General features: G+C 41.8%; 5 protein-coding genes and 1 pseudogene across 13 annotated transcripts; 2 read left to right on the forward strand and 4 right to left on the reverse strand.

Annotated features, from left to right (window-relative positions):
• Window positions 1-37,626: 37,626 nt before the first annotated feature.
• LOC139614866 (myosin light polypeptide 6-like) lies at window positions 37,627-41,521 on the reverse strand. The gene is made up of 9 exons (XM_071472511.1): window positions 41,426-41,521; window positions 40,317-40,383; window positions 40,116-40,202; window positions 39,806-39,833; window positions 39,081-39,230; window positions 38,779-38,852; window positions 38,572-38,671; window positions 37,937-38,014; window positions 37,627-37,854 (listed from the first exon to the last, which is right to left on the reverse strand). The coding sequence occupies exons 1-9, from the start codon at window positions 41,428-41,430 to the stop codon at window positions 37,826-37,828; spliced, it is 618 nt and encodes a 205-aa protein (XP_071328612.1). The 5' UTR covers window positions 41,431-41,521; the 3' UTR covers window positions 37,627-37,825.
• arhgap15 (Rho GTPase activating protein 15) lies at window positions 41,227-51,923 on the forward strand. Of its 4 annotated transcripts, none has more exons than XR_011687160.1 (13): window positions 41,227-41,379; window positions 43,943-44,114; window positions 44,188-44,259; window positions 45,046-45,189; window positions 45,835-45,924; window positions 46,669-46,767; window positions 47,014-47,149; window positions 47,472-47,606; window positions 47,846-47,944; window positions 48,201-48,278; window positions 49,314-49,448; window positions 49,606-49,676; window positions 49,772-49,904. XR_011687160.1 is itself a non-coding variant. In XM_071472507.1 (13 exons), the coding sequence occupies exons 1-13, from the start codon at window positions 41,348-41,350 to the stop codon at window positions 51,782-51,784; spliced, it is 1,482 nt and encodes a 493-aa protein (XP_071328608.1). In that variant the 5' UTR covers window positions 41,227-41,347; the 3' UTR covers window positions 51,785-51,923. The 4 variants fall into 4 exon arrangements, 3 of the variants coding, with proteins under 3 accessions (XP_071328608.1, XP_071328609.1, XP_071328611.1); XM_071472507.1 differs by lacking the exons at window positions 49,606-49,676; window positions 49,772-49,904 and adding exons at window positions 50,339-50,444; window positions 51,601-51,923; XM_071472508.1 differs by lacking the exons at window positions 44,188-44,259; window positions 49,606-49,676; window positions 49,772-49,904 and adding exons at window positions 50,339-50,444; window positions 51,601-51,923.
• Window positions 51,924-55,231: 3,308 nt separating this feature from the next.
• Window positions 55,232-73,824, reverse strand: LOC139614863 (kinesin heavy chain-like). 3 transcript variants are annotated; one of them, XM_071472505.1, is made up of 26 exons: window positions 73,480-73,824; window positions 70,045-70,132; window positions 69,350-69,423; window positions 69,124-69,228; window positions 68,386-68,434; window positions 68,231-68,286; window positions 68,049-68,136; window positions 67,778-67,902; window positions 67,312-67,416; window positions 67,075-67,223; window positions 66,264-66,412; window positions 65,793-65,962; window positions 65,650-65,718; window positions 65,358-65,564; window positions 64,012-64,158; window positions 63,303-63,491; window positions 62,914-63,031; window positions 62,696-62,772; window positions 62,221-62,330; window positions 61,791-61,892; window positions 61,352-61,412; window positions 61,187-61,258; window positions 59,995-60,099; window positions 59,550-59,766; window positions 59,283-59,423; window positions 55,232-57,240 (listed from the first exon to the last, which is right to left on the reverse strand). In XM_071472505.1, the coding sequence occupies exons 1-25, from the start codon at window positions 73,612-73,614 to the stop codon at window positions 59,290-59,292; spliced, it is 2,901 nt and encodes a 966-aa protein (XP_071328606.1). In that variant the 5' UTR covers window positions 73,615-73,824; the 3' UTR covers window positions 55,232-57,240; window positions 59,283-59,289. The 3 variants fall into 3 exon arrangements, with proteins under 3 accessions (XP_071328606.1, XP_071328605.1, XP_071328607.1); XM_071472504.1 differs by having other exon boundaries at window positions 57,102-57,240; window positions 61,187-61,412; window positions 73,480-73,766; XM_071472506.1 differs by lacking the exon at window positions 73,480-73,824 and adding an exon at window positions 73,322-73,446 and having other exon boundaries at window positions 57,102-57,240; window positions 61,187-61,412.
• Window positions 73,825-74,318: 494 nt separating this feature from the next.
• On the reverse strand, window positions 74,319-86,106 carry epc2 (enhancer of polycomb homolog 2 (Drosophila)). 4 transcript variants are annotated; one of them, XM_071472595.1, is made up of 14 exons: window positions 85,702-86,106; window positions 83,442-83,601; window positions 82,947-83,092; window positions 82,241-82,447; window positions 82,014-82,162; window positions 81,163-81,292; window positions 80,012-80,215; window positions 79,832-79,915; window positions 79,195-79,328; window positions 78,316-78,641; window positions 77,659-77,792; window positions 77,260-77,416; window positions 76,637-76,877; window positions 74,319-74,882 (listed from the first exon to the last, which is right to left on the reverse strand). In XM_071472595.1, the coding sequence occupies exons 1-14, from the start codon at window positions 85,852-85,854 to the stop codon at window positions 74,813-74,815; spliced, it is 2,295 nt and encodes a 764-aa protein (XP_071328696.1). In that variant the 5' UTR covers window positions 85,855-86,106; the 3' UTR covers window positions 74,319-74,812. The 4 variants fall into 4 exon arrangements, with proteins under 4 accessions (XP_071328696.1, XP_071328697.1, XP_071328695.1 ...); XM_071472596.1 differs by having other exon boundaries at window positions 77,659-77,789; window positions 85,702-85,992; XM_071472594.1 differs by having other exon boundaries at window positions 74,613-74,882; window positions 76,597-76,877; window positions 77,659-77,789; window positions 85,702-85,992.
• A 3,665-nt stretch (window positions 86,107-89,771) lies between these two features.
• LOC139614809 (interferon-induced protein 44-like) lies at window positions 89,772-99,879 on the forward strand. The gene is made up of 7 exons (XM_071472416.1): window positions 89,772-89,920; window positions 90,680-90,713; window positions 92,259-92,460; window positions 95,606-95,776; window positions 96,825-96,993; window positions 97,635-97,735; window positions 97,819-99,879. The coding sequence occupies exons 1-7, from the start codon at window positions 89,827-89,829 to the stop codon at window positions 97,984-97,986; spliced, it is 939 nt and encodes a 312-aa protein (XP_071328517.1). The 5' UTR covers window positions 89,772-89,826; the 3' UTR covers window positions 97,987-99,879.
• A 9,841-nt stretch (window positions 99,880-109,720) lies between these two features.
• LOC139615002 (uncharacterized) lies at window positions 109,721-110,637 on the reverse strand (annotated as a pseudogene).
• Between the last annotated feature and the right edge of the window lie 6,911 nt (window positions 110,638-117,548).

Raw genomic sequence — 117,548 nt, forward strand, 5'->3', positions numbered from 1 at the left:
TTACCCTAACCCCAACCAGGGTGACCTTGCCTAACCCTAACCACATGTAACCCTATCCCAAGAAGGGGAGGGGCTACATAAATTTATATATGGGCGATAAATAGTTAAAAAAATTCATGCTGGAAAGGAAGGGGTTAAAAAAGTTAAAAACATTGGATTAAAAACAAGTTAAAAAGCTAAAAACAGTTGATATAAATATAAGTTAAATACAAAGTTAAAAACAGTTGATATAAAAAACCCAAGTAAAAAACCCCAAACAGGGTTATTTAAAATCACTCTAGCTGAGCCTGAGGAAGGACAAATAGTCTCCGAAACGTAGCTACAAGGGCTAGAGTGCTAAAATTCAATTTTTTTGTCGCCAGGATTGGCAATGGTTAGTGGTTTATACAGGACGTGAGAGCCTAATTTTTTACTGGATTTGAACCCAAGATTCGGGGAGGGGGACTAATTTTAGGCCAGGGCATGCCTGGCAGGCCTGGGGAAGGGCCAGCATAAGGCCCGTGCACCTTCAGGGACCCCATTGAGGGTCCCTGACTCATTTCCCCTAACCTTACCCGCCTGTGCCTATGCTGGACCCGCTGTTTTTAACAGATCGACCTGGACCTGTCAAATGGCATTGCCCGCCGTGTGAGAACCCTAGAAGGAGGAAGCCCTCCCATGACATTTACCCTAACCCCAACCAGGGTGACCTTGCCTAACCCTAACCACATGTAACCCTATCCCAAGAAGGGGAGGGGCTACATAAATTTATATATGGGCGATAAATAGTTAAAAAAATTCATGCTGGAAAGGAAGGGGTTAAAAAAAGTTAAAAACATTGGATTAAAAACAAGTTAAAAAGCTAAAAACAGTTGATATAAATATAAGTTAAATACAAAGTTAAAAACAGTTGATATAAAAAACCCAAGTAAAAAACCCCAAACAGGGTTATTTAAAATCACTCTAGCTGAGCCTGAGGAAGGACAAATAGTCTCCGAAACGTAGCTACAAGGGCTAGAGTGCTAAAATTCAATTTTTTGTCGCCAGGATTGGCAATGGTTAGTGGTTTATACAGGACGTGAGAGCCTAATTTTTTACTGGGATTTGAACCCAAGATTCGGGAGGGGGACTAATTTTTAGGCCAGGGCATGCCTGGCAGGCCTGGGGAAGGGCCAGCATAAGGCCCGTGCACCTTCAGGGACCCCATTGAGGGTCCCTGACTCATTTCCCCTAACCTTACCCGCCTGTGCCTATGCTGGACCCGCTGTTTTTAACAGATCGACCTGGACCTGTCAAATGGCATTGCCCGCCGTGTGAGAACCCTAGAAGGAGGAAGCCCTCCCATGACATTTACCCTAACCCCAACCAGGGTGACCTTGCCTAACCCTAACCACATGTAACCCTATCCCAAGAAGGGGAGGGGCTACATAAATTTATATATGGGCGATAAATAGTTAAAAAAATTCATGCTGGAAAGGAAGGGGTTAAAAAAAGTTAAAAACATTGGATTAAAAACAAGTTAAAAAGCTAAAAACAGTTGATATAAATATAAGTTAAATACAAAGTTAAAAACAGTTGATATAAAAAACCCAAGTAAAAAACCCAAACAGGGTTATTTAAAATCACTCTAGCTGAGCCCTGAGGAAGGACAAATAGTCTCCGAAACGTAGCTACAAGGGCTAGAGTGCTAAAATTCAATTTTTTGTCGCCAGGATTGGCAATGGTTAGTGGTTTATACAGGACGTGAGAGCCTAATTTTTTACTGGGATTTGAACCCAAGATTCGGGGAGGGGGACTAATTTTTAGGCCAGGGCATGCCTGGCAGGCCTGGGGAAGGGCCAGCATAAGGCCGTGCACCTTCAGGACCCCATTGAGGGTCCCTGACTCATTTCCCCTAACCTTACCCGCCTGTGCCTATGCTGGACCCGCTGTTTTTAACAGATCGACCTGGACCTGTCAAATGGCATTGCCCGCCGTGTGAGAACCTAGAAGGAGGAAGCCCTCTCCATGACATTTACCCTAACCCCAACCAGGGTGACCTTGCCTAACCCTAACCACATGTAACCCTATCCCAAGAAGGGGAGGGGCTACATAAATTTATATATGGGCGATAAATAGTTAAAAAAATTCATGCTGGAAAGGAAGGGGTTAAAAAAGTTAAAAACATTGGATTAAAAACAAGTTAAAAAGCTAAAAACAGTTGATATAAATATAAGTTAAATACAAAGTTAAAAACAGTTGATATAAAAACCCAAGTAAAAAACCCAAACAGGGTTATTTAAAATCACTCTAGCTGAGCCTGAGGAAGGACAAATAGTCTCCGAAACGTAGCTACAAGGGCTAGAGTGCTAAAATTCAATTTTTTGTCGCCAGGATTGGCAATGGTTAGTGGTTTATACAGGACGTGAGAGCCTAATTTTTTACTGGGATTTGAACCCAAGATTCGGGGAGGGGGACTAATTTTTAGGCCAGGGCATGCCTGGCAGGCCTGGGGAAGGGCCAGCATAAGGCCCGTGCACCTTCAGGGACCCCATTGAGGGTCCCTGACTCATTTCCCCTAACCTTACCCGCCTGTGCCTATGCTGGACCCGCTGTTTTTAACAGATCGACCTGGACCTGTCAAATGGCATTGCCCGCCGTGTGAGAACCCTAGAAGGAGGAAGCCCTCCCATGACATTTACCCTAACCCCAACCAGGGTGACCTTGCCTAACCCTAACCACATGTAACCCTATCCCAAGAAGGGGAGGGGCTACATAAATTTATATATGGGCGATAAATAGTTAAAAAAATTCATGCTGGAAAGGAAGGGGTTAAAAAAAGTTAAAAACATTGGATTAAAAACAAGTTAAAAAGCTAAAAACAGTTGATATAAATATAAGTTAAATACAAAGTTAAAAACAGTTGATATAAAAAACCCAAGTAAAAAACCCAAACAGGGTTATTTAAAATCACTCTAGCTGAGCCTGAGGAAGGACAAATAGTCTCCGAAACGTAGCTACAAGGGGCTAGAGTGCTAAAATTCAATTTTTTGTCGCCAGGATTGGCAATGGTTAGTGGTTTATACAGGACGTGAGAGCCTAATTTTTTACTGGGATTTGAACCCAAGATTCGGGGAGGGGGACTAATTTTTAGGCCAGGGCATGCCTGGCAGGCCTGGGGAAGGGCCAGCATAAGGCCCGTGCACCTTCAGGGACCCCATTGAGGGTCCCTGACTCATTTCCCCTAACCTTACCCGCCTGTGCCTATGCTGGACCCGCTGTTTTTAACAGATCGACCTGACCTGTCAAATGGCATTGCCCGCCGTGTGAGAACCCTAGAAGGAGGAAGCCCTCCCATGACATTTACCCTAACCCCAACCAGGGTGACCTTGCCTAACCCTAACCACATGTAACCCTATCCCAAGAAGGGGAGGGGCTACATAAATTTATATATGGGCGATAAATAGTTAAAAAAATTCATGCTGGAAAGGAAGGGGTTAAAAAAAGTTAAAAACATTGGATTAAAAACAAGTTAAAAAGCTAAAAACAGTTGATATAAATATAAGTTAAATACAAAGTTAAAAAACAGTTGATATAAAAAACCCAAGTAAAAAACCCAAACAGGGTTATTTAAAATCACTCTAGCTGAGCCTGAGGAAGGACAAATAGTCTCCGAAACGTAGCTACAAGGGCTAGAGTGCTAAAATTCAATTTTTGTCGCCAGGATTGGCAATGGTTAGTGGTTTATACAGGACGTGAGAGCCTAATTTTTTACTGGGATTTGAACCCAAGATTCGGGGAGGGGGACTAATTTTAGGCCAGGGCATGCCTGGCAGGCCTGGGGAAGGGCCAGCATAAGGCCCGTGCACCTTCAGGGACCCCATTGAGGGTCCCTGACTCATTTCCCTAACCTTACCCGCCTGTGCCTATGCTGGACCCGCTGTTTTTAACAGATCGACCTGGACCTGTCAAATGGCATTGCCCGCCGTGTGAGAACCCTAGAAGGAGGAAGCCCTCCCATGACATTTACCCTAACCCCAACCAGGGTGACCTTGCCTAACCCTAACCACATGTAACCCTATCCCAAGAAGGGGAGGGGCTACATAAATTTATATATGGGCGATAAATAGTTAAAAAAATTCATGCTGGAAAGGAAGGGGTTAAAAAAGTTAAAAACATTGGATTAAAAACAAGTTAAAAAGCTAAAAACAGTTGATATAAATATAAGTTAAATACAAAGTTAAAAACAGTTGATATAAAAAACCCAAGTAAAAAACCCAAACAGGGTTATTTAAAATCACTCTAGCTGAGCCTGAGGAAGGACAAATAGTCTCCGAACGTAGCTACAAGGGCTAGAGTGCTAAATTCAATTTTTTGTCGCCAGGATTGGCAATGGTTAGTGGTTTATACAGGACGTGAAGCCTAATTTTTTACTGGGATTTGAACCCAAGATTCGGGGAGGGGGACTAATTTTTAGGCCAGGGCATGCCTGGCAGGCCTGGGGAAGGGCCAGCATAAGGCCCGTGCACCTTCAGGGACCCCATTGAGGGTCCCTGACTCATTTCCCCTAACCTTACCCGCCTGTGCCTATGCTGGACCCGCTGTTTTTAACAGATCGACCTGGACCTGTCAAATGGCATTGCCCGCCGTGTGAGAACCCTAGAAGGAGGAAGCCCTCCCATGACATTTACCCTAACCCCAACCAGGGTGACCTTGGCCTAACCCTAACCACATGTAACCCTATCCCAAGAAGGGGAGGGGCTACATAAATTTATATATGGGCGATAAATAGTTAAAAAATTCATGCTGGAAAGGAAGGGGTTAAAAAAAGTTAAAAACATTGGATTAAAAACAAGTTAAAAAGCTAAAAACAGTTGATATAAATATAAGTTAAATACAAAGTTAAAAACAGTTGATATAAAAAAGCCAAGTAAAAAACCCAAACAGGGTTATTTAAAATCACTCTAGCTGAGCCTGAGGAAGGACAAATAGTCTCCGAAACGTAGCTACAAGGGCTAGAGTGCTAAAATTCAATTTTTTGTCGCCAGGATTGGCAATGGTTAGTGGTTTATACAGGACGTGAGAGCCTAATTTTTACTGGGATTTGAACCCAAGATTCGGGGAGGGGGACTAATTTTAGGCCAGGGCATGCCTGGCAGGCCTGGGGAAGGGCCAGCATAAGGCCCGTGCACCTTCAGGGACCCCATTGAGGGTCCCTGACTCATTTCCCCTAACCTTACCCGCCTGTGCCTATGCTGGACCCGCTGTTTTAACAGATCGACCTGGACCTGTCAAATGGCATTGCCCGCCGTGTGAGAACCCTAGAAGGAGGAAGCCCTCCCATGACATTTACCCTAACCCCAACCAGGGTGACCTTGCCTAACCCTAACCACATGTAACCCTATCCCAAGAAGGGGAGGGGCTACATAAATTTATATATGGGCGATAAATAGTTAAAAAAATTCATGCTGGAAAGGAAGGGTTAAAAAAAGTTAAAAACATTGGATTAAAAACAAGTTAAAAAGCTAAAAACAGTTGATATAAATATAAGTTAAATACAAAGTTAAAAACAGTTGATATAAAAAACAAAAAACCCAAGTAAAAAACCCAAACAGGGTTATTTAAAATCACTCTAGCTGAGCCTGAGGAAGGACAAATAGTCTCCGAAACGTAGCTACAAGGGCTAGAGTGCTAAAATTCATTTTTTGTCGCCAGGATTGGCAATGGTTAGTGGTTTATACAGGACGTGAGAGCCTAATTTTTTACTGGATTGAACCCAAGATTCGGGGAGGGGGACTAATTTTTAGGCCAGGGCTGCCTGGCAGGCCTGGGGAAGGGCCAGCATAAGGCCCGTGCACCTTCAGGGACCCCATTGAGGGTCCTGACTCATTTCCCTAACCTTACCCGCCTGTGCCTATGCTGACCCGCTGTTTTTAACAGATCGACCTGGACCTGTCAAATGGCATTGCCCGCCGTGTGAGAACCTAGAAGGAGGAAGCCCTCCCATGACATTTACCTAACCCCAACCAGGGGACCTTGCCTAACCTAACCACATGTAACCCTATCCCAAGAAGGGGAGGGGCTACATAAATTTATATATGGGCGATAAATAGTTAAAAAAATTCATGCTGGAAAGGAAGGGGTTAAAAAAAGTTAAAAACATTGGATTAAAAACAAGTTAAAAAGCTAAAAACAGTTGATATAAATATAAGTTAAATACAAAGTTAAAAACAGTTGATATAAAAAACCCAAGTAAAAAACCCAAACAGGGTTATTTAAAATCACTCTAGCTGAGCCTGAGAAGGACAAATAGTCTCCGAAACGTAGCTACAAGGGCTAGAGTGCTTAAAATCAATTTTTTGTCGCCAGGATTGGCAATGGTTAGTGGTTTATACAGGACGTGAGAGCCTAATTTTTTACTGGGATTTGAACCCAAGATTCGGGGAGGGGGACTAATTTTTAGGCCAGGGCATGCCTGGCAGGCCTGGGGAAGGGCCAGCATAAGGCCCGTGCACCTTCAGGGACCCCATTGAGGGTCCCTGACTCATTTCCCCTAACCTTACCCGCTGTGCCTATGCTGGACCCGCTGTTTTAAACAGATCGACCTGGACCTGTCAAATGGCATTGCCCGCCGTGTGAGAACCCTAGAAGGAGGAAGCCCTCCCATGACATTTACCCTAACCCCAACCAGGGTGACCTTGCCTAACCCTAACCACATGTAACCCTATCCCAAGAAGGGGAGGGGCTACATAAATTTATATATGGGCGATAAATAGTTAAAAAAATTCATGCTGGAAAGGAAGGGGTTAAAAAAGTTAAAACATTGGATTAAAAACAAGTTAAAAAGCTAAAAACAGTTGATATAAATATAAGTTAAATACAAAGTTAAAAACAGTTGATATAAAAAACCCAAGTAAAAAACCCAAACAGGGTTATTTAAAATCACTCTAGCTGAGCCTGAGGAAGGACAAATAGTCTCCGAAACGTAGCTACAAGGGCTAGAGTGCTAAAATTCAATTTTTTGTCGCCAGGATTGGCAATGGTTAGTGGTTTATACAGGACGTGAGAGCCTAATTTTTTACTGGGATTTGAACCCAAGATTCGGGGAGGGGGACTAATTTTTAGGCCAGGGCATGCCTGGCAGGCCTGGGGAAGGGCCAGCATAAGGCCCGTGCACCTTCAGGGACCCCATTGAGGGTCCCTGACTCATTTCCCCTAACCTTACCCGCCTGTGCCTATGCTGGACCCGCTGTTTTTAACAGATCGACCTGGACCTGTCAAATGGCATTGCCCGCCGTGTGAGAACCCTAGAAGGAGGAAGCCCTCCCATGACATTTACCCTAACCCCAACCAGGGTGACCTTGCCTAACCCTAACCACATGTAACCCTATCCCAAGAAGGGGAGGGGCTACATAAATTTATATATGGGCGATAAATAGTTAAAAAAATTCATGCTGGAAAGGAAGGGGTTAAAAAAAGTTAAAAACATTGGATTAAAAACAAGTTAAAAAGCTAAAAACAGTTGATATAAATATAAGTTAAATACAAAGTTAAAAACAGTTGATATAAAAAACCCAAGTAAAAAACCCAAACAGGGTTATTTAAAATCACTCTAGCTGAGCCTGAGGAAGGACAAATAGTCTCCGAAACGTAGCTACAAGGGCTAGAGTGCTAAAATTCAATTTTTTGTCGCCAGGATTGGCAATGGTTAGTGGTTTATACAGGACGTGAGAGCCTAATTTTTTACTGGGATTTGAACCCAAGATTCGGGGAGGGGGACTAATTTTTAGGCCAGGGCATGCCTGGCAGGCCTGGGGAAGGGCCAGCATAAGGCCCGTGCACCTTCAGGGACCCCATTGAGGGTCCCTGACTCATTTCCCCTAACCTTACCCGCCTGTGCCTATGCTGGACCCGCTGTTTTTAACAGATCGACCTGGACCTGTCAAATGGCATTGCCCGCCGTGTGAGAACCCTAGAAGGAGGAAGCCCTCCATGACATTTACCCTAACCCCAACCAGGGTGACCTTGCCTAACCCTAACCACATGTAACCCTATCCCAAGAAGGGGAGGGGCTACATAAATTTATATATGGGCGATAAATAGTTAAAAAAATTCATGCTGGAAAGGAAGGGGTTAAAAAAAGTAAAAACATTGGATTAAAAACAAGTTAAAAAGCTAAAAACAGTTGATATAAATATAAGTTAAATACAAAGTTAAAAACAGTTGATATAAAAAACCCAAGTAAAAAACCCAAACAGGGTTATTTAAAATCACTCTAGCTGAGCCTGAGGAAGGACAAATAGTCTCCGAAACGTAGCTACAAGGGCTAGAGTGCTAAAATTCAATTTTTTGTCGCCAGGATTGGCAATGGTTAGTGGTTTATACAGGACGTGAGAGCCTAATTTTTTACTGGGATTTGAACCCAAGATTCGGGGAGGGGGACTAATTTTTAGGCCAGGGCATGCCTGGCAGGCCTGGGGAAGGGCCAGCATAAGGCCCGTGCACCTTCAGGGACCCCATTGAGGGTCCCTGACTCATTTCCCCTAACCTTACCCGCCTGTGCCTATGCTGGACCCGCTGTTTTTAACAGATCGACCTGGACCTGTCAAATGGCATTGCCCGCCGTGTGAGAACCCTAGAAGGAGGAAGCCCTCCCATGACATTTACCCTAACCCCAACCAGGGTGACCTTGCCTAACCCTAACCACATGTAACCCTATCCCAAGAAGGGGAGGGGCTACATAAATTTATATATGGGCGATAAATAGTTAAAAAAATTCATGCTGGAAAGGAAGGGGTTAAAAAAAGTTAAAAACATTGGATTAAAAACAAGTTAAAAAGCTAAAAACAGTTGATATAAATATAAGTTAAATACAAAGTTAAAAACAGTTGATATAAAAAACCCAAGTAAAAAACCCAAACAGGGTTATTTAAAATCACTCTAGCTGAGCCTGAGGAAGGACAAATAGTCTCCGAAACGTAGCTACAAGGGCTAGAGTGCTAAAATTCAATTTTTTGTCGCCAGGATTGGCAATGGTTAGTGGTTTATACAGGACGTGAGAGCCTAATTTTTTACTGGGATTTGAACCCAAGATTCGGGGAGGGGGACTAATTTTTAGGCCAGGGCATGCCTGGCAGGCCTGGGGAAGGGCCAGCATAAGGCCCGTGCACCTTCAGGGACCCCATTGAGGGTCCCTGACTCATTTCCCCTAACCTTACCCGCCTGTGCCTATGCTGGACCCGCTGTTTTTAACAGATCGACCTGGACCTGTCAAATGGCATTGCCCGCCGTGTGAGAACCCTAGAAGGAGGAAGCCCTCCCATGACATTTACCCTAACCCCAACCAGGGTGACCTTGCCTAACCCTAACCACATGTAACCCTATCCCAAGAAGGGGAGGGGCTACATAAATTTATATATGGGCGATAAATAGTTAAAAAAATTCATGCTGGAAAGGAAGGGGTTAAAAAAAGTTAAAAACATTGGATTAAAAACAAGTTAAAAAGCTAAAAACAGTTGATATAAATATAAGTTAAATACAAAGTTAAAAACAGTTGATATAAAAAACCCAAGTAAAAAACCCAAACAGGGTTATTTAAAATCACTCTAGCTGAGCCTGAGGAAGGACAAATAGTCTCCGAAACGTAGCTACAAGGGCTAGAGTGCTAAAATTCAATTTTTTGTCGCCAGGATTGGCAATGGTTAGTGGTTTATACAGGACGTGAGAGCCTAATTTTTTACTGGGATTTGAACCCAAGATTCGGGGAGGGGGACTAATTTTTAGGCCAGGGCATGCCTGGCAGGCCTGGGGAAGGGCCAGCATAAGGCCCGTGCACCTTCAGGGACCCCATTGAGGGTCCCTGACTCATTTCCCCTAACCTTACCCGCCTGTGCCTATGCTGGACCCGCTGTTTTTAACAGATCGACCTGGACCTGTCAAATGGCATTGCCCGCCGTGTGAGAACCCTAGAAGGAGGAAGCCCTCCCATGACATTTACCCTAACCCCAACCAGGGTGACCTTGCCTAACCCTAACCACATGTAACCCTATCCCAAGAAGGGGAGGGGCTACATAAATTTATATATGGGCGATAAATAGTTAAAAAAATTCATGCTGGAAAGGAAGGGGTTAAAAAAAGTTAAAAACATTGGATTAAAAACAAGTTAAAAAGCTAAAAACAGTTGATATAAATATAAGTTAAATACAAAGTTAAAAACAGTTGATATAAAAAACCCAAGTAAAAAACCCAAACAGGGTTATTTAAAATCACTCTAGCTGAGCCTGAGGAAGGACAAATAGTCTCCGAAACGTAGCTACAAGGGCTAGAGTGCTAAAATTCAATTTTTTGTCGCCAGGATTGGCAATGGTTAGTGGTTTATACAGGACGTGAGAGCCTAATTTTTTACTGGGATTTGAACCCAAGATTCGGGGAGGGGGACTAATTTTTAGGCCAGGGCATGCCTGGCAGGCCTGGGGAAGGGCCAGCATAAGGCCCGTGCACCTTCAGGGACCCCATTGAGGGTCCCTGACTCATTTCCCCTAACCTTACCCGCCTGTGCCTATGCTGGACCCGCTGTTTTTAACAGATCGACCTGGACCTGTCAAATGGCATTGCCCGCCGTGTGAGAACCCTAGAAGGAGGAAGCCCTCCCATGACATTTACCCTAACCCCAACCAGGGTGACCTTGCCTAACCCTAACCACATGTAACCCTATCCCAAGAAGGGGAGGGGCTACATAAATTTATATATGGGCGATAAATAGTTAAAAAAATTCATGCTGGAAAGGAAGGGGTTAAAAAAAGTTAAAAACATTGGATTAAAAACAAGTTAAAAAGCTAAAAACAGTTGATATAAATATAAGTTAAATACAAAGTTAAAAACAGTTGATATAAAAAACCCAAGTAAAAAACCCAAACAGGGTTATTTAAAATCACTCTAGCTGAGCCTGAGGAAGGACAAATAGTCTCCGAAACGTAGCTACAAGGGCTAGAGTGCTAAAATTCAATTTTTTGTCGCCAGGATTGGCAATGGTTAGTGGTTTATACAGGACGTGAGAGCCTAATTTTTTACTGGGATTTGAACCCAAGATTCGGGGAGGGGGACTAATTTTTAGGCCAGGGCATGCCTGGCAGGCCTGGGGAAGGGCCAGCATAAGGCCCGTGCACCTTCAGGGACCCCATTGAGGGTCCCTGACTCATTTCCCCTAACCTTACCCGCCTGTGCCTATGCTGGACCCGCTGTTTTTAACAGATCGACCTGGACCTGTCAAATGGCATTGCCCGCCGTGTGAGAACCCTAGAAGGAGGAAGCCCTCCCATGACATTTACCCTAACCCCAACCAGGGTGACCTTGCCTAACCCTAACCACATGTAACCCTATCCCAAGAAGGGGAGGGGCTACATAAATTTATATATGGGCGATAAATAGTTAAAAAAATTCATGCTGGAAAGGAAGGGGTTAAAAAAAGTTAAAAACATTGGATTAAAAACAAGTTAAAAAGCTAAAAACAGTTGATATAAATATAAGTTAAATACAAAGTTAAAAACAGTTGATATAAAAAACCCAAGTAAAAAACCCAAACAGGGTTATTTAAAATCACTCTAGCTGAGCCTGAGGAAGGACAAATAGTCTCCGAAACGTAGCTACAAGGGCTAGAGTGCTAAAATTCAATTTTTTGTCGCCAGGATTGGCAATGGTTAGTGGTTTATACAGGACGTGAGAGCCTAATTTTTTACTGGGATTTGAACCCAAGATTCGGGGAGGGGGACTAATTTTTAGGCCAGGGCATGCCTGGCAGGCCTGGGGAAGGGCCAGCATAAGGCCCGTGCACCTTCAGGGACCCCATTGAGGGTCCCTGACTCATTTCCCCTAACCTTACCCGCCTGTGCCTATGCTGGACCCGCTGTTTTTAACAGATCGACCTGGACCTGTCAAATGGCATTGCCCGCCGTGTGAGAACCCTAGAAGGAGGAAGCCCTCCCATGACATTTACCCTAACCCCAACCAGGGTGACCTTGCCTAACCCTAACCACATGTAACCCTATCCCAAGAAGGGGAGGGGCTACATAAATTTATATATGGGCGATAAATAGTTAAAAAAATTCATGCTGGAAAGGAAGGGGTTAAAAAAAGTTAAAAACATTGGATTAAAAACAAGTTAAAAAGCTAAAAACAGTTGATATAAATATAAGTTAAATACAAAGTTAAAAACAGTTGATATAAAAAACCCAAGTAAAAAACCCAAACAGGGTTATTTAAAATCACTCTAGCTGAGCCTGAGGAAGGACAAATAGTCTCCGAAACGTAGCTACAAGGGCTAGAGTGCTAAAATTCAATTTTTTGTCGCCAGGATTGGCAATGGTTAGTGGTTTATACAGGACGTGAGAGCCTAATTTTTTACTGGGATTTGAACCCAAGATTCGGGGAGGGGGACTAATTTTTAGGCCAGGGCATGCCTGGCAGGCCTGGGGAAGGGCCAGCATAAGGCCCGTGCACCTTCAGGGACCCCATTGAGGGTCCCTGACTCATTTCCCCTAACCTTACCCGCCTGTGCCTATGCTGGACCCGCTGTTTTTAACAGATCGACCTGGACCTGTCAAATGGCATTGCCCGCCGTGTGAGAACCCTAGAAGGAGGAAGCCCTCCCATGACATTTACCCTAACCCCAACCAGGGTGACCTTGCCTAACCCTAACCACATGTAACCCTATCCCAAGAAGGGGAGGGGCTACATAAATTTATATATGGGCGATAAATAGTTAAAAAAATTCATGCTGGAAAGGAAGGGGTTAAAAAAAGTTAAAAACATTGGATTAAAAACAAGTTAAAAAGCTAAAAACAGTTGATATAAATATAAGTTAAATACAAAGTTAAAAACAGTTGATATAAAAAACCCAAGTAAAAAACCCAAACAGGGTTATTTAAAATCACTCTAGCTGAGCCTGAGGAAGGACAAATAGTCTCCGAAACGTAGCTACAAGGGCTAGAGTGCTAAAATTCAATTTTTTGTCGCCAGGATTGGCAATGGTTAGTGGTTTATACAGGACGTGAGAGCCTAATTTTTTACTGGGATTTGAACCCAAGATTCGGGGAGGGGGACTAATTTTTAGGCCAGGGCATGCCTGGCAGGCCTGGGGAAGGGCCAGCATAAGGCCCGTGCACCTTCAGGGACCCCATTGAGGGTCCCTGACTCATTTCCCCTAACCTTACCCGCCTGTGCCTATGCTGGACCCGCTGTTTTTAACAGATCGACCTGGACCTGTCAAATGGCATTGCCCGCCGTGTGAGAACCCTAGAAGGAGGAAGCCCTCCCATGACATTTACCCTAACCCCAACCAGGGTGACCTTGCCTAACCCTAACCACATGTAACCCTATCCCAAGAAGGGGAGGGGCTACATAAATTTATATATGGGCGATAAATAGTTAAAAAAATTCATGCTGGAAAGGAAGGGGTTAAAAAAAGTTAAAAACATTGGATTAAAAACAAGTTAAAAAGCTAAAAACAGTTGATATAAATATAAGTTAAATACAAAGTTAAAAACAGTTGATATAAAAAACCCAAGTAAAAAACCCAAACAGGGTTATTTAAAATCACTCTAGCTGAGCCTGAGGAAGGACAAATAGTCTCCGAAACGTAGCTACAAGGGCTAGAGTGCTAAAATTCAATTTTTTGTCGCCAGGATTGGCAATGGTTAGTGGTTTATACAGGACGTGAGAGCCTAATTTTTTACTGGGATTTGAACCCAAGATTCGGGGAGGGGGACTAATTTTTAGGCCAGGGCATGCCTGGCAGGCCTGGGGAAGGGCCAGCATAAGGCCCGTGCACCTTCAGGGACCCCATTGAGGGTCCCTGACTCATTTCCCCTAACCTTACCCGCCTGTGCCTATGCTGGACCCGCTGTTTTTAACAGATCGACCTGGACCTGTCAAATGGCATTGCCCGCCGTGTGAGAACCCTAGAAGGAGGAAGCCCTCCCATGACATTTACCCTAACCCCAACCAGGGTGACCTTGCCTAACCCTAACCACATGTAACCCTATCCCAAGAAGGGGAGGGGCTACATAAATTTATATATGGGCGATAAATAGTTAAAAAAATTCATGCTGGAAAGGAAGGGGTTAAAAAAAGTTAAAAACATTGGATTAAAAACAAGTTAAAAAGCTAAAAACAGTTGATATAAATATAAGTTAAATACAAAGTTAAAAACAGTTGATATAAAAAACCCAAGTAAAAAACCCAAACAGGGTTATTTAAAATCACTCTAGCTGAGCCTGAGGAAGGACAAATAGTCTCCGAAACGTAGCTACAAGGGCTAGAGTGCTAAAATTCAATTTTTTGTCGCCAGGATTGGCAATGGTTAGTGGTTTATACAGGACGTGAGAGCCTAATTTTTTACTGGGATTTGAACCCAAGATTCGGGGAGGGGGACTAATTTTTAGGCCAGGGCATGCCTGGCAGGCCTGGGGAAGGGCCAGCATAAGGCCCGTGCACCTTCAGGGACCCCATTGAGGGTCCCTGACTCATTTCCCCTAACCTTACCCGCCTGTGCCTATGCTGGACCCGCTGTTTTTAACAGATCGACCTGGACCTGTCAAATGGCATTGCCCGCCGTGTGAGAACCCTAGAAGGAGGAAGCCCTCCCATGACATTTACCCTAACCCCAACCAGGGTGACCTTGCCTAACCCTAACCACATGTAACCCTATCCCAAGAAGGGGAGGGGCTACATAAATTTATATATGGGCGATAAATAGTTAAAAAAATTCATGCTGGAAAGGAAGGGGTTAAAAAAAGTTAAAAACATTGGATTAAAAACAAGTTAAAAAGCTAAAAACAGTTGATATAAATATAAGTTAAATACAAAGTTAAAAACAGTTGATATAAAAAACCCAAGTAAAAAACCCAAACAGGGTTATTTAAAATCACTCTAGCTGAGCCTGAGGAAGGACAAATAGTCTCCGAAACGTAGCTACAAGGGCTAGAGTGCTAAAATTCAATTTTTTGTCGCCAGGATTGGCAATGGTTAGTGGTTTATACAGGACGTGAGAGCCTAATTTTTTACTGGGATTTGAACCCAAGATTCGGGGAGGGGGACTAATTTTTAGGCCAGGGCATGCCTGGCAGGCCTGGGGAAGGGCCAGCATAAGGCCCGTGCACCTTCAGGGACCCCATTGAGGGTCCCTGACTCATTTCCCCTAACCTTACCCGCCTGTGCCTATGCTGGACCCGCTGTTTTTAACAGATCGACCTGGACCTGTCAAATGGCATTGCCCGCCGTGTGAGAACCCTAGAAGGAGGAAGCCCTCCCATGACATTTACCCTAACCCCAACCAGGGTGACCTTGCCTAACCCTAACCACATGTAACCCTATCCCAAGAAGGGGAGGGGCTACATAAATTTATATATGGGCGATAAATAGTTAAAAAAATTCATGCTGGAAAGGAAGGGGTTAAAAAAAGTTAAAAACATTGGATTAAAAACAAGTTAAAAAGCTAAAAACAGTTGATATAAATATAAGTTAAATACAAAGTTAAAAACAGTTGATATAAAAAACCCAAGTAAAAAACCCAAACAGGGTTATTTAAAATCACTCTAGCTGAGCCTGAGGAAGGACAAATAGTCTCCGAAACGTAGCTACAAGGGCTAGAGTGCTAAAATTCAATTTTTTGTCGCCAGGATTGGCAATGGTTAGTGGTTTATACAGGACGTGAGAGCCTAATTTTTTACTGGGATTTGAACCCAAGATTCGGGGAGGGGGACTAATTTTTAGGCCAGGGCATGCCTGGCAGGCCTGGGGAAGGGCCAGCATAAGGCCCGTGCACCTTCAGGGACCCCATTGAGGGTCCCTGACTCATTTCCCCTAACCTTACCCGCCTGTGCCTATGCTGGACCCGCTGTTTTTAACAGATCGACCTGGACCTGTCAAATGGCATTGCCCGCCGTGTGAGAACCCTAGAAGGAGGAAGCCCTCCCATGACATTTACCCTAACCCCAACCAGGGTGACCTTGCCTAACCCTAACCACATGTAACCCTATCCCAAGAAGGGGAGGGGCTACATAAATTTATATATGGGCGATAAATAGTTAAAAAAATTCATGCTGGAAAGGAAGGGGTTAAAAAAAGTTAAAAACATTGGATTAAAAACAAGTTAAAAAGCTAAAAACAGTTGATATAAATATAAGTTAAATACAAAGTTAAAAACAGTTGATATAAAAAACCCAAGTAAAAAACCCAAACAGGGTTATTTAAAATCACTCTAGCTGAGCCTGAGGAAGGACAAATAGTCTCCGAAACGTAGCTACAAGGGCTAGAGTGCTAAAATTCAATTTTTTGTCGCCAGGATTGGCAATGGTTAGTGGTTTATACAGGACGTGAGAGCCTAATTTTTTACTGGGATTTGAACCCAAGATTCGGGGAGGGGGACTAATTTTTAGGCCAGGGCATGCCTGGCAGGCCTGGGGAAGGGCCAGCATAAGGCCCGTGCACCTTCAGGGACCCCATTGAGGGTCCCTGACTCATTTCCCCTAACCTTACCCGCCTGTGCCTATGCTGGACCCGCTGTTTTTAACAGATCGACCTGGACCTGTCAAATGGCATTGCCCGCCGTGTGAGAACCCTAGAAGGAGGAAGCCCTCCCATGACATTTACCCTAACCCCAACCAGGGTGACCTTGCCTAACCCTAACCACATGTAACCCTATCCCAAGAAGGGGAGGGGCTACATAAATTTATATATGGGCGATAAATAGTTAAAAAAATTCATGCTGGAAAGGAAGGGGTTAAAAAAAGTTAAAAACATTGGATTAAAAACAAGTTAAAAAGCTAAAAACAGTTGATATAAATATAAGTTAAATACAAAGTTAAAAACAGTTGATATAAAAAACCCAAGTAAAAAACCCAAACAGGGTTATTTAAAATCACTCTAGCTGAGCCTGAGGAAGGACAAATAGTCTCCGAAACGTAGCTACAAGGGCTAGAGTGCTAAAATTCAATTTTTTGTCGCCAGGATTGGCAATGGTTAGTGGTTTATACAGGACGTGAGAGCCTAATTTTTTACTGGGATTTGAACCCAAGATTCGGGGAGGGGGACTAATTTTTAGGCCAGGGCATGCCTGGCAGGCCTGGGGAAGGGCCAGCATAAGGCCCGTGCACCTTCAGGGACCCCATTGAGGGTCCCTGACTCATTTCCCCTAACCTTACCCGCCTGTGCCTATGCTGGACCCGCTGTTTTTAACAGATCGACCTGGACCTGTCAAATGGCATTGCCCGCCGTGTGAGAACCCTAGAAGGAGGAAGCCCTCCCATGACATTTACCCTAACCCCAACCAGGGTGACCTTGCCTAACCCTAACCACATGTAACCCTATCCCAAGAAGGGGAGGGGCTACATAAATTTATATATGGGCGATAAATAGTTAAAAAAATTCATGCTGGAAAGGAAGGGGTTAAAAAAAGTTAAAAACATTGGATTAAAAACAAGTTAAAAAGCTAAAAACAGTTGATATAAATATAAGTTAAATACAAAGTTAAAAACAGTTGATATAAAAAACCCAAGTAAAAAACCCAAACAGGGTTATTTAAAATCACTCTAGCTGAGCCTGAGGAAGGACAAATAGTCTCCGAAACGTAGCTACAAGGGCTAGAGTGCTAAAATTCAATTTTTTGTCGCCAGGATTGGCAATGGTTAGTGGTTTATACAGGACGTGAGAGCCTAATTTTTTACTGGGATTTGAACCCAAGATTCGGGGAGGGGGACTAATTTTTAGGCCAGGGCATGCCTGGCAGGCCTGGGGAAGGGCCAGCATAAGGCCCGTGCACCTTCAGGGACCCCATTGAGGGTCCCTGACTCATTTCCCCTAACCTTACCCGCCTGTGCCTATGCTGGACCCGCTGTTTTTAACAGATCGACCTGGACCTGTCAAATGGCATTGCCCGCCGTGTGAGAACCCTAGAAGGAGGAAGCCCTCCCATGACATTTACCCTAACCCCAACCAGGGTGACCTTGCCTAACCCTAACCACATGTAACCCTATCCCAAGAAGGGGAGGGGCTACATAAATTTATATATGGGCGATAAATAGTTAAAAAAATTCATGCTGGAAAGGAAGGGGTTAAAAAAAGTTAAAAACATTGGATTAAAAACAAGTTAAAAAGCTAAAAACAGTTGATATAAATATAAGTTAAATACAAAGTTAAAAACAGTTGATATAAAAAACCCAAGTAAAAAACCCAAACAGGGTTATTTAAAATCACTCTAGCTGAGCCTGAGGAAGGACAAATAGTCTCCGAAACGTAGCTACAAGGGCTAGAGTGCTAAAATTCAATTTTTTGTCGCCAGGATTGGCAATGGTTAGTGGTTTATACAGGACGTGAGAGCCTAATTTTTTACTGGGATTTGAACCCAAGATTCGGGGAGGGGGACTAATTTTTAGGCCAGGGCATGCCTGGCAGGCCTGGGGAAGGGCCAGCATAAGGCCCGTGCACCTTCAGGGACCCCATTGAGGGTCCCTGACTCATTTCCCCTAACCTTACCCGCCTGTGCCTATGCTGGACCCGCTGTTTTTAACAGATCGACCTGGACCTGTCAAATGGCATTGCCCGCCGTGTGAGAACCCTAGAAGGAGGAAGCCCTCCCATGACATTTACCCTAACCCCAACCAGGGTGACCTTGCCTAACCCTAACCACATGTAACCCTATCCCAAGAAGGGGAGGGGCTACATAAATTTATATATGGGCGATAAATAGTTAAAAAAATTCATGCTGGAAAGGAAGGGGTTAAAAAAAGTTAAAAACATTGGATTAAAAACAAGTTAAAAAGCTAAAAACAGTTGATATAAATATAAGTTAAATACAAAGTTAAAAACAGTTGATATAAAAAACCCAAGTAAAAAACCCAAACAGGGTTATTTAAAATCACTCTAGCTGAGCCTGAGGAAGGACAAATAGTCTCCGAAACGTAGCTACAAGGGCTAGAGTGCTAAAATTCAATTTTTTGTCGCCAGGATTGGCAATGGTTAGTGGTTTATACAGGACGTGAGAGCCTAATTTTTTACTGGGATTTGAACCCAAGATTCGGGGAGGGGGACTAATTTTTAGGCCAGGGCATGCCTGGCAGGCCTGGGGAAGGGCCAGCATAAGGCCCGTGCACCTTCAGGGACCCCATTGAGGGTCCCTGACTCATTTCCCCTAACCTTACCCGCCTGTGCCTATGCTGGACCCGCTGTTTTTAACAGATCGACCTGGACCTGTCAAATGGCATTGCCCGCCGTGTGAGAACCCTAGAAGGAGGAAGCCCTCCCATGACATTTACCCTAACCCCAACCAGGGTGACCTTGCCTAACCCTAACCACATGTAACCCTATCCCAAGAAGGGGAGGGGCTACATAAATTTATATATGGGCGATAAATAGTTAAAAAAATTCATGCTGGAAAGGAAGGGGTTAAAAAAAGTTAAAAACATTGGATTAAAAACAAGTTAAAAAGCTAAAAACAGTTGATATAAATATAAGTTAAATACAAAGTTAAAAACAGTTGATATAAAAAACCCAAGTAAAAAACCCAAACAGGGTTATTTAAAATCACTCTAGCTGAGCCTGAGGAAGGACAAATAGTCTCCGAAACGTAGCTACAAGGGCTAGAGTGCTAAAATTCAATTTTTTGTCGCCAGGATTGGCAATGGTTAGTGGTTTATACAGGACGTGAGAGCCTAATTTTTTACTGGGATTTGAACCCAAGATTCGGGGAGGGGGACTAATTTTTAGGCCAGGGCATGCCTGGCAGGCCTGGGGAAGGGCCAGCATAAGGCCCGTGCACCTTCAGGGACCCCATTGAGGGTCCCTGACTCATTTCCCCTAACCTTACCCGCCTGTGCCTATGCTGGACCCGCTGTTTTTAACAGATCGACCTGGACCTGTCAAATGGCATTGCCCGCCGTGTGAGAACCCTAGAAGGAGGAAGCCCTCCCATGACATTTACCCTAACCCCAACCAGGGTGACCTTGCCTAACCCTAACCACATGTAACCCTATCCCAAGAAGGGGAGGGGCTACATAAATTTATATATGGGCGATAAATAGTTAAAAAAATTCATGCTGGAAAGGAAGGGGTTAAAAAAAGTTAAAAACATTGGATTAAAAACAAGTTAAAAAGCTAAAAACAGTTGATATAAATATAAGTTAAATACAAAGTTAAAAACAGTTGATATAAAAAACCCAAGTAAAAAACCCAAACAGGGTTATTTAAAATCACTCTAGCTGAGCCTGAGGAAGGACAAATAGTCTCCGAAACGTAGCTACAAGGGCTAGAGTGCTAAAATTCAATTTTTTGTCGCCAGGATTGGCAATGGTTAGTGGTTTATACAGGACGTGAGAGCCTAATTTTTTACTGGGATTTGAACCCAAGATTCGGGGAGGGGGACTAATTTTTAGGCCAGGGCATGCCTGGCAGGCCTGGGGAAGGGCCAGCATAAGGCCCGTGCACCTTCAGGGACCCCATTGAGGGTCCCTGACTCATTTCCCCTAACCTTACCCGCCTGTGCCTATGCTGGACCCGCTGTTTTTAACAGATCGACCTGGACCTGTCAAATGGCATTGCCCGCCGTGTGAGAACCCTAGAAGGAGGAAGCCCTCCCATGACATTTACCCTAACCCCAACCAGGGTGACCTTGCCTAACCCTAACCACATGTAACCCTATCCCAAGAAGGGGAGGGGCTACATAAATTTATATATGGGCGATAAATAGTTAAAAAAATTCATGCTGGAAAGGAAGGGGTTAAAAAAAGTTAAAAACATTGGATTAAAAACAAGTTAAAAAGCTAAAAACAGTTGATATAAATATAAGTTAAATACAAAGTTAAAAACAGTTGATATAAAAAACCCAAGTAAAAAACCCAAACAGGGTTATTTAAAATCACTCTAGCTGAGCCTGAGGAAGGACAAATAGTCTCCGAAACGTAGCTACAAGGGCTAGAGTGCTAAAATTCAATTTTTTGTCGCCAGGATTGGCAATGGTTAGTGGTTTATACAGGACGTGAGAGCCTAATTTTTTACTGGGATTTGAACCCAAGATTCGGGGAGGGGGACTAATTTTTAGGCCAGGGCATGCCTGGCAGGCCTGGGGAAGGGCCAGCATAAGGCCCGTGCACCTTCAGGGACCCCATTGAGGGTCCCTGACTCATTTCCCCTAACCTTACCCGCCTGTGCCTATGCTGGACCCGCTGTTTTTAACAGATCGACCTGGACCTGTCAAATGGCATTGCCCGCCGTGTGAGAACCCTAGAAGGAGGAAGCCCTCCCATGACATTTACCCTAACCCCAACCAGGGTGACCTTGCCTAACCCTAACCACATGTAACCCTATCCCAAGAAGGGGAGGGGCTACATAAATTTATATATGGGCGATAAATAGTTAAAAAAATTCATGCTGGAAAGGAAGGGGTTAAAAAAAGTTAAAAACATTGGATTAAAAACAAGTTAAAAAGCTAAAAACAGTTGATATAAATATAAGTTAAATACAAAGTTAAAAACAGTTGATATAAAAAACCCAAGTAAAAAACCCAAACAGGGTTATTTAAAATCACTCTAGCTGAGCCTGAGGAAGGACAAATAGTCTCCGAAACGTAGCTACAAGGGCTAGAGTGCTAAAATTCAATTTTTTGTCGCCAGGATTGGCAATGGTTAGTGGTTTATACAGGACGTGAGAGCCTAATTTTTTACTGGGATTTGAACCCAAGATTCGGGGAGGGGGACTAATTTTTAGGCCAGGGCATGCCTGGCAGGCCTGGGGAAGGGCCAGCATAAGGCCCGTGCACCTTCAGGGACCCCATTGAGGGTCCCTGACTCATTTCCCCTAACCTTACCCGCCTGTGCCTATGCTGGACCCGCTGTTTTTAACAGATCGACCTGGACCTGTCAAATGGCATTGCCCGCCGTGTGAGAACCCTAGAAGGAGGAAGCCCTCCCATGACATTTACCCTAACCCCAACCAGGGTGACCTTGCCTAACCCTAACCACATGTAACCCTATCCCAAGAAGGGGAGGGGCTACATAAATTTATATATGGGCGATAAATAGTTAAAAAAATTCATGCTGGAAAGGAAGGGGTTAAAAAAAGTTAAAAACATTGGATTAAAAACAAGTTAAAAAGCTAAAAACAGTTGATATAAATATAAGTTAAATACAAAGTTAAAAACAGTTGATATAAAAAACCCAAGTAAAAAACCCAAACAGGGTTATTTAAAATCACTCTAGCTGAGCCTGAGGAAGGACAAATAGTCTCCGAAACGTAGCTACAAGGGCTAGAGTGCTAAAATTCAATTTTTTGTCGCCAGGATTGGCAATGGTTAGTGGTTTATACAGGACGTGAGAGCCTAATTTTTTACTGGGATTTGAACCCAAGATTCGGGGAGGGGGACTAATTTTTAGGCCAGGGCATGCCTGGCAGGCCTGGGGAAGGGCCAGCATAAGGCCCGTGCACCTTCAGGGACCCCATTGAGGGTCCCTGACTCATTTCCCCTAACCTTACCCGCCTGTGCCTATGCTGGACCCGCTGTTTTTAACAGATCGACCTGGACCTGTCAAATGGCATTGCCCGCCGTGTGAGAACCCTAGAAGGAGGAAGCCCTCCCATGACATTTACCCTAACCCCAACCAGGGTGACCTTGCCTAACCCTAACCACATGTAACCCTATCCCAAGAAGGGGAGGGGCTACATAAATTTATATATGGGCGATAAATAGTTAAAAAAATTCATGCTGGAAAGGAAGGGGTTAAAAAAAGTTAAAAACATTGGATTAAAAACAAGTTAAAAAGCTAAAAACAGTTGATATAAATATAAGTTAAATACAAAGTTAAAAACAGTTGATATAAAAAACCCAAGTAAAAAACCCAAACAGGGTTATTTAAAATCACTCTAGCTGAGCCTGAGGAAGGACAAATAGTCTCCGAAACGTAGCTACAAGGGCTAGAGTGCTAAAATTCAATTTTTTGTCGCCAGGATTGGCAATGGTTAGTGGTTTATACAGGACGTGAGAGCCTAATTTTTTACTGGGATTTGAACCCAAGATTCGGGGAGGGGGACTAATTTTTAGGCCAGGGCATGCCTGGCAGGCCTGGGGAAGGGCCAGCATAAGGCCCGTGCACCTTCAGGGACCCCATTGAGGGTCCCTGACTCATTTCCCCTAACCTTACCCGCCTGTGCCTATGCTGGACCCGCTGTTTTTAACAGATCGACCTGGACCTGTCAAATGGCATTGCCCGCCGTGTGAGAACCCTAGAAGGAGGAAGCCCTCCCATGACATTTACCCTAACCCCAACCAGGGTGACCTTGCCTAACCCTAACCACATGTAACCCTATCCCAAGAAGGGGAGGGGCTACATAAATTTATATATGGGCGATAAATAGTTAAAAAAATTCATGCTGGAAAGGAAGGGGTTAAAAAAAGTTAAAAACATTGGATTAAAAACAAGTTAAAAAGCTAAAAACAGTTGATATAAATATAAGTTAAATACAAAGTTAAAAACAGTTGATATAAAAAACCCAAGTAAAAAACCCAAACAGGGTTATTTAAAATCACTCTAGCTGAGCCTGAGGAAGGACAAATAGTCTCCGAAACGTAGCTACAAGGGCTAGAGTGCTAAAATTCAATTTTTTGTCGCCAGGATTGGCAATGGTTAGTGGTTTATACAGGACGTGAGAGCCTAATTTTTTACTGGGATTTGAACCCAAGATTCGGGGAGGGGGACTAATTTTTAGGCCAGGGCATGCCTGGCAGGCCTGGGGAAGGGCCAGCATAAGGCCCGTGCACCTTCAGGGACCCCATTGAGGGTCCCTGACTCATTTCCCCTAACCTTACCCGCCTGTGCCTATGCTGGACCCGCTGTTTTTAACAGATCGACCTGGACCTGTCAAATGGCATTGCCCGCCGTGTGAGAACCCTAGAAGGAGGAAGCCCTCCCATGACATTTACCCTAACCCCAACCAGGGTGACCTTGCCTAACCCTAACCACATGTAACCCTATCCCAAGAAGGGGAGGGGCTACATAAATTTATATATGGGCGATAAATAGTTAAAAAAATTCATGCTGGAAAGGAAGGGGTTAAAAAAAGTTAAAAACATTGGATTAAAAACAAGTTAAAAAGCTAAAAACAGTTGATATAAATATAAGTTAAATACAAAGTTAAAAACAGTTGATATAAAAAACCCAAGTAAAAAACCCAAACAGGGTTATTTAAAATCACTCTAGCTGAGCCTGAGGAAGGACAAATAGTCTCCGAAACGTAGCTACAAGGGCTAGAGTGCTAAAATTCAATTTTTTGTCGCCAGGATTGGCAATGGTTAGTGGTTTATACAGGACGTGAGAGCCTAATTTTTTACTGGGATTTGAACCCAAGATTCGGGGAGGGGGACTAATTTTTAGGCCAGGGCATGCCTGGCAGGCCTGGGGAAGGGCCAGCATAAGGCCCGTGCACCTTCAGGGACCCCATTGAGGGTCCCTGACTCATTTCCCCTAACCTTACCCGCCTGTGCCTATGCTGGACCCGCTGTTTTTAACAGATCGACCTGGACCTGTCAAATGGCATTGCCCGCCGTGTGAGAACCCTAGAAGGAGGAAGCCCTCCCATGACATTTACCCTAACCCCAACCAGGGTGACCTTGCCTAACCCTAACCACATGTAACCCTATCCCAAGAAGGGGAGGGGCTACATAAATTTATATATGGGCGATAAATAGTTAAAAAAATTCATGCTGGAAAGGAAGGGGTTAAAAAAAGTTAAAAACATTGGATTAAAAACAAGTTAAAAAGCTAAAAACAGTTGATATAAATATAAGTTAAATACAAAGTTAAAAACAGTTGATATAAAAAACCCAAGTAAAAAACCCAAACAGGGTTATTTAAAATCACTCTAGCTGAGCCTGAGGAAGGACAAATAGTCTCCGAAACGTAGCTACAAGGGCTAGAGTGCTAAAATTCAATTTTTTGTCGCCAGGATTGGCAATGGTTAGTGGTTTATACAGGACGTGAGAGCCTAATTTTTTACTGGGATTTGAACCCAAGATTCGGGGAGGGGGACTAATTTTTAGGCCAGGGCATGCCTGGCAGGCCTGGGGAAGGGCCAGCATAAGGCCCGTGCACCTTCAGGGACCCCATTGAGGGTCCCTGACTCATTTCCCCTAACCTTACCCGCCTGTGCCTATGCTGGACCCGCTGTTTTTAACAGATCGACCTGGACCTGTCAAATGGCATTGCCCGCCGTGTGAGAACCCTAGAAGGAGGAAGCCCTCCCATGACATTTACCCTAACCCCAACCAGGGTGACCTTGCCTAACCCTAACCACATGTAACCCTATCCCAAGAAGGGGAGGGGCTACATAAATTTATATATGGGCGATAAATAGTTAAAAAAATTCATGCTGGAAAGGAAGGGGTTAAAAAAAGTTAAAAACATTGGATTAAAAACAAGTTAAAAAGCTAAAAACAGTTGATATAAATATAAGTTAAATACAAAGTTAAAAACAGTTGATATAAAAAACCCAAGTAAAAAACCCAAACAGGGTTATTTAAAATCACTCTAGCTGAGCCTGAGGAAGGACAAATAGTCTCCGAAACGTAGCTACAAGGGCTAGAGTGCTAAAATTCAATTTTTTGTCGCCAGGATTGGCAATGGTTAGTGGTTTATACAGGACGTGAGAGCCTAATTTTTTACTGGGATTTGAACCCAAGATTCGGGGAGGGGGACTAATTTTTAGGCCAGGGCATGCCTGGCAGGCCTGGGGAAGGGCCAGCATAAGGCCCGTGCACCTTCAGGGACCCCATTGAGGGTCCCTGACTCATTTCCCCTAACCTTACCCGCCTGTGCCTATGCTGGACCCGCTGTTTTTAACAGATCGACCTGGACCTGTCAAATGGCATTGCCCGCCGTGTGAGAACCCTAGAAGGAGGAAGCCCTCCCATGACATTTACCCTAACCCCAACCAGGGTGACCTTGCCTAACCCTAACCACATGTAACCCTATCCCAAGAAGGGGAGGGGCTACATAAATTTATATATGGGCGATAAATAGTTAAAAAAATTCATGCTGGAAAGGAAGGGGTTAAAAAAAGTTAAAAACATTGGATTAAAAACAAGTTAAAAAGCTAAAAACAGTTGATATAAATATAAGTTAAATACAAAGTTAAAAACAGTTGATATAAAAAACCCAAGTAAAAAACCCAAACAGGGTTATTTAAAATCACTCTAGCTGAGCCTGAGGAAGGACAAATAGTCTCCGAAACGTAGCTACAAGGGCTAGAGTGCTAAAATTCAATTTTTTGTCGCCAGGATTGGCAATGGTTAGTGGTTTATACAGGACGTGAGAGCCTAATTTTTTACTGGGATTTGAACCCAAGATTCGGGGAGGGGGACTAATTTTTAGGCCAGGGCATGCCTGGCAGGCCTGGGGAAGGGCCAGCATAAGGCCCGTGCACCTTCAGGGACCCCATTGAGGGTCCCTGACTCATTTCCCCTAACCTTACCCGCCTGTGCCTATGCTGGACCCGCTGTTTTTAACAGATCGACCTGGACCTGTCAAATGGCATTGCCCGCCGTGTGAGAACCCTAGAAGGAGGAAGCCCTCCCATGACATTTACCCTAACCCCAACCAGGGTGACCTTGCCTAACCCTAACCACATGTAACCCTATCCCAAGAAGGGGAGGGGCTACATAAATTTATATATGGGCGATAAATAGTTAAAAAAATTCATGCTGGAAAGGAAGGGGTTAAAAAAGTTAAAAACATTGGATTAAAAACAAGTTAAAAAGCTAAAAACAGTTGATATAAATATAAGTTAAATACAAAGTTAAAAACAGTTGATATAAAAAACCCAAGTAAAAAACCCAAACAGGGTTATTTAAAATCACTCTAGCTGAGCCTGAGGAAGGACAAATAGTCTCCGAAACGTAGCTACAAGGGCTAGAGTGCTAAAATTCAATTTTTTGTCGCCAGGATTGGCAATGGTTAGTGGTTTATACAGGACGTGAGAGCCTAATTTTTTACTGGGATTTGAACCCAAGATTCGGGGAGGGGGACTAATTTTTAGGCCAGGGCATGCCTGGCAGGCCTGGGGAAGGGCCAGCATAAGGCCCGTGCACCTTCAGGGACCCCATTGAGGGTCCCTGACTCATTTCCCCTAACCTAACCCTAACCCTAACCCTAACCCTAACCCTAACCCCAACCCTGGTGATTTCTAACATAGCCCCAGCCTGGTATCTAAGCCCTGACTCCAACCCCAGATCCTATCCTAACCCTAATTGACGGCTTCTATCCCCGATAAATTGTCCCTAGAGGACCCCATCCCAAGTAGGGTTGATATATTTTCCATACGGCCTATGATCTCCCACATAAGGCAGAAGAAACGTATGAGGTACGAAGTTGCGTGTCCGGGAAGAAGTACGGAGAGTAGGAAGGTGATGTGAAGGGAAGTGGATAAGGGAATGATTCAGTTCCTGAGGGAGTTTGATGGAAAACAGTAGGATGGTGTTAATTGGAGTGCTTGTGCAACATTATACTTACCTGTACTTACCTGGAACCTGCAAAAAAGAAAAAACCTGAAAAAGAGAAGAAAAGTTAATTAGAAAACTTGATAAAATCAAATAGGATAAAAAACAATTGGATACCTACCTCATAAGACTTCCAAGCCGGGAGCAGAGACAGCAGGAACCTGTAAAAGAAGAAAAGTTAATTAAAACATGTTACAGAAAACCAAATAGGGTTAAAACAATTACATACTTACCTCATAAGACTTCCAAGCAGGGAGCAGAGATGGAACCTAAACAAAGGAAACAGAAAAAACAAATAGAGAAGAGTTAAAGAAGCAAACAGATGGATCAGTTCTCTGTGTGCACGTGGCAGCCTGAAGAAGTCACAATACAGACGAAACGTCGCGACGCCCGTGCACAACAACAAAACCGGTTAAAAGAAGACAAAGAAACCTAAATAATGGAGAACAAAATCATACTTGATATAACTAAGGCAAACAAAATCATACTTGATATAACTAAGGCGAACTGATCCTAAACTAAAAATTATAATTTATACTTGATATAACTAAGGCGAAACCAACCTAAATCGAGAAGGGGGTGGAGGATTTGTTCCTCCCCCAGGAAGGACCGTGCACTACAGGGTCCACTAAGGTGGATCCTGTCTCAAACCCCTCACCTAACCAGCCAGTGCCTCCGGGGGGCCCCGGGACTGGTCCTCCATCCCAGTTAAGCTAAATTGAGCTATTTTTATGCTAATCTAAGCTATCCCTATGCTAAACTAAGCTAATGTCATTTCTACTTTTGCCCTAACCATAACCACTCGAATTCTGGCCTAACCCCAACCCTGGTGAATTTTAATAAGCTAAATTATGCTAATCTAAGCTATTTCCATGCTAAACTAAGCTAAGGTAACCTCTATTCTGGCCCTAACCATAACCATTCGGAATTTAGCCTAACCCCAACCCTGGTGATTTCTAACATAGCCCCAGCCTGGTATCTAAGCCCTGACTCCAACCCCAGATCCTATCCTAACCCTAATTGACGGCTTCTATCCCCGATAAATTGTCCCTAGAGGACCCCATCCCAAGTAGGGTTGATATATTTTCCATACGGCCTATGATCTCCCACATAAGGCAGAAGAAACGTATGAGGTACGAAGTTGCGTGTCCGGGAAGAAGTACGGAGAGTAGGAAGGTGATGTGAAGGGAAGTGGATAAGGGAATGATTCAGTTCCTGAGGGAGTTTGATGGAAAACAGTAGGATGGTGTTAATTGGAGTGCTTGTGCAACATTATACTTACCTGTACTTACCTGGAACCTGCAAAAAAGAAAAAACCTGAAAAAGAGAAGAAAAGTTAATTAGAAAACTTGATAAAATCAAATAGGATAAAAAACAATTGGATACCTACCTCATAAGACTTCCAAGCCGGGAGCAGAGACAGCAGGAACCTGTAAAAGAAGAAAAGTTAATTAAAACATGTTACAGAAAACCAAATAGGGTTAAAACAATTACATACTTACCTCATAAGACTTCCAAGCAGGGAGCAGAGATGGAACCTAAACAAAGGAAACAGAAAAAACAAATAGAGAAGAGTTAAAGAAGCAAACAGATGGATCAGTTCTCTGTGTGCACGTGGCAGCCTGAAGAAGTCACAATACAGACGAAACGTCGCGACGCCCGTGCACAACAACAAAACCGGTTAAAAGAAGACAAAGAAACCTAAATAATGGAGAACAAAATCATACTTGATATAACTAAGGCAAACAAAATCATACTTGATATAACTAAGGCGAACTGATCCTAAACTAAAAATTATAATTTATACTTGATATAACTAAGGCGAAACCAACCTAAATCGAGAAGGGGGTGGAGGATTTGTTCCTCCCCCAGGAAGGACCGTGCACTACAGGGTCCACTAAGGTGGATCCTGTCTCAAACCCCTCACCTAACCAGCCAGTGCCTCCGGGGGGCCCCGGGACTGGTCCTCCATCCCAGTTAAGCTAAATTGAGCTATTTTTATGCTAATCTAAGCTATCCCTATGCTAAACTAAGCTAATGTCATTTCTACTTTTGCCCTAACCATAACCACTCGAATTCTGGCCTAACCCCAACCCTGGTGAATTTTAATAAGCTAAATTATGCTAATCTAAGCTATTTCCATGCTAAACTAAGCTAAGGTAACCTCTATTCTGGCCCTAACCATAACCATTCGGAATTTAGCCTAACCCCAACCCTGGTGATTTCTAACATAGCCCCAGCCTGGTATCTAAGCCCTGACTCCAACCCCAGATCCTATCCTAACCCTAATTGACGGCTTCTATCCCCGATAAATTGTCCCTAGAGGACCCCATCCCAAGTAGGGTTGATATATTTTCCATACGGCCTATGATCTCCCACATAAGGCAGAAGAAACGTATGAGGTACGAAGTTGCGTGTCCGGGAAGAAGTACGGAGAGTAGGAAGGTGATGTGAAGGGAAGTGGATAAGGGAATGATTCAGTTCCTGAGGGAGTTTGATGGAAAACAGTAGGATGGTGTTAATTGGAGTGCTTGTGCAACATTATACTTACCTGTACTTACCTGGAACCTGCAAAAAAGAAAAAACCTGAAAAAGAGAAGAAAAGTTAATTAGAAAACTTGATAAAATCAAATAGGATAAAAAACAATTGGATACCTACCTCATAAGACTTCCAAGCCGGGAGCAGAGACAGCAGGAACCTGTAAAAGAAGAAAAGTTAATTAAAACATGTTACAGAAAACCAAATAGGGTTAAAACAATTACATACTTACCTCATAAGACTTCCAAGCAGGGAGCAGAGATGGAACCTAAACAAAGGAAACAGAAAAAACAAATAGAGAAGAGTTAAAGAAGCAAACAGATGGATCAGTTCTCTGTGTGCACGTGGCAGCCTGAAGAAGTCACAATACAGACGAAACGTCGCGACGCCCGTGCACAACAACAAAACCGGTTAAAAGAAGACAAAGAAACCTAAATAATGGAGAACAAAATCATACTTGATATAACTAAGGCAAACAAAATCATACTTGATATAACTAAGGCGAACTGATCCTAAACTAAAAATTATAATTTATACTTGATATAACTAAGGCGAAACCAACCTAAATCGAGAAGGGGGTGGAGGATTTGTTCCTCCCCCAGGAAGGACCGTGCACTACAGGGTCCACTAAGGTGGATCCTGTCTCAAACCCCTCACCTAACCAGCCAGTGCCTCCGGGGGGCCCCGGGACTGGTCCTCCATCCCAGTTAAGCTAAATTGAGCTATTTTTATGCTAATCTAAGCTATCCCTATGCTAAACTAAGCTAATGTCATTTCTACTTTTGCCCTAACCATAACCACTCGAATTCTGGCCTAACCCCAACCCTGGTGAATTTTAATAAGCTAAATTATGCTAATCTAAGCTATTTCCATGCTAAACTAAGCTAAGGTAACCTCTATTCTGGCCCTAACCATAACCATTCGGAATTTAGCCTAACCCCAACCCTGGTGATTTCTAACATAGCCCCAGCCTGGTATCTAAGCCCTGACTCCAACCCCAGATCCTATCCTAACCCTAATTGACGGCTTCTATCCCCGATAAATTGTCCCTAGAGGACCCCATCCCAAGTAGGGTTGATATATTTTCCATACGGCCTATGATCTCCCACATAAGGCAGAAGAAACGTATGAGGTACGAAGTTGCGTGTCCGGGAAGAAGTACGGAGAGTAGGAAGGTGATGTGAAGGGAAGTGGATAAGGGAATGATTCAGTTCCTGAGGGAGTTTGATGGAAAACAGTAGGATGGTGTTAATTGGAGTGCTTGTGCAACATTATACTTACCTGTACTTACCTGGAACCTGCAAAAAAGAAAAAACCTGAAAAAGAGAAGAAAAGTTAATTAGAAAACTTGATAAAATCAAATAGGATAAAAAACAATTGGATACCTACCTCATAAGACTTCCAAGCCGGGAGCAGAGACAGCAGGAACCTGTAAAAGAAGAAAAGTTAATTAAAACATGTTACAGAAAACCAAATAGGGTTAAAACAATTACATACTTACCTCATAAGACTTCCAAGCAGGGAGCAGAGATGGAACCTAAACAAAGGAAACAGAAAAAACAAATAGAGAAGAGTTAAAGAAGCAAACAGATGGATCAGTTCTCTGTGTGCACGTGGCAGCCTGAAGAAGTCACAATACAGACGAAACGTCGCGACGCCCGTGCACAACAACAAAACCGGTTAAAAGAAGACAAAGAAACCTAAATAATGGAGAACAAAATCATACTTGATATAACTAAGGCAAACAAAATCATACTTGATATAACTAAGGCGAACTGATCCTAAACTAAAAATTATAATTTATACTTGATATAACTAAGGCGAAACCAACCTAAATCGAGAAGGGGGTGGAGGATTTGTTCCTCCCCCAGGAAGGACCGTGCACTACAGGGTCCACTAAGGTGGATCCTGTCTCAAACCCCTCACCTAACCCTAACCCTAACCCTAACCCTTACCTTTATGATAATGCTTAATACTTAAACGAATACTTACCTTTTATAAATACAAACCTGTAAACGAGTTACTTACCTAAATATACTTACCTCTGTCTCCGATCCTCAACTCATGCCGTTCTTGACCTAAAACTTGACCACAGACTTCTTGACTCTCTGCTCCTCAACCGACTTCCAATGGGGAAGACTCTAATTGGACGAGTGACACACAGCGGGACATGATCAATCCCGTCTGGACCTCCCTCGGGCGAGGGTGTCTGGTGGTAATGGTCGAAACACCCGTAGACCCCGAGGTCCACCACTGATGATGTGTCTCAAATTTAGTCTCTACACCACCTGACTAGGTTTTCAAGGGGCTACTTTAATTGGTTGACTCAGAGGACTTCCAGACGCCGAACTGACAATTAACTTAACACCATCCCAACCGACACCCAAAACCTAACAGTCAATTTAGAACTCTATCTTAACTTGGTACTTCAATTTAAACCTAAAAGACTCCGTTCGGTTCCGCATTGAGGCAACAAATAATCAATTTGACCCAAAGAGTAATGCATAGCGGGAGGAGGTCGTCCGAGTGACATGCGCCGGCCCGTGCCTTACCTTTAGTTCTCTACACCAAACCGTGAGTATCGTTGGATGCCACGGGGGGAACCATCGAGATAGATTATCTATACCTAACCCTAACCCTAACCCTTTTGTTTAATTCATTTTAATTCATTTCATTTCATTTCATTAAAAAACCAAGATTGGTGGGAAGATTTTATTTTTTTATTAATAAATAACAAAGGCGAAACCAGACAGGACATCAAAAAAACAACAACAACAGAAATACATAAGCATACACGAACAAACAAATACATAACAACACACAAAGATAAACATATAACAACATACATACAACAACAAGAACATGGATGACGGTGGCGAGTGGACCGTGGTCCGCCACGGGAGACGAAGGGGAGGTCAAGGGTCACGCCATTGGGACCAAGGGCGTGGGGGGAACTGGGGGAAGGCCCGTGCACCTCCTGGCCCAACAAGGGGACAGGCCAAACTCTTTTTTCCTAACCCTAACCCTAACCCTAACCCCATAACCACGCTCTCTCTCCCAACCATAACCATGCCCTCTCTCCTAACCATAACAACGCCCTCCCCTTTAACCCTGGCCGTACTCCCGCCCCTGGTCTGGGCCGCGCTCCACCTCCTGTGCTGGGGCACTCCCCATCTCCCGCTGCCATCTCCGGCCCCCATCGTGGTCCCTCTGTCCGCTCTCCGGCTCTTGCCAACCCTAGGCCGGGGGCAGCTTGGACATCGAGGCCCCCCCCACAGCCCACGGCAGAAGCCGGGGCAAAAACTGTGGGGGGGAGAGCTAACCCTGGGGGGGGTGGGATGCTGAGTGTGCGGGCGGAGGTGCATGTGGTGCGGGGTGGGGGGGGAGTGGAGGTGCTGCAGCCTATGATAGAGGGCCAGCTTCCCTTGGGGGTGAGTCGGGGGGTTGTGGAGCAGGGGGAGGAGGGGGGACGACGGAGGAGTGCTGCTGGGGGGGGGGAGGGTGAGGAGGAGGAGATGTCTGACGACTCCTTCTTGGATGCGGTGGGGAGAGTGGAGAGCAGAGCTCCCCACTCTAATGTAGTTGTTTTAATACCGGACGTGATTGAAGACAGACAATCAGGACAGAGCATGATACAGACTACGGATGGAATCCTGGGGAGCAGAGAGGGGGCTCCTGCTAGCACAGGGGCTACTCTCACTAGCCCGCTGGGCGGGTGGGGCCTTCTCTCTGCCTCCCAGGTTTTGAGTAGAAGACCAACTCGCCATCAGATGACCTCTCAGAAAATCAGGCTCTGGGCCTTGACAGTGACACAGCCGATGCTGGTGATCGGAGACTCCAACCTGTCCAGAATTCCTGATTATCAGCATTCATCGGTGCAGGTGGATAGTTTTCCTGGAGCCCAGATACATCATCTGAAGGGGGTGCTGGAAAAATTAGATGTCTGCTCTACTGCTCAAAAGGTCGTGCTCTCGGTTGGCCTGAATAATTGTTTAAGAAATAATCTTATGGAGACCATCAAAAAACAATTTCAACAGCTGAGGGCATGTGCCTGTAGAGTGTTTCCTCACGCACAGATTTTTGTGCCACTGATCCAGTGCTCAGATAAACTGCCACAGAGTGTGCGAGCTCTGGTAGAACAAACAAATATTTTTCTGTTGGAACACTTTAAAACTCTGAACATGGTGGAGGACCACCAGTTCAGAGTGCACAGTCACGACCCGGTACATTGGACAGCCAAAACGGCATTAAACATCTTTGAATCTTGGATGAAACAATTAAACTAAGGAGAGGGGGAACGACATCGTTCACCCCCACACATTCTAATGTGCTTAATTTATCTCGTTTTGTTGTGTTAAATCAGGCTGAACAAAAACTGCTGGAGAAGGGCCTCTCTTTTATTCCAACTCCACTAAAAGTGGATAGAAACGACTTCAAAAGAGATCTATATGAGTATCACAGGCGTCTGAAACTATTAAATCATTTTGAATATACTACGGACTCGGGTCCGATGTTGTTTGTGGAGCCCTCGAGGTGGGAACCTGAGTGGGATGCAGTGCCGGAGCCACTGCAGAGGCTGATTGGGCTGGACCTGCGGGGACTCCAGGGGACCCGAGCCGTTAATGTAGATGAGGATAATCTGTGTGTGGAACAGCGACAAGCGCTGGAAGAACTCAAAAAACGAGAGGATATAGTCATAAAGCCTGCGGACAAGGGATCAAAAATAGTTATTATGGATAGAACACAATATCTCATTGAAGCAAACAGACAACTGAGTAATTCAGTTCATTACAGGCCACTGTCACACTACCTACAGTCGGAGACACAGGTGCTGACCCGGAGGATCGTGGAGGAACTGTACGTGAAGAAATACATCTCTTCTAAACAGAGATTTTATCTGTTTGGTCAAGATCCGCCACGTCCAAGGAAATTCTATCTGCTTCCAAAAATCCATAAGGATCCCAGCACTTGGACAGTTCCTCATGAGATTCCTCCGGGTCGGCCCATTGTCTCCGACTGTGGGAGTGAATCATATAGGGTAGCTGAATATATTGACTATTTTTTGAATCCCTTGTCCCAGAAACATGACAGCTACATTAAAGATACATATGAGTTTGTTTCAAAAATTAAATCTGTGGAGGTTTGTCCTGGAGCCATGCTCTTCTCTATAGATATAGACGCCCTGTACACAAATATAGACACTCAACTTGGTTTAAAAGCGGTTCAACAGGTTTTCAAAAAATACCCGGATCCAGCTAGACCAGATGAGGCCCTTCTCCAGCTTTTAAAACTAGGTTTAACAAAAAATGACTTTGAGTTTGATTCTAAATATTATTTACAGGTACATGGGACGGCCATGGGGAAGAAGTTTGCCCCGGCATATGCCAACATTTATATGGCTGCCTGGGAGCAGACTGTCTTCCCCAAGTGCCCTCAGGTCCCCATATTGTATATGAGGTACCTGGATGACATATTTGGAGTCTGGACTCACTCAGAGCCTGAATTTAAACATTTCATTAGCATCCTGAATAACCATCATGACTCAATTAAATTCAATTCAATTCAATTCAATTTTATTTGTATAGCGCCAAATCATAATATACATTATCTCAAGGCACTTTACAGGGTAAGGTCAAGACCTTACTTTGTTACAGAATAAACCCAACAGTTCCCACAAAGAGCAAGCGCTTGGCGACAGGGGGGAGGAAAAACTCCCTTTTAACAGGAAGAAACCTCCAACAGAACCGGGCTCGGGGTGGGCGGCCGTCTGCCTCGACCGGTTGGGTTTAGGAGAAGATAGAAAGAGGGGGAGGGGGAGGAGAGGGGAGAGAGAGAGAGACCAGGAACAGCTGTGTCGGTAATGGTGTTATCAATAATAATGACAGGTAACAGTGGTTAATAGTAAAGATGAGTAGTGGTGGATCTGGATCCTGCTGCTCCCGGGGCAGAGATACCTGCAGAATGAGGACAGAGAGAGGGAGAGAGAGGAGAAGCACAAACTACAGGAGAGAAAAAATACAAAGTTAATGGCATGAAGTTATCGAGAGAGAGAGGGGGAGAGAGACAGAAATAGAGAGAGAGCGCCCAGTGAATCATGGGAATCCCCCAGCAGTCTAGCTCTATAGCAGCATAACTAAGGGATGGGTCAGGACATACCCGAGCCAGCCCTAACTATAAGCTTTACTAAACAAGACAGTTTTAAGCCTGATCTTAAAGGTAGAGAGGGTGTCTGCCTCCCGAACCCACACTGGGAGCTGGTTCCACAGGAAAAGTAAAGTATAATTTACAAACAGAAAAAATTGAATTTTTAGACACTGAAGTTTTTGTCATGAAGGAGAGCGCAGAAAAGTGGAGACTGGGAACCAGAGTCTATTTTAAACCAATAGACACACACGCTTTGTTACACAAAAACAGCTTTCATCCAAAACACACTTTTAAGGGGATTGTGAAGTCCCAACTTATAAGGTTTAATAGGATTTGTACAAGGCCGGAGGATGTGGAGATGGCCACCAGGACTCTCTTTAAAGCTCTCAGGAGGAGAGGCTACAGCCGCACTTTTCTGCCACCTTCCTGTCAAAAGATATTCACCAAACACATACTGCACCGGGGTGCAACTCCTGCTAACACCCCCTATCATATTCTTAATATTGCCCTTATATACAGAATATTTATTCTCTTGTGTTAATATTCATGTCATTGATTTAAGTTATTCAAGTTATTGTCAAATTTATATCCAGGTCATACAGATGCCAAGGACACAGGAAAGGACCCATAATCATATTCACATACACAGGCTGGATGATTGAAGTCACATTTTTAACAAGTGCACCAGGATTACAGTCATTCAGATGGGTAAAATGGCAGGCAGGAATCCAGGAACATAGGCAACAAGAAATATAAAGAAAATTAAGAAACACAATCATGACCAAAACAAATGCAGATAGTAAATCCTCTGGGAAACACAAGGGAACACAAACTGTTTAAATTACATCAGGTGGAACAGAGATACACACAAGGGCAGAAGGCTAATACATAGGTGAAACACATTAAAGTGGAGCAGGTAATCAAGAAGGTGGGAAGGGCAGGAAGCAATACAACCCACAGACACACAAGGAAAGTAATTTCAAAATAATGTAGGGAACACAGTTACTAAGAGGGCATATCATGACAGGTTATCAATACTCTTGACCTTAGATATCCAGATAAGCAGCCCTGGAAGATTGTTATCCACTTTATTGGTGCTCTGGAATATTCACATCCTTAATATTGCTGATCTAGTTGTCATGCCCATTTTATTCATACTATGGAACATGTGTATCTGGGATCCCAATCCGCTGGAATGTCATTACCCAGGTTACTGATAATCTTGTGTTTTAATATACAGGTTATTGATACTGTGATACGTCATCATTTTGGTGGTTGATTCTCTGTTACCTAGCTAAATGTCATATAAAATGGCAACTGGAAAATTATTAAAAAGGCGTCACCCTATAATCCACACTTCTTGGGAATTTCTTTGAGCGCCAAACTTGGTTGTAGAGCAATAACATCTAGAAGACAAACCACGAGCAGAGACCTCACTCTATCATAGCTGAAGTCTGGAGGTGAAAAGTTTTCAAAAGTTTTATTGAAAGTTTGGGCCTTTGATGGGTGAACAGAAATAAAGTAAGAATAAAACAGTGAAGAAGCAGGAGCAGAAACATCTGTCTGGATTCCTCCATACACAATCACCATGTTTGTTTCAGTCTGTTGATTTACCCTTGTGACAAAGTGATGAACTTGTCTCACATGTTGTCTCAGCCAGCCATGATGTGCTTGACAAAAGCTGAAATAAACAGACTTTTCTTCAGTAATTTCACAGGTATTTGTTTGTGTGTTTGTTGTCCTTTCATTGAATTTGTGATTACCTTCATAGTTAATACATCCATTAGCATCTTCCTGTCCTGCCAGCAGCTGTTCCACTTCACCCTCTCTCATTCTCTCTCCTGATAACACAGATATTGTACAAACATTTGTACAGTATACAGCATATATGAATACAAAAAAAATCAGTGTTTTCTCTTCACATAAGACATATTTGGGGTTCCTATATGATGAAATATATCTGCAACTCTCCTTCACCATTCACCAAAGACATATGTCAGTATTAACAAGAAAATATGATTTTCTTTTCAAAATGGTAAAAGGCCATGTTGCAAAATGAGAATATCCTCCTGAAAATTTCAAAACACCACAATTTTTTTTTTTTCTGTTCTCATTAAGTCTATTGCACCATCATACTCAAACTGGTGGAATTGGTTGACAATTAAAGTTGTATATAACCCACTGAGGCAGTGAAACTAATGCTGACAACCATAGCAACACGAGGGAGAGAGGTGTCTGGAGACCTGAGGAAGAGAATTATTTCATTGCACAGCAAATGATGACATACACACTCTCTCTCTCACACACACACACACACACACACACACACACACACACAAACACACACACACACACACAAACACACACACACAAACAAAAGCAAAAGTAATCATCATACCCAGAGTGATCAGAACATGTCTCAACTCTGCACCCATCACTGTCCCATTTCCCTCTTTATCAAAGACTCTCAGGCCTTCTACAAAATCCTCATATGTCCCCTGTCAAGCAAACACACACACACACACACAGTGAGAAGATTAATACTTTTACCAATAAATGACATTGATTAACCTCTGATCTCTGCAGGTGAAAACTTGTAACTCACTTTGTCTTTGGACTGAGAGACATGTTGCAGCATGGGCAGGAAGGTCTCAAAGTCCACCAGTTTACTGTCCATTTCTTTCCAAAAACAAATGAGGGTGGGAGAAGAAAATGAGACACAATAGCAAATCTTTTCTCACACAACATGAAACAATTAAGTTGGATTTGATTCATGTCAGATTCAATCATATGTTCCCTCTGCCACAAAGAAAGAAACCTCTGAATATATTTTAAAGATAATATATGTAATTAGTTCATTAACACTGTAACTTAGATGACAAAAATAACTTTTCTCTGTATGTGCACCTTCAGGTTTGGGATGTCCCAGCACTCGCAGGACTTCAACATTGGTTGGATTCTGTCCCAGAGCTCTCATCACGTCTCCACACTGAGAGAACGAGATCTTCATCTGATTCTCTGGAGTTCTGTCAAACAGCTGGAAGGCCTCTTTAAACTCTACAACCACCAAAGAGTTTACACTGGGATTAATCTCCTTTCATACCTGGCAGTAATATGGGATTTGTATCTGGATATGTTAGCTGGAAAAGGATAAACTCATTTTGATGGGAGTGTGATTGACTACATTTAGAGGTGGTCTGGCTCACATTGTGATCAGATCTCAGTAGGTGTAAATGCAATCCCTAAAGGTAAAGAAAAAAATTTGCCCAGCAAGTTGAAAGGTCACCTAATTCTGCCTCTTCCTGTTACTCACACTGCCTGCAGTAAACTTTTATCCAGTTTAAGCTATATTTTACAAAACATTTTTTTTAAGATCTTGATTGTTTACAAATATGATGAAAGATTGTACTCATTGGACATCTTTATCTTAAATTATCAGAGGAACAGGCTGAACAGATGTGACACAGTTTAGATTCCAGCCACTCATAGACATCCTGTGTCTGCTGAAGAGCATAGACTAATCACTGATCAGACAGCATCATCCAGATACAGATCATGGGTTAAGATGAAGAAGATGGAGACAACTCAAAATAGTGATAATATTTCTGTGTGTGTGTGTGTGTTAGCTTTACCTTCAATCTGATCAGCACTGAACTCAATCTGCAAACAATGACAAACAACACTGATCTTGAATCAGCACAAACTAATGATTGAGGTCTTCAGATAAAATGTTGTATGTAATTTAGTTCTTCCAGGTCCATCTACACTTGAATATTTTTATTGGGTTCAGAGATTTGTGAATATGAATCATATACATCAGTCAGTTCTCAATGACTGAAGCAGTTAATGTAAATCACATCATATATTCTGCTGCTCCTCGATTATCAGAGACTGACAGACAGATGCAGACAGACAAACAGACAGAGTTAAAGACAGACAGACCTTGATGCTGTGAGGGTTGAAGTCTGGTTCTTTAGCAGCTTCTGGTTCTGAAGTAACTTTCACTGCTTCCGTCTTTTGTTGTGATTTCTTGGGGGCCATGATAAAATGGAAAAAAAAACAAACAATGGAATCAGATAATAAAGTGAAAGAAGACAGAGAGGAACAGAGGAGATTCATCCGAGACACAGTTTAAATACTCACCATCTGACCATCAGCACCATTTATGGTCTGAGAATTAACTGATGAGGGAATCCTCTCAGGGATTCTCCTGCAGAGAGACAAACTGCAAATAGATCTAAACAAATTCTACAATCCTCCACTGAACACAGGGTTAGGGTAACCCTAACTACTGACACCACCTTAAATAGAAAATATTTACTGTAATGCACCCACACAGACCACATGAACTGACACAACCTTAAATAGAAAACATCTTCTGTTCTCTATTGGACTCACACAGACCACATCTACTGACACCACCTTAAATCTTGTGACCATGACAACAGAACTGGTGTCTCTGATCTTATACAGTAAGTGAAACAGCTGCTGTGAGAACTATACTGTGTCTGTGTTTGCAAGTAATTTGAATATTTTCACTTGTGCTTTTTCCTTATCAGACAATTATCACAATATTTATACTTTTTCACTACATCAACATTGGCTCGCAAGTTAGCTGAGGCCCAGCAGCTGAGTACTGAGTGTGCAGCTTAACCACAGGCAACCACTGTGAGGGGGTGTTACACCAGGCAGCAAGTTGACATCATTGCTAATATGTTATATGGTCGCAGATAAATTAGAAAAGAGAAGCCTGGAATACAAACAAGGCTGTTCAGGAGCAGAGAATTCTGGGAGAGAAACACTCTGAGGACTTCAGGTTTTGTAACTTAGTAGAATCTTTACATGCACAAAGACACTGTAAGGGTGAACTGAAAAATCTGAATATGAGCACCATCAAATTCCTCAGAGACATGTTATTTAATGTTAATGTGAATTACTGAGAAATACACTATTTTATTCTTAAATTAGTGTGTTCCATATCTCTGCAGAAGTTTCTACTTTGTATACTAACTGACAGAAGTGATAAACTGCTCACTGAGGTTAGTTTGTTTTTCTTCAGGAAATGGAGGGGTTGCAGCAGTTGTAGTGTGAGAGACGGCTGGTTTGAAAAAAAACACGTGATGAATCATACTTCCTCTAACAGTTAGGCCTTGACTCTCTGCGTTTCTTCCTTCATGATCAGTGACACAGAGATGGCGAGTACGAGGTAAGATCACATTAAAAGATCTGTCAGGTTTGTCATCATGTCTGACCTCATGGTTCAGTTTTGTTGTCCTGGTAACTGGTTTGCATTGGTGCAGGGTTCTCCACATCTCGACTGGCTGTAAATCTTTTTTGGTTGAACGTACTTGTGTGTAGGCCTCCACTCACTGATGTGTGGTGGGCGAAACACCAAAAGATTGAACGTCTCCTGATGTTCAAATAAACAAATTTCATGAGTCTATGTTTTTAGACAGACATATGTCACAAGTTAATGTTTACATTCTGTTGTTCACATTATGTGAAGACAAGATAATAAGACTTCACGCATGACTGAAATTCCAGCTTCCGTTTGAAGGGTTTCAATATGTTTCCTGTTGCTAAAGCGTCAGTTCTCATCAGGTTAGCTCAGGAGGGTTTTTGATATGTGATGTCAACAGCTGCATTGCTGTATTATGTGGTATCATCTCACAGTCAAAGATGGAAGCCCACAGAGCTGAAACAGTTTGATCTCCTAAGTTTAAATCTTCATCTCTGCTGGTTTATTTCTTCCCTTTCACACTGGAAACTTATCACAGCAATATTCTGGCAATTTTCCATGTTGGTCTCACATTTGAATAAACAAACACACACATTAAATTTCTTCCAAATTTATCAACCAACCATTGACATCTATACTTCAAAGTGCAAAATGTCATAGCTAGTTCAAAGCTAAACAGATAAGTTTTTATCTTTCTTGTAAAGTATTCAGTGATCTTCTCTGATATCTATAAGTCATGTGTTCCACAGCTTTGGGCTGTAATTGATGAAGGCTGATTTTCCTACAGCTGCTGCTGTACTTGCTGCTGTAACCCTAACCAGCAATAGATGGTCTCGGTGTTCTTGGAGGTCTATAGTGTATCAGGGAGTTAGCAGTGTAGCTTGGTCCTTGCCCATGAAGGTCTTTGTATATAAGGAGGAGGAGCTTAAAATTTGTTCTAAATGTAATAGGAAGTTAAAATGGACTCAAGTGGTCTCTGGTCTCGGTTCTGGCTTACAGCAGAGCTGCAGGCTTTTTGAATGAGCTGTTCTCTCAATAAAAAGTGTGATACAGTGATTGAGTCATCTTGGAATGACGACATTAACCAGTTTCTCTGCATCTTTTTGATACTTCACCTGTTTCTAAGGTGGAAAATGATTTTTTTGTCACCTTGTTGATGTCGCACTTGAACCTCAGATCTGAGTCTAAGATAAACTGTGACCTCCAACTCAATCCAGTGGGTTAATTGATGTCTGTCTATTGGTGAACACCACAAACAAGAGCTGTTTTCAAAATAAGTGGACCTCCAGTGTTATTACTCTGTAGTCTCCATCATGTCCTTTACAGTCTCTTAACTCTGCTTATTTAATTGTTCCATAACTTAAAAATAATTTTTCCTCATGCAGTTCCCATCCTGTACAATAAGCCAGACTCTGTTTACATTTTAAAATATCAGCTTAAAACCATCTTCACCATCTTCATCCCTCTTAGTTCCACTAACATTCAACTGAGTCATAGTGTGTTAACAAGTTACCTAAACCCTGATGTTGTTATAGTCACATTCTTAGCTGGATGTTTAACATTCTGCCTATTTACACATTAAGTCTCATAGACTGTAGTATACAGGGACTCTTTTCTTATTCATGTCATTTGCATGAATGAATCAAAGAAAATTCAATAAGACTCTTAACATGCAGTGGAAATAAGAGTCTCATTTTAATGTCTTATCCTTCTTTTTGGTCACTGATCTGTTAGATGTTCTAAAACAGCAGCAGATTTTAACAAAAATTATAATACTTACATTTATCAGTGGATTCCTTGTAAGCAGAAGAAATGAAGTTTTAAACTTCAGCAGTGCTGCAGCCTGTGTCAACCAGCAGAACACTGTCAGTGATATGTGTGTCTTTGTGTGTGATTCTTTCAGTCTGAATACAGACTGAACCAATATTTATTTTACAGATACCAAAAATTCTTCAACAAATTATTCTGATTCCAGTTATGGAAAAGTGAAACTGGAGGACCTGTGCTCAAACAAATCTGTAAAACTTATCTTTTCAAGTGCAACAGCCCCTGACCCTCAGAGGCTTTCACCTGTCTGCATAATCACGTTGTGTTTACAAAGACTCTGTCCTTCAGAAATCTGAACAACTGGGGAATCACTGTGGGTTTTTGTTGTGGGTAGATTGCAGATCTAATTATTTAATGATACTATTTATGTTTACTTGTTTCTTACTGAATCCTTATGGAGGTCAGATTCAGTTTGGGTTGGCTGACAGACAGAAAACTATGGAACCACACTCAAGCAATTACAGCTTTTATTCTCTTACTTCATTTCTTATTTAATTCTATGGAAGCTCAGGTCTTTAATTCTATACTTTCTTTAGCTAAGGGTTTCCCTGTAGTTGGCAGCAGAGGGCAAATGTTGAGTAACCACAGTGAAGCAATCAGAGCTGCAACAGGAACCCAAACAGGAAGAAGTCAAACAGTCCTCAAACTGTGACTGAGTGTGGACCCACACAACAAGCTGACTTAGACTTTTGTTTGTCCTCAGAGTCACAAACCTCCAGAGTACCACAAAGCAGCAGCCGCTTCAGCCTTCACAGCGCAGCTCAGCAGCACAGGGAGCTGTGCAGATGCGCATTAAGAGCTCACAGACCTCTGGAGATCGCCTAAGTCAGTCTCAGTCCATGGTGCTGCAGGAATCGGACCTTCCTCAGAAACCTGTACGTAGACCACAAAGAACTGCCATCCTATAAAGCTGCAGTTCAGATTTTAACTGATCAGTTATGCTTGCAGATTTCTCGGCATCGCAGGAATCAATCTCAGCACAATGTTGCTGTTGCAGGAGCTACAGTGTTTGAACCACTGGTAAGAAGGGAACTCAACATGTCACTATAAACCCTGTGTACATCAGTTCCAACCTCAGTCCTGTCTGACAAGTAAACACATTATTCTCAGTTCAGAAACATTATTTCATCATGTTTCCAACACAAATTAACCTTCATCAAGCTTATCAATAACATTGCTATTGGGTAAGGCATTGGGTAAGGCATTGAATTGAATTGAATTGAATTGTAATGACAAAAACTAAAGTTAGTCCTGGAGTGTTACTACAAGGGAAAGCAGAACAATCTGGCAATAAATGAAAGGGGAGCTGGGTTCTTATGCTGAGCTTGATTGCATGATGAGAAACAGGTGAGCCAGGTACTCAGTGCTGCACCACACCCCTGCTGAGAAGCACACACTCAGACACACAAGGGGGAGAAGACACTTGGAAAACAGACAGGGAAAAACAAACGCAGGAAACACTGGGGAAAATCCTGGAGTCACAGCAGGGCTGTGGCAAAGAGTCCAGTTCCAGTCCATCTTCCCAGCTGCCTCTCTGGACATTGCAGACATATCAGTCCTGCACAGTTTTACCTCAGATCACAACAGTGTCTTCTCCAAACTCTTCAGTTCTACTGGTGATCACTTCTCTTTCCCATAATTTCAAGTTAAGTATTCACTGATAAAAATATCAGGAAAAAAAATCATTACAAATTCACAAAGATAAACTAAAGTGCTGGTCATTTAAAATTCATCAAGAAGTTAAATAAACATGTTTTAAGAATTAAATTAGAAAATTCTGAACAATCAAAAACACTTGTGTAACAGGTCGAGCTGAAAGGTGAACACCTAAACATGGCTAAAATCTCAGAGAGTGGTAAGAAGCAGAGGAAGAACTGGACCTCAGTGTGGACTGTGCTGACCTCAGACCATCTGCTGTTTTATAAAGACAGACAACAGGAAACTGCTCTGGTACGAAACTGGTCTGGTATCTGCTTTCACTGTGTCATCTCTACTTTATCTCTATTGAATCTCTGTTTAAAACAAACATCATGAGGCTGGTCCGGTACGAATGTTATCTCTACTGTATCACTCTCTCTGTTCTTTATCTTGTCTGTATCACTATTCTCTCTTCTTTATCTTGACTGTGTCACTACATTATCACTTCAGACAGACAAGAATCTGGTCAATTTATCCCATTACTTGATCTCTATTGTCTCTCTGTTTCATCTCTGTTTTATAAAGAGACAACATAAGGCTGTTCTGGTATGAAAATATTTTCTCTATCACTTTATCTCTGTTGATTTTGGAACAAATTTAAACTGACTTTAAAAAAACATAATTTTTGCAGTTGTTAATCCAACCAACCATTTATTGATGTTTATTTGGTCAAAATCACATTAATTTAATTGATTATATCATTAGAAATTATTGCTGTACTGCTAAAATGTTCTGATAGATAATAAATACTGGTTTCAATCATACATTTTCTGTTTAGATATTGACATTTTATGTGTTATTAAAAAGGTCACAAGTTCAACTTGGTGTAAACCTTCAGAAATCAGATTTTTAGTAAATATGATTATTTCTGGCTCCATGTTGTCTCTGTCTGCTCAGAAACCAGGAGGTAAGACAGACATGGTTCAGCTGTGTGGAGCTGTTATTGAATGGACGACAGAGAAGTCGAGCAGGAAAAATGTCTTCCAGGTAACAAGCCTGTCCCTTTTCACAATGAACCAGGATTCAGTTTTTACTGGTATTTAAAGTCATACAAAATGTAATAAATCACTGATAAGTTTGATCATAGAAAATGTATTTTTCCCCTCTTTGTTCAGCTCCAACAATGCACCATGACTATTAGAGTTATTTTTAGATGTTTGTAATCAGAGTCAATTTCCCCACCAATTACATATAATTAAAGATAAATTATTAGCAGAAGGTTCAATGACAACTTCCAAAACACAGAAGGTTTTAAATATCAACTGCCAGAAACTATTTAGTTTTGGACAGAACCAAAACATATGTGAAAGGATGGCTGGTGCTTGGCTGTACGGCTAACACACAGGATCAACACTAGGCATAAATTTAGCTAGCTTTGCCTTAGACCAATGAAGACAACGCAAGACTTTAAACTGGATAATTCTGTGTCATTAGAAGACTGAAGAGGAATGTATCATGTCTAAAGCTGTCTTCCAAAGTTCATCAAAAAACTGTGCCTCCGGGGTGGCCCAGTAGTTGAGTGGTCAGGGCGCATACCATGTGAGCGCAAGATGCTCTTAGCAGGCAGTCACCAGTTCGACAGGGCATATAAGGAAGTGCAACAAAAACTCGGTCCAATATGACATAATCTTTAGTAATTAAGACATCAACCTTCAGTTTGAAGGCTGATGTGTTGTTTTTACACTGAAACTGTTTCTCTCCCCTCTCATTATTTCTATCTGTTCACAACAGATCACAACAAACACAGGAAGTGAGTACCTGCTGCAGGTTGAGAGTTATTCTACTGCCAGCAAATGGTACGATGCCATCAGAAAGGCCATTGACTCTTCAGTAAGAACTATCTTTTTACCTCACTTTTTAACTGGCTATTACTACTGTAGTCAATCAGTGTCTTGACTTTTTTCGCATTGTTCATTTACTAAATGTCCAAACCACAGCCCAGAACCCAAAGTATTTTAAGTGATATGAAACTGAGAAAAACAAAAAATTTAAGAGAGTGGTGGGTGGACTTGAGACCTTGAGAATGAAAAACTCTTCTTCAAATTATTAGTGAAATAAAACTCTTTTTCTTTTTAGACTAAAGCAGATGGGGGTTTTCCCCTACGGAGGTCAAACAGCACAGAGTGCCTGCCCAGACACAGCTCCCTACCTGGCTATGGCTCAGCCTCCCCCAATGCCAAGCAACGCAACCCAGGTCACAGACGCTCCATCAGTGAGTGACTATGTCACTATTATGATAGCATTGGATTTAGTAGCTAAAGAGCCAGATATTTCCCTCAGGAGCTGGTGGAGACCAAACCCAGAGCTAAATGAGAGGGACTTAGATTCATCAGGTGACACAAACACAACACATGAATCAACATGTTGATCTGTAGTTGCTGGATGTAGAAATACAGTAAGAACCTGTTTGGTAACATGTTAGACAACACTTAATACATCTGTCAGATGTTTTTACAGACTGTGGAGAACATGTGGAAAAACAACAAACAACAAAAACAAACTACTTCAGGTTAAATGTTAATGTTTTTGTTCAGACATGTTCAGCAGCTCAAAGCTGAAACACAGTGCCTCAGACAGCGCTGACAAGAATGGGGTGAAGAACAGACTGAAGAAGTTCATCATCAGACGTCCGTCCATGAAGACGCTACAGGAGAAAGGCCTCATCAAAGGTTTCTGGCTTTCCTTTACATGTTGAACACATTAACCCACAGATCACATATTCTTTTTCCTTAAGCAGCTTTATAGTCAATAAACTTTCAGTCTAAATGAACCAGACATGTTATTAAGTCATTATTTGGACGTTAATGAAGAGTTTCTGTACTTAAACCTTTTAATGATCAAACCTGTTGTAACATGAACCATTAAACCTATAATAATTCCCATGTTAATGTTATAATGTTGTGCTCAGATCGAGTTTTTGGCTGCCATCTGTCAACTCTCTGCCAGCGTGAAGGAACCACAGTGCCCAAGTTCATTCTGACCTGTTTGGATGCAGTTGATAAACGAGGTACGTTCACTAACAGCTGATGATGATGTCTTAAAAAGTTACTGCAGAGGAAACAGGAAAGAATAAGTGACATGTGAGGTTTGGTCTCTGAGGCTTGTTGAGCACACTCAACCAGCAAAAGACAAAAATGGATCCTGTGCATTTGAATCATGTACATGTAGATCTAGTGCAGCCAGTATCTATGGATCTATTGATTGATAGCAGTATATATATTGATTCATATTTTTTCTAATCAGTTGTATGACTGTGTTTTCAGGTCTGGAGGTTGATGGGATCTACAGAGTCAGTGGAAATCTGGCCACAATCCAGAAACTTCGCTTTGTCGTTGATCAAGGTTGGTTCATCACAAACCTTTTCTTAGTCTGACTGCACCTGCTCAAGTCCTGTCTCATACATCTTACATTTGAATTCTACCACTTTACAATAGAAACATACTAAAACCAGGATTATGTTTATTATTGTACAATAAACACACACACACATGTTCATACTTAATGAGGGAGTTAAATGTCTGATCATAGTGAATAAGTTCTGATGAAGGTTTCTCTAGTTGTTTAGTCACTCACTGAAAGAGATACATACATCATTACTTTTAACCACTGTTATCTGTCACTATTATTGATAACACCATGACCTATACAGCTGTTCCTGGTCTCTCTCTCTCTCTTTTCTCCTCTCTCCTCCCCCCACCTCCCCTTTTTCTCATCCTAAACCCAACCGGTCGAGGCAGACAGCCGCCCACCCTGAGCCTGGTTCTGTTGGAGGTTTCTTTCTGTTAAAAGGGAGTTTTTCCTCCTCCTCCCTGTCGCCAAGCGTTTGCTCTTTGTGGGAACTGTTGGGTTTTTCTCTATAACAAAGTAAGGTCTTGACCTTACCCTGTAAAGTGCCTCAAGATAATGTATATTATTATTTGGCGCTATACAAATAAAATTGAATTGAATTGAATTGAATTACTGAAATACTGAAGGTTTAACTAACATTTTACCAAAATCCTCTTTCCTGAACCAAAGTTAAAATTAAGAACTGTGTGGTGGTGGAATAACACTGTTAATCTGTTCATGATTGTCTGTGATTTATACCAATGAGCTGCTTTTTCTGCATTAAATGGTTACATGTAGTTTGCATATCAGTATGTAGCCAACAAAATAAATAATACATTTGAACCTAGCAACTAATTTGATGACAATTAGTGTTTTGCACGATTACTTGGTAATGACCATTTTAATTTAAAATGCAGCAATGGTTAAAATTATCATTGATGTTGATAAGTGTAATGCTTTGTCTAAATTAACAAATGTAAAATTCTGTAAGGAGATCAGTCTGAGCCCAACTGAGAGACATGCTTAAATAATCTATGTCTGCCCCCTAGAAGAAGACCTGGACCTGGACCACAGTCAGTGGGAAGACATCCACGTCGTCACAGGAGCCCTCAAGATGTTTTTCCGTGAACTGCCTGAGCCACTGTTCCCCTTCAGGTTCTTCCAGCCATTTGTTGAGGCCATCAGTGAGTAAAAACCAAAAATATAAAAATATATATGTGAATAAAAACAAAGAATGTGTCAAGTCTTCTGTTATACTTTTTTTCAGGGTCTGATTTTTCAGGACCAAAACACCTAATAACAAGTTTTATTTTCTTGTTTCCCCATAAATGTATTCTTCAGTAATTATAATATCGTGAAGCAGTGGACCAACACATCCTCTGGGGAGGTCTTTAAGCCTTCAGTGTCTCAGGGTGAATCACATCCACATGCCCTACTTTCTCATTAGACACTGTTGCTTGGTTGACATGTCTCTTCAATACTGAATCAAAGTCTGGGACACTGACAGGTGTGCAGACCAGGATGGTGGAAATCTTATGCCAGGATTCCTGACTGGGCTCTGACCGATAACCTTGGATCAGGCAGTGATTTGGATTTTGTCCACGTTGTGGATCAGTGGAGCAGCTCTTCTCCCTTCCAAGGTTTCTTGAGTGGTTGTAGGAGTTTGCCCATCCAGTCTACATGTGTTTCATGGACTGGCTCCCTGCTTGGCTTTTAGTCTTTGTTTGAGTCTCTGTAAAAAACAATCCCATTATCTACAATAGTTTAAAGGCATGGTTAATTCCATGAAAACTTGAGGGAAGGGTTAATTTACTCCTAATCCACTCCTTCTAGGCCCAACTAAAAAACCAAGACCCATTTCTACAATGACTTAAGTAAAACTGACGTGTTGAATGTGCAAAATGTTATACAGACATGGCAAAATGAACTTGGTGTAGACATTGCTGAGGATGAATGGGAGGTGATATGGGACCATGAAGAAGTTGTCAGCTTTGAAACCATGTTGATGAATCCTAAACCTAACCCTAGCCCTAAACACTTGTTAAACAATTGCCTCTGTCTTTCCTGTGAATAGAGATTAAAGAATCCAAACACAAAATTCAGGCTGTGAAGAAACTGATCCAGGAGCTGCCCAAACCCAACCAGGACACCATGAAGCTGCTCTTCAGCCACCTGCTTAGGTATTCCTACCATTCATTCCTAACATTCATTTGAACTCTTAAAAAATCAAATAACCAGCAAACAGTATAAAAATCCATGTTTACATTTGGCAGCTGCCTGTGTGTTGAATAAAATTAAAGGCTGAAGAATTCAATGAAGAACATTCTTCAAGTTTGTCCTTTGTTGTGGTTAAGATCTAATTTTTAATCATTTGTGAGGTTTTTACAACAGGAGGAGGCAGAGCTGGAGAGTGAGAGAGAGATCAAGAGAGAGAGAGTCAGTCAGATATCCCTGGTCTCTGCCTCTGACACAGAAATTAAATGCCTACTTTTTGCAGATAATCTTATACTCTCGCTCCATCTAAGGAAGCGCTGCAACAGCAACTGCAACATCTGCAAAACTTCTGTCAAACCTTGATTTGACAGTTAATCTGGACAAGACCAGAATCATGGTCTTCCAGAAATGAACCAGATGTCAGGGAAACTTAATTCCTTAATTAAAAATTAAAAGTAAATTAAAAACTTTGATCCACTCTGTGACCAAACTAAAATGCAACATGTACTCAGGGAAAACCGAGTCAGAGAGGCAGTGAGATACATGAAAGCATGTCACAACCTGAGAGAACACATGACAACACAAGACAGCTGTAGTCAGCTCACACTCTGCCCTTTCATTTATTTATTCACATCTCATACTGACCATTTACATCTATATATATTATTGTTAATTGATCCTTTATTGATCATTTCATAGACCTGTAATCATTTCACTTAATAGATTATATATGTGTGTGTGTGTGTGTGTGTGTATATATATATGTTTATACTTTTTTTTCTTTGACGTTCATGTTAATAAAGCATACTGAATTAAGAGCGAAAGACAGAGACACAGAGAGAGAGAGAGACTGCAGGCAAAGCTGGAGGGACAGTCCAGACAGTTCAGATCACTACATCAGTCTGTTCTACTTTCTCAGTGAACATGACTGAATGATTCATCACATAATATATAAATTATACACAGTTGAATTAATAACAGAGAGACATGTGACATTGTGAAATTTATCTGGCTTTAAGTTTCTAATTGTATTTTTAAATAATAGACTTCACTTGATTAAACTGTTTAACACACTGGTGATTGTAGAACTCACAGACTCTCTATGTTTGTGGTGTTTTTCAGAGTTCTGGCATTTTCCAGGAGGAACCTGATGTCCACTCAGGGTATCGGTATCGTCTTTGGCCCGACACTGATGTGGCCTGAGCTGGATGCAGGAAACATGGCAGTCAACATGGTCTACCAGAACCAGATTGTGGAGTTCATCCTCATTGAGAGCCGAGAGATCTTCAACCTGGACAGGAAGTAGTTCCTGAGGTGCAATTGATCTTCTGACGGACTCACATTTACACATCAAAGCTAAAAAATAACCAAATACTTCAGAGATTTTACTGTTTTTAAAGGAAACAAAAGCTGTGACTGTAAAAATAAATGGTTTGTGGTCAGAACATATTTTGAAGATCATTTTTTAGGTAGATCCAGAATTATTGAACTGTTTTTAATGTCACTGACTCTTAGCTCACAATGTCTGTCAGGGGCTGGGGTATATTTACGGTGTAACACTGTATATTTATATTATACAGCAATATATTTAAGGGATATAAATATAACAATTATGGTCATCAGAGTGTATGAGACAAAGTTGGTCAGGGCCAGACACAGGACACAAGATCGTCCCACATCAGTCCATTTCCAGATACCACAATATGAGGCACATGGTATCTCCAGCCGCCTGAATGAAGCAGGATCTTAAAGTGAATGACAGCAGGATATTTTGTGTCTCAGCAGTGTGTAAAATGCAGACGTCACTTACACAAGTAAGAAACCTCAGTTTATAATCAAGTCACATTAATTTTTCCTACAAGATTGAAATTGAGGATGGAAACATGGTCAGTGATTTGAAATGAATAAAGACCAGGGTCAAAATAATAAGATAAAATATTAATAAATGACAAAAGTGACCATTTACCTGCCTGAGAAAGGAGCAAGAACATTGTAATAGATACAGTGGGTACGGAAAGTATTCAGACCCCTTTAAATTTTTCACTCTTTGTTTCATTGCAGCCATTTGCTAAAATCAAAAAAGTTCATTTTATTTCTCATTAATGTACACTCAGCACCCCATCTTGACAGAAAAAAACAGAAATGTAGAAATTTTTGCAAATTTATTAAAAAAGAAAAACTGAAATATCACATGGTCATAGGTATTCAGACCCTTTGCTGTGACACTCATATTTAACTCACATGCTGTCCATTTCTTCTGATCCTCCTTGAGATGGTTCTACTCCTTCATTGGAGTCCAGCTGTGTTTAATTAAACTGATTGGACTTGATTAGGAAAGGCACACACCTGTCTATAAGACCTTACAGCTCACAGTGCATGTCTGAGCAAATGAGAATCATGAGGTCGAAGGAACTGCCCAAGGAGCTCAGAGACAGAATTGTGGCAAGGCACAGATCTGGCCAAGGTTACAAAAGAATTTCTGCAGCACTCAAGGTTCCTAAGAGCACAGTGGCCTCCATAATCATTAAATAGAAGAAGTTTGGGACGACCAGAACTCTTCCTAGACCTGGCTGTCCAGCCAAACTGAGCAATTGTGGGAGAAGAGCCTTGGTGAGAGAGGTAAAGAAGAACCCAAAGATCACTGTGGCTGAGCTCCAGAGATGCAGTGGGCAGATGGGAGAAAGTTCCACAAAGTCAACTATCACTGCAGCCCTCCACCAGTCAGGGCTTTATGGCAGAGTGGCCCGACGGAAGCCTCTCCTCAGTGCAAGACATATGAAAGCCCGCATAGAGTTTGCCAAAAAACACATGAAGGACTCCCAGACTATGAGAAATAGGATTCTCTGGTCTGATGAGACGAAGATTGAACTTTTTGGAATTAATTCTAAGCGGTATGTGTGGAGAAAACCAGGCACTGCTCATCACCTGCCCAATACAATCCCAACAGTGAAACATGGTGGTGGCAGCATCATGCTATGGGGGTGTTTTTCAGCTGCAGGGACAGGACGACTGGTTGCAATTGAAGGAAAGATGAATGTGGCCAAGTACAGAGATATCCTGGAAGAAAACCTCTTCCAGAGTGCTCAGGACCTCAGACTGGGCCAAAGGGTCACCTTCCAACAAGACAATGACCCTAAGCACACAGCTAAAATAACAAAGGAGTGGCTTCGGAACAACTCTGTGACCATTCTTGACTGGCCCAGCCAGAGCCCTGACCTAAACCCAATTGAGCATCTCTGGAGAGACCTGAAAATGGCTGTCCACCAACATTCACCATCCAACCTGACAGAACTGGAGAGGATCTGCAAGGAAGAATGGCAGAGGATCCCCAAATCCAGGTGTGAAAAACTTGTTGCATCATTCCCAACAAGACTCATGGCTGTACTAGCTCAAAAGGGTGCTTCTACTCAATACTGAGCAAAGGGTCTTAATACCTATGACCATGTGATATTTCAGTTTTTCTTTTTTAATAAATTTACAAAAATGTCTACATTTCTGTTTTTTTCTGTCAAGATGGGGTGCTGAGTGTACATTAATGAGAAATAAAATGAACTCTTTTGATTTTAGCAAATGGCTGCAATGAAACAAAGAGTGAAAAATTTAAAGGGGTCTGAATACTTTCCGCACCCACTGTATGTCATGTACAAGTTTAGGAATGACCTATTAAAAGAAGAGTGGACATAGTGTATGAGGAAAAAAGTGTTTATACTTGAGTGAGAGTCAGTTTAACTTTTAGATGCTTCGATGCTTTAACATTAATAAAAACAATAATTACAACAGCAATAGAAAGTAAAGAACATACAATAGAGATATTTCTTGGGTTTAAAAAAGCATTTGATACTGTAGATCATATCTTAATTTTTTCGAATTACACAGGTTGTGAGAGGAATAGTTCTAATTTATTATTTAGATAACAGAACAAAACGTACAGTTTGCTGGTGATATGTGAGAGAATGAAGACTGAATGTGGAGCTGTTTTAATTTGTATATCACTGACATGAAAGTGTGTCAGAGATATTGCAGTTTGTGTTTGTTTTTTTGTTCAGGAAATGAATTAAAAGCTTCAGCATAAAGTAATGACAATCCTTAAATTTGAACTAAGTTCATGGTTTTTGTTAATTAAAAAAGTTTGTGTGTGTAGATGGTGTTTATATTGAAGGATTGTCTGCAGTAAGAATCATTCATGAGGTGGATTAAAGAGAGAAAACAGGTCAGGGTTAGGGTTCTCTAGTCAGGACTATTGGGACTTAAAGATTTAATGGAGCAGAGTTTGTTTTCTGTTCAGGATGAGGATAAAAGTATATAGTCAAAGTGAATAATGAAGGTTGTATAAATATCTTTCAGTTCAAGAAAATGTATAAAGACAGAATAATAAGACTATATGAAGTTAATGTGTTTTTTGATGGTGAATCATTGTGTATGGCTCTATCAGCTTTGAAGTAACTAACTGACAGATCATCTATTTTTAAGGTTTTTCTTCTCTCTGCTCCTTTTTGGTCATAAAGGTGTTTTATTTTGATTGTGAATCATTTCTTATATTTTTTTTCTGGAGCTGAAACAAATAAAAAAAATGAATCTAATCAGATGAAGTTTTCAGATAATGCTACGCTCTTCTTTAGGAACAGGATGTCACACCTACTGTTACCTTTAGCTAACCAGTGCTGTATGTTTCCTGCCTTTAAGCATTTGTTTGTGTGACCTGTGCGTTTGTTACCATTCAAAGACAGAAAAGAGACCAAATATGAGATAAATAAAGTTTTAACAAAGTTAAATTTAAAGTTTATTACAGATTGACAGATATCCACCTGCACTTCAGTCATATTTTCCTGTACCCTTCTTTGTGAATATTTATTATCTTCATGAATATACACACCCAAAAAAATAACAAAAACTGACTGATCCTTTAGTTCACTTGTGCTGGGAGTCAAACTTACATCTCTATTGAAGGCATTTTATTCGGATGATGTTCATATAGAAACATATCAAAATCAATCATATAGACATGATGAGTAATCCTGTCACATGTCACTTTATTTTGGCCCCCACTTCACATTTTAGTCTGTAGCAGTGGAAACTGCTTTTAGAGGTCATTTTTTTTCTGATGCAGATTAACATCTGACTAACTTATATCAACTGATCACCATCACGTTTCCAGTGCTTAGGCGTTAAAGTACATTGACCATAAACAGTAGAAAACACCACTTCCTGTCTGATCAGCATCGTGTCAGTGGGCAACATTATTCACTTCCTGTTTCTCATACAGCAGACAGCAGTGTTGTGACACATCAGCTGCTGATAACAGTAACAACACATTTGTGATGGATGGTCTGTACAAGTGTCCAACATGGAATCAAAGAGCATTTGTTTTGTTCACAGTGACATCACCTCACTGTTGGGTTACTGTGCACAACCATCATTTCTGGATTCGGTCAACACACTGCATGATACACAACAACTGCAAAGCGGTTTAACACCACATCAGGTCCACAGACACAAAAACACTGCAGCTCTACAGACTTCAATGACACACAGCAGCAGGTCAACACTGTTTTACATTGAAGAAAAGTCACAAATGTAGAAACACTTGTTGAGTAGCTGATTCTGTTCCTACAAAGTAAAAAAAAGTTTCCATAAATAACATTAAAAAAACTGTTCAGAAATATGAAAAAAAAAAAAAAAAAACTGAGAAAAATTTCAGAAACATTGACTATACTGCTTAAAAATCACAACATAGTGCAACATGAAAAATTTCAGTTGTAATTTAACACGTTCCAAGTCACAATAATGTTAACAATTAAGTTGGCTACTGTTTGTGTTCTTTTCTCATTATGTGTATTTGTCCTGTGTTTCTGTTCCTTCATTTAAAAATTCTAAAGTCCAAATATGAGATTTGATTTGTTAGGAAATTACAATATTGTGAGAAAAAAAAAGCTGTAATACTAACAAATACATTTCAAAGTTTATAAGAAAAATAACATTTTGAGGTAAAGTAAAATTGCATTTTTAAAAAGGAATTTAATATTATTCATTTTACAAGAAAAAGTTCACAATATATATTAATATAGAAAAAGAATAAAGTTGCAAATAATGTCTCTCGATATGTGAAATTATGAATCCGAGTGTTCAATTTTATATCTAATATTATGACATGTTAGAGAACATTATCATTTTTATTGTAAAATTACAGCCACATCTGAAAAAATGTCTCTACATTATCAGCATTTTACTTTTACTTACTAATTGTGGACACAATACTGTCACTGTTATGACTTAGATTTTATCCTGATAAAGGACAAATCCAAATGGTCATTTTTCATTCAAGAGATAGAAAATTATGACTTTCAGTCAGTGAAAATAAAACTACATTTAGAATTGAAATTAAATTTTGAAGAATTGACTCATCATTTTGAGCTTGCTGCTGCACTTTTATTTTTTTATCATTCTACTTTTTTTTTTTTTTTTTTTTTTTTTTTAAATAACAACACATGGAGCAATGTTCAGCTCCTGTGAAAATCTCACTGAACTTATCAAAAGAAATATTTGAACTGATTCCTTCAGACAAACAGCACCGGAGCTGACTGACATTCTGTCAGAAAAAAAGGCAAAGACAGAAGAAAGCACTTGTTGGCTGTTATGGTGGAATGAATGTTAAAGGTGGAAATCTGTGGAAATGAGGAGTCCGGTTCCAATAAAGGCTGAGCGGTGAGAATAGAAGAAATCCAAAGATCCACAGAGAAGAAAACAGGACCAGTCATCTGCTAACTGTGAAGACAGGAAGTGAGAAACCTTTATTTAAACAGACTGATGATAACAAAGCAGGACTCACAAACTTTAACGGTCCAGGGTGTAGGAGTTAGATTGATTTAATATCTTCATTAGTGTATAATCACCTGAAACCAAGAATCGTATTTGTTATCTTAAACAAACCCCTCATATCTACAGGTCTTCTTCCACGGAGAGCACCATGTTTCTACAGTAGCCCAGAATGGACAAAACCTTTCACCTTTTTACCTGTAGACCACTGTAGGTTTTCCTGGATGATTGGACAGGGAGGGGTGTGTAGACTCTTGTAGACTTAAACATCAAATGATCTGATATTTTAATAGAAACCTGATTGCCTTTCGAAACAGAGAAGGCTGCTGCAGAACATGTAGAGTAAAGATGTTTAGACACAATGTGAATGAGTGACTGTAACTGTGACAGAAGCTGGACTGAGGTCAGCACAACGTGAGTCAGTTGACATCCATAATTCAAACTTTCAGAACTGAGACCAGGTATGAACGGGTGTATCTGATGGACCTGAGAACAGGTGAACACCTGCCTGATCACTACTTCATCATCACTGTAAAATACATTACTGCACTGTGTAACAAACATTTGTAGCTCTTACTGTAGCCTCCCATTTACTGCGCTGTATTGTAGGAATTACTTGATTTTGGGATGTTTATGATATTTTAAATGCAGTGTTTTTCATTTTGCATGTGTCACTTTGCATTTTGGATGTGGAATTTTTGGATTTGTATGGAAAACAAAACAAACATGGAACTGTGCATTGATAATATGCAATCAAACTTTGAACATAGCACCAATATACACTTTTATTAGGTTTTATTAGGTACACCTTGCTAATACCGGGTTGGACCCCTTTTGCCTTCAGAACTGCCTTAATTCTTTGTGCCATAGATTCAACAAGGTGCTGGAAACATTCCTCAGAGATTTTGGTCCATATTAACATGACAGCATCACACAGTTGCTGCAGATTTGTCGGCTGCACATCTATGATGTGAATCTCTTGTTCCACCACATCCCAAAGGTGCTCTATTGGATTGAGATCTGGTGACTGTGGAGCCATTTGAGTACAGTGAACTCATTGTCATGTTCAAGAAACCAGTTTGAGATGATTTCAGCTTTGTGACATGGAGCGTTATCCTGCTGGAAGCAGCATCAGAAGATGGTTCACTGTGGTCATAAAGGGATGGACATGGTCAGCAACAATACACAGGTAGGCTGTGGCGTTTGAACAATGCTCAGTTGGTACTAAGGGGCCCAAAGTGTGCCAGGAAAATATCCCCCACACCTTTACACCATCACCACCACCCTGAACCATTGATACACGGTAGGATGGATCCATGCTTTCATATTATTGATGCCAAATTCTGAACCTACCATCCAAATGTTGCAGCAGAAATCGAGACTCATCAGACCAAGCAATGTTTTTCTAATCTTCTATTGTCCAGTTTTGGTGAGCCTGTGTGAACTCTAGCCTCAGTTTCCTGTTCTTAGCTGGCAGGAGTGGCCCCCAGTGTGGTCTTTCTTCCCCATTACCTTTCCTTCCCATTCTGATGCTCGGGGGAACTTCAGCAGGTCGTCTGGACCATGTCTACATACCTACATGCACTGAGTTGCTGCCATGTGATCTGTTGATTAGATATTTGCATTAACGAGCAGTTGAACAGGTGTACCTAATAAAGTGGTCAGTGAGCGTATATATATCTCAGATTTGATTCTGTTTGTTGTCTACTTGCACCTGATGTGAGAGCCAGACTTCAGGGCAGATTAAAATGAACTCGGTCACGTTTATAGTTCAGTTTTTAATTTTCAAAAAATGAATAGCTCATGTTCATTTCTTCAGTTTTTCTTTTTTCACATTCATTAGGATCAGTCACTGTTCACCAAGAAAAGAGCGCGTTCAATGAACAGTGAACATTGCTGTAGTTGTGTGGTAGTTGTGGTTGTTGTGGCAGTTGTGATAGTTGTAGTTGTAATGGTGGTTGCGGTCGTTGTGGTAGTTGTAGTTGACTCACCTGGAACCTATTTGTCATGTTGTGGTGGTTGCTGTCGGAGGGAGTGATGACGTGGATTAGATGCTGCCCCCCCTCCTCTGATGGTTGGTCTGATGGAAGGAGAGGATGATGGGTGCTGATGTCCGGCTCTGATTGGCTTGGCTACATGGAGACAGGAAACAGGTGAGTCAGCTGTTCCGTCAATAATAACAATAATAACAACAATAATTAGCAGATTGTCCTGATCCCATTACTGCTCCTGTAGCGCCCCCCTCAGGACAAACTAACCTATCTGAGCAGAGTATCCTCTCCTGGAGACATTCTTGGAGCGAACGGCTTCTTTGATGCGGTCCACTTCCTGTTGGTATCGTTTGCGGTCTCTTACGGCTGACTGTTTAGCATCCCTCAGGGCAGTTTCCAGAACTTTCACTCGTTCTGCTGTAGCCCGCAGACGCTTTTCTAGCTTGGGTAGCTCACAGCGAAGATCTGCATTGTCCCGCACCAGCTGCAGAACACAAAGGGTTAAATTTCCTAAGACTAATGACTCAGTCTGTATCATCATTGTTACGATGCTCCTGTGCTCATTAACTTTGTGGTTGTTGTTGACGTGCGATTTAAACAGCAGACCCATAGTTTTTAAAAGGACAAAGAATCTACCACTGCTGTGAAGTGTATATCTGAAGGGAGGGTAGAGACTCGTAGGTTAGAGAACACGTGTGGTTGAGTCACTCACCTGTTTGTGGACCTTACTGAGCTGCTCCAGGTTATTTTCTAAGAAGACGATCCTCTGTCTCTGTGCCAGGCTGCCCCCGGCCTCATCACTATCATTCTCTGAACTCTGTTTAAAGAAGAGACTGATGTTCAGGTTCATCACTGAACAGAGTGACAGACACTGAGAGACAGTTCCAAGTAACAGTTTAATGTACGGTTATTAAACTTCACAGCATATTAAAAGCTGTGTCTGTTGTTTCGGCTGCCCGCATTCGTTTGAATAAGGTGGATAAAATAATAGGAACACCTGAACATGAAGGATGATTTACTGCAGGACTGTAGACTGAATTACTTTTGGCTAGGTGTTCCTAATAAACTGACAACTATTGTATCGTGTTGTCTGAAAAACTGGTCAAACTGTCAAACACTCTATATAACAGCCTAAACTACAGAAGTGAACCAACATCCAACACACATTCACACCGTTGTTTGTCCTTAATAATAATAATAATAGGTGTCTGCTGTGGAAACAGTGTTTCATTCATCCAGGGGCCTGATCTGTTCAATTGTGTTGATTCAATATAAATAAATGTGCAAACCAGGGATGTGTTCTTTTATGAATCACACCAGACCAGACACTGTCGTCATCAAACCACACGTCATTCTGTGCTTAATCTTTAGCTGCAGTTCTTTGAGCCTAAAATCAGTTGGATGACATCTGAAGTTTTCTGAAGTTGGATTCATGTGCTCTGCCTTGGTCTTGATCTAAATCTAACTAACATGTTGACAAGTTGTTTGTCAAGTGTTTTGTTAATTAAAACTACAACGTGCGGGTGTTAACCCAGACACGACTGACAGGAACATGGACTTTTGATCTGAGGTCAAAATGAAAAACAACTTGAAAAACTCAAACCTCACAATTTGTCTGGTTAAGAGACCACATGTGTATCTGTCCTGTAACAACAGTCAGGGTCACAGTTCATTCTCTGTATTAATAATGTATAAAATATTATCACTATTGACCTCTCCAAGGCTTCATGTACAGCTGACCAGGGCATTATAATTTTTTTGTTCTTGTTGAATTTTCAGCTTTCAGGGACCATCTTTGATGATCTTTGAATTTAACTGATCTAATCTGAACAACCGGAGTCTGTAATTATCAGACACTGAAACAAGATGAGAAATTCAAACAAAATGACTCAGTGGTTTCTCACATTCTTGACTCGAGAGCCGATGTCCTGGACAAAGAGTTTCCGAAGGTTGTTCAGCATCTGCAGCTCTTTGGCCTGTTGAATGAAACATAAAAACTCAGCTGATCTCAGATCTGTCTCTGCTGCACATATGCAAATATGATAAATATTTTTTAAAAATCCATGTACCACTGTCTCCTCCAGACCCTTAAGGTCCTCTTTGGCCTGTTCTCTCTTCTCATTCAGGAACCTGGATCAAACAAAGACACTAATGAAGACAAACTTAGTCCACTCAGGGATCTTATGTTAATGAGCAGAAGGGTTTTTAAATGGTCAAAATAAATAAACAGCTGGTGGAGCCCATTAAACCACCATAGAAGAAGATGGTGAGGTCAGCTCAGATGATGGAAAATGTGGATAACATGATGGAGATCTGACATCTCTATTTTATACAGACAACTTTTATCTTTATGCTTCACACAACAGGAAACACTTTTTATTCTGCTGTTCACACTTGAAACTGACTTAAAGTTTTTAAATGAGAGAAATATGAGACAGGATGTTTTGGGTAAAGGCAGCAGAGATGGTTGATGTTGAGTCTTTGGTGAGCACAGAGGGACAATCTTACAGCAGTTTCTGGAGTTTCTGGTCTTTGTTCTGATCCTCAGCTTTCAGTTTGTCAAAGTCAGACTGGAGCTTCCTGTTCTCCAGCTGCAGGGCCTGGTTCACACTGAAAAACAACAGTCAACAGTAAATTTATTAATACCATACGTTTACTCATATTACATTACTGCCACCACAAATATATGGCTGTAGCCTCAAAAAATACATATAAATACCAAAAACTGAGTCATTTTTTAAAAAGACAAACTAAAACTAACTCATGAGGAGATGCCAAAAGTTTTACACTGAACCAATACAGAGATAATAACAATAATATCCCCAATAATGATCAAAACCAGGAGGCCGCAAACTTTTCCAGGATAAAGTCAAGTGAGTGAACACAGAACAGCATAAAAGACACCATTAGTGATAAGTTATAATAATCAATAACATACTCTTTGAGTTGTTCATTGTCTCTTTGTTTCTGCTGGATCTCATCTCGGAGTCGACTGAGCTGTTTTTGATGAACTTCTCTGTGGTTCTCCATCTGTTCCTCAAGAGTTCTCTACAGAACACAAAGCAGCAGCACTTCAGTTCTCTATCACTTCATTTACCAACAGCAACCAGCATCACACTTCATTTACCCACAACAGCATCACACTTCATTTACCTACAGCAGCCAGCATCAAACTTCAGTTACCCACAACAGCATCACACTTCAGTTACCTACAGCAGCATCACACTTCAGTTACCTACAGCAGCATCACACTTCAGTTACCTACAGCCACCAGGATCAGTTAGTGTTAGTCTGTCAATCTGTCAGTCTGTCAGTGTGTTAATGTGTCAGTCTGTCAGTGTGTTAGTCTGTCAGTGTGTTATGTTGCTCTGTTGCGTTGGACCCTGACCAGTGACATGATTGAATGATTTTACCTTCATCTCAACAGCATCCTTCAATCTGCTCATGTGTTCTTTTTCTTTGTCCATCACCGACACCTCATGCATTTTACCTGAAACACACACACAATTTCTAACAAAGACACAGCAAACGATATGTGGATCTGTGTTTGATGTTAATCAGATGTTTGAACTGCTGAACTGTAACCAGCCAAGAGCAGTGCTGTGCTGTAATCATGGAGACACTGACTGACCTTGAGCCTGGAGTTTGGCAACCTCCTCCATCAGAGCGTCCTGACTCTCCTCCAGCCGCCTATTCTTCCGCTCCACCTTCTGCAGGTCGTCAGTCAGAGACCCCATCTTTGCCTGGAGCTGCACAAGCAACAACACACAGCACTTTCAACACAGTGGGAAAATAACAATACACATAAAATACATTTAACTTTATAGCTTATTTAAAATGCATTAATTTTCATGTGAATGTTATACATGTAAAAGGCCTGAATATTTGAAACGGTAAGAAACACGTGTCACAGAAGTCCTGCAGCTTTATTAAATATTGGTTTTTGTTTTTCACCTGTTACCTGCGGCCGACAGGTGTTGAGTTCCTACTGACTGTCAGACAGTTCCTTCAGTCACTTACCTGTGAGACAAGCAGCTGGAGGCTGTTGAGCTCTTTCTCGCTGGCCTCCATCCTGCAGGTGGTCTCTGTCAGGGAGACCTCCAGCTGTTTGCTGCGGTTCACCAGAGACTTTACCTCAGACTTCATCTTACTGATGTAGAGACGAGCAGTGGTGAACTCCTCCTCCATCGCTCCACTCATCTCTGTCATCTGTGAAGACACTGAGTCAGTTCACATGGAGGGGGACTGGATCCAGACTGACAGGACAGTTTATTACTACAACACAGTGAAGGGGTCTGAGCACTTTCTGAAGTTACCGGTTTTGGATCGTTAGTCGGAGAAATGCAGCTTGAAGTTGTGATCTGCATTTTTCACTAGTATGACATTTTTACAGATGAATCGATAAAAGAGAGCAAATAATACATTTTCAGCATTTCTTGCTGCAGGTACAATAATAAGGGGATAACAGATTATTTTCTTTATATTAAACTTGTACAAGGAAAGAGGTTGAATTTCTGCAGACAGTTTATCAGACACACATTTTCATCCTGGAGCTTCATCAGGGTTAGGGTTATCTTTTGGTTTCAGATCCAACACGACCTCACAGAGACTGTTGTGTACAGACTGTTGCATGCAGACTGTTGTGTGTAGATTGCTGTGTATAGTGAGTGCAAATCAGTGCAAACTTTGATGAGTGACATGTGAACAGTGGAAGAAGAGTTTCTCTTACAGCTTTGAGGTCGGTGGTGCCAAGCACGCTGCCGATTTCACTGAGGTCTCTGAGCAGCAGATTGAGGATCTCTGCTGATCTCTTCTTATGATGAGAGCTCAGATCCTGCAGAGTGGAAAACTCCCTCTGAACTGCCTCCAGACTCACCTTGAAACACAGGAGAGGAAGAGCTAATCTCTACAAAACACACAGCTCAAAAGGAGGACACTGACACCAAAGTCACTGTTAGTAACCTTAGTTCTTGGGGTTCCACAGGGCTGAGCATGTGGCCCAGTTTATATCAGAGATGTAGACTTACTTTGTCAGAGATTTAAACATGTTTTATTTCTGTTCCATCTGGTGAAGGTATCAGTTAAAAACAGTAACAGGTGCTAAAGTCTAAAGGTTTAATTAAATGAATAAAAACATTTATCCTTGGTTAAGTACACATCTGAATTAATGTGAATTGGCCGTCAGACTGTTCAGTCATACAATTACTATTGTGATTGAAATTGTTTGAGCTGAAGAAAATACGATGACCAGGAATTCAGCTGTTTCAGGCAGAAGAATTGATTATAAGCCGAAAGTGATGAGCAACACAACAACAAGTGAACCACAGCAGAGCCACACCAATCTGTGAAGATGTCCTGTCTGACAGTGGGTGAATATTTCCAGGTCTCACACAGGTGCAACATTTTACCACAACTTATTCCATATAAGGTTAAACTCAGTTCTAAATATTTGTGTGTAAAGCTGCTACTGGACACACATATCTGGCTTGTCACATGTTCTTAACTAATTAATACAACAAGAGTCTTTTCCTACTAAGATTTGAACAGTGTTTTATAAGTTTTGTTTTCTTCCACCCCCTTATCTATAAGAGGACCCCCCAGCTAAAGGGGACAGAAGTGGCTCCATTGAGACACAAGCAGTCATAACAGCAGCTAAACAGTGAAACACTGCATTTATTGCACAATTGTAATAATTAGTTATTATGACCTGAACTCTTGGGGTGTGAGTGAGGAAACAAGAGGAAAATCTCCTTCACACCTGTTACTCAGTAAATGTTTTATGAAAATTGTTTCAACCCATGTCTGTGTGTTATGAAATGGCCAAATTATGAAATGCAAAACTTAGTGTACCTTTTTTACTGTCTGCCGTGTGACCACACTGCCACCTAGGGACCATGAATTGTAAGGTAAATAAATCTTCTGTATTCTGCAGAGACAGATCCCTGTACGGAGGGTTCAATGCTTCTGAGTATAAAATTGATTCTTTTGGTTTGTCTGTTTTCCTCAATGTCATGTGTGACGTAGCACTGATTTAAACTGAAGTGTTGTCGCTGCTTTTTCTGTATGTACACTTACAGTTTTGTGTGTAAGCTCCTCGTTCAACTGTTCGTTGCAGCGGTTCTTGTCCTCCACCTCCTGGCTCTTGTGGTCGTAGTTGACGGCGAGCTCCTCCAGCGCCTGCAGCACCTCCTTCACCTCCTCTTTGGCTGAGTCGTTGTCCCTCTGCAGCCGGGAGAACTCTTCTTGCAGACGCTCGTAGTCCTGGTGGCTTGATGCCAACAGCTGGAAGAGTGGAGGTGTTATCAGCAGGTGGAGGGATGATGGTTGGATGATCGATGAATGAGGTGTGACACTCAGGTAAACTTACCTCATCCTGATCCATCAGCTGCTGTTTGAGTTTCTCGGCCGTCTGACTGTGGTGATTGATCTCATCGTCCTGAAACATCAGTCAGTTCATTGTTTCATAGATTTAAACACCATGAGGTTTGAACTGGTTCATGTAAGACTCACCTTGTCATCCAGCTGCTGGTAAAGGTTAGTAATGAGTGTCTCGTATTGGGTCTTCTCCTTGTCGGACAGGGGGGCAGGAGGCTGGGCCAAGCTGTCCATCGCTACTGTCGTTTCACTGCTGCTCTTCTTGTTTCTGCTGCTCAGCTGCTCCTCAACAGGTACAGACTCACCTGGAGGAAGGTTCACATTTCATCTGACGTGCAGGATCAACAACCCAGAGGCAACCAATCAACTGGCTTTGATTCTCTCTGGAAACTGAAGCACATCAACGGCTCTGACTGACTTTTCAACATAATGTGACGTTAAAGGTACCGAGTCTTAAGGGTGTGTACGGTGAAGAGGACAACTGAAAACGTCTTCTAGAAACAAAGTTGAACCTGAACCAACTTTAGTCACAATGTGATGAAACATCACCGAACAATGTTCAGCTTTGACCAATCAGATATAAAGCGCTGTATTTCTACTGTTCACCTTTCCTCCAGCGCTTCAGCTCATTCTCCAGTTTCTGCATCATGATGTTCAGACTCCTGTTCTTCTCTTTCTCCTTCTCGTACTTCTTCTTCCACTCCTCAGCCGTCAGCTCCAGGTTCACAGACACTGTGTTCTTTATGGTTTTAGCTCTGAGACACACAAACAACACAGGAAGTGGTTTTAACAAACACTCAGGGACTGATGACCAAAACATCCTTCGACCTATCAACCAGTATTAACACTGAGTTTATCAGTTTATCCATTCAGCTGACAGGAAGTGACAATCAGGTACATTTTTAATTAAACAATTTTGAAGGGAACAATATATTTAAATTATATGAAAGGTGTTTAAATACACTGGACAAAAATCTGTTTACGGAGAGCTTCATGAATGTCCTACATTGATGGTGTAACATACGTCTTGTTTTCAGTGTGGCAACTTCATAGCATCATGAAAAGACTCATGTTGTGTGATTGTGTTTTTGAGTCAGAAACAGTGAAGTTTATTAACTTCATTCCTGACTTCGCTCTTATTCTGATGATTCATACTTTATAAACAAAAAGAGTTTTAGTTTAGTTTTAGTCCTTATGTGCTTCTCTCCTTCAGACAGTACTTAAAGACAATAAATCAATCATAGACAGAAATAATGATACAGCTTCATTAAACATTTTCATTTATTCAAACATTTGAAGATAATTGTTTAATTGCTTAATCTGAACTTTCACTGATGGTTTAATAAATAACGTACTAGCTCACTAACTACCTGGAGTCTTTTATTTTGATTAGCTCACGTGTGTTCCTGTAAGGTACCTCTGTCCAAACATGAGGGTGGACTTGGTTTCAGCTTCGTTGTAAACGGACGGCGAGCAGCAGATGATGATGGTGGTTCGACAGTTTCCTCCCAAAGAGTCCTGAAGGATCCGGGTCATCTTACTGTCTCTGTACGGGACGTGGGTTTTCTACCAACACACAACAAACACAACACAAGTGATTTCAAACTGTTGTCTGTGTGTTCACTCTGGACTGTGGAGAAAACTGAGGACTCACCGTTCCTTCACTCAGAGCAGCGATGACATTTCCCAGAGCAGAAAGAGACTTGTTGATGTTCTTGGCTTCGTCCAACACAGAACCCTCCGCTCCTGTTTTACTCACCTGAACAACATCATCATCATCATCAAGGTGTCATTGAACATGGAAAGAGAGGGACAGACAGGTGAAGGCAGACAGGAGAAGCAGGTGGAATGTAATTGACCGGTGTGAGACAGATGAACAACTGCATAAAATAATAAATAATCAGGTTAAATAAGTGATCAGTTCTCGTATGGATCAAACCATCGATCAATGATTTCACTGACAGCTGTGACTGAGTCATCAGCGATCAATCTTGTATTCTATTGCTCAGTTGTGTTTCTATCAGTTTATTGATCTCATGACACAGAGCAGCTGTTTCTGTGCTGACTCAGTGCTGCTGGGAAATGTAGTGAACACGTGACGTGACGTGACATGAAGTGACCTTCTCGCTGCCCGCCAGGTCGACCAGGTAAAGTTTCCCTGACAGCTTCATCTCCGTCTCCACGTTCTCCTGCTTGATGTTGATCAAGAAAATACTGTGACTGCGAGAGCTGTGCTCGTTCATGTCTGCAGAGAGAACATGGTAAAAACACGTCAACACCAACACAAAATGACCACAGCACACAACAACTCATCTACAGGACCAGTGGAGCAGCAGCAGTAGTAGTAGTAGTAGTAGTAGTAGTAACACAGTAGTACAGTTGGAGACTCACTGGTCACGGCGACGTGTCTGTTTGCTTTTCCCTCATCGATGACGTCCATGACCTCATCAGGACTGGAAACAAAACGCTCTGTACAGCCCTGACAGGAACAAAGTACTAGTACTGACATACTGATACTCCAGTACTAACAGGTCATATTATGACATCAGAATGAAACATTAAGGATCTCACACCTTGACGAAGGGAACACGATTCTTATCCTCGTGAACGGCCAAGTTGGTTTTTGATACTGAAACATGACATCACATTACATCACAATATCATTTATCAGTTAAACATCATCTTCATCATCACTTAAACATCTTCATCAGTTAAAAAGCATCCTCACCATCCAATAAGTCTCTGATTTTATCCAGGTAGATCTCAAAGTATGACACCTGCAGAGAGAGACAAGTTCAGACTAACATACAACATTGACAACACAAAGTGAAGGGTCTGAACGCTTTCTGGAGCCTCTAAATAATTTAATTAACCTGTAATTAAATAATTAAATGTCAGTGTCAGAGATTATGAGATCATATTTGTATTTCTGTGAGTTTTAAATATAAAAATGTTAAAATCTTTATATGAACCATCTGTCGTCAGCTCAGAGTAATTCTTCTTCTTCTTCTTCTGTGAATAAATACAACCAGTACTGCGATCATCAAGTACTATATGGTATTTGTACTTGTTGTTCTTTTTTAAGAAAAACATGCCAATATATCAGAGAGCTGAGCAGCAGGTGAACAGTGAACATATGGAGAGCAGGTGGGTCAGTGAACGCATCACTGCTTTCCAAAGCTGACAACAGCCGGACAATTGGTCCCAGATCAGATTTAACTCTCTATGTACAGGAGAGGAGTCTGAGGAGCTCCACACTAATAACCATGACATCATAGTAGCAGGTGACTGGGGGTGAAGAGAGGGGGCAGACAGGTGAAAGTGATTCTCAGGTAAAGGACAAACAGAGACAAAATGCTGAATTAAAGACATTCAAAGTGTAAAACTAAGTAAACATGAGATTAAAATCCATAAAAAAGAAAAAAACAACTAGTAAAACTGATGATGTCATCAGTGACATCATCACCTTGATGTGAAACTCCAGGTTTTCATCCATCGAGTAGATGTGGTCAAAAATGTCCCTGGCGATACGAGGGATGATTCCCATCAGACAAGGGTCATGCAGGTTCCCCTGAAAATCAAAAACTTTATTGTCATAAAATATATAAAAACTAACAACATAAAAACTTTATTGTCACAAAAAAAACTTGAACACAAAAACCTTCAGATTAAAAACTGGTTTGTTCACTGACCTCCATAGTGTGAGTCTTTCCTGACGACGTCTGACCATATGCAAAGATCGTCCCGTTATATCCCCCCAGCACATCTGAAATACACAACACACAACATATAACATATGACACACAACAACAACACACAGCGTAAAACACCTTTTCACTTTGTTCCCTCAAACTTTTGTTTTATCCAGTTACCATCTGAATATAAAAAGTATAGTTCAATATATTTATAATATATTGATAACATATTTACAACAATATATCCTGTCACGTTCAGGAGGAAAGCAGGAGACAAAGTACAGACAACAAAAAAACAGGATCAGTGGGGGAAAAAAAGGAAACTTACAAAAACCAGGCTGGAACAAAAGAAAACAGAAAATCCAGAAACATTTAAACACAACAGGAGACATGAGAACGAAACAAAGCAACAAACAAATCCAGAGTACAAGAGACGAACTGACAAACATAGATGTACGGGTATTAAACACAGGTGAAACACAGACAATCAGACTGGAGGGAAACACAGGACAAAGACAGGAGCTAAAATTACCACAAGAGCAGTAACTTCAAATAAAACAGGAAATGACCAGACAAGAGCCCAACTAAAAGTCCAAACATAAACTGTCCTCTTGGCAGACCGTGACAAAATTTCACATATAAAAGGATGTAGTTAAATACACAAAGGTGATTGATGATTCATGTCAACTGACCTCTGACGATCTGTTTGGCACAGGTGTCGTACACCTGAACCTGTTCAGTGTGTGGAGGGAGGACTCTGTCAAACACATATGGCTTACCCTGAAACACAGGAAACACATTGTCACATAAAAGCCTCTGGTTTTTTAATGAATCCATTAATTAAGAGAGAGAGAGAGAGAGAGAGAGAGAGAGAGAGAGAGAGAGAGAGAGAGAGAGAGAGAGGACTGTGTGAGAGACTGTCACACAGAAAACAGTCAGAGAACTCAGGTGAGAACAGAGCTGTGAACAGGTGTGAACAGGTGTGAAGGAAGGCGGGGCAGTCGGAGACAAAGGGAAAGTCTGAGGACATCTGGTGAACAGCTAGAGGGAAGACCATGTCCAGAGATTGTGAACGGGGGCCAGAGGTAGAATCAGAGTCAGAAACAGAGACAGAGACAGAGACAGACACAGAGTCAGAGACAGAGACAGAGACAGTATCAGAGACACAGTCAGAGGCAGAGTAAGAGACAGAGTCAGAGACACAGTCAGAGACACAGTCAGAGACAGAGACAGAGTTAGAAACAGAAACAGTGACAGAAACAGAGACACAGTCAGAGACAGAGACAGTGTCAGAGACAGAGTCAGAGTTAGAAACAGAGACAGAGTCAGAGACAGAGTCAGAGGCAGAGTCAGAGACAGAGTCAGAGTTAGAAACAGAGACAGAGTCAGAGACAGTCAGAGACAGAGTCAGAGTTAGAAACAGAGACAGAGTCAGAGACAGAGACAGAGTCAGAGACACAGTCAGAGACAGAGACAGAGACAGTGTCAGAGACAGAGTCAGAGTTAGAAACAGAGACAGAGACAGAGACAGAGTCAGAGACAGAGTCAGAGACTCAGTCAGAGACAGAGTCAGAGTTAGAAACAGAGACAGAGACAGAGACAGAGTCAGAGACAGAGTCAGAGACTCAGTCAGAGACAGAGTCAGAGTTAGAAACAGAGACAAAGTCAGAGACAGAGACTGTGACTCTCACGAGACAGTAAAAGCTGTTGATCTATAGATTTGTGTGTTTAATGTTTTTGACTTGAAATAAAATAAATCATTTATATTAATAATAATTTATTGAACAGTGACATCTGCTGATCTGTCTCTGTCCGTTTCACTAAGGTGCCTGTTGTCACGATAACTGTATCCCAGTGTGGCAACTGAACCAATCAGACAGAAGAAAGACTGCTGCTGAATGATGCAGGAGACACACACACACACACACACACACACACACACACACACACACTTATACTTCCATCTTTGTGAGGACGCTCATTGACATAATGCATTCCCTAGCCCCTTACCCTAACCTTAACCATCACACCTGAGAGCCTAACCCTAACCCTGACCTAAACCTAATTCTAACCATAACTCTGAAACCAAGTCTTAACCCTCAACATGTGATTTGAAGGTGTCTCAAAAAGTGAGGACCGGCCAAAATGTCCTCACTTTCCCAAAATGTCCTCACTCTGTTAGTAAAATACTTTTTTTGGTCCTTACTATGTAGCAAGTATAAGTACACACACGCACACACACACACACACACACACACACACACACACACACACACACACACACACACACACACACAGTCAATTTAAAATGAAACTGTACATTTGAACTGTTCACATCTCCACTTCAAAATAAAAGTCATATAATTCACCTGGTTTCAATGTCTTAATATTTAGAGACTAATAAAATTAATTTAAAGCAAAAGTTAAGCAGTGTTTGTTTTGAGGCCACATCTGGGATAAGAGCTGTACTTTGATCCTCTGCTGTCAGTCACATGACCTCTGACAGCCTTGAGTTGCTGCTGTCATGGAGACAGAACATTTCCCATGAGACCTTGCAGCTCCATCCCCCCATTCCTCTAAATGAAACCTTTCAAAGACCTGCAGCTTCAGACCTGTCTAAAGTCTGATCTGAGATCTGATCTGAGGTCTGATCTGAGGTCTTAGGTCAGATCTCACAACAGACCTCAGATCTAACCTCAGATCAGATATCAGATCAGATAACTTAAAAAAAATCCTTAATGCTACAGATTTGATGTGAAGCAGCAGAGAATCAAAACTGTTACCATTATCTTAACTGATCATTAAATCTGACAGGAAACTGTCCTTTCAGAATAAAGGGCTATGGCTGTTGAAGCTGCAGCTCAGTTTGTGTTTGTGTTGTGTTTGTTTTCACAGAAAACATTCACAGATGAGTTTGAAGAAATTTTTAAAATCAGCTATGAAGCAGAAACAAAAACGTCTCATTAAATAAAAGCTCAGAGACAAACAGACTCATTATGTTTGCAATGTTTCTGTCTCTGACTGAAACCTGGAGAATAAATGACCAACAGCAGACCTACAGGAAACTGGGACAGAGTCATGTGACCTTCATCAGGACAAACAGGACCAAACCAGAGTCGGGACCCAGACCACAAGATTCTATTTCATTCTATTCTATATTTGTCATCTATTAAACAAGCGTCAACAAACTTTATTTAAAGCCATTAACACAAGGAGCTCAGACAGACAGGAGGAGATTTTACTGAATCTTCAGGAATAAAACAGAATCTAATCAGGAGATCAGTTCAGATATAAACATATTGATTATTGATACCTCTGAGGGAAGTGGAGGTGGAGTCGATCAATAGAAAATTCTTCCCAAACTGTTTTGATAAAGGATGAACTGAGTTTGTCAGACAACAGTGAAATATTTTTGATGCCCCAATAAACGACGACATTTAAAAGCATCATGTGGGAAATTGATGGATTTTTATTTTGTAAAATTTTGACCTGTCAGAGACTGACACATAAAATGAGTCAAAACAGTGATGATGATGATGAACAAACATCAGCTTCACCATGATGAAGAAAACAGAAACATTTGTCAATGATGAATCAGTCGATTATTTTCTCCGTGAATCATTTTGCACTAACTGAAGATGAACTGAAACTGATCAACAGATACATCATCAATAATCAATGGTGTCAGCTCTGTTTCTTAATTTTTTTTTTTCTGTTTCAAGTTCAGACATTAATTTAATACAACTGATGATGATGATAATGATGAAGCTACACTCTGCTTATTGTTTTAGTTCATTATGTTCATTTATGTTTTTATTTCTGCTCTGCTGAGGATCGATAACCTGTGAAAATAACTAATAAATAATCTGATGGTAAAATAACTGATAATCAAAATGATTTTTTTTTCCTATAATCGATACTTGTGTGAATATTTACCGGTAAAAACACAAAAATTCAGATAAAATCCACCTGAAGCTGTTACACTTTCTCTCCTTCAGCCTGATGTTGTCTCCGTGTCTGTTGTGTCTGTCTGTTGTGTTTCTATTGTTGCAGCAGACAGCCGGAGGGTGTGTACTGTCGTCTCCGCTCACAGACGCTCACAGACGGACTGTGGGTGCAGGACTCACCGCCACCACCACCGTGTCCTCTCCGTTAAATTTGGGGGTAAATTTGTCTCCGCGGCTCCGCTCCGCGTCGTTCAGCGGCCTGAAGCGACACATCACCTTCACCCCGCACAGCCCGCCCTCCGCCGCGTCCACCATCACCGACACCGCCCGGTAAACACGGACAAAAAAACTACCGACGAATCAACAGAAACGACGACGGGTCCAGCTCAGGTTCAGGTTCGGCTCCGGGGTTCGCGATCCAGATCCAGATAATTCACCGAGTCCCGCCTGTTAACCACCCACGCTACGTGAACCACAGCCCCGGTGATGTTGATCTTGTCTCCGGTCAGTGTCTCTCCATCTGATGCTGACCGACTGAACACTCCCACCTTACACCGGTCCACCCTGGAGCACCGAGCCGCGGGGAACTCTGGGACATGGAGTTCTTATTAAGATGTGATGAACGTTACAAATAAAGATCCTGAATTCAAAACTGTGCTACGCGTCAGCATCAGAGAACACTTCCGTCAGGCGTCCTCATTATACAAGTTTGTTACGTTAATGGAAGATAACTATTGATGAATTCACGTGTTCATCACTCTTTTATAAAACCTGTCGAGGATCAATAGTTTTATATTTAGCTGAAACAACATCATTTACAATTTCTATTAATATCTGGAAGAATCTCAGTGACTCCACAGAGAAATGTTGTGTTTTTGTTGAGTCATTTTCTTCTTTGTGTTTTATTTTCAGCCCCCACCCACCCCCACCCCCACCCCCACCCCCACACACACACACACACACACACACACACACACACACACACACACAGTTTTAAAACTTTGTGTTGCAGCTGCGGATCGTTGTCTCTTTACAAGATGCATATTTTTTATTGAAGGAGGGTTTCAGTGATCAGATGGAGACAAACAAGAAAAATATAAACAGCTCAGACTAAATCAAATGTTTTAAATCTTTGGGACAAAAACAAGATGTTAAAAGAAATACAAAATGTAAACATGAGAAATAAATAACCAATTAGAGCAAGGATACAGACTCATGGACCAATCAGAGCAAAGATACAGGACTTATTGTGGGCCAATCAGTTGATTTTGCAGTCACATGATGACAACCTGCTTCAGAAACTAAACTGATGAAAAAAAAATCTATTTTACATGAGACATTTACAAACTGTACAACAGTTATTACAATAATAATAATAATAATAATAATAATATCGACACTCAGTAAAATTTTCTGATTCTACTCAGATTTCTTCTTCTTCTTCTGGAGGTCACGGCGTGTCACATTCACCGGTCAGACACTGAGGAGGAGCAGGGGATGATGGGATATGATGTTATGTGACCTCCATGGGCAGTGTGGTCTCTGACAGTCCATTCACACGTCTCTCTGGCTGGTTGGAGTCTCTGCAAGGACAAACAGCCAATAAACCATTAGTGATGACATCACTTATAACATCACTTCCTCCAGACGCTAATGAAAACAGATCAAACCAACAGAATCGGCTCATCTGCAAACTTGAGTTTTATTTCAGTACATTTCAGATCAGGCTTGAAGATAAACCCATCAGTTTCAAATTGTTTTGACTGATCCAGACTGATGCCTTGGTTACACCACAGACTGTAGATAAAGATGGGCGGAGCCTCTGTGACACCACATCACCTGCGACACCTGGCGGCTGTGAATTTCCCCACTGTTGGACTAATAAAAGCTATGTTATATTATCATCAGGTTCCTGAAGCTCAGAGTGAGCTACTCCACCGTTGCCCTCTTGGCAGTGCCAGACTCCACCCCTAACTCCCAGCTAGTCCAAATATGGTCAAAGAGGTGGGTGTGGGTGGAGCTAATACAGCCTCTCTTCAAACTCAGAGTCCGTGTTTGTTTTTCAGCTCTTGTGCAGGTGGTATCTTTGTACCTCAGACGTCATCAGAGCCTCACGTACTCTGGATGTGGAACCTCTGACATCATCATCAACAGTAGAAAACCAGAGTGTAACCAGGTGAGTGACAGCTCAATCGAGTGTCTGTTCCTTTAACCCTCAGAAGTGATGATCTCATCACCTCCTCACAGACGTCCTGTCAGGCACAGCACCCTCAGAACCAGAACCTCCTGAACTCACACAGAACCCCACTTAATGGATTTTAATTGAACTGTTTCTCTAGACAATTAATATATGATATAATATATATAGACATTAATGGTCAGGCACCATCGTACCTTGAAGAGCTTACAGTTCCCTATTTTCCCAATAGGAAACTTCGCTCTCTAAATGCAGGTCTACTTGTGGTTCCCAGAGTTTGTTCTCTCTCTCTCTCTCTCGACTACTTTATGCCATAAGGTTTTTTTTTTTTTCTCTCCCCCGTAGTTTGTGCTTCTCCCCTCTCTCCCTCTCTCTGTCCTCATTCTGCAGGTCTCTCTGCCTCTGGAGCAGCAGGATCCAGATCCACCACTACTCATCATTACTATTAACCACTGTTATCTGTCATTATTATTGATAACACCATTACCTATACAGCTGTTCCTGCTGCCCCCCCCCCCCCCCCCCCCCCGCTCCCCCCTTATCTCCTCCTCCTAAACCCAACCGGTCAAGGCAGATGGCCCCCCACCCTGAGCCCGGTTCTGTTGGAGGTTTCTTCCTGTTAAAAGGGAGTTTTTCCTCCCCCCGTCGCCAAGTGCTGCTCTTTGTGGGAACTGTTGGGTTTTTCTCTGTAACAAAGTAAGGTCTTGACCTTACCCTGTAAAGTGCCTTGAGATAATGTATATTATGATTTGGCACCATACAAATAAAACTGAATTGAATTGAACTGCATATTCAAGGCAGTTGGCAGCCCTCAGGGGGCATTTTGAGACACCATTATCTACAAGGTAAAGATTGGTTGTTTTTTAGAAAATAGGGTGGATTTTCCACCCAAGAGAATGGTATAAAGGATGAGGTTTAGGCATTGTATGTTCAGTTAAGCTCCGGGGCCAGCTTAGCTTTATCTCCTGCTTAAAGAATAAACTCTATTGCGCTGCACTCTGTCTGTCTCCTGTTTTTGAGCTTATTGGGACTCTGAGTTGGAAGACAGTTGTGTACATACCTAGACAGGCATGTACTTACCTGGACAGGCGTGTATGTACCTGGACAGGCGTGAATCTACCCGGACAGGTGTGTATGTACCTGGCGGTTGAGACTTTGGGCACTCGGTCGAGGCTGGCGGCGACAGTGGCGAGCTTTAAGGCAGATGTTGGGGGGGCAGAGGGTCGAGCAGTGTGGGGGTGGGCGGGGGAAACAGCCCCCACCTGGCTCCTCTGGTTTGGGAGGGACTGAGGGGAGGAAGAGGAGGAGGGTAAAGACCCCCGAGCTGAAAGCCCCAACCTGCTGAGAGAGGTGGAGGAGGAGTACGGAGGCCTGGAGGGACCTGAGGAGGAGAAGGGGGAGGGGGAGGAAGAGGAGGAAGCATACTCTCATATGAATAAAGATGAAATACAAGGACACTGTGTTAAAGATTTGTCATTTGAAGTCATCTGAACATAGGAATGACAGCTGTGATGTCATAAGATTTGTTGGATGTCAGAGCAGAAAATGTTTGAGGTTGTAAATACAATAAATATTTATTTTAACAATCAGTTTTCAGTTATTCATGTTGTGTTTTTTTCTTATTGTCCAGACTGATTCTCCACCTTCATGTTGTATAGTTGGGTGTTCTGCTGCCACACATGTGTTGTGTCTATCACTGACAGGTCTCAGCAGGATCACTGAGGTCCTCCTCAACAGAGGCTCTGACAGGTGACATAGCTCACCTGCAGGATGGACTCCATTGACACTCGTCTTGTAGGGTTTGATCTCACTGTTGACGTGACCATGAGGAGGGAAAGGGGCACTGATCACAGCAGAGGCTGCAAATTGAGCGCTGGCCGAGTCCAGAGTCTTCGAACTGGACTCGCCTGACCGGGTGGACTACAGAACAGACCAGACCGGGAGAGAACAGGGTGAGTACCAGACAGAACATACACAAACAACCAATCATAAAAGCACTAAAGATTAATTAACAAATGCTAGGCTGTGATTGGCCAGTTCTCATCTCCACATCAACAACAATGACGTTCTGACAGAGACAAAGGACAACCATGAAAACCTCTGTTCTGATGAACGTACAGCAGTGAGCTGTCTCTATCCATCTGTATGTGTGTGTGTGTTACCTGTGCTCTGTGTGTTGCTGTGTGCCTGCATGAAGCAGTGTTGTTCTGTAGTTGCAGCTGTTCCAGCTGTTGTTTCTGCATCTGGACCAGCTGCTGTTGATGACTGTGGTACTGCTCCTCTGTGATGCCCCCTGCTGGTGAACAGAGACACGACATGTTAACACCTGTAGTTACTTCTGTATGATTCATCGTGATGAGTCACAGTGTGTTTGTCCAATAGTTGATGAGGCCTTCCTCCAGGGGTGTAGTTACTGATTTCAGGAGGACGGCGTCTCTGTCTCTTTCACAGTGTTTTTACATTATTGTGTGTTTTTACAGAGCTGTGTGTTTTTACAGTGCTGTGTGTTTCACAGTGTTGTGTGTTTCACAGTGTTTTTACAGTGTTGTGTGTTTTCACAGTGTTTTTATAGTGTTGTGTGTTTTCACAGTGTTGTGTTATGTTGTGTGTTTTCTTGTGTATACTGTTGTTGTTTTTATCTGTACCCCTGACTGTAGGTGAAATAACAAACTGTGTGATTGGACACACACCTGTTTCACCTGGATGAACACCTGGTCACTTTTTAAAGTGTGAAATTTGTGTGTCTCTTTAGAGACGAGTGTGAGTCTGTGATGTCACATGGTCATAAAATGTGTTGAACTGTGAACATGATCACCCACCTGATACACAGGTGTGGTCAGGTGACAGACGACAGGTGAGTCTGTTGTCGTCCAGTGTGGGTCCTGTGGTCCTACTCCCTCCCTCCGTCTGGTCCTGAACTGGTCTGGGTCTGAAGCAGAACCTCCTCAGGCTCTGGATGTTGTTGAGGACTTCAGTCAGGGAGGGGAGGGGGGTTCCTGAAGTCAGGAACGGTTTCCGGTCCAGTGTTACTGGGTGATCCCGGTGGACACAGGTACTGGTTCTGCTCCTGAAGACCGGATGTGCTAGAGAGTCCAGCTGCTTCAGTACTGGGTCCAAGAGTGAGGAGGCTCGGTCCAGGATGATCCTGATCAGAGAGATGTGAGACGAGTTAGTGAAGGTGTAAGAGGAAGAAGAGACCTGAAGGTGATGAGGTCACAGACAAGACGTTTTTTTCTTTATTGTTAAAATAAAATCATGAAAATCAAAATACAGTGAATCAAGATTCGTTTTCATCAGAACTCTACACCGACAGTGTGAATAAAGATCAAGATTCACAAACGACTGATTTTGCAGCCCTGGTCGCAGCAAAGACAGTGATCTACTGAAACCAATAATCAATTAACGGATCAAAGAAAATTAATCTGCAGCTAATTTATTCATCATTTTAATCATTTTATGTCATAGTCGACTGAGTCAGCTGAGACTCATGACCTACAGCTCTGAAACAAACTAAATCAAATCAATAACACATGATGACAATGAATCTACTAAAATGTAAGTGTCACAAGTCCTGAGGTCAGAGACACGAGGACTCACCTGTTCACCTGGTTTATTTCCTAATGAAGTCATTATTAATAACCTCCACCTGTCTACCCGTCCTGCAGACACTCGGTGTGCTGCAGGTGTGGTGTATTTACCTGCCCCCTCGTCCTATCCTACGGCGACTCAGTCCAGTCCAATGAGGAGGCAGAGAAACCTCAGCCAAGGAGTGACGGAGACGCAGAGGGAGGAGCTCTGGATGGTCGTCTCCACCCGTCTGCTCCGTGCGAGGCTGTAGAAACAAACACACACGGGGAGCAGAGCTTATGACAACAGCTGAGTCGTTCACGTCTGTGTCATGTGTCCATGTGCACATGGTCCAGTCTGTGTACTGACATATTCTACAGGTCACCTGAGGTCCAGGTGAGGTGAACACACCAAACAAGCTTCTTCACTCATCTGTATTCTGCTGTAACATTCAGGTCAGAAATTAAGTTTCATCTTCATAAACCGGTCTCATGTTCTGACAGATATTCTACAGTCCAGTTCTCCAGACTCTGAACCTCACACATTCAGTCTGAAACTAGATTCTAATTTAAAGAGCCTCAGCCTTAATCTGAGCAAGTTCACATCAGTACATCAGGGCTCAGAGGCAACTAAAGAACATGAGGACCTGGAACTTTCTAGACAAATACCAGCTGTTAAAGTCAGTGGTTGTGATTTTGATTGTGGTTGTATAGAAACCAGATGTGGTGGCACATCTGTACTCTACATAAAGAAAGATAAGACACTCACAGAGAGATATTGACATCCAGCTTTTCTCCTGAAGACAAAGACTCCGTCAGGATGATTCTCTTCATCAGGCGAAGACGGAGGAGACTGAAAACACAACAACCACCAGAGACAGTGTCAACGACATCACATCTGGATGATGTCAGAGTATCCCGCAGTATAACAAACAGATGTGATACTGACCAGCGGTGGCGGTGGACACTCGTCCTCTCCTGAGCTGTGGAAGTCGTACTGTTTGATGTCGGCCTGGTTGACGGTGTAGGAGCCGGGGGGTCGACCGGGACGTCTCTGTGGAGGATATAATCTGTCCCGTCTGATGTTCTTCTTCTTTGGTCTGAGCAGGACGAAGGGAAGCTCCTCTCTAATGGACTCCTGCTTCTTCTGCATCTGAAAGAAAAGAACTAAAAATAAACTGAGGGAGAGAAACTTCAGCTGAGTGGAGCGATGATGAGGAGGCTGAGTCGTCCTCATATTAACACATGAAATAAACTTAAATGTCAGAACATTTTTTCCATGTGGTTTTCATCTTCTGAACTGGGTCTTCCAACAACCTCTTCGTCTTCTTCTTCTGTGATTTAATGAGAACCAGCTCCAGCAGCTGTTTATCTCACACAGCAGCAGAGCAGGAAATGAGACTTCACTCAGGGTTCACAAGAGTCTCCTTCAAGGATGTGGTTAAAATATGATTTACATTTCAGTGAAAAATAGAATCACCGACTCAGGGTTGTGTCCCTCCTCCACTCAGAGTAGTTTCAGATGACATCATGTTTATCCAGAGTCACGTCAAGTATTACACATTTGTGTGAAATTCTGTCATAATTGTTGTATGAGGTCTTCAATAATGAGTAAAAAGTGTTTTCTCAGGTCACACCAACCTTGACCTTTGACCTTCAAAATCTAATGAGTTTGTCCTTGAGTCCAGGGGAAAGTTTTTACCAGATGTGGTGAAATTTGCTTCAGATGTTACTGAGATAACAAAAAACCCCAAAGTCTACACCATAGAAGTCAGCTGCCCACAGCCCAGTCAAGTCCAGTCCAGTCTAGTCCAGTCTACTGATAATCCAGTCCAGTTTACAGGGCTGTCAGGTCTCATCTCTTTCACTGTCTGACTGACTGTAGTCGACTTTCAGGTTAAAGCTGGTTCATTTAGAAAGGTGTAGTTGTGGCTGGAAGGACCGTCCTCTGATTGTTTATTATTTTCAAAGATTAGCTCTGAAGGTAAAAACTTTGAACAGCTGGTTCATAATAATTATTTAGTTTGAGTGTAGAGAAACAAACACATGCACTTATGCGCACACACGCACACATGCGCGCACACACACCCACATTTGTACCTTGATCTTGATGTCAGTTCTGTGTCTGACCCCGTTGCCCAGAGTTACTGTAGTGCTGTACGCTGGTTTCTCCACTAGAGGGAGTGAGACCTCTCTGAGGACATCTCCACTGAAATCTCCCATCTGATACCTGAAAACAGGAAATGCATCATCACGACTCATTCTGCCCACAAACCCTTCATTAAAAACCTCAGAGCCAATCAGAGATGACCAAGGTCTCCAGGTCTGAAGTCACACATTTGTGCCTCAACATCTTGGACAGGTGTGTCCAGTGTCTTAATGTATCCCACAATGTACCACAGTCTACTAAACCCAGAGAAGCAGAGGTATGTAACATGTATTCAGTGTGAACCTGCACAGGTTCTTCTCCATGACACCAATATGATTAATGCTGCATATCTACCCACATCAGTATTAAATACAGACTGAGAGAAACCATCAAAATAAAAGCCTATTCTGTCTCTAATGACCAACAGGCCTCACAGGTTCACTATCACACTGCTGGTGACACTGTGTGGTTGATACTCACTATATTTGTTCTAGCAAATCAATGAGCTGGATTTTGTCATTAGTATGTCACTATTGTTTCATTACTGTGTCATCATTGTGTCACTTCCCTTCATTTTCCTCTCATAACTTCAGTTAAGCTCTTTGTACTGTTGATTGTTGTTACAAACAAACTACATCAGTGTTTCCTGTTTCCTGTTGACCACTGACACCAGAACGGTCTGTGTGGTTTCACCTTCATCATGCGATTACAACATGAGACACATGATGACAGACACATTAGTGTTTTAGTGTGAGGTGCAGTGATGGAGAATGTGTTCAGAGATGACCTGAAGAGTCCTCACCTCTTCTCCACCACCTCCAGTGTGAGGTGCAGCAGCTCTCTCTTGGACTTTTCCCTCCTCTTGATCATCTCCAGGATGGTGACGGTTCGACTGAACTCCCTCCTCAGCCTCAACATCTTCTCATATGACGCCTCATCGTTCTTTCGGTTCTGAGGAAGACACAACATTGTCTCTTAGTGAACTCTTCGTTTTTTTTCATTAAACTGAAGGTAAAGGTGTCGACTCACCTTCCTGGTCTGCATCTTCTCAGTCCTCCGTCTGAAGGCCACGTAGGCGTCGTTGTTGGTGGATCCATCCCTCTTCTCCTGTTTGATGTGAGCGATCAATGACGGACCCCGACAGTTCTTTCTCTTCCTCACCCAGTAATCGTACACCGACTTCAGCAGGTAGTCATCCTCATTCAGCAGCAGCTTCGCCTCTGACAGAGAGACCAGCTGAAACCAGAACCAGAGGGATCAGCTGAGAACTGGTCCAGAGGAGAGTCCAGGTCGAGTATAGAGACCTGGTCCTGGAGTAAAACACTTCACACAAGCAGAACTCACCTGACATTCTGTGCCTCACCATCTGTGTGCTCAGGTGTGTTACCTGGTATGAGTTCAGGTGTGTTACCCGGTGTGTGCTCAGATGTGTTACCTGAGGTGTGTTCAGGTGTGTTACCTGGTGTGTGCTCAGATGTGTTACCTGAGGTGTGTTCAGGTGTGTTACCTGGTGTGTGCTCAGATGTGTTACCTGAGGTGTGTTACCTGGTGTGTGCTCAGGTGTGTTACCTGAGGTGTGTTCAGGTGTGTTACCTGAGGTGTGTTCAGGTGTGTTACCGTATGTGTTCAGGTGTGTTACCTGAGGTGTGTTCAGGTGTGTTACCTGGTATGTGCTCAGATGTGTTACCTGAGGTGTGTTCAGGTGTGTTACCTGAGGTGTGTTCTGGTGTGTTACCTGGTGTGTGCTGGCCTTCTCCAGTCGGTCCACCATGGTCTCAAACTGCAGAGGTCTGATCTCCATCTTTCTGTTCAGTCTGTTGAGCAGCGTCTCGTCCTCTGAGTCCATGTCGTAGTCCGGCTGCTCCAGGTCCAGACCCAGAGCTGCAGGACCAGAGTACACAGTAGTGATATTAGTAGACAGAGTACACAGTACAGATATTAGTAAAGAGTACACAGTATGGATATTAGTACACACAGTACACAGTATGGATATTAGTACACACGGTACACAGTATGGATATTAGTACACACAGTACTGATGTGACACTGATCTGAGCTCAGATTGAGTTGAACAGATTTTATCTCTGTGAGGCTGAAGAAGTCCAAATAGGTGTAGTACAGGTGTAGGTCAGTATGCAGTACAGGTGTAGTACAGGTGTAGGTCGATATGCAGTACAGGTGTAGGTCAGTATGCAGTACAGGTGTGGTACAGGTGTGCAGTGGTACTTACGCTGTATGTGGATGAGCTGTTTGGGAACTTTGACCTCTCCTTTGTACAGGCGGTCGTAGTAGGTGGTGTTACTCTCTGCCTCAGGTACAGGGATCACCATGTTCTCCTTCTTCTCCCTGAACACCTGCTGGGCTGAGATCGCCCTCTGCAGGTGGTGCTCCTGAAACACAACCAGACACACATCAGCACCTGTACAGCGATGGTCCTGTTCAAGCTGGTCCACAGGGCGGGAACTGAGTAATGACAACAACGAAGAAGTTGTCTGTCAGTTGTCTGACAGGCTTCAGCTGTTTAAAACATCTGAATGATCGTCACTGATTCATTGTCAGTTTGATTGTGTGCAGACACAGGAGGATGTCAGTGAACCTTAGATTTACCTTCATCAAATATGATCTGATCTTCATCTAAGTAGCGAACAAACACAATCTGTTTAACTAACTACACAAATCATTGTGTTGTTCTTTTCCACACTGAAAACATCATTCAAACATTCACAGTATCTCTAAAACAGTGTGTGAACCCTTGACTAATGGCATGAACTGAAGACCTGGACTCAGGAGTTATCAGACCTGGACTCAGTGAGATCAGACTGGAGGTTGCTGGTCAGAGACACTGTGTCTTATATAGAGAAACATCAGCTGATGTGAACCAGGCCACACAACAAGGATCTCAGAGACTGAGGATGAAGAAGAGGTGATGATGATCAGCTCTATAAGAAGAACGGTCCAGGCCTCCTCCTGAACCTGGAGCAGGTCTGATCAGCAGCTACTGAAGAGCTGGTGTCAGGTTCAACAGTTGTTAAAGGGTCACTGACTGTTTCTTCTGAGGAGGTTTAATGACTGAGTTCAGTCAAGACACAGATTAAAACTGTTTTAGAGACACTGTGTTTGTCTATATCTGTGAGATGAAGATCAGATTTATGACCAGTTCATGTAGAAACCAGGTGATTCAGAGGTTCCCTGAACTTCTCTGACCACAGAGTTCTACTGCTGATTAAACACATCTGACCTGTTAACAGTAATCTTTTTTTTCCCCAAACAGATACACAAACATAAACTGAGCCTGCCCCAGTATCCGAGCTGATAGACACCTGTCAGCTGATTTGCTGCTGGAGAACAGCTCTCAGCTGGAACATAGCTTCATAGCACCAAAGTTCTCACAGTGAATAATACAGTCTCTAACCTTCTTTATACATAAACTATGGACGTTTTCAGCCATTTCTAAAAAACAACAGTGACAGGTGTTCTCTGATGAAAGCAGCTCCTACTCTTCATCACTGTGAACTTCACGTTTTTGGCTTCTGGACAGATTGACTCCATGTAGCTGTGATTGACTCTATTTTTGATGTTTCATAGACTACATGATTCATCTAAAAAACAGAAGGCAGATTAATCAATGATGAAAATAATCTTCAGTTGCAGCCCTGGTGTAATAATGTGGCTCACACATATCGACGTGGGCTATGACCCCACCTCATGTGTTATCACTGTTTCAGGATGCTGGTTGTTATTCTGTATCGTGTGGACAGACTGGTTCCTGTTCAGGTGGATGTTTACCTGAAGTCAAAACGTTGCACTGTCAAATTATTCATTGTGGACTAACTCTCATTTCCTTTATGTTAGAGCTGAAACAGTCTATTGACAGGATGTTAAACTATTATAATCTATAATCTGTCATATCTGATTTGTTTCTCAGTGTAAACTGGTTTCTGAGGTCTGTCACTGCTGATGCTGCAGTTAATTCAAGTAGCTTTAATCACAGACTGGATGGCAGCAGAAAGGTCAAAGGTCAGCACTTTCAACACAAACTGTTTATGTGACTAAATATCACTGTTTGGGTTTAATCCCTTTCCATTGAGATCCGAAACATTTATCTGTGACACAGCATCAGCTCAGTACCAGTCGGGGGCCAGCTCAGTCCGGACGTGGTGCCACGGACTCATGTGTCCGTTACCACCGGCAGAGACTGGAGCTAATGTAGCAGTGACAGCTAGCACCGAACACGCTCTGCGTCGCCCGTTGCCATGACTACTACGTGAAAACTTTAACGTCACAGCCACAGAAAGTGCCCGAGCCTGATTGGCGCTACGCTAATAACGTACACTGCACGTCATGCCTACGTAAACTGCGTATATTCATGTGTGTGGCCCCCTCTTCGTACAGAGCGTACGAGCAGAACTGTACGTAAAAAACGTCGTGAATCCCGCCGTTGCCCAGAGCTAACGCTAACAGACACAGTTTAAAATAAAACATGTCCGTACCAGCTCTTCTTCCTTCTCCATCCCGGTGGGCATCTGCGGGACGGCCCGGTTAATGGACACGCAGTCGGTCAGGTCCGGCAGGTCTTTGTTGCGGTAAACCGGGAGCGGTTTGGCGGCGTCTAGCGCTCGCGCCCGGAACGAGAGTTTACTCATTGTTTGCGCCAAATCAGCGACAACCCGAAGGAACCGTGAATCCCGCCACAAACCCGCACCAATACCGACGTGAATCTGCTCCGGATGCGACTGTGTCGGCCGCAGTAGAGCTCATCGGTGTCCCCTGCTCCGGTAACCGCTGGCAGGACTCATCAACGTGCAGGTTTAACGGGACGTCGGGGCCGTTTCTGCGGGCTGGTCCGCTCCCCGCGCCGCGGAAAACATGGCGGACATGTCCAGACCAGCGGCAAAGCAATCCCATCAGCCACCGCGGCACTGGAAAAACACGCGAGATGAGAAAGTGCGCGCGCAGCTCCTGGAGGCAACTTTGTATCAGAAATATGACACTAATAAAGTTTTTTAAACGGTCTACAAGTGAGAGAACCCTACAGAACTGTAACAGAACCCTGACAGAACTATAGCAGAACCCTGTAACAGAACTCTGACAGAACTGTAACTCTGATAGAACCCTGACAGAACTGTACTAGAACTCTGATAGAACCCTGTAACAGAACCCTACAGATCTGTACCAGAACTCTGATAGAACACTGACAGAACTGTACTAGAACTCTGATAGAACCCTGTAACAGAACCCTGACAGAACTGTACCAGAACTCTGATAGAACCCTGACAGAACTATAACAGAACCCTGACAGAACCCTGTAACAGAACCCTACAGATCTGTAACAGAACCCTGACAGAAGTGTAACAGAACTCTGACAGAATTATAACAGAACCCTGTAACAGAACCCTACAGAACTTTAACAGAACTCTGACAGGACCCTACAGAACTGCAATAGATCTGTAACAGACGTGCTGAGGTTCTAACAAACATTCAGGCACAGCTGTGAAACATTGGACACGGATCTTCACACAGTGGATTCACTCTGTTAACTCACTGTTTCCTATATTGATAAATCAACGATTAAGTTTTTTGTAATAACATTATAATCAAGTCAGAATCAGAATCAGTTTTATTACCAAGTATGTTTCCACATACAAGGAATTTGTGCTGGTGGTTGGTGCAAACAGTAGCATAAATAGACTTAGGGTAAAATAAGAGTAGAATTTACAAGTTAAAAATTAAAATAAGATTAAAATAAAATTAAGATAAAAAATATACAACAACGATGTGGGATATTTGCAATAATGATAAAGACATAGGGAATGTAGTGCAAAAAATATATAAATATAATCTGTATAGATATTTACACTGTGCATGTAATGGGAATGAGCAGTAGTTCTATAGGGGGGCAGGGGGGATCAGTGACAGTGGGGCTCTCTAGTCTTGTTGATAAGGCTGATAGCAGACGGGAAGAAGCTGTTTTTGTGGCGAGAGGTTTTGGTCCTGAAGGACCGCAGCCTCCTGCCAGAGGGGAGTGTCTCAAAGAGTTTGTGTCCAGGGTGGGAGGAGTCAGCTACAATCTTCCCTGCACACCTCAGGGTCCTTGAGGCATACAGGTCCTGGAGGGATGGTAGATTGCAGCCAATCACCCTCTCAGCAGAGGATCAGATGAAGTGATCATCAATATTCTTTTAGACATTTAACACTATAAACTCAAAAATAATAAAGTTTAAATATCTTGTGCTGAAACATCCTATAAATAAAGCAAAAAGAAATCAATATAAACCAAGTACATAAAAATATTTTTTTTAAATCTATTTATTCTTTAAATTTATATTTATTTATTTTAAGAATATTATCTCTGAAAAAAATGTTTTTTAATTATACACAGACGAAGAGGAAGACAATATCTTTAAATTGCAACTGACAGGTATATTTATAATCAGTTATTTTCTCAATGAATCATGTCTAACATATCAGAAGATAGTTAAAGATGTTTCCTTCAGTCTGACCAACAGTCAAAAAGATGTGAAATAAAAATAAAAATAACTGACATTATTAATCAGTTATCAGAGGAGCTGTTGTTTTCTTCTGTATCAGTTAACTTGATTAATTAATTAACTGTTTCTGCTCTAATTATCTTTTCCTGTTCCAAATAAAGTCAATGAGCTTGATGACATTCATCCAGACAACATTAAGGGCTAAGAACAGACTCTGTGAGAAGAATATTTTAATATTGACACTGATGTTAGTGCAGAGTTTGATGATTAATAAATATCTGTCAGGCTCATAAAGGAAGTGAACTTTTTGTAAAAATGTCTGTAAACTGTGTCAGGGTTGTGAATTAAGTCCTGAATTCAGATTTACGTTCATTCATTTATACGTTTGTTGTCAAATCAACAACAACACCTCCCCACCCCCAGCTACTGCTCTTTGTGGGACCTGTTGGTTTCTCTCTGTGATAAACTCATGTCTGAGCCAGTGAGGATCCTGAGGTCATGTAGATGATGATTTGGTTCTGTACAAATAAAACTGAATTGAACTGAATTATGTGTCACTGTATGTAAATCAATGTGAATCCTGTTGTTTAAAAGTGTTTGAATGACAATCGTGCACCAGTGCAGAGCGTCACACCCACATAAACATGATGGTGGAACATGAACTGTTCCACCATCTGTCCTCTGGGAGGCACTGCAGAGCAGACACCACACAAGAGTTTCATCACTTTTTGTGTCTGCTGGAAACACTCCTGTTGTTTTTTCTTAAACTGCAGTGCATTGAGCTTCAGGGCCATCGTAATAAAAGATGAGTCTTCATTTTCTCTCCTGTGTTGTGTAATCTCTAATCTCACCAACACAAACATCTTCATGTTGAAGATAATCTCCATAAAAACTGTAAACCTGTTTTCACCTTGGACTGAGACAAACTATCAACACAGTCAATGTTACACCAGCTCCTCATGTCCCATTGGCTAACATTGGCTGGCCAATGCCTGCCCTTGTTCTCCAGTCAGTGGTCTGTCCACACCCTGCTCCTGATCTCCAGTTGGTGATCTGGCCAACTTTAACTCCTGTCTCCAAGTCTACTGTTACTGTTGACCCACAACCAGACCTTCAGCAGTGCATCTTCAGCAGCATCCAGACTAACCTGCAGCTGCCTCCCTCCAGCTCTGCAGTCCAGAGGTCAGACTGTCCTATGGCCTGCACTGACCTCCAGCTTTTCAAGTCTTCAGCTAATTCCCCAGAGTTGCTTCACCTGTCTGATCTTCCTCCTGCTCGCCCTCCAAAAGGGACCCGCCTTCGCTGTTCAGCCTCCTGAGGTGACCGACCTTCGACTCCCACAGAGGCCCAGTTTTTTGTCATTGGCTTCCTGCTTGACTTTGACCACCTTCATCCTGAGCCCTGTCTATCTGTCCTGCTTCCGTCCTCTGCCCCATTCCTGTGCTCAGTCCCTGTTCTGCCCCAGAGTAGTCATGGCCGAGGTCTCTTGCTCTGCCCCTGTGACCCCCAGCTCCTTTCCTCAGCCCCCTGTCCACTTTTTCCTGTCTCCCCCCTATGCCTTTGTCACTTGGTCTGTCGAGTTTTGCCTGTTTGGTTTCCTCAGTGTTCCCTTGTGCTTTTGTTCAGTTTCTCCTCACATTGTCCTGTTGGCTGTCCCTGAGTTTTGACTATTGTTCATGGACCTTGTTTGGATTTTTGTTTCACCAGTTCAAGACACAGGAAGAAAAGAAGATAACTGTTAGGACTGATTACAGAACAGCTCAGCTGCTCCTGACACTGTGGTTCTCCTTTAAAAGGATCTGGTGTCTTCAGTGGCTTTGGGAGGAACTTTGGACTCTGTGACAGAGACAGTCTGTGGTCCTCACAGTCTGTACAGGTTACTTTGTACAGTGAGGAGAGGAATCCTCAACTGCTTGTTGCTCTTCCATCGTCTTCCTCAGCTATGAACCAAACTGGAGACAAACACATTTTTATGCAAAGGTTCCTCCCTCTGTTATCACTGCACTTTCATCATCATGTGACTTACAGAAAACCACCAGCTTCCTGTAAACCATCAGTGTGACTTTCACTTTCACAATGTGTGTGTGTGTGTGTATGTGTGTGTATATATGTGTGTGAACCTTATATATGCCTCTGACTTCACTTTTCTCCACTTTACTACAGAACTTCAACAGGAAGAGGATGGAGCATGAACGTGTGGCGGATGAGCTAAACAAAATGAGTAAGAACTTTTCTGTTCAGAGTCAGTAACATGTTGTTGTGACTGAGAGTTTATGTTGTTTCACTAAAGCTCTGTATAATTTAATATTTGAAAATATGTTTTTATTATATTGTAAGCATGAAGTAAGATTTTGGTTTGGTCCAACTCTTCATCATCAGATTGAACAGTTTCAGTCTTTTCTGGATTCCTGTGTCTAAATTTCATTTATTTCTATATGCCCCACCCTGCTGGTTACAAAGTCACAATTAAAGCTTTCAACTGGTGAACAACATCAGGGGGCTTTTATTGTGAAGTAGCCAGTGATTATTAAAATGTGTCTATGAAAGAAAACAACAGTGATATTGAGGGTGAGGCATCAGTGTTGCACAAAGACAAAGAGACTGACGGTGGGAGAGTCTCTGTCTTCGGACCAACGTGTTTAGTCTCAAAACAAATGCTGTTTTACTATTTATTTAAACATTTTCATGAGGCAATCAGGGCATCATGATAGTTTCTTTGAAACAAACTCACCAGGAACTGATAGTGAAAACATCCTGTTTTCTTCAGATATTCTTTCAGCACATTGAACACCATGTTTACAGGTTAACTAAATGTTTTTCTAGTAGAACCTGGGCCCCCCTCTCTTCCCAGTAAGACATGAAGAATATTTTTGACCATCCTTCATACTGAATGATGCTCAGTGTTAATGATTAATTAATAATATAATAACAATAATTAATTCTCCTCACTATCTCCATTAATCACTCATATTCTTTTCAGCTCTGAATGAACCATGGAGGACAATATCTTGGGGGTGAGTCACTGAACTATGTGTGGACACTCTGGGTGTGTGTTTTTTTTGGGGGGGCTTTTGTGCCTAACTTATAGTACAGTGGAGACTGACAGGAAAGGGGGTAGAGAGAGGGGAATGACATGCAGGAAAGAGTTCAGGAGTCGAACCGGCAACTGCCTGCCAAGACCATCTTGCGCTCATGTGGTACGCGCCCTAACCACTTGACTACTGGGCCGCCCAACTCTGGGTGTGTTTTAGGAACTGGACACCTGACTCAGAGACAATGTCCACACAGTTAAAAATGTAAAGTCCTCTAGCTTACATCATGATGATGTCATGAAAGTCAAACACATTTTCTCCACAGTTTTACAGATGTCTCTTCTGTAATGGAGGTCAATGGGAAAAGTGATTATTGGGCCACAGGGATTTTTGTTGGATAAGTGACCACAGGGGAACACTGCCAGTGAGGCTGAGTGGTGGCACTGAGTGTGTCCAGCTCTCTATTATACTTCCATGTTTGTGACACTGTCCTGCATGTGTCTGCTGTTTAACATAAAGGACTCTCTCTGAATCTTGTGGTACAATTTGAAGTCTCCGCTAATTGAAAAACTGTAGGTAAATGTTAGCAGCAGTAGCTAACAACCTAGCTTGTTAAATCCACTTTACTTTCTTACCTTCAGAGTTTCTGAATTAGACTGTGTAAAGTAGCTATAGATGATCGCTAATGTTAGCTAGTTTCTAGCTTTAGCCTTGTTAGTTGTAACTTAAGGTTAAGGCTTAAGGAGGTTTTTTCCTCCTTTGGGGGTGGGGGGTCCAAGTCTTAATCAGGGGTGTCAGAGCCCCCCCTCCCAATTCCCAGCGATAATTTGAACCCTGCTCAGAGTCTCCTCATGTTATTCTGAGCTGCAGTGATGAAGAGGAGAGTCACAGCTTCATCATTGTCAGGATCCTGTGGATAAAAGAATCTGTGTTCAGTTCAGATGAAGCTCTAATAGTTCTGATGGAGTTATTTAGTGATAAACTCTCCTCTGTTTGTTAGAAGCTCTGTTTTAAAACCAGAGTGGACACATGGAATGACTCCAACAGCAGAACATCCACTGATCCATACAAACATCTACTGATCTTTATTATTAGACATTATTCTCCACTCTTTTGTCCCTGTCAGGATCCTGTAGACATGATGACTCAGGTTTTCCAGGTATCCGATTGGTCAGTAGTTTAGCTGTTGACATGTTTTGATCTGATCCTCTGAAGTTAACCTGCTCCAGAGCAGGTTAGGAGTTCAGCATCAGTTACCATGGTGATTGACCTTAGTAACAAGTGAACCCCATCGTAAGACTGAAAAACTTACCTCGGTGACCTCACATCCAGCTTCATAGTACAGGGTAGTACAGGTTAGTGCAGGTGTGTTATGTGTCAAAATTCTATGACTGAATTAAACCAAACCAACAGGTCCAATGTTTCTTCTCTTGTTTGTTGATTTATTGATGCTTGAACCTAAAAGAGATCTGTTACAATTGTAACAGGTTTATAATCTCATTAAAAATCACATGTATTTTTTAACAGAGACAAACAGAGGGACCTTCAGTATGTTCAGGAGTACAAACCTGAGAATGGAAACGTCTCACATCTCAGAGTTCTTCTGTACGGACCCGTCGGAGCTGGAAAGTCTACCTTCATCAACTCTGTCAGCAACGTCCTCCGGGGCAGGATGACTATTCCTGCTTTGGCCAGTGCAACCACCTCTGACAAGAGTTTCACCATAAGAGTAAGAACTTTCGATTTGTGTCTCAGCAGAAATAAATAAACCCTGATGAAGAGCTGTGCGCAGCAGCAGACGTCTGATTAACCTTCAGCTAGAAGTTCATGAGTTCACACACCAATCAGCCACAATGTTAAAACTGGTAATTGCTTTTCATGTTGGTTTTAATTTGTGACTGGTTAAGTGTAAATGAACAACATATCCTCATTATTTAAATATTAAATGTCACAATGACGTTTCTTTCAAAACAGTTTGGTTGGATATAAATGTGTCGATTAGCCTCTGTTTCTGGACCAACATCACCGTCTCTTCTTTACTCATTTTATCAACAGGAGCAAGATAAATACTCAGAGAAAAAGTGCAGGAATTATAGATAAAAGCTTAAATGTCAGTGCTTCTGCTAGGACCAGGACCAGATGTTCAGGCATGTACAACGTGGAGGTCCAGCAAGCTGACTCCTCACAGCTGCTGTGAGAAGCCAAATTACACTCACCTACAGACACGTACACAGACAGCAGCTGGCACACACACACAGATACATAGTTGTTTTCATTTACACTTATTTATACTTCCACTGCAGCAGGGTAGCCTTTGGAACACAGTAGTGTAGTGTCTCCACAGACATCATGTCAAAACCAGAGCGTCACATGCACCTTTTGATGAGCCGCTCACACAGTTCCTCAGGATGGATCACAGGTTCACATGAGTCATTGCTGTGTTGTCGTATTCAACAGCGTCTCACTTCTCATATGCATCCATGTCTCAGTGCATCCAGAAAGTATTCACAGCACTTCACTTTTTTCACATTTTGTTATGTTACAGCCTTATTCCAAAATGGATTAAATTCATTTTTTACCTCAACTTGATTGGAGTCCACCTGTGGTAAATTCAGTTGATTGGATATGATTTGGAAAGGCACACACCTGTCTATTAAGGTCCCACAGTTGACAGTGCATGTCAGAGCACAAACCAAGCCATAAAGTCCAAGGAATTGTCTGTAGACCTCCAAGACAGGATTGGCACAGATCTGGGGAAGGGTACAGAAAAATTTCTGCAGCATTGAAGGTCCCAATGAGCACAGTATCATCCGTACATGGAAGAAGTTTGGAACCACCAGGACTCTTCCTAGAGCTGGCCGCCTGGCCAATCTGAGCGATCGGGCCTGAAGGACCTTAGTCAGGGAGGTGACCAAGAACCCAATGGTCACTCTGATAGTGCTCCAGCGTTGCTCTGTGGAGAGAGGAGAACCTTCCAGAAGAACAACCATTTCTGCAGCACTCCACCAATCAGGCCTGTATGGTAGAGTGGCCAGACAGAAGCCACTCCTCAGTAAAAGGCACATGACAGCCCGTCTGGAGTTCACCAAAAGGCACCTGAAGGTCTCTCAGACCATGAGAAACAAAATTCTCTGGTCTGATGAAACAAAGATTGAACTCTTTGGCCTGAATGCCAAGCGTCATGTCTGGAGGAAAGCAGGCACCGTTCATCACCTGGCCAATACCATCCCTACAGTGAAGCATGGTGGTGGCAGCATCATGCTATGGGGATGTTTTTCGGCAGCAGGAACTGGGAGACTAGTCAGGGTCGAGGGAAAGATGAATGCAGCAATGTACAGAGACATCCTTGATGATAACCTGCTCCAGAATGCTCTGGACCTCAGACTGGGGCAAAGGTTCATCTTCCAACAGGACAACAACCCTAAGCACACGGCCAAGATAACAAAGGAGTGGCTTCGGGACAACTCTGTGAATGTCCTTGAGCGGCCCAGCCAGAGCCCAGACTTGATCTCTGGAGAGATCTGAAAATAGCTGTGCACCAACGCTCCCCATCCAACCTGATGGAGCTTGAGAGGTTCTGCAAAGAAGAATGGGAGAAACTGCCCAAACATAGGTGTGCCAAGCTTGTAGCATCATACTCAAAAAGACTTGAGGCTGTAATTGCTGCCAAAGGTGCTTCAACAAAGTATTGAGCAAAGGCTATGAATACTTATGTACATGTGATTTTTTTTTGTTTTTTATTTTTAATAAATTTGCAAAAATTTCAAGCAAACCTTTTTCACTTTGTCATTATGGGGTATTGTGTGTAGAATTTTGAGGTAAAAAATGAATTTAATCCATTTTGGACTAAGGCTGTAACATAACAAAATGTGGAAAAAGTGAAGCGCTGTGAATACTTTCTGGATGCACTGTATGTTTTCTGTGGTGAGACTCTCTCTCATCCCTCTTGTTTCTTCAAAACATCAATGTTGTCAGTCATCTGCAATAGAATGAGCAGCACTGAGCCTCACATTTATCAGACCTATGTAACACGCTGGAAAGAACACACCAACACATACACCAGAACATACAGGAATATAATAACTAGTAACACCATGGAAACAACACTGTGTTTCATTCGTCACTGTACAGTGTTTGATGAAGAGGTGATTACCAGACAGCCTCAACTGAAGGTGAGTCAGAGCCTGGATAAAACTGTATCATCTGTGTAAAATGGAGGTTGAAATAGGAAGATTGAAGTTATATAATGTAAAGTATAAAGGGCAGAGAATCGAGCTCCGTGGAGCCTCAGTTCCATCAACAACAGTCTGAGGTCAGGCAGGTGCAGGTGACGGTTCTATTTACTGCATGATCAGAATATATTGCAATCATCTGCTGAATCCAATATGAAGCATCAGACACAAAGCAACACATTTAAATTCAAATACATTCGTAAAAAGTGCCAACATGACAAGTTTTCAGAAGACATATCCACATTGTTCTGATCATTGATTTTATTTATTTCAAGTTTGTTACAGAGAAATCAGGTTTTCTTTCTGACAGTTTGGTTCTAAATACTACAATAGCAGCGCAACCTGAGCTGGTGCAGGAGGTAGAGTGGAACCAACTAGATGTAGTTGGACTCACAAAGTGAGAAAAGTCGCTTTGGATAAAAGCATCTGCTAAATGACTAAATGTAATGTAATGGACTCACCTACACACAGCATGGGCTCTGGAACCAGACTCCTGGAGAGGGGCTGGACTCTCTCCTTTTCCAGAGTTGCTCAGGGTTAAAGTGAAACTGATGTTTGCAAAGAAAACACTGTAGAGCCAAACTATCATTAAACCAGCATTTAATCTGTGTGTGTGTGTGTGTGTGTGTGTGTGTGTTACAGTATGAAACTCATAAATTTAGAAAAGGAAAAGGAAACCCAAAGACCTTTTACCCTTTGGTCTTCAATGACATGATGGGCCTGGAGGAGAGGTTGAAGGAGGGGTCAGACCGTGGAGTTCATCCTGACGACATCAAACTGGCCATGAAGGGACATGTGAGGGAACGTTACAAGGTACAACTGTTACTTCATTCAATGAAAGCTATGCAGATTTGCTATCAGGTTTACATCAGAAATCTTCAGAGGGATGCAGTGGAATATTTCTTACAATACTTACAATCTCAGTTGCTCTTAGGTGCAGATGAATTCAAGAAACACTGTATTTGTCCCCAGGGGACAATTTAAAGGCACACAGAGTAGTATACCAAAAGGATTCTACACATTATAAAGACAGTGACACAAAAACACACAAAAACACACATAAAAATACAGTTCATTGCAACTGAAACTGTAACGGCCATTACCGGTCAAGGCAGACGGCCGCCCACCCTGAGCCTGGTTCTGTTGGAGGTTTCTTCCTGTTAAAAGGGAGTTTTTCCTCCCCCCGTCGCCAAGAGCTTGCTCTTTGTGGGAACTGTTGGGTTTTTCTCTGTAACAAAGTAAGGTCTTGACCTTACCCTGTAAAGTGCCTTTAGATAATGTATATTATGATTTGGCGCTATACAAATTAAATTTTGTTGAAATTGAATTGAATTGGTTGGAGACATACCTTAAAGGAGGTTGATGGTACAGTCGTAGGGAGGGGTTGGATCAAGCTGTGGATAACTGCAAATGACAGATAACTGTGGCATGTTGACCAGGTGAGTGATGGTTACCTGGCTGCTCTGTCACTGCGCAGAGAAGTGAGCTGACATGGCTGCTGGGCCAGAGGCTCCCGACTGATACCCAGCTGAGTGTCGTCCACCGGAGTCAACAAACACAGAATCTCTACACAATTATCTGAGCATGAAGTATGATCTTCATTATACTGATCTTCTGACTCCACCTGTGAACAGGAAGCTTTATATCTGTTGTGGTTTAGTGTTTAATGAACCTGAGAGGTGTAACCCTCAGTGCTCCTGCTGCTCGTCTGCTGCCTTCATTCAGGTCTTATGAGCACATGTCCTACAGTTCTGAGTTACAGCTTCAAACCTGAAGTGAGGCTCTGTTAATTCTGGTTCTTGTTCTGAATTGAAGCAGGTTAGTGTTTCGACTCACGTCATCATTCAACACTGTTTTCCAGTTCTACCCAGGGTCTCCACTGTCAGAGCATGATCCAGGTTACAACCCATCACCCACTCCAGACGACAGAGTCCACATTCTGGTTTGTGTGATTTCTGCAAACTCAGCAGAAATCAAGAACTCAGTTCTGCAGAAGATGCGGGCCATCAGAGAGACAGCCAGTGACCTGGGTAAGAGCACAGACGGCCATCAATCATTGACTGGGAAACACAGTTTACAGACACAGAGTTTACCCACAGTGTTTATGAAAGAGGATTTGTCGGGTTTACAGTCACTCATCAGCTCAATAACTCTATGAAATGTAGATTAAATGTGTGTGACATATTGCAGCAGCTACTTGAATGACTGTGACTTTGTTCCTCTAATGAATGTGGTCTGTCATCACCATCCCTGCACACAGACAGTCTCAGTCCAGACTTTTCTGGTCTGTGGTTCCCTGATGGTGGAACCAGCTCCTGAAGTCTATCAGGGGCAGTGGTGTCCCTCTCTATCTTCAAGACCCTGTTGAAGACTCCTCTCTTCAGAGAACATCTCCTCTCCTAACTCCTCTAACACCCTCACATGTCTAACATTGAAGTCATTTTTCAAAAGAAACTGACAAAAATCACCTTGTTGTTTTTGTGTCGTCAGACAAAATAAGTCAATTCGGAAATGTCACTTGGGACTTTAGGTTGTACTGACAAGAGTTTGACCCTGACCATTTTAAAAGACAAACATTAATCATTTGAAGGGTAAAAAATCTCAGCAGGTGAATCGGTAATGGAAATAATGTCAGCTTCAGCCCTCCTGAAAACTGTTTCTGTATCTGCAGGAATTCCCCAGATGGCAATAGTGACCAATATTGACGCGCTCTGTGGTGAAATAGAGAAGGATCTGAAGAACGTCTACAAGAGCAGACACCTGAAGAAAAAGGTGAGTTTGTGACTGAGACTCAATTCAGTGATGTAAATGTTTTCTCTGTTTGAGCTCAGAGCTTGTCATGTTTCTAACTTCAGATGTCAGACTTCAGCTCAGCAGTAGGAATCCCAATGAACTGCATCTGTCCAGTGAAGAACTACAGCCACGAAATCCAGATCAGTGATGAGATGGACTCTCTGATCCTGAGTGCTCTGAGACTCATTATCGATTTTGGAGACGACTTCATCGACAAGATGTTCACCTGACCTACAGAGGAGTGAGGTCTGGATGTCCAGCTGCTAGTTTCTGTTTTATTGTCTGTGTTTGATGTCTGAAGTTCAGTCTGTCCTGTGTCACTGGAATATGTATATATACACATTACAGAGGTGTGAGGATAGTGACACCCGCACACCACATCTACATCTGTCTATATACCACACACATGAGAGAGACAGCTGCTGTGGAGGTACAGTACACAGCTGCTCAGTCCATCACTCTGCCTCTGACAGCAACACATTTACACTTCTCATTTCAAATTATCATCTCACATTATCATCTAATTGATGAAGTCATTTTTCATGTAAAAGCTCTGAACATTTCATTGGTTCTGTTCTTATTGAAATAATTGTATCCAATATTTTATTTACAGTTATTATAGTTTTTGTTCAGGCCAGATGTTGACTAACATGTTATTTCTGCCCTGAATATGACTGCATGACTACTGTGAACCACTGCTCTTCCATCACTTTTCTCATTTCGCATTTGAATTAAGAATTTGAGATATAGATGTTGACTGATATTGCATACCATGAAAAAAGTAAAGTGATGGACTTCAGAATGGGCCTGAGCCTGGGTGGCGGTGCGTTAAATGTTTGTCACAAGAAACTGTAGTTCTGTAGGACCTACGGATGAATTATTATGAATTTTTGAAGTTTAAAAGGTGAGAGTTTGGCATTTTAGATTTTTTTGTGATAAGCCACGCCCACTTTAATCAATCATTACCCAATTTCATGTGTGGACTGAAGAATGATGGTTGATCATATTACAACGCATTTCAAACCAATCAATGCAGCCAATTATGAGATATAAACTTTCCATCGTATCTATTTTCAAACAGCCTCTGAATACAGTTTGGGAGTAAATTATTTGTGCTTTGTACATTATCTGTGCATGTGTGTGTGTGTAAGGTCAATAAGATCATAGAACTTTAAAGTTTATGAATTAATAAATAGTGAGTGAGTTGGTTTATAATAACCTGATTGATAAATTATTCTAATGGCTTTCTTCTGCAACATGAAAATTGAATTTGTATTTGTTTAAGTGTTTCCCCATACCTCCACACAATATGTGATGTATGGTAATATGAGAAAACAGTATAATGCATGTAGTGATTTTTGATTTAAAGTGTGCTCAACTCTATGTAAAACTGCAACAGTTTTTGACAATTTAGACTTAACAATGTTTATGTGTGAATTCTATAATTACACCCAAATATTTATTTTTCTTTCTTTCTATTTCAATTTCTCTAATCCTGATTTCAACTTGATTTTTAATTAGTTGATTTCCAAGTTTGATGGATACTTAGTCTTACTTCTATTTAATGATAACTTGTTAATATCAAACCTTTATCATTTTCAATTCTCCCGCCACTGAATTTAGAAGCTGTTCCAAACTCTGCCTGGAGCATTATAGAGTTGTATCATCAGCAAATAAAAAAAATTGAATAATTTAGACACCCTGCAAATATCATTTATGTACAATATCAACAATTTGAATCCCAACGCTGAACCTTATGGAATCCTGCAAGTAACCTTCCTCAGATCAGAGTCTACATTATTTACAAGTACATATGGGTATCTGTCTTCAAGGTAGCTTCTTATCATGAATGTGCTTTTCCTTTAAGTCTGTATCACTCCAGTTTCCTCATTAATAAACCTTGATAAATGGTATCAAATGCTTTTTTAGATCAATAAACACACCCACGGTGTATTCTTTGTTGTCTATTGCTGTAGCTATCTCTTCTACTAGTTCCATCACTGCCATTGAAGTAGACCTATTTGCTCTAAAGCCATACTTATGGTCACTCAGTAGAGAATGTTTTTTGATAAAATTTTCAAGTCTATGCTCAAATAAATTCTCTAATATTTTCTGCTTCTTTAGTTCTGTGTCCACATGTTTTCTTAATGGACAGTTTTTTTTTCATAGATCTTACTAATTGTGGACATAAACACATCATAGGCTGTGTAGGTTGATTATCATTTGTATAAACCTCATTACAGTTTTGTTTCCATAAGTCCATCTTGAGGGCATCAATAGCTTCTGGTGTTCTATATCGAAATAACTTACAAATATTGTAACTATTTACATTTTTAATCTTGAAGAAATTTGGAAAAATTGCAGACTGGAAGTTGGTCACTTAGATCATTTATAAGTAATCCACCTGCCACTGTTACTTATTAACTTTCAATTTCATTTATGAATATGTTATCAGTGTAGCTGTGCAATTGTTATTCTACTTGGTTTAGTAATTACAGGAAATAAACTGTTACTATACATTATATTAAAGTTAAAGTTAAATAGTTAAAGTTAAATAGTTAAATAAAGTTAAGGGAAGTCTGTTGTCATTTTGCGACCATTTTGGTTTAATAGGTCAATACTGAAATGACCACAAACAGAACAGAAGAGAATATTTATTGTCATTACACAAAATTGTACAATGAAATTCCGTCTGACTTTCCCAATGTAGTAAAAAACATTTAAAGGCGTAAAAAAAACATTTAAAAGCCACAAGATCAACAACAAAAGCAAGACATCTCTATAAAAGTAAGAGCAGCAGCATTGCATCTTAAAAATAAATCAGCAAATAATAGCAGCGGTGGTCTGTTCAGCAACTAAAGTGCATGTAGCGCATGTATAACTGTGTGTTATGGTGGGAATGGGGCAATGGAGGCCACAGCTCTGGGGTAAAAGCTGTTTCTTAGTGTGTTGGTTTTTGATTTAATTGTCCTGAATCTCTTGCCAGATGGCATCATTTTAATGATGTAATGTCTTTGAAAATCCTGTTGGCTCTTTTCCTGAGTCTATTGGTGTAGATTGTGTCCAGTCCAGGGAGCTGAAACCTGATGATGCGTTGAGCTGCCTTCACTACATGATGAAGGTCATGGCGTTCAGCGGCTATGCAGCTGGCTTACTACACTGTAGCATTGTTCATCAGGATGGACTCAATTGTGCTCCTGTAGAAGTTCAAGAGAAGTTTTTGAGGTAGTTTGACCTGCTTCAGTGGTGCATTCTGGCCTTAGTTCTCTGGAAGTAAATGATCATCTCCTTGGTTTTGGAGGTGTTGAGAACCAGGTCATTGTCATCGCACCACTGAGTGAGATGATCCATCTCACACCTGTAAGCTGTCTCATCCTCCTCTGAGATCAGGCCCACTATGGTCACGTTGTCTGCAAATTTTATTATTGTGTTTGAAGAGTAAATGGAGATGCAGTCATGTGTGAATATTGTAAAGAGCATCGGGCTCAGCACATAGCCCTGGGGGATAGCAGTTCTGAGAGTGAGGGTGGAGGAGATGGTTTTGCCCACTCTCACTTGCTGTGGTCAGTCTGTAAGGAAGTCCATGACCCGTGAACACAGAGAGGAACTAATGCCCAAGGTGTGCAGTTTCGACACCAGCTTGTGGGGAACAGCTGTGTTAAATACGGAACTGAAGTCCACAAATAACATCTGCATTTGGGTGTTCGGCCTCTCCAGATGTGTCAGCGCAAGATGGAGGGCTGTTGTGATGGCATCCTCTGTGGACAGGTTGGTCCTGTAAGCAAACTGGTGCCTGTCCAGGTCAGGTGGGATCACAGTCTTAATGTGTGAAAGGACTAGCCTCTCAAAGCACTTCATGATTATAGGTGTTAATGCCACAGGACGATAGTCATTAGACTATCATGGAGATTTTGAGGCATGTTGGGAAAGCAGCTTGTCATAATGACAAGTTGAAAATGTTGGTAAAGACTCCTGTCAGCTGGTCAGCACAAACCTCTAAAACCTGCCTGGGCATCCCATCTGGGCCAGTTGCCTTACTTGCATTGACTCTCCTCAGGACAGTCCTTGCCTGATGTTGGTCTAAAACCAATGTTGGCTCACCATTACCTGTGCTGAAGATTGGAGCTGCCTCCTCCCTCTGGGTGCCAAAGCAGGCAAAAAACTGGTTTAAAGCATCAGGCAGCGTGGCATCATCATCAGGCAGCAGGTTGGTTGTTTTACAGTCTGTCAGTGCCTTAATGCCATTCCACATGCTACAGGAGTTGTTGTTTTTGAAATGGTCTTCAATGCTCAGTTTGTGCCAGTGCTTTGCATCCCTGATGCCTCTGTGGAGTTTCTTCCGTGCTTCAGTGTAAGCCTGTTTGTCTCCTGCCCTGAAGGCTGTACCTTGCTCCCACAATAGAACCCACACATTTGCGTTGAGCCATGGCTTCTGGTTTGAAAACACCTTTATTGTCCTTTGTGTTATGACAGATTCTGAGCAGAAGTTAATGTATCCCATGACAGAGCCAGCATATATATCCAGGTCTGCTTTCTCTGCAAAAAAAACTCCAGTCTGTGCTTTCAAAGCAGTCCTGCAGCATTGAGGTGGTCTCCTCAGTCCACACCTGTGCTACTAATGCCACCTGCCATCTTGAATTCCAAAATGTACCTTTTAATCATACACTTTACTAGTCTTTTTATTTTTTTTTATTTTTATTAAATGTATTAAGGCAGGTTCCTGGTGTTCTATAAGCACAGCTAATAAATATATCTTTGGATTTTTCAAACCCAATCTCTATAGTTAAACACTCCAGCATATTTATTCACACTCATATATGTGGCCAAATCATAAATTGATGAGATTGGACACAGAACATTATATTTGTGGGTTTTTTTTTTTATCCCCGACTGAACTTCTAATAATGAACAGCGTTAATACTGTTATTCTGAAATTTTGGAAACAGTTTAAACAAAATGGCACTTTTCCTGTTCACTGCACTCTACCTGTACTTGATGTTGACCAAATTATCTTAGACAGTGTAGTCTGTATGGACAACTGTAACATAGAAAATATTAACAAATTAGATCATATAGACAATAGTAGTGGCACTTGCTGATGAAAGAAAAATAAACAAATGTACATTCATTTGTTAAACCTCAAAGCTCCCTGTACATAACTGCCTTACGTAAAGTGCATCAATTCACATAAAATGTACATTTCTCAACAACGCTGTATGTATTCACAAATATACTTTGAATGACAAATACATTTTGAATGACAGTCATAAACTCACTCCCACTCCAGTGTGCAGTATGCTCTTCAGGACACACACAGCGTTAAGTTGACACAATATATCTCCCCTCTGAAGTCAGGTATGGTCACGTTTAAATGAGATAGTCAGCAGATAACACAATGATATGATTAACAGTACTTGTACACCATTCGCATGGCTCTGCTTTTCAGAGTTCCTGGCAGCATGGCTAAGATATCACATGCGCACACACACACACACACACACACACACACACACACACACACACACACACACACACACACACCTATGTTACCAATCTACAGAAATTGGCACCATACAAAGCCATCACTCATCATCCTTGGTTATCTTAAACATGAACTCATTGACTGATGTTGATAACAATTTGTATATTTCAGCAACATTTCAAGGGATATTTTCATACAAAATTCACACCTCATTTAATTCACTTCTTCTCCCGGCACAGCCATCTCTGTTTACTCTGAAGTCTCATGGGATTACACGGATGATGATGATGATGATGATGATGATGATTCTTTGTCTTCTTTAATGGTGGGTGGCATCTAGCGTAAAAGATGCATTACAGCCATCTACTATGCTGCAGTGTGGGCCAGAGGGTTCATTAATACTTCAGGGGAAAAAAACTCCTAAATTCTCTTAACCCTGCTAACCCTGTTTCATTTAAATATTCAAACAATTCTTTACATTTTCCATCCTCGATATTAAATAAACTTTTAGGATTCACTATTCCCACCCCATACTTCTTTAGCTCTTTCTTTAGTTTTCCTCTTTCTCTTTCATACTTAATATAATTTAGTTACAAATGACATGCTCAACTGTTTCAAACACCATATTACACTCATACATCTCTGATGGATGTTTCCTGATCAACAACATTGTTTTATTTAATCCTGTGTGTCCTAATCTTAGTCTTGATGTGATTGTTCTCTTGTTTTTTTTATTGCATAAATATGATGTCCTTTAATTCCTTCATCCCACTGTTTTTGAAAGTATCAATGATATTCCTTCAATTCCTTTAGTTTCTCCTTACTTACTACAACTTCCATAATTGTTCTTTTTTTAAGGGCTTGCTCAGCTAAAAAGTCAGCCATCTTATTGCCTCCATGAGCAGGAATCCACATAAATCGAACCACAGTTTCTATATTATGCAGTCTATAGAGTGTTTCAAAAATTTGAAATAAAATATCAGGTTTGTTCTGATATGACATGGACTGTAATGATACCAGTGATGACAATGAATCTGAACATACTATGACCTTTTTCAACTTATTTTGTTCTACCCAGTGCAAAACCATTGAAATAGCTAGCATTTGAACTGTATATAGTGTTAGATGATCTGATGTTCTTTCTTTAATTTTTATATTTAAATCTGGGGTGACAAATGCAAATCCTGTTCTTCAGTTCTTAGGCTCCTTTGACCCATCTGTATAAACTGGCATAAATGACTGATGTATAATTCTCAATCTTTTTTGTACTATCTCTATCCAGTTTCCTTTTCCTTTCTTAATTTCCTTTTGAATATGAAGATATATTGATACAAGAGGGAATAACCATATTGGAGTCACTAGATAAGGAATTCTGGAGCGACACCTTTTCCCATGTAACCCCATTTCTTTTGCTATTTTACTCACTGCCCAAACAAAGCAGTCTCCCTTCACTTAGCCACTTTCCCAACACAGGCTAAGGGCCTTCACAGTAGGATGGTCTTCCTTACATCCTTGTAAACCTGCAAAATAATTCATCATCAGCTGTTTGTATCTTAAATTCAGTGGTGCTTCATCCATCTCCACTTGAATGTCTACAGTTGGAGAGGTTTTAAAAGCCCCACAACATAATCTCAGTGCTTTATTTTGAATTGTTTCAAGCTTTTTAATCAAAGACATTGCTGCTGACATATATACAATGCTCCCTTAATCAATTATTGACCTAATTAAGGCAACACATATCTGCTAGCTCCCCATTCTGATCCTGTCAAGCATCTCATTATATTTAGAACCATCTTCTTTTCTATCTTATTTATATGATCATGCCAGATCAGCTTTGTATCAAGTAAAACTCCCAGAAAAAAATGTTTACCTGTTCTAACTGCTTCCCATACATTTTTATACTAACCTGTCTCATTTTCTTCCTAGTAAATGCCATTACCTTCCTTTTTTCTACTGAAAATCTAAATCCCCAAAAGTGTGACCATTCCTCAACAATCCCTACTGCCTCTTGAATTCTCTCTTGAATTAATGTTAAATCCTCCCCCTTTTTCCACAGGGTGCCATCATCTGCAAATAATGATTTTCCAATGTCATTACTTATTTCAGAAAAAACATGATTAATCATAATAGAAAATAGCACTGGACTGACCACACTACCCTGAGGAGTTCCATTTTCTACCCTGTATGTGATAGATAATGCTGATCCCACTTTAACTTGAATATATTGAAGAATATTTTTAGCTTTGTGCAATAGCATTGTGTGTGTGTGAGTATTGCAAGGTTATGATGCTTGCTTTTGATAACTATAGGTTGGGGAGTTGCTGAAGTCTCAACAGGGAGCAGGGTGTTACAGATAGTGAAGCCAAGGATGTGTGGAGGGGTTGTTCTTCAGATGCGGGGTGGACATGCCACGAATAGAAGATGAGGATAGAAGTAGGCAAGGGCCTACCCTAACCAGTAATAAAAAGATCAGGCTAGGGGGAAGTTAGTGTGTCAAACTTCGTGAACTGGCACAGCTGCATGTTGTTGTCAGGGAAAAATAGTTTGGACCCGGAGCTCTGCAACGATCCTCTTAATTTTGTGAAAGCTTGTTTAATAAATTAGTGAAAAGAATTCTGAATTCGTCTCCTGCATTAACTTCATCAAACGAACACGCAAGTTTACTTGAAATGAGAAAGGACAGTAAACTCAACAATATCTATCAAACAAAAAGTTTTTAACCCAATTAAAAGTTCTCCTTTTAATATTTTATCTAATTTAATCATTAATCCCTCTCTCCATCCTCTTTCCATTTCATATACCTTCTCAGTATCAAACCATGATCCAACCCAGTTCCAAAACCATCCACCATGGGACTGCTCTCTTATTCATTTTCCTTTTACTCCTGGGAATTGATAACTTTGCTGTTTTTATTATTATTTCTCTAAACTTCTTATCAATTATTTCTATGTCTTGATTGAGATCTATCGTTCAACTTTCCATCTCACATATATACTTAAATTGCTCCACTTTTCTTTACTCAATACACACTTTGCTTCTCTTTCCTTTTCTGGTCTTTATCTATGTGTACTTTCATTACTGTCGCATAATGATCACTACTTATTGTTGATTCCTCCCATATTTCCCACTCACATATTCCTGCCACCTCTTCTATTCAATTCAATTCAATTCAATTTTATTTTGTATAGTGCCAAATCATAATATACATTATCTCAAGGCACTTTATAGGGCAAGGTCAAGACCTTACTTTGTTACAGAGAAAAACCCAACAGTTCCCACAAAGAGCAGCGCTTGGCGACAGGGGGGAGGAAAAACTCCCTTTTAACAGGAAGAAACCTCCAACAGAACCGGGCTCAGGGTGGGCGGCCGTCTGCCTTGACCGGTTGGGTTTAGGAGGAGATAAAAAAGGCGGGGAGGGGGGAGGAGAGAGGAGAAAAGAGAGAGAGAGACCAGGAACAGCTGTGTAGGTAATGGTGTTATCAATAATGATGACAGATAACAGTGGTTAATAGTAATGATGAGTAGTGGTGGATCTGGATCCTGCTGCTCCAGGGGCAGAGATACCTGCAGAATGAGGACAGAGAGAGGGAGAGAGAGGAGAAGCACAAACTATGGGAGAGAAAAAAATACAAAGTTAATGGCATAAAGTAATCGAGAGAGAGAGAGAGAGAGAGAGAGAGCCCAGTGAATCATGGGAATCCCCCAGCAGTCTAGCTCTATAGCAGCATAACTAAGGTATGGGTCAGGACATACCCGAGCCAGCCCTAACTATAAGCTTTACTAAACAGGACAGTTTTAAGCTTGATCTTAAAGGTAGAGAGGAGGTCTGCCTCCCGAACCCACACTGGGAGCTGGTTCCACAAGAGAGGAGCCTGATAGATGAAGGCTCTGCCCCCCATTCTACTCTTACAAACTCTGGGAACCACAAGTAGACCTGCATTTAGAGAGCGAAGTGTCCTATTGGGAAAATAGTGAAGTATAAGCTCTCCATGGTACGATGGTGCCTGACCATTAATGGCTTTGTAGGTGAGGAGGAGGATTTTAAATTCTATCCTGGATTTTACAGGGAGCCAATGCAGAGAAGCTAACACAGGAGAGATGTGATCTCGTTTCCTAGTTCCTGTCAGTACTCGTGCTGCCACATTTTGGATCAATTGGAGACTTTTTACTGCATTTTTGGGACATCCTGACAATAAAGAATTACAGTAGTCCAGTCTTGAGGTAACAAATGCATGAACTAGCTTTTCAGCATCCTTTAGACACAGAATGGGTCTGATTTTTGCAATATTGCACAGGTGGAAGAAGGCTGTCCTAGAGACTTGCGTTATATGTGAAGTAAAGGACAAGTCCAGGTCAAAAGACACCAAGGTTTCTGACTATAGCACTGGAGGCTAAGGTAATGTCATCCAGAATCAGTATATTATCACATAGTGTATCTCTGAGGTGTTTTGGGCCAATTACAATAACTTCAGTTTTGTCTGAATTTAAGAGTCATTACTGGTCAATTACCGGTCATCCAGGTTTTTATGTCCTTAAGACACACCTGAAGCTTGGCTACCTGGTTAGTCTCACCTGGTTTCATGGATAAGTACAGCTGGGTGTCATCTGCGTAACAATGGAAATTTATCTGGTGCTTCCTAATAATGTTTCCTAGAGGAAGCATATATAGACTGAAAAGTATTGGTCCTAGCACAGAACCTTGTGGAACTCCATGACTGACTTTAGTGATGATAGAAGAGTCATTATTAACATGAACAAACTGAATCTATCTGACAAATATGACTTAAAGCAGCTTAGTGTGGTTCCTTTAATGCCGACCATATGCTCTAGTCTCTGTAATAAAATCTTATGATCGATGGTGTCAAATGCAGCACTAAGATCTAGCAGGACAAGTATAGAGACAAGTCCATTGTCTGAGGCTATGAGGAGATCATTGGTAACCTTAACCCGAGCTGTTTCTGTGCTATGATGGACTCTAAAACCTGACTGAAAATCTTCAAACAAACCATTCCTATGCAAATAATCACTTAACTGGTTTGCAACAACTTTCTCAAGGATTTTGGAAATAAAGGGGAGGTTGGATATAGGTCTATAATTGGCTAAAACATCAAGATCAAGAGTAGGCTTTTTAAATAGAGGTTTAATTACTGCAACTTTAAAAGCCTGCAGTACATAACCAGTTGATGAAGATAAGTTAATCAGACTTAATATAGAGTTGTCGATTAAAGGAAAAACTTCTTTGAACAGCCTTGTCGGAACGGGGTCTAGAAGACAAGTCGATGGTTTAGATGAAGAAACTGTTGAAGTGAGCTCAGAGAGATCTACAGGAGAAAAACAGTCAAAATATAAACCAGTTACAGTGGACTCTGAGGCTGCTGAACTGGACAGTACATCTGAGCCAGCTGTGGGGAGGAGATGGTGAATTTTTTCTCTCACAGAGACAATTTTATTTGTAAAGTCATAAAGTCATTACGACTGAGGGCTAAAGGAATAGATGGATCAACAGAGCTGTGACTGTCTGTCAGCCTGGCTACAGTGCTGAACAGAAACCTGGGATTTTTCTTGTTTTCTTCAATCAATGATGAATAATAGGATGTTCTGGCTTTATGGAGGCTTTTTTTTTATACGCCAATAGGCTGTCTTTCTAAGCTTTTACAGATTCTTCCAGGTTAGTAGAACGCCACCTTCTTTCTAGTTTCCTTGAATTTTGCTTTAAAGCTCGTGTTTCTGAGTTGTACCATGGAGCTAGCCTTCTCTGACTCACTACCTTCTTCCTCAGAGGGGCCACAGTATCTAGAGTTGCACACAGTGAGGCTACAGTACTGTCAACAAGATCATCAACCTGTGTGGATATGAAGTTAAGAGAGCTGTTCCCTACTGCATTGATACATGGCAGTGGGCTAAGTACTGATGGGATTCTTTCTTTAAATTTGCTAACGGTATTGTCAGAGAGACACCTGCTGTAATGGACTTTTTTCCCAGATGCTGAGTCATCCATGACTGAAAACTCAAATGATAACAGAAAATGGTCAGATAAAAGAGGGTTTCTGGGAAATACTGTGAGATATTCAATGTCAATCCCATAAGTCAGAACCAGATCAAGGGTATGGTTAAAAGAGTGAGTGGGTTCATTAACATGCTGAGAGAAGCCAATTGAGTCTAATAATGAATTAAATGCAATACTCAGGCTGAACTTTAGGCTTAAGATTTATTAATAAATTGGAGTGATAAATGGCTGCCCCCCCTCCTCCTCGGCCTGTGCTTCGAGGGATATGAACGTTAATATGAGTGGGGGGTGTTGATTAATTCAAACTAACATATTCATCCTGCTGCAGCCAGGTTTCAGTCAGACAGAGCAGATCTACATGATGATCAGTTATCAGATCATTGACAAGTAGAGATTTAGATGAGAGTGATCTGATATTCAATAATCCACATTTAATTTTCCTATTATTTGGTTCTGGAATAACAGTTGTGTTAATTTTTATTAGGTTTTCATGTCTAACTCCTCCTCTGTTCACTTTTGATTTATTACATTTCAATTTAGGTGGTCAGGGGACAGACACAGTTTTTAGGGGGTGAATGGCAGCGACTGCTCTAAGAGGCGCAGAGAAGAGTGTAAGACTGCGACTCTGCCTCCTGGTCTCAACTCTGGATTGTCATGGCTTTGGCTTTCTAATAAACTCAGTGAGGTTTCTAGATATAAGAGCTGCTCCATCCAGCGTGAGATGTATGCCATCTCATCTAATCAGACCAGGTCTTCCCCAGAAAGTCTGCCAGTTATCAACAAAGCCCACATCGTTAGCGGAACACCACCTCAATAACTAGCGGCTGAACGATGACAAGCGGCTGTACATGTCATCGGTGGTCAGGTTGGGTAGGGGCCCAGAGAAAACTACAAACAACCAACATTATTTTAGCATAAGTACACACCGACTACACATTAATGTTAGTGATCTCCGATTGGCGTAATCGGGTGTCATTACTGCCGACGTGCATTACAATCATATTGTATTTACGTTTATCCTTCTCCAGCAGTTTCAGATTTGATTCAATGTCGCTGCTCTGGCCCCAGGAAACATTTGACTATGGCCACTGGTGTTGCTAACTTCACGTTTCTCAGAATAGAATCACCAATGACCAGAGTTTGTTTTCCAGCGGGTGTGTCGCTGAGGGGGGAGAACCTGTTAGAAACGTGAACAGGTTGGTGGTGAGCCGTGAGCTTTTGCTTAGGACTAAGCCTCTTCTTATTACAAACAGTCACCTAGCCGCCCTGACCTCCCGGCTGCTCGGGAGCTGCTGGGGGGAGAGAAGGAGCTACAAGAGAAGCTACACTGGGTCGGTCCGCATCAGCCACTGGGGGCTGGCTAACTGGAGAGGCTAAAGATGTGGTTTCCATGGTGCGGAGTCAGGATTCCAAATCATTGAGCCTCGCCTCCATAACTGCGAACAAACTACATTTATTATACCGGAAGTGACATAATACGCTTACTGCAGCACGTCACACGTCTGTTTTGCTTGCAATGCAAACCTAACTCATCCATCCACCTTAGGATGAATCCTATCTTACTTGGCACTGTGTCATGGCAAGGGAAACTATTCTTAGCTCATCCCCTCCCCACTGGAGTGCCCCAAGGACCGGTTCTGGGCCCCCTCTTCTTTGTTATATATACCACCTCTTTGGGTCCAATTATTCACTCACATGGTTTCTCGTGTGACTGCTACGCAGACGACGCCCAACTATACCTATCGTTCCCACCAGACCACCCCACAGTTTCTCCATGGATCTCAGCTTGTCATTCTGACATATCTGCATGGATGAAGGAACGACACCTTCAACTTAACCGCTCAAAGACTGAACTCTTAGTCATCCTGGCCAATCAATCTCTTACGTTAGATTAGGTTAGTTTATTTGTCATTCCAGCCATATCTGTGAAAGCACATACAGAGGAACAAAATTGCATTTCCAGGACCAGTGTGACCAGTGTGCCATCATACTGATATCAAAATCACCTCTTCATCCCTTACCCCATCAAAGGTTGCAAGAAACGTGAGTGTCATATTCGACGATCAATTATCCTTCTCCAACCATGTTGCATCTGTCTCTCAGTCATGCCACTATGCTCTATACAACTTCAAGAAAATCAGGTTTTACCTGACTCAGTCCTCCACACAGCTCTTGGTCTGGGCCATGGCTATATCTCACCTCGGCTACTGCAATGCTCTGGGTTCAATGAATCCCCTACAGATGGTCCAGAACAGAGCAGCCCGCTTGGTCTTAATACAGCCCAAAGGGGCACATGTCCCCCGGCTACTCATTGACCTACACTGCCCATGGCCACCCGTATCAAATTCAAGTCACTAATGCTGCCTTCAGAGTGACTTCTGGGTCTGCACTATCTACTTGAACTCAATCATACAATTTTATGCTTCTTCTCAGCCACTGCAGTCCTCCAGGGAATGTCTTCTGGCATTGCTATCCCTGCAAACAAGGCAATCTCAGTCTAGATTGTTCTCATTTGTTGTTCCCTGATGGTGGAATGAGCTAGTTCTATCTAGAGTTCTATCAGAGGAGGGGCGTCAATGCCCCGACACTCTGAAAACTCACTTCTTCTTAAAACTTTAAGATGTCTAACTAGCACTTTTTATGCACTTTTGGTGCACTTCCTTATAGAATCTCCCAGCACTTCTTGAACAGATGTAATACCTAATTCTTACACCGAGGTCTGCACTGAAGCTTTACTGATGTCCTTCACTTGTAAGTTCACTCAAGTTTTTGTTGGCTGTCTTGTCCACAGAGTAACTTTATTCAGTTGAGCATCTTGTTGTGTGTTTAGTGACACTTTCACTGGGCCTCATCACACCTTGTTGACTGAGAATGTGAAGGGGGATGGGTTTTGGCTGGTGAAGCATTTGTCTAGGTCTAAGATGGTGGTGGTCTACTGTGACATCTAATGGCAGTGATGATTCTTTAGAGAAGCTTTAGACGTTCATATATAACACTCTGTCAGATGATGTCACTGTTTGACATCATACTGGAGGTTGAATCAGTAGCAGATTTTATTGATTGCTTAAAACATTAGTCCTCATCCATTGTACACACATTAGAGACAGTAACAGGGACAGCAAGAGGCAAAGCTACTCCAGAAGCCACGAAGTAAAAAACTGAACTTCATCTGGCAGTGAGCCTGGAAATAAAACTGTGGCCTAAAGTGTTATAGGGCAGCACATCGACATATACTGGTGGGCACCCAGCCACCACAGTGTGGGGGTGTAAGTAGAAAATAAAACGGGTGGCTGTTTTGACACATGCTGTTCGCCAGCTGTTCGTTTTGGTCATAAGAAAGGAAGTCTCTCCCCAAACTCTTCTCCTGTTTGTCTAATCAGTAGTGTCAAAGAGTCACCGCTCTGTAGCTGTCAAAAAATCTTTGTACTATATTTCACTTCCTGCCCTTCTAAGTCTTGTGTCTCTTGTTTCTGATGGAACAAAAACAGAATTTTGTGATACTTATTCTGGATTGTCCCTCTTCTTTGACTTGGATGGAAATCTTTGAACATGGAACCAGGAAGTGACGGGTGGATGATTTACATTTTGATTTGCATGTTGACACTGGCTTACACATCTGTATTTACATTCAAATGCCATTATGTAACTTGAGCTTTAATTGTTTTCCAGTTCGACCCCCAATTTCCATTGTCCACTGATTCTGAGGACTACATCGAAAACCCCTCTGTAAATGACAGATGTCATATTCTGGTTTGTGTCATCAATGCCAACACATCAGAAGTTAAAGAATCAGTTTTGCAGAAGATGAAGATCATGAGAGAGACAGCCAGAGACATGGGTAAGAGGAAATATGATATAATGGTCTACAGGATCTAATGAATCAATGTTTTGATCAGAGCACACAGTTCACAATAGCTGTCATTCTACAAACTGAGACCAGTTTGGTCTCTGGCCTCCAGTTATACATTAATGAAAGTTCTACAACAGTGTGATGTTTACTCTCAGTGGATGATCCTGTTTTCACCAGGAATACCTGTACACCACACCTCACCAACACTGGACAGGTGAATATCTGGTTTCATGGATCTGGATTTCTGCTGAGGCAGCAGAAGGTTCACAGTCTGAATCAATGGACCAAACCTGCCTTGTGTAACCAGTCCAGGCTGGTGGTGGTGTAACAGAAAACATGTAACAGAGATGAAAACCTGAGCAACCTGAGTAGTCACAGTTAATTTAAATAGGTGGTAATCACAATACAGTTACATACAGTTAAATCAATAGATTACAGGAAAGGATTACTTTTTAAAGCCTGTATTATTCACTACTTAAAAGTAGTTTTGGTTTGGTTGAACACCTGCTAATCAAATTCACAGAACATCTGTTTTCCACAGCATGAAAAAGGAAGAATAGACTGAAGAATAGATCTGTTTCCTGTTAGTCTCCATCACTCTTCAACAGTTTTTGTGAATCAGCACGAGGCGCAAGATTTTCAGTACAGTTGAAATCAACTCCAACAACTAAATACTACTCTCTGCTGCACCTCTGGACCACCTCACCTAAAGTGTGCAGGAAAGTAATGTGGAAACCAGTGTTTCCTAGATAAAAGTGACATTCAGCTTTTTTACATTGATCAAACTAAAAAACAGAGAGTTGTTTACTAATATGTCTCACTCCATTTACATTTAATGTGCCCAGTTTAAAGTTGCACATGTTTAAAATGGAGCAAAGATAAAACAGAGAGAACAAAAACAGGCTGAGAGAGATTAAAAACAAAGACTTATATCATATGAAATCTGAGGACAGTCTAAGAAGAGTCTGAGGTCAGGGAAGAAATTCTCCACTATCACTCGGGAGCCCTTTGTGCCCCGCAGAAACCTTTTAATCAGACTTAACTGTCCAGAAAAATCATCACAATACTGTACATCCTGGAGGCTGACTTCAAAAACAAAACGAAATCACCAGATAAAACAAAAAAGAAAGAAAAATACAGAAATAAAGGGAGACAGAGAGAGATTTTGATTTATATTTTTAAAAAATACTTTATTTACATAACGAACATAATCAAGACAAGCAGCAAAATTCAGTTCTCCCTGATTAGTCACTCCACATAAAACCTCCTCACTCCCCCACTGCTCTTTAAAACCCTCTATATTCTTTGTGACCTTGTGGAAGTTGAATTCCAGCCTCAGTCTGGCTTTAATGTTGCAGTGAAATACAGGCGAGGCTTTCATGAAACTTCTCCAGCAGGTCCTCAGACAAAGTGTGCTGCTGACAGAGAAATTTAATCTGGGTCTTCACAGTGTTCCACCACTGCCTTAGACAGGTGAACTCACTCCTCTTCTGTCTAAAACCAGTCCACAAATAAAAGCCTCTCTAAAACTTTGGTCGACAGCTAAAACCAAATTAAAATGCCAGTAGGTGCTCTTAGGTAAAATATTTCTGATAAAAACAACTACACATAATCATAGAGTGATCTGTAAAACCAACTGGCAAAATCCTACAGGTTTTAAAAACACTAAAATGGTGTTTATAAAAAAGTGGTCGAGGTGGGCTGAGGAGATCCTGTCTCTAAGTTGGGACCATGTGTACTGTCTGCAGCTTGTGTGCATCCTTCTCCATACATCCACCAGACCATGGAAGGAGACCAGCTGCCCCAGAGTATGCTGAGAGACTGGATGAGACTCTGCATGATTATGGTCTAAAATCTCATCCTCAGTACAATTAAAATCCCCCCCTAAAAACAAATAATCAGAAGAGCAACAGTCCTTCAGTTTCTCACTGACTTTCTGAAAGAAGAGCTTCCTTTCTGCACCATTTACATTCAAACTCCCCACTTTAAAAGTGTCCATGGACAGTGAGGGATTTAAAACACCACTAAAAACTAATACTAATGATAAAACTAACAAAGTGCAGATCAGTGACTTTCCCCTCATCACTAACAGAGCTGTTTTTTGGGGCATTTTGATTTTAATCGATTGGACAGTAGAGAGTGACAGGAAAGGGGCAGAGAGAGGAGGAATGACATGCGGGAAAGAGTCAGGTCAGGTTGGTTGGGATTCAAACTGGCAACTCGCCTGCTAAGAGCATCAGCTAGTGTGGTACCGGTCCTAACCACTTGGCTATCAGGTCACCCCAGCAGAGCTCTTTTTTAAGCTTGAGTATCAGTTCTTCAGTCTGAACACTTCCTGATCTGCGCACACAGACTTTGCTTTGTTCCTCACATGATGACTGGCTCAGGTATAAAACACCTGTTTGTCTGGGAAATACCTACATCAGGATGCTATTTGTCGACTTCAGCTCGGCATTTAATTCCATAAACCCAAACAAACTGGTAAACAAATTATTGACACTGGGGATGGGGACCCCTCTGTGTCTGTGGATTAAGGACTTTTTGACAAACAGACCCCAGCATGTTAGGATTGGCCCTCTCACCTCCACCACCATCACCCTTAGCACATATGTCCCTCAAGGCTTTGTGCTCAGTCCAATCCTCTACTCCCTGTTTAGAATAGAATAGAATATACTTTATTGTCCCCGTAGGAAAATTTGTTGTTGACTCGGAGCTGCACATCTGAATGCACAGCAGATGCACAGCACAGATAGAACAATGTTAGCCATATCAAATCACAACAACAAAGACTTCACATAATACACACCTCACACATCACTCTCTCTGACCCGCTGACATCAATTTGTTAAAAAGGAAAAATACCACTTGATAATAAAAGGATTGACGCTCATCTGCTTCAATTTTAAAATGAGCAGATGAGGCAGAAGAATATTAAAAGCTGAACTTAAATCAACAAATAAGATCCGTACATAGGCTTTGGGGTCTTCCAAGTGTTTGACAGTGAGGTTGATGTCATGAATTGGCCTCTTCCTTAAGCACAGACACTATGTATTTCTCAAAACATTTCATAGCAGTGGATGTCAAAGCCACAGGTGTAAAATCATTGTTGTCAGAAGGACATGGTCTTTTAGCTCCTCGAATTATCATGGAGATTTTTCAGCGGGCAGGGACAGTGTGTAAATCCACAGACTGCTGAAAAATGGGGCACCAAGCTGGGGTGAGCTCTTCTGCACATGCCCTTAAAAGCAGTGCAGACATACCATCTGGGCCAGTGGATTTTTTTTTTTTTTTTTTTTTTTTTTTTTTTTTAAAAAACACACACACACACACACACACACACACACACACACACACACACACACACACACACACACACACACACACACACACACACACGTTCAAATATTGACTGGACTTTGTGTGGGTCAACTACAATCCTACAACCTAGAGAAATAGATTTCCTGTAGAAATAGATTTCAGTGCAATGTTGCATTCCTGTAAGAAGTCATGTTTTTCAAACCTAAGGAAGAAAAAAATAAAAAATAAAAATAAATAATATCATTCAGTTTGTTTGCTTTTCTCAAATCGTCATCAGTGATGAGGCACTTCTTGGTTGTGTTCATGTTAGTAATCGCCTTCAGAGTCCCACAGATTTTCATTGCTCATAGACTTGAAACTCTGCTCTATAATGTCCTTGCTTCCTGGCATCTCTCAGCATCCTGTTAAGCTCCTTTTTCACCATTTTCACACCTGTGTCACACCAGGGCTAGGACACAGATGCAGGATTGTTTCAATAAAAGTCTTTATTGCAAAATCAGATTTGAATCCTCAGAGACCGAGTAACAGAAGTAGGCTAAGAAATTTAGCTCTCTCATAATTCCCTATGGGAGAAGCATGGCTACAAAAGGTACAAAAATAATAATTGCTCCACTAAAGGAGGAAAACACAAAAGACTATGAAACGTTAAATAGAAACAGAAAATCACTCCCACTACGGAGGCAAAAGAAATAACAAAAGAAGTCGAACAAACAAAAAACTCTCCTGAAAACTGGAGGCACTACACTATGAGACTTACAACAGAAAATCACTCATCTAGGAGGAACCTGAACAAAAACCAAACGGTACTGAGTACAGGCCTGAGACGAGACTGTGGTAGGCTAGGGTGACCGCACGCAGACATCAACAAAGACGAACACACTGGAACAAGACAACTGGGAGACGCAGACTCAAATACACAGGGTAACAAGGGACAGGTGGAAACACTCAACAGGCAATCAGACCTAGACACACGAGGAAAGGCAAGTGACCTGAAACGAGAGGAGAGTTACTTTTCAAAATAAAACAGGAAATGACAAGACAAGACATGGAGACAGGACATAAACCCAACTTGACCTCACTGCGGTGTGACAACCTGCCCTATCATTATTTTTGAAAGCTATCTTTTTCCTGTTGA

The sequence above is a fragment of the Trachinotus anak genome, unplaced genomic scaffold (genome assembly GCF_046630095.1).
Source record: "Trachinotus anak isolate AG129_WGS33_773 ecotype Australia unplaced genomic scaffold, CSIRO_AGI_Tana_v1 ptg000039l, whole genome shotgun sequence".
NCBI classification, from domain to species: Eukaryota; Metazoa; Chordata; class Actinopteri; order Carangiformes; family Carangidae; genus Trachinotus; species Trachinotus anak.

What these genes read in the sequence shown, in the direction of transcription:
- arhgap15 (XM_071472507.1), top strand. Translation starts at nt 41,348, where the DNA reads ATGATCAGTGACACAGAGATGGCGAGTACGAG. An exon ending in GCAGGAAAAATGTCTTCCAG is followed by an intron (nt 45,925 to 46,668) that starts GTAACAAGCCTG and finishes TGTTCACAACAG; the next exon opens with ATCACAACAAACACAGGAAG. An exon ending in GGATGCAGTTGATAAACGAG is followed by an intron (nt 47,945 to 48,200) that starts GTACGTTCACTA and finishes CTGTGTTTTCAG; the next exon opens with GTCTGGAGGTTGATGGGATC.
- LOC139614866 (XM_071472511.1), bottom strand. An exon ending in GGGACATCCCAAACCTGAAG is followed by an intron (nt 38,853 to 39,080) that starts GTGCACATACAG and finishes GTTTTTGGAAAG; the next exon opens with AAATGGACAGTAAACTGGTG. An exon ending in TGGATGTATTAACTATGAAG is followed by an intron (nt 37,855 to 37,936) that starts GTAATCACAAAT and finishes TGTTTATTTCAG; the next exon opens with CTTTTGTCAAGCACATCATG.
- LOC139614863 (XM_071472504.1), bottom strand. Translation starts at nt 73,614, where the DNA reads ATGGTGGACGCGGCGGAGGGCGGGCTGTGCGGGGTGAAGGTGATGTGT. An exon ending in AGCTGATGGATCAGGATGAG is followed by an intron (nt 65,565 to 65,649) that starts GTAAGTTTACCT and finishes CCACTCTTCCAG; the next exon opens with CTGTTGGCATCAAGCCACCA. An exon ending in TCAGTAAGGTCCACAAACAG is followed by an intron (nt 59,767 to 59,994) that starts GTGAGTGACTCA and finishes TGTGTTCTGCAG; the next exon opens with CTGGTGCGGGACAATGCAGA.
- epc2 (XM_071472593.1), bottom strand. Translation starts at nt 85,854, where the DNA reads ATGAGTAAACTCTCGTTCCGGGCGCGAGCGCTAGACGCCGCCAAACCG. An exon ending in CTGGATGTCAATATCTCTCT is followed by an intron (nt 79,329 to 79,831) that starts GTGAGTGTCTTA and finishes TTGTTTCTACAG; the next exon opens with CCTCGCACGGAGCAGACGGG. An exon ending in GTAGATTCACGCCTGTCCAG is followed by an intron (nt 74,883 to 76,596) that starts GTACATACACGC and finishes TTGTCCTTGCAG; the next exon opens with AGACTCCAACCAGCCAGAGA.
- LOC139614809 (XM_071472416.1), top strand. Translation starts at nt 89,827, where the DNA reads ATGCCTCTGACTTCACTTTTCTCCACTTTACTACAGAACTTCAACAGG. An exon ending in GGATGAGCTAAACAAAATGA is followed by an intron (nt 89,921 to 90,679) that starts GTAAGAACTTTT and finishes TATTCTTTTCAG; the next exon opens with CTCTGAATGAACCATGGAGG. An exon ending in GCAGACACCTGAAGAAAAAG is followed by an intron (nt 97,736 to 97,818) that starts GTGAGTTTGTGA and finishes TTCTAACTTCAG; the next exon opens with ATGTCAGACTTCAGCTCAGC.